We start from the raw sequence: 121,155 nt of genomic DNA on the forward strand, positions 1-121,155 counted from the left end.
AAAAAAATATAATTTCATAAATTTAATAAAACGTTAAAGCTCTAATTTCATTACCAATATAGAAATTTGTAAAAGTAATAGTCTTATCTTGCTTAGCTCCCGAACCCATGCTAATAAATAAACCTTAAAAACATTTACTAGACTTGTGCAGAGTTTTAATAACAAATCTTAGTTAATAGTAAAAATAGGTAAAACAACATCAACTACCAATCCAAATAAATATGCTTTGAAATAAAAGATTAACTAGTAAAAATATGATTAATTTCATGAATTTAATAAAATGTTAAAGATATAGTTTCAATAATTTCATTACCACTATGGAAATTTGTAAAAATAATAGTCATTTCTTACTTAGCTACCCAATCCACACTAAGAAATAAACCTTAAAAATATTTACTATACTTGTGTGGAGCTTTGCTTGTGCAAAACTTTCTATTGCAGAGCTTTCACTGTGCAGAAAGCTCTGCACACTGTTTAAAAGGTAGGTGTTAATGAAAGTTTAAGGTTACATGTCTTCCTTTCCGAAAAAAGAAAAAAATCAAAGCCACATCTTCTTAAATGTTTAATTTTACATGCTTTGAAATAAATGATTAATTGGTAAAAATATGATTAATTTCATAAATTAAATAAAACTTTAAAGCAATAATGTCATTACTAGTGTGGAAATTTGTAAAAGTAATAGTCGTCTTTTACTTAGCTCCCTAACCCAACCTAAGAAATAAACCTTAAAAATGTTTACTAGACTTGTGTGGAGCTTTGCTTGTACAAAGCTTTCACTGTGTTAAAAGCTTCGCACACTGCTTTACATGCAAAGTTTCGCACATTGATTAAAAACTCTAGTTTACGTGTCAACTTAAAAAAAAAAAATCAAGAGCACGTGTTCCTAAATGCTTAATTTTACATGCTTTGAAATAAATGATTAATTGGTAAAAATATAATTTCATGAATTTAAGAAAATGTTAAAGCTATAGTTTCAATAATGTCATTACAAGGGTAGAAATTCGTAATTAGATAGTCGTCTCTTACTCAGCTCTCCAACCCATGCTAAGAAATAGACCTTAAAAACATTTACTAGACTTGTGCAAAGCTTTAATGAAAAACTTACTTAATAATAAAAATAGCTAAAACAACATCAACTACCAATCCAAATAAACATGCTTTGAAATAAATGATTAATTGGTAAAAATATGATTAATTTCATGAATTTAATAAAACGTTAAAGCTATAGTTTCAATAATGCCATTACCACTGTGGAAATTTGTAAAACTAATAGTCGTTTCTTACTTAGCTCCCCAGTCCACGTTAAGAAATAAACCTTAAAAATATTTACTGGACTTGTGGGGAGCTTTCACTATGTGGAAAGCTCGTCACAAACAAGGCTTCACATAGTGCTTTACATGCAAAGCTCCACATATTATTTAAAAATTTAGTTTACATGCCTTAAAAAAAAAAGGGAAAAAAAGTTGGCGCCATTTGTTCCAAAATTCTAAATTCTACATGCTTTGAAATAAATGATTAACTCGTAAAATATAATTTCATGAATTTAATAAAGCGTTAAATCTATAGTTTCAATAATGTCATTACTAGTGAGGAAATTTGTAAAAGTAATTGTCGTCTCTTACTTAGCTCCCCAACTCATGCTAAGAAATACACTTTACAGACGTTTATTAGACTTGTGCAAAGCTTTCACTATGCGAAAAGCTTCGCACAAGCAAAGTCCTGCGCATTTCTTTACATGCAAAGCTCAACACGCTACTTTACATGCAAAGCTTCGCACAATGTTTAAAAACTTTAAACACTAGGGGTTAACGAATGTTTAAGTTTACATGTCTTCCTTTCAAAAAAAAAAAAAATCAAAGCCACGTGTTCTTAAAAGTTTAATTTTACATGTTTTGAAATAAAAGATTAATTGGTAAAAATATGATTAATTTCACGATTTAACAAAACGTTAAAGTTATAGTTTCAATAATGTCATTACCAGTCTAGAAATTTGTAAAAGTAATAATCATCTCTTACTTAGCTTCCCATGCCATGCTAAGAAATAAACCTTAAAAATGTTTACTAGACTTATGCAAAGCTTTGCTTATGTGAAGCTTTCATTGTGCAGAAAGCTTTGCACATTGTTTTACATGCAAAGCTCTACACATTGTTTAAAAAATTTAAACACCAGGTGTTAACAAATGTTTAAGTTTACATGCCTCGTGCCCGGCACATAACACCCCTTTGGGTCCCTGGATGCCCATTTTATTGTGTATCACACATCACTCTACCACAAGCTTCATCGAACTCATCCTTGCTTGTTCCGCACGTCATGTTGACTACCACTCATGTAGCTGGATCATACCTGTCTCACATCTCGCCCTGCCCATCCCCAACTTGCAAATATTGTCGGCACCCTTCGCTTAACTCGGCGATGGCACCCATCATGCAGTCATGTCGCCCGATGCTTCAGCTTGCCCGATTCTCATTGACTCGTGCATGAAATCCACCTATGGGCACTTGGGCACCTTGCCTTCATGCGGGTGCACCTAAGGCGCTCTCCTTTCTGTCATGCACTCTACGCGACACCCATGGTTCCACTTCATCCAACCAATCCCAACCCATGCGTCCAACATGTCATGTCTATGCTCCAGACCCATCGCATCACACAACTTGGGCGCGCACAGTCTATAAGTTGTCAAGGATAGTCATGGGCGCTCGTTTGACCATGGTGCCAACTTGAGGTCCTAACAATTATGTGTCATTTTCCATTCGTTTGTTTAGGTGGGTGCCCCTTCATAAGTCCGTGTGTCGTGCAAGCACACCCCTTCGTTCGGGTGCCCCAGCTTTCCTGGCACGCAATGCCCCATTGAGCACCTGGTTATCCTTCCATCATGCAGACGCACCTAGGGCATGGGCACCCATGTCGCCATGTATCGCATGCTACCCTATCACACACTTCACCTGACTCACCCACGGTCATTTCGCCCATAACATGTCTTGATCGGGTGACTTCCAATGCACGTATCGCCCCACCTGTGCCTTTTTCTTACTCTGCATGTCATGCCTGAACACCTCTCATGTGGCCCGGTTCATGCCCATCGCACATCTCGCCCGACCTGCACTTGTCATGCTCCAAATTTCCCACGTATCATTGAATTGTGCATGCAACCTAACCTATAGACACTTGGGCAGCACACCTTCGTGCGATTATGCCCAGGGTGTTCACCTTTGTGCTTGAAAGCTTTAAAATAAATGATTAACTAGGGATCCCACGCTAAGAAATATATCTTAAAAATATTTACTAGACTTGTGCGACACTATCACTATGATTCAAATTTAAACAAGAACGCAACAAATTATAGATATAACCATAAATACAAAAATGCAGCAGAAATAACACTTCATTTCAGTAATATCAAATATTGAAATATGCTTACAAACATAATGGAAATAAGACTAGCTCGGGGCGATGGTAGCTTATCTCTAAGAAGAGATGTGGTGGCTACATGCCTCTGAACTGTGTTACAATGAGGCTCAAGGGCCTATTTATTATTGAAAAACATGAGAAAACCCTAAACAAACAAAACCCTAACCCCAGGAGATGTAACGCCAAGAGTCTGTGGGCCCTGTTGGAGTTAGTTGGGCAACCAACTTCTTGGGGTCACAACTTGGTCATATTATCTCTGTTTGGTGCGTACAATACCTTGTTGGAAAGGTCTCTCCAAGTACTACAAGATTTGTCGCATGCCCCTACCTTTAGCCATGGGTTTGTAGTGAACCTAAAAAAAATGTCGTTTAGGGGGTCAAAACTGCTTCGAAAGTTCAGGACCCAAAAAACTACTAAAAATAGTAAATGCTGAAATAAACAAAGAAACAAATGAAACTAACTAGAGGTATAGGTGGGTGGTCGCCAATATCCACCTGGATCATTCCTTTCCCTTTAGGAAGCAATGGTCCCCATTGCGTGTAGAGCCTCCATGAGGTGAGCAAATTTCTGTTGAACCTGGTCCCTGGTTACATGCCTCTGAACTGTGTTACAATGAGGCTCAAGGGCCTATTTATTATTAAAAAACATGAGAAAACCCTAAACAACCAAAACCTTAACCCCGAGAGATATAACGCCAAGAGTATGTGGTCCTCGTTGGAGTTAGTTGGGCACCCAACTTCCCAGGGTCACAACTTGGTCATATTATCTCTGTTTGGTGCATACGATACCTTGTTGGAAAGGTCTCTCCAAGTACTACAAGATTTGTCGCAAGCCCATGCCTTTAGCTATTGGCTTGTAGTCGACCTCAAAAAAATGTCGTTTAGGGGGTCAAAACTGCTCCGGAAGTTCAGGCCCAAATAACTACTAAAAATAGTAAATGCTGAAATAAACGAAGAAACAAATGAAACTAACTAGAGGTATAGGTGGGATAGGTGGGCGGTTGCCAATATCCACCTGGATCATTCCCCCCCCTTAGGAAGCAATGGTCCCATTACGTGCAGAGCCTCCATGAGGTGAGCAAATTTCTGTTGACCCTGGTCGCTGTTGAACCACTTGCCTTGGTGCAGGAGTTGGCTAGCTTTAACAACTCGATATAGTTGGATCTTTTGTTGGCGAGTGTTCTTGACCTGTGTGTCCATAATCTGATTAGTTGTGACTTGTTCCATGTAGTCTAGGTTTAACTCTGTTGGTGTGAGTTGTTCTGCAATGTCTGATGTACCCAACAATGGTGGGAAGTATGGTCGAAGGTGGTCCACATTAAACACTAGGTGCAGGCCAAGGAATGGGGGTCATATTATCTCTGTTTGGTGCGTACGATACCTTGTTGGAAAGGTCTCTCCAAGTAATACAAGATTTGCCGCAGGCCCATGCCTTTAGCTATGAGTTTGTAGTAGACCTCAAAAAAATGTCGTTTAGGGGGTCAAAACTGCTTCGGAAGTTTAGGACCCAAAAAAATTACTAAAAATAGTAAATGCTGAAATAAACAAAGAAACAAATGAAACTAACCAGAGGTATAGGTGGGATAGGTGGGTGGTCGCCAATATCCACCTGGATCATTCCTTCCCCCTTAGGAAGCAATGGTCCCTATTGCGTGCAGAGCCTCCATGAGGTGAGCAAATTTCTGTTGAACCTGGTCCCTAGTTACATGCCTCTAAATTGTGTTACAATGAGGCTCAAGGGCCTATTTATTATTGAAAAACATGAGAAAACCCTAAACAACCAAAACCCTAACCCCGAGAGATGTAACGCCAAGAGTCTGTGGGTCTCGTTGGAGTTAGTTGGGTAACCAACTTCCCGGGGTCACAACTTGGTCATATTATCTCTGTTTGATGCGTACAATACCTCGTTGGAAAGGTCTCTCCAAGTATTACAAGATTTGTCGCAAGCCCCTACCTTTAGCTATTGGTTTGTAGCGGACCTCAAAAAAATGTCGTTTAGGGGGTCGAAACTGCTCCGAAAGTTCAGGACCCAAAAAACTACTACAAAGAGTAAATGTTGAAATAAACGAAGAAATAAATGAAACTAACTAGAGGTATAGGTGGGGTAGGTGGGCGATCGCCAATATCCACCTGGATCATTCCTCCCCCCTTAGGAAGCAAAGGTCCCCATTGCTTGCAGAGCCTCCATGAGGTGAGCAAATTTCTGTTAAACCTAGTCCCTGGTGAGCCACTTGCCTTGGTGTAGGAGTTGGCCAGCTTTGACAACTCGATATAGTTGGATCTTTTGTTGGCGTGTGTTCTTGACCAATGTGTCCATAATCTGATCAGTTGTGACTTGTTCCATGTAGTCTGGGTTTAACTCTGTTGGTGTGAGTTGTTGTGCAGTGTCTGATGTATCCAACAATGGTGGGAAGTATGGTCGAAGGTGGTCCACGTTGAACACTGGGTGCAGGCCAAGGACTGGGGGTCATATTATCTCTGTTGGGTGTGTACGATACCTTGTTGGAAAGGTCTCTCCAAGTACTACAAGATTTGTCGCAGGCCCATACCTTTAGCTATGGGTTTGTAGAGGACCTCAAAAAAATGTCGTTTAGGGGGTCAAAACTGCTCCGGAAGTTCAGGACCAAAAAAATTACTAAAAATAGTAAATGGTGGAATAAACAAAGAAACAAATGAAACTAAATAGATGTATAGGTGGGATAGGTGGGTAGTCGCCAATATCCACCTGGATCATTCCTCCCCCCTTATGAAGCAATGGTCCCCATTGCGTGCAGAGCCTCCATGAGGTGAGCAAATTTCTGTTGAACCTGGTCCCTGGTTACATGCCTCTGAACTGTGTTACAATGAGGCTCAAGGGCCTATTTATTATTGAAAAACATGAGAAAACCCTAAACAACCAAAACCCTAACCCCTGGAGATGTAACGCCAAGAGTCTGTAGGCCTCATTGGAGTTAGTTGGGCAACCAACTTCCCGGCGTCACAACTTGATCATATTATCTATGTTTTGTGCGTACGATACCTTGTTGGAAAGGTCTCTCCAAGTACTACAAGATTTGTCGTAGGCCCATACCTTTAGCTATGGGTTTGTAGCGGACCTCAAAAAAATGTCATTTAGGGGGTCAAAACTGCTCCGGAAGTTAGGACCCAAAAAACTACTGAAAATAGTAAATGCTGAAATAAACAAAGCAATAAATGAAATTAACTAGAGGTATAGGTGGGATAGGTGGGTGGTCGTCATCCGCAATCTAATGTGTAGTCCAAGTCATCAACCAATGGAGTGACCTGGATCATGCCTCCCCCCTTAGGAAGCAATGGTCCCCATAGTGTGCAGAGCCTCCATGAGGTGAGCAAATTTATGTTGAACTTGGTCCCTGGTGAGCCACTTGCCTTGGTGTAGGAGTTGGCGAGTTTTGACAACTCGATATAGTTGGATCCTTTGTTGGCGAGTGTTATTGACCTATGTGTCCATAATCTGATCAGTTGTGGCTTGTTCCATGCAGTCTGGGTTTAACTCTATTGGTGTGAGTTGTTCTGCAATGTCTGATGTGTCCAACAATGGTGGGAAGTATGGTCGAAGGTGGTCCACATTGAACACTGGGTGCAGGCCAAGGAATGGGGGAATGCTAAGCTCAAAAGAATTGTCTCCCACAACCTTGGTAATGGTGTAAGGACCATATCAGAGTGGTCTGAGCTTCCGATGGGCTCTGGTAAGGCATTCTTTCTGAAAATGCAACCAAACTTTGTTGCCCACCTGAAACTTGTGTGGCACCCAATGTTGATCATGTCGCTGCTTATACTTGGCATTTGACTTCTCCAAGATGTTGTGAACCTGCTGGCGAATGTGTTGGATGCGTTCAATAAATTTGGTTGCTCTATCATCCTCGGACATTACATTTATGGATTCTGTATGCGTAGTTGCATGAGGCATGGCAACATCAATTGGACACAATGGTTGAAATCCTAGACCCACTTGAAAGGGACTGCGACCAATTGAGCTATGGAGATCTCTATTATAATTGTGTTGCACATATGGAAGACTCTCATCCTAGGCTCGAGGATGCCTGGAGTTGTACATGCAGAGTATGTGCACTATCATCCTATTAACAACCTCCGTGTGGCCATCAGTCTGGGGATGGAAGGCAGTCGATTTCATGAGCTTGGTATCCAATAGTGTCTAGAGGCTTAATGAGAATGTGCTTAGGAACCTGCTATCCCAATCTGATATAATGGTCTGTGGGATCCCAAAATGTATCCATACTTATTCAAAGAAGAGTTTAGTAGTGTCCTCTGTTGTGATACTCTTCTTGCAAGCTGCCAATATAATCATCTTAGAAAATCTGTCCATGACCACAAATACACAGTCATTACCATGTTTGGTAGAAGGGAGGCCAGACATATAGTCCATGGATATGGATTCCCACGACTGGCTGGGAGTAGGCAAAGGAGTGTACAAGCCTTGCTTCTTGATGGTTGGCTTGGCAATGGCACAGGCAATGCAGGATCTGATATATTTCCCAACATCCAGTCGGATTTTGGCTAATAAAAGTACTTTTGTAGTACAACCACAATTTTCTCCACACCAAAGTGTCCTACGACCCAACTGTAGTGCGCCTCCCAAATCAGCTTGGCACGCTCGCTTGAAGGAACACAAAGGTGGCCCAGGTAGCATAATAATGCATCCTGGAGGTGGAAATCAGGAACTTTCTTGCTAGCTACTAGCATCTGGTATGTCGAGGTGAACTCTGGATCATTTTTGTATAGTTGTGGCCATCCAGAGGTCTCGTGACCACAAGAGTTGAGAACAGTAGTCAATGTTACAACTGGGGGTCAGCTGAGGCAGTCTGCAACATGATTGGTGCTTCCCTTTTTGTATTTAATTTTCAAGTGGAATTGTTGCAAATATGTAGACCACTTCTGATGGCGATTGTTCTGCAACTTCCCTTATGTCTGTATAAACTGAAGAGGTCGGTGACCGATGTGGATGACCATCTCCTTCCCTAGAATGTAGTGCTTCCATTGTCGGTAATACTGCATGATGGAATACATCTCTTTATCATAGGTGGGGTACTTCTGAATTGTATCAGAAAGTGTCTCACTATGATAGGCCACTGGATGCCCGTGTTGGGTGAGGACTGCACCAATAACATAGTTTGAGGCATCTATCTCGATTTCAAATGGTTGTTGCAGGTCTGGTAGTGTGAGTATCGGTGTAGAGCAGAGGCGGTGCTTCAACTCAACGAATGCCTTCTGTTGGGACTCAGACCAGGAAAACTTTGCTTTCGCCCCACCCTTAGTAATTTGACTCAAAGGCCAAGTGATATGGGAGAATCCCAACATGAACCTCCAATAGAAATTTGCAAGGCCCAAAAAGCTGCAAAGCTCCATTAGAGTAGTCGGGGCTGGTCAATCCCGAATGACTTGGATATTGTTCGGGTACACATGCATGACACGTTCATCTATGATGTAATCCAAGTATTGGACTTGGCTCATGCCAAAGGTGCATTTCTCCAAGTTGGCACATAGTTTGTGTTGCTGAAGGTTTTGAAGGACATGTTGAATGTGTTGCAAGTGTTCTTCCCAACTCTTGTTGAAGATGAGGATGTCATCCAGATAAACCACCAGGAACAAGTTGGTGAAGGGCCACAAATGTCATCCATTAGCCTCATAAAAGTAACAGGGACATTTGTCAACCCGAAGGGCATAACAAGCCATTCAAAAAGGCCTTCCTTGGATTTAAAGGTGACCTTCCGTACATCTGTGGGCTCTATTGAAGCTTGGTGATAACCAAGCTTCAGATCAATCTTGCTGAAATACTTTGCCCCCTTGAGTTGGTCCAGCAGGTCATCAATCCATGGGATTGGATACCTGTTGTTGACAACAATTTTGTCTAGTGCCTGATAATCAATGCAGAGCCTCCAGGTCCCATCCTTCTTCTGTACAAGTACAATCGGGCTCCCACAAGGCGAGGAACTTGGTCGGATGTGCCCTTTTTGCAACAACTCCTAGATTTGCCGCTTGATCTCTTCATTTTCCAGAATGGAGCGGCAATATATCGGCCCGTTGGGTAGAGGTGCTCTGGAGTCAGATCAATTGAATGCTTGACCTAACAATGCAAGGGTACCCCTATGGGTGAGGAGAAGATGTCCCTGTATTCTTCCACGACCGTATCCACCTGCTTCTGTTGCTTGGAGGAACCCTTCTCAGGGGCCATGGATGTGGCTACGACCTTCCCCTTACTTTGAGAGTGAATCAGAAAGAAAACAAATTTCCTAGTCTGGGAGATGACCTTACTGCATTGCTTAGTAGAGATCAAAGAGATGGCGGTAGGTGGGGCTACCTTCGATATCCTATATAACTTAGTACCCAAATAAATAATAACAGAGTGAGGTCTAGACTCATATATAACATGTCGCTTCCATAAGTATGGTTGTCCTAATAATACATCACAAACTTCAAGAGGAGCAACATCACACAGTACCTCATCCGTGAAGGGCTTGATGTTGTAGGGAAGGCAACATTACTGGCTGATGCAGAGATCTCGTCCTTGGTGAAGCCACTCGATGGTATATGGTTATGGATGTGTTGTAGTCGATAGGCCCAGCCACTTCACGACCTCTATTGAAATGAGTTTCTTTTGTCTCCCGCTGTAAAAAATGAACTGTAGCGGAGAACCCTTCACCCACATCTGTGGGTGGAATAGGCACTACCCCTCTTTTGGATCTTCAGGCTCAATCTTTTGGATCTTGGTGGTGGCCAGAGTGGCACTGGGCTTCGCGTCAATGATATGATTCACTTTGTCATTCCCCTTGTCAGGTTCTAACTCAGAGTCAGAACAGGCATCATAGTCAGAAGCCTTCAGCTCGGACACCAGTGACTTCTTGGCTTGACACTCACTTGTGTTGTGAGTGGAGCTCTTATGGAACTCACGCCACTTTCCCGTGTCCTTCTTTGTCTTCATGGTGTTGTTATTTACTTGTGGCTTTAGCGGGTTATCTTGGGTCGCCCCGCCTTGGCTTTGCCCTTTGTTCTACGGTTTGGGGGCGCCTTTCCCTTGCTTCGGATTCACAGATCCAAAGTCTCACTTTTTCTGTTTAAGCTTCTACTCGATCTTGACAGTGTATCGGTACACCGTGCCGAGCGAGGAGATGTCTAGGAACTCCTTCTCATCCTGGATGTACCTGTGTAGGCAGTCGCGGTACTTGAGTACCAAATGTTTCTCAAAGTCCTTGATACCCAACTTCGTGTGAAGGGTATGAAAAACATTGGTAAACTTTGTCATGTCTTGGTCCCTTCCCTGTTGCAGTGTGGTCCACTTTATATATTTATCCTCATAGCTTCTGATAGGGTAGTACTGATCCTTGATGGCATCCCAAAATGAATCCCAAGTGGGTGCGATTGAAAAATAGTGAGGGCGTACTTTCATCCTTTTGTTCATAGAAGGTTTCCCACTAGTCCTTGATGTGGGGGTGGGCTTTAAGAAGAGAAAAAGTATTCTTTTCTCGACTGGAAAAATCATGAACAGAAAAATACCCTTCTAGCAGATTTAACCATTTATCTACGACGTCTACATCTATCTAACCCTCAAATATGGGAATGTCAAAGTTAACTTGTACCTTAAAGGGCGTGGTGCTTCCAAAGTAGCTGTTGGAAGTAGATACATCGCCCTTGGGTAGCCGCTGAAGGATCTGGGCAAAGCTGTCCATCATCGCATTCTTTTGTTGCTCGAGGGCTTCTTCAAGTAATATTTTGAAAGGATCTCCTACCCCCTCGTCTTTCTTTTCTTCCCCCATGGAAGGCCATCGATATTTGTGAGGTTGGTCTTACAAAGTTTCTACCAGTTCAAGCCATAACTCCTTATATCTTGACCTCGTTGGGGACATGCAAAGAAAAACAGAGAAATAACAGACTGCTCTGATACCATTGATCCAAATTTAAACAGGAACGTAACAAATTACAGATATAACCATAAATACAAATATGCAACAGAAATAACACTTCATTTCATTAATAGCAAATACTGAAATATGCTTACAAAAAGAATGGAAATAAGACTAGCTCAGGCAATGGTAACTTATCTCTGAGAAAAGATTCGGTGGCTACATGCTTCTGAACTATGTTACGATGAGGTTCAAGGACCTATTTATTATTGAAAAACATGAGAAAACCATAAACAACCTAAACCCTAACCCTAGGAGATGTAATGCCAAGAGTTTGTGGGCCCCATTGGGATTAGTTGGGCAACCAACTTCCCAAGGTCACAACTTGGTCATATTATCTCTGTTTGGCGCGTACAATACCTTGTTGGAAATGTCTCTCTGAGTACTACAAAATTTGTTGTAGGCCCTAGCCTTCGGCTATGGGCCTATAGCAGACCTTAAAAAAACATTGTTTAGGGGGTCAAAACTGCTCTAGAAGTTCACGAACCAAAAAAATGCTAAAAATAGTAAATGTTGAAATAAATAAGGAAAAAAATGAAACTGACTAGAGGTTTAGGTGGGATAGGTGGGTGGTCGCCAATATCCACCTGGATCACACCATGCGGAAAGCTCTACACAAGCAAAGATTTTCACACTGCTTTGACTTATAGATTATGCACGCCCAAGTCATGTGATGATAAGTTGGATGAATGGGTTGAGTATTTGGTGTATTGGTTGGACGAAGTGTACCTGTGGGCGTTACGTAGAGTGCACGATAGAAAGGCGACTGCCGTGGGTGTTCCCACACGAAGGCGAGGCCTAGACACTCATAGGTAGACTGTGTGCGTGAGTCAACGAGAAGTGGGTGAGTTGAAGCGTCAGGCAACACGACTGCAAGATGGATGCCATGGTCTAGTCAGGTAAAGGGCGCCAACAATATACATACGATGGGCACAGGTTGGGTGAGATGTGCGATGGTCATGACCGGGCTACATGAGCAACAATCATCATGATGTGCAGAATGAGCAAGGGTGAGTTTAGTGAAGCATGCGACAAAGTGACATGTGATACACGACGACATGGGCACCCAGGCACCCAACAGGGCATTGTTTGTGGAGAACGAGGCACATAAACTTAAACATTCGTTAACACCTGGTGTTTAAAGTTTTTAAACAGTGTGCAGAGCTTTGCATGTAAAGTAGTGTGCGAAGCTTTCCACACAGTGAAAGCTCTGCACAAGTCTAGTAAATATTTTAAAGCTTTATTTCTTTGCATCAGTTGAGGAGCTAAGTAAGAGACAATTATTAGTTTTACAAATTTCCACACTCGTAATGGCATTATTGAAACTATAGCTTTAACGCTTTATTAAATTCATGAAATTAATTAGATTTTTACCAGTTAATCATTTATTTCAAAGCATGTAAAATTAAACATTTAGAAACATGTGGCGTTGATTTTTTATTTTTATTTTAAAAGAAGGCATGTAAAGTTAAACATTCGTTAACACCTAGTGTTTAAATTTTTTAAACAGTGTGTGGAGCGTTGCTTGTGTGGAGCTTTCTGCACAGTGAAAGCTCTGCACAAGTCTAGTAAATGTTTTTAAGGTTTATTTCTTAGAATGGGCTCGAGATCTAAGTAAGACATGACTATTAATTTTACAAATTTCCACACTGGTAATGGTTGTAATGGTCCCTTCTCAGAATGTCTTGAAAACCCACAAATTTTCTAAGCTTATACAATCTGGTTCAGTGGATAATTTCTACAAACAATTCGTATGCATGGTATTTTAAGTGTGTTTTTCATTTATTTAACTCATAGAATGTGTACAATAGTCATTACATGCCATGAGAATGTTTCCCAATTAACCATACTAATTTATAACCACTCAAAGATACATAAAGAATGTTGATGCAAAATGAAATGACATAAGAGACAAATCACATTAGGAAATGAGAGTAATGCATGCCATTGATAAACATTTGCTACAACTATAAGAAATCATAACATCATTCACACTAGCAGTATATATGATAACAATAGGCAACAAACAAATCTAAGCAGGGAATATATAAATATCATTGTTCGCCAGGTGTACACTTAAGTAAAAGATGACTGGCCTCATGAAATATCAGATTGCATGCTTTAACTCAAGATATTTTTCCTTATTTCTTTGAACATAACAATCACTCCCAACATTACAAATGTTTCTAAGAAGGAAGAACCATGCGCAGAGGTTCCTCTTGAATGGGGAGGTTTCCAGTAGTAAATATATCATTCTCTAATCCAGGTGGATATTGGTGTCCACCCGCCTATTCCACCTAAACGTCGAGTTGGTTTCATCAGTTTCCTTGATTATAGCACAATTTACTATTTTTAGTAGTTTTTTCTGGTCCTAAACTTCTAGAGTTGTTTTGACCCCCTAAACAACGCTTTTTTAGGTCCGTAGCAGGCTCATAACCATAGGCTAGGGCCTATCGTAAATCTTGTAGTACTTGGATAGATCTTTCTAACAAGGCATCGTACACGCCAAACGAAGATCATATGACCAAGTTACGACCTCGGGAAGTTGGTTGCCCACAAAATCTTGGCATTCCATCTCATAGGGTTAGGTTTTTGGTTGTTTAGGGTTTCCCCTTGTTTTTCAATAATAGAAAGGCCCTTGAGCCTCATTGTAATTAATCTGATTCTCACCCTATGAGTGAGCTCAGTTAAAGATTTAATAAACAAAGGTATTAGAGACTCATGTGCTGGTGTGTGTGTTCTGTGTGATTGAAACAATGGATCGATCAGATTGCCAATACACAGACAATTGGAATGGAAAGACAGCAGAGAAATACAGTAAGCAATACTAGACACAGACAATTTTTAATAAGGAGTTCACCCTAGTCTCCAGGGCTACGTCTCCGGCCCAGCTTCAGTGGTGGCCTTGTTTTATTGTGTCTTTTAGCAGAGAATTACAAATGCAGGGACTCAATATGAGTTCTCCTGAAGCAGAATTTGCTTGGTAAGGTGGTCCTTGGATTCCCCAAGCCACTCGGAGTACACAGACTCTCGTTCTTCCTACCAGCTCTGTGACCATAGGTCTACAGTGGAAAGAGCCAACTGTGATGCTCAATCCAGATAGATTCCCCTATGGGAAAGCCTGAATTTTCAAGCTCTCTGGTGCTCAATGCTGCCTATGGTCAGCTCGGCCCTCTGTCTCTTCTGCTCGGCTTTACTGCTCTCTGTGTTCAGTCCTCCTCTTCGGGTTCACCATTCACTGTCTCTCTGGTCACTTGGACTCTTCTCCATAACTTCCCCGTTCCCTTGACTGTCTCTCTGCTCACGGCTTTAACCAATCGATCCTGTGCTAGTTCGGTTCCCCTCCTTCCTGCGTCGATTCACCTGTCGCCTGTGTGCTTGGAATTCCCTGTTCGGCGTCAGCATAATGCTTAGGAAGTAGCCACGTCTCTTCATCGGAACTGCACCAGCTCGCTTGTCGATTCGTTGCTTTCTCCACCGTGGCGGTCAACGGATTCCAAATCCTTTTAAATCGCGGCTTAATCCCATGTCAATTCCGCTCTGTCTATCGGGCGCAATCTCAACAGTCCGATCTGGGCTCCTCCAGATCCAACGTCATTCACACGTCGAGCGCGATTAACTTGCTCGACTGTTAACGCGCGATCGCAGCGGTTTCTCTCTCTCCTCTGCTGTCACGCGTCGATCGCTGATTGTGATCGCTCCGCTTTCTTCCGAAACCGCTTACCGTTCAAGGGCGTCCCGGGGAAACCGCCGGTTTTCAGGGTGTGGGTCCCACCGTTGTACGTTGGCGCTTTTTTACTTTTTTCTGCCCGTGGTATTTCGGCTCCTTCATGCGACCAAGTGCTAAGCTCTACCACTTTGGCCCTATTTGCCCAGCGAATCGCGCATCGAAAACTGCCTCCTTTCTCCGATCTGGGGCTCCCAGGGGCTGTTTTGGCCTCCTGCGCAGTCTCCATGGGCCTCGGTCAGCGCGCTTTGACCAAGGTCCTCGTCGTTTCGCGCCGGCTGCCATGGCCACTGGTTCAAGGCATTTTCGATCGCTGTTTTGGATTTCTCAAGGATTTGTTCGACCTGTTTTAGTCACGGTTCTATGACAGTCGTTCATGGATCCGATTCGGATCAGTAATACAGTTCAGAGACATGTAGCCGCCACATCTCTTCTCAAAGATAAGCTACCATCGCCCAAGCTAGCTTATTTCCATTTTGCTTGTAAGCGTCTTTAAGTTCTTTGATATTAATGAAATGAAGATTTATTTCTACTGCATCTCTATGTTTATGTTTATATCTGTATTCCGTTGCATTCCTGCATAAGTCTGGACCGATGGTATCATAACAATCTTCTCTTTCTATGTTTTTCTTTGCATGTCCCCAACGAGGTCAGGGAATAATGATTTAGGGCTTGAACTAGTTGAACCTTTGTAAGACCATCCTCACAAACCTCGACAACTTCCCATGGTGGAAGAAAATAAAGACAAGGAAGTAGGATATCCTTTCAAAATATTGCTCGAGGAAGCCCTCGAGCGACAAAGGAATGCAATGATGGATAACTTTGCCTAGATCCTTCAGGGGCTACCCACAGGCGACGCATATTCATCCAACATCCTCTCTAGAGGCGCCACTCCCTTTAAGGTACAAGTCAACTTTGACATCCCAATATTTGGAGGCCAGATAGATAGAGATGTCGTAGATAAATGGTTAAATATGTTGGAAGGATATTTTTTGGTTCATGATTTTTCCAATCAGGAAAAGATTACTTTTGCACTCCTCAAAGCCACCCCCCACATCAAGGACTGGTGGGAAACCTACTGTGAGAAGAAGGACGAGGGGGAATCCTCACTATTTTTAGTCACACCCACTTGGAATTCTTTGTGAGATGCCATCAAGGAGAAATGTTACCCTGTCGGGAGCTATGAAGATAATACATAAAGTGGAGCACGTTGCAGTAGGGAAGGGACCTAGACGTGCTGAAGTTCACAAATAATTTTCATACCCTTGGCACAAAGTTGGGTATCAAGAATACTAAGTGGTATCTAGTACTCAAGTACCACGACTGTCTATACAAGTACATTCAGGATGAGATGAAGTTCCTGGACATCTCCTCGCTTGGCACCGCCTATCGATATGCTCTCAATATCGAGCAAAAATTTAAACAAAAGAAGCAAGACTTTGGATTTGCGAATCCGAAGCAAGGGAGAGGTGCCCCCAAACCACAAAACAAAGGACAAATCTAAGGTGAGGTGACCTAGGACAACCGGTTGAAGCTGCAAGCAAAGAACAACACCAAGAAGACAAAGAAGGACATAGGAAAAAGGTGTTACATAAGAGCCCCCCTCTCAACACGAGTGAGTGTCGGGCCATGCGATCACTGGTGGCTGAGATGAAGGCTTCACAATTAGATGCATGTTCCGACTCTTAGTTAGAACTTGACAAGGGTAATGACAAAGGGAAGCAACTTATTAATGCGTATCCCAGTGCCACCATTTCCACCACCAAGATCCATAAGATTGAGCCCAAAGATACAAAGGAGGGGGAGCGTCTCTTCCACTCACAAATGTGGGTCAAGGGTTCTTTGTTGCATTTCATTATCGACAACACAAGCCAAACGAATCTCATTTCAGCAAAGGTCGTGAAGTGGTTGGGCCTACCAACCACTCCACAACCACAATTGTATAACATTGGGTGGCTTCACCAAGGACGAGATCTCTGCGTCAGCTAGCAGTGTCACCTTCCCTACAACATCAAGCCTTTCATAGATGAGGTATTGTGTGAAGTTGCTCCTCTTGAAGTTGTGATGTATTATTAGTCTAACCATACTTGTGGAAGCGTCATGGTGTGTATGAGTCTAGGTCTCTCACTGTTATTATTTCTTTGGGAAATAAATTATATAGGATACCAGAGGTAGCACCACCTACCGCCATCTCTTTGATCTTTGCAAAGTAATGTAGTAAGATCATTTCCACGACTGTGAAATTTGTCTTCATTATGATTCATCCTCATGGAAAGAAGAATATTGTGGCCACATCCACAACCTCTAGATAGGGCTCCTCCACATGGCAACAATAGATGGACATGGTCATTGAGAAGTACAGGGACATCTTCACCTCACCCACAGGGGTACCCCTGCACTGTCAGGTCAAGCATTCCATCGATTAGACCCCAGGCACGCCGCTACCCAATGAACCGATCTATCGATGCTCTGTTCTAGAGAATGATGAAATTAAGAGGCAGATTCAGGAGTTATTGCAGAAATGGAACATCAAGCCAAGGTCATCACCCAGTGGGAGCCCGATCATGTTGGTACAGACGAAAGATGGCACCTAAAAACTTTGTATTGAATATCGAGCATTGAATAAGATCACTGTCTGAAATAGATATCTAATGCCACAGATTGATGACCTTCTGGACTAGCTCAAGGGGCCAAATATTTCAACAAGAATTATTTGAATTCTAGTTATCACCAGGTGCCAATTGAACCCTCTGATGTGTGGAATACTACCTTCAAATCCAAGGAGGTCCTTTTCAAATGACTGGTCATGCCTTTCGAGTTGATGAATGCCCCTGCAACCTTCATGAGGCTGATGGATGACATCTTGCAGCCCTACACCAACTCTTTCATGGTAGTGTATTTGGACGACATCCTGATCTTCAACCAGAGTTGGGAAGAGCACCTACACCACATTCGATAGGTCCTCCAAAACTTGTGACAACATAAGCTGTGTGCCTATTTGGAGAAATGCACTTTTGGTAGGATCCAGGTTCAATATCTAGGGTACATAATTGATGAGCGGGGTGTACATGTGGACCCAGCTAAGATACAAGTTATTTGAGATTAGACAACCCCAACCACTCTAACAGTGCTACGCAACTTTTTGGGTCTTGCCAACTTCTACCGTAGGTTCGTGTTGGGTTTCTCTCATATCACTTGGCCTTTGAGTCAAGTCACCAAGGGTGGAGCGAAAGCAAATTTCTTCTAGTCTAAATCCCATTTTTTTCGAATTAAAGCATCGCCTCTTCTCTACACCAGTGCTCACATTACCAGACCTGCGAAAACCATTTGAGATTGAGACAGATGCCTCCGACTATGCTATTGGGGCAGTTCTTACTCAACAGGGGCATCCAATGGCATATCATAGTGACACACTTTCAGGCACAGTATAAAAGTATGCCACCTATGACAAAGAGATGTATTCCATTATGCAGGCTTGCCGATAATGGAACCATTACATTCTAGGGAAGGAAACGGTCATCCACACATACCACCAACCCCTGCAGTTCATACAGACACAAGGAAAGTTGTAGAACAATTGCCATCAGAAATGGTCCACATACCTACAAAAACTCCATTTGAACATCAAGTACAAGAAGGGAAACACCAATAATGTTGCAGACTACCTCAGTTGACCGCCTGTCAAAGCGCTGACCATTGTGCTCGACTCTTGTGGACACAAGATTTCAAAATCGCAACGTCTTTACAAGAGTGATCCAGAATTCGACACCACATACCAAATACTCATGGAAGGTAAGCAAGTTCTAGACTTTCACCTCCATGACACACTGTTATGTCACCTAGGACGCCTATGTGTTCCTTCAAGCGAACATGCCAAGATGATTTGGGAGGCGCACTATATTCAGATCGTTAGATATTTTGAGTAGAGAAGACAATGGCAGTGTTGCAGAAGTATTTTTATTAGCTGAACCTTCAACATGATGTTGGGAAGTACATAAGATCCTACACTGCCTGCGCCATTTCCAAACCTACAACCAAGAAGCAAGGCTTGTATATTCCCATGCCTACTCCTAGTCAACCTGGGAATCCATCTCCATGGAGGACATGTTACACATTCCTTCAACCAAGCATGGCAATGACTGTGTTTTTGTGGTCATCAATAGATTCTCCAAGATGGCCATTCTCGCGGCCTACAAGAAGAGTATCACAACAGAAATGACTGCCAAACTCTTCTTTGAACGAGTATGGGTACACTTTGGGATCCCACAGTCCATTATCTCATATTGGGACAGTCGGTTCCTAAGTGAATTTTGTTCAAGCCTCTATTTGTTGTTGGATACAAAGCTCACTAAGTCCACAACCTTTCACCCCCAAACTGATGGCCAAATAGAGGTCGTCAACAAAAGGATCATGCACATCCTGTGCATGTACAACTCGAAGCACCCACGCACATTGGATGAGAGCCTTCCCTATGTCTAACAAAACTACAACAGAGTTCTCCACAACTCAACTGGCCATAGCCCCTTTTGACGTGGGATTGAGATTCCAACCACTATGTCCCATTGATGTTACCATACCATTTGCAGCTACTAAGGCAGATTCAGCTCATGTCTAGTATGAAGCTAACAGGTCTAACGACTTCATTGAGCGCATTCAACATATATGCTAGCAGTTCCATGACATATTGGACAAAGCAAATTCTAAGTATAAATAATGTCATGATCATCATTGGGTACCACACAAGTTCCAGGTGGGTGACAAAGTTTGGTTACATTTGCAAGAGGAGTGCCTCGCTGGGCCCCACTGCAAGATTCACCCACTCTAATATGGGACTTACACCATCATTAAGGTTGTGGGGGATAATTCTTTCGAGCTCAAAATTCCACTATTCCTTATACTACACCTAATATTCAATGTGAACCAGTTGCGGCCATACTTCCCCCATTGTTGGACACATCGAACATTGTTGAGCAACTGACACCAACAAAGCTCAATCCAAGCTGCATTGAGTAGGCCACAATTGATAGGATCATGGACACACAGATCAAGAACACTCACTAGCAAAGTATCCAACTATATCGAGTTTTCAAAGCAGACCAACTCCTTCACCATGGCAAGTGGCTCACCAAGGATCAGGTTCAATAGAAATTTCCTAACCTCATGGAGGCTCTGTATGTAATGGGGCCCAATGATTCGTGAGGGGGTGGGGGGGGGGGACGATCTAGGTGTATATTGGTGTCCACCCTCCTATTCTACCTAGACCTCTAGTCAGTTTCATTAGTTTCCTTGATTATAACACAATTTAGTATTTTTAGCAATTTTTCGGGTTTTGAGCTTCCAGAGTTGTTTTGACCCCCTAAACGGCTTTTTTTTGAGGTCATACCCATAGCCATAGGTAGGGGCCACCTATAGCCATAAGTAGGGTCCCCCCACAAATCTTATAGTACTTGGATAGATCTTTTTGACGAGGTATCATACGCGCCAAACAGAGATCATATGACCAAGTTACGACCTCAGGAAGTTGGCTGTCCAACTAAACTCAACTAGGCCCACAAAATATTGGCGTTCCATCTCCTAGGTTTATGGTTTTGGTTGTTTAGGGTTTCCCCTTGTTGTTCAATAATAAAAAAGCCCTTGAGCCTCATTGTAATACAGTTTAGAGGCATGTAGCCGCCACATCTTTTCTTAGAGATAAGCGACCATTGCCCGAGCTAGTTTATTTCCATTTTTCTTGTAACCATCTTCTAGTCCTTTGATATTAATTAAATGAAGATTTATTTATGTTGTATCTCTGCTTTTATTTTTATGTTTTCATTCTGTTGCGTTCCTACATAAGTCTGGATCATTCCCACTTCAATTGAGAGGTACAGTGGCTACTCCAAATAAGTTTTGTACATATCTGAGTCCCCAAAAAAGTAATTCGACCAACAAAATGAGAGGTTTCACCTCTGTTCAACTAGCACTATTACTATGAGACTCTGCCCCAACAAAATTATGAATAAATCGACTTATGATTAGCAAGAGAAAACGACCTCTACAAGCCCACTCGACCTCCAAAAGAGTATGTGCATAGTTAGAAAATAGATGGATAAATGATGAAAAATTTGGCCTCTGTTGTTGGTCATAAGAAACCCTCTTAAGGAAATCTGGAAAGTGAAATTCACCTCTGCTACAGACTTTAGATCTAAGATGATGGATTTGGAATGAGACTGGGCATCACATTTGAGCAACTCGGCCTTTCCATAAACATATTTCTACTCCTGGAAAATGAATAGATCAACACTTCCACTCTTCTATAGACTTGGTCTTGGCCCTCATTTGGAAATGCACTTGTCCTAGGCGCCTTGAAGTCTTTACAAGCACGATCTCCCTTCTTAAATTGAAATTTGGCCTCTAACTTCTTAACAATTATTTTGGACTTGAGGGTACTAACTCAGGCACAATTGAGTTTCGCTCTAAACTCCTGGAAACTCGCTTGAGTTTCTTCACAATGTCAAATGGAAATGATAAAATAAAATGATTTGCAATTGAGTCCCTCTTTTATTTATAATTCTCCATTGAACCTCATTATAGCTTCTAGTTTCTCCTTTTTCCCTATTATTTTATTGGTGGGGCCCATTTTCCACTAAGATACTTTTGCCGCCATTTTGAATAAAATAATCATTTGCCTCCTTTCCCATTAAAATATTATTTACCCGTCATTCTCCAACAAAAATAATAATTGTCCTCCATCCTCTGATAAAATATTAATTTGCCACCATTCTTGATTAGATTAATGATTTATTTCTTCTCTCACCAAAATAATATCTCCCCTTTTCAATAATTCCAAAATTATGCAAAAATCCTAAGTGATTTTGCATGCACAAAATTTTTGGGAATATCACAGTCTTCCCTACCAAAAATTTCTTTTCCTCAAGCAATATCACCCTATGTTGTTGATCCACAGGCTAGCCGAGCTTATGCTAGGGCCCCAAATGTGTCACTAAACTACTCCTCATTGTCACGCTACATCACATGAACAAATCCTATGCTACCAGGGTCCCAAACCAACCTAATCCCCTCATGCAGAAGATCCAAACATACTAGTGAAGTTCCCCATGTTATTAATGAATCGCCAAAGTCCAATGGAATTTATAAATGATCTCCCCTTATAGAAACCAACTCACCCCTAAGGGTAGCTGAACCACCAAATCCTGTGATGACTTGATCCCATGCTAATCACAGAATGGTACCATCACACTCATGTTGCGCCACTCTGACTATGACAGATTTCCCATCATGCGCAGACTGTGTCCTTCTCTCCTAGAACCTGATGACAAAAAATATGTGAAGGCCAAGCTCATCCTGCCCAGGCATCTACAGGATGTCAATGTCTATCCATCCACTGTTAATCTCAGTCCTAAGCAACAATAGGATAAATCTGCCTAGCCATACAATGGAGGTCTAAGCGACTCCCCATGTATCAAACCCAAGGCGAATTGAATCAACTACTGCCCTGATCGTGCTAATAATGGAATGTAGTGTCGTATCAACCAAATTAATCCTAGGATCCCATAGCCAGATCTGTTTTGGTTGAATTCTGACTGTTGTTGGAATCCATCTATGCCTCGTCTCTGGCCATCCATATAACTAATTTGTATATCATTAATAGACTTGATGCATGCTAAATTGCCTTGTGCCGTCCATACCACCCAATGAGATCGACTATCCTGTCTCTTGAAGGCGCACCCTAATACTACTAAGAGTCTAAACATCTATTTGTAAGAAATATCCACCACCTATTGTATATTCTATTGTAACTCCTGAGAATGCAATTGTGCATATGAAGCCTGTATGTTTCTGACGAACGGGGCGAGATACTCATAGTTTTGGATCAACATTCAGACCTTTACTTTGTCTAGCTTTTCTTGTGGCTTCATCATCTTCGACAAGTAAAGTGGGGCCCCTTTTTATCACATTGTCTACTCTTGCACATGGGCGATGGAAGCATGTATGTCCCTGAGAGTTTGAACCAACTTTTTGCTTCGTTGTTGCAAGCCATGCACATGGAAAACTGCATTATGCACGGTGAAAAATATGTCATAGAGCTTCCACATTGTAGTCTCAAGTGTTGATACTTCAACAAGTATCACTTTCCTCATCTCTGCCATTGCAGAAACTGCGCTCTTATCTCTAGATTTTTCTGCCTCTTGCCTGGTTGCATGTAAGTTTTTTGCCATTTGTTCATTCTTGGCTAACAAGAACTTAACATTTGAGCTCATGGCTCCTGCATAGGCCAAGGTGGCATCGACAATGGCAACTGGATGCTTTCTGACATCTGGCACTATCACCCTTTCCTTCGTGAGTGCAAGTGACGTGTGATCATCTGGAAAGTGCTTTCCCTACACCTATACAATCTTCTTCTGCAACTCATCAAATGATAGATTGTACACATCCATCACCAGATCATCATCAAGGAGAACAACCTCTCCTCGCTTGCTCGTAATTGGTTCTAACACTTGAGGTGGTGGAGACTGAAGGGTGACCTCAGGTGCTTTCGGCATGAGGTCAGTGTCTTGATCCTACGACTCCTACCTGAGCTCCATGTCTGTCACTTCGATCAATTACTTAATCTACTAAGCAAGCTCCCGATCCTACATTTGTACACCGTCTTCTTCGACTAACGGCTGTTCTGACTCCTCAACCTATATGGGTGCTATTTACTTCGTCATTGCACTTGTTCTTTCTTCTTATTCCTATTTATGCTTCTCTTCCTTCTCTCTTCTTCTCTGTTTCCTGCAAATTTCGTTCTTCTTCCTCCAGCCTTTTCTTTTCACTCTTCCTTTGCTCTGCTCTCTTTAGCCATTGCTCCCTCTTTTCCTCCGTTGTGAAAGCTTCTTTCTCAGTGATGGGATTCACTCTCATCTTGTAGCTTTGTTCTGCCTTTGGGTTCTCGGAAACCTTCCTCTTGCCTTTGTCTTGCACTTGCAGGCTACTTATTGTTGTTTCTTCCTATAAAGCATCTTTCCAGGCTGTGGCTATACTGATTGGCTCTTGGAGCTTAGCGTCATTGTAACAATACCTCCAAGGGTCCTCCTCGTGCCAATGAAATGTCTTGTGGATCCATGGATAATACACCTTCGCATAATGGTTCTTGCAAATACCTTGGGGATCACACAGATTAATGTCTTTGGTGCCAAACTCGAACTTTACTATTTCCTTAGCTTCGGCATCCACATCCTTCAAGCTCTTAATCTCATATAATCCAATCCACAAAGGAAAAGCAGGCCATGGTGCCTTCTTCCTCCTATGCAACCCTACTGATAACCATGTGGAGATGTGATATGAGACCTATTGCATGACCAAATTGTCCATGGCACACCTTGGTAGAACATGCAGAGGCTTCTCTCTGCCAAACATCCTGATGAAGGTGCCACTGGGTGAGGCACAATAATATGTAATGTCAAGTATTTCCTCCATCGCCTCTTGGGACATGTAAGGTGGATCCTTCTCAAAGATCAACTTGTACAACGAGATGATGAAATGGTCAGTCAACCTCGCCATAAATCCTCGATCACTGCAGTCGAAAAGCAACTTGCAATAAATGTTGATGGGAGTCCCTTTCGGTGTCATCCATGATCATTTAAAACCCGTTGATGCCAACATCCTTAAGAAATTCATAAAATTTATGGGTGTCCACCTAACTTATGCATTAAGAGACAAGAAACCTTCCACATTGGTGGAAGCTAAAGAAATAGCAATGGACCACCCTAGAGCCAATGACCACCCTAGAGCCAAAGTCGAGCTCAAGAAGGAAAAATCCAAAGATCAACATTAAGAAACCCTTCTGGCCATCCTTAATAAAATGGAAAGTCTTAGTGAAGAATTCAACTCACGTGACAGGGTCATCATGAACAAAATCACTGCCTTGGAAAGGGCCCAAAAATATAGTTACATACCAGAAGGAAAACCTTTTCTTAAGAATAAAAATGAAGAAGATAAGTGAAGCTCATCCCGAGTCCCAAACACTTTGGCTCCAACTAATGCAGTGGAGCATTCTTCATCTTCTGAAGATGAGCACAGTGAAAAAGAACAAGAGTGATGATGAAGAAGTAGATGAGCAAGCTAACCTCGTAGAATCTGATGTCTTCAACATTTTGTTGGGAGGTTCATACACATATCCTCCCATTAACGAGGTCAACATTAAAGAAGAAAAGGAGGAACCCATTCTTAATGTTGATGATAATGGAAGATTCAAAGGGGTTCAATATTCACGAAAAGACAATAATGAGGACCCCACAATCTCTAAGGAACCTAATAAAGATGACTCATTTCCCAGGCAAGCCCCTCCTAAAGAAACTCTCCCTAAAATTCCTCATAAAAAGGATCCCAAGACTAAAGCCAATTTGAAAAAAGATCCCCCAAGGAAAGAGAGCCTCAAGAAGAAAGAGAAGGGTAAAGAAGTTTGACTTAACATTGACATAGAGACTACTATAGGGAAAATAACTATACCCGTACATTTGAAAGAGATTGAGAAACTTATTTAACAACAACAACAAATTAAGAAATCCCTAGGTTTTGAAGAGGAAGAATTGCCCGAAGACTTGCAAAACATTCATATTCATGATCGAAACCCTGGGTGTGAGCCATTTATGCTCACTTTGGCTATCAACAAACTTCTATTACATAATTGTATGTTATACTCAGGGGCTTCTGCAAACATCATGCCTTTGAAAGTCATGAAGCCATTGAGTCTCAACATCATGCGAGCATATAGAAAGGTGAGTGGTTTTAACTCTAAGCCCGTGGAAGTTGAAGGTCTCATAAAATACCTTAAGGTCTCTTTGGCTAGGAATCACAATATATCACTTCTCATGGATGTTGTGTTCATATACATTCTTGATGTATGGGGTATTCTTTGTACTTCCTTGATGGAAGAGATCCTCAATCCCTTCATATACTTCATGTCATCACATCATTATCTCATGGATTCCATAGGTTGGAATTCTTGTTGAAACACTTACTTCCTCTCTATATTAGAGAACCCTACGATGAGGATTCCATCAGAGAATTTTGAGGATCTTGTATATCCCCAACTGGATCTTGTATATCTCCCTCTTTCCTTGGCCCTTTTCTTTAGCTTCCTCCGTCTTTCAGTGATATGAGCTTCCAAAATCTTTTTATAGCATTGAATCTTAACTATACTTATTTTTGTCTTTGCTTGAGGACCAACCTTGCCTTTCCTTTCTTCACATGGTTGAATTATTTTATACTTTAATACTATAGACTGCAACTTGTTTTTCTCTATCTAGCATAGAGACCAAAAATTGATCATCTTTCCTAGATATGCATGAAGTTATTCCTTCATTCTTTGATACCTTTACTATTGTGTAGGTCTAAGTGACCTTCTTTACTTTAATTTCCGAGAGTATATCTAGCATTTCATATATATCTCTTTATGTCTCCTCTTCTGTTGTTTAGGTATGAGAGGACTTTGAGTGATATCATATGAATCTTATGAATCTCTTGATGGATTCAAACAATGCTTGATCCATGTTACCTGCAACTACATGACATGTCATTATAATATTAAACACAAACATACATACCTTATTTTACCTTTAGGTCATCGAGGCTTCTTCCAATAGCTTCCTTGATGGAAGAGATCTTCAATCCCTTGATCTACTTCATGTCATCACATCATTATCTCATGGATTCCATAGGTTGGAATTCTTGTTGAAACACTTACTTCCTCTCTATATTAGAGAACCCTTCGCTGAGGATTCCATCAGAGAATTTTGAGGATCTTGTATATCCCCAACTGGCAGATGTTTCCTTTTTGACTTGATGTATGATGAGCCTTAGATGACTCCTCTCTTTTCTTCAATGTCCACTGAGGTTCCCAAGAGCTATATACCCTACATGTTTGTCTTCCATGGATTTTTTCCTTTACGATTCCCATGGTGATGTCACGAGATCTTGTTTCTAATGCTTCCATGATTCCATGATGCATCTTATTATCATTGTCATATCTTATAACACAAGATATAGGGGCTTATGATAGGATCCTTTTGTGAGGGATACTATCTTACTCATAGGAGAGATTTGATACTCCCTCTTTCCTTGGCCCTTTTCTTTAGCTTCCTCCATCTTTCAGTGATATGAGCTTCCAAAAAAATTTATAGCATTGAATCTTAACTATACTTATTTTTTTCTTTGATTGAGGACCAACCTTGTCTTTCTCTATCTAGCATAAAGACCAAAAATTGATCATCTTTCCTAGATATGCATGAAGTTATTCCTTCATTCTTTCATACTTTTACTATTGTGTAGGTCCAAGTGACCTTCTTTACTTTAATTTCCGAGAGTATATCTAGCATTTCATATATCTCTCTTTATGTCTCCTCTTCTGCTATTTAGGTATGAGAGGACTTTTGAGTGATATCATATGAATCCTATGAATCTCTTGATGGATTCAAACAATGCTTGACCTTCATAGACCTTTTCATAGATATCAATGATTTCTCTTTTCTATGAGGATTATGACAATCCTCCTTATTCTATGCAAGGACTTTCGATTATCTAACCGATTTATAAATCCCCTTGCAATCATGAAATCATTTAACCAAATCTGATTATAAAATTGAAAGATACTTACTTGGTGTGTGAAGAGGAGATCTTCACCTTGATGCTTCTTTTGCTTGAGCTGCCCATCATTAGTATCCTTTCATCACAACTTCCTTGGAGGCCTTCTAGCACCATGACATCAGTGGTCTTGACATCACCGAGACTGCTTCACGACCTTCCCAATTCATTTTTAAGGTAATTTTGACTTCAACATATTGTTGACATGTTAGTGATACTATGTTCTGATCCGAGCACCATGCTATTGATATCATAATCATAGACAAAATTTGATATTGTGATAAGCATATTGATATGAATAATATAACTAAACTATGGGTGGCACTGTATAGATAGACTACCTCATCATCGAAATTGCCTTGATGTAATAACTATACTGAGATAGTGATGTAATCATGGATTGTGAGAGGTATTCCTTGGATTACTTCTGCAATACATATATATATATATATACCTGATACTATCTTTTATGGCATGGAGAAAGTTCAATGGTAAATAAGTGAGGATCATTGATATGCTCCATCAAACTGAGCATGAGTTGAGCGCATGACTGTAATTACTGAAGTTGATACTTCATGATTGTTGTAGACCTGCTTGTTGTATACTTTCTCCCTTAATCCTTTCAACCTTCTTTGATGTTCTTGAAGACAAATCCTTGTATGTCTCTTTTGTTGCCCTTCATTTGACTTCAGCACTTTAGCTCTGAACCATGTTGAAGAATCTAGGGAAGTTAGCATTAAATACATTCTTCTAAACTTGATAACAATTTGTGAAATGCTTTTACTATTTATCTTATCTTGATCTTCTTCATATTATGAGTGTGTGTGTTTACTTCATCAAACTGCTACTAAAACAAAGAGACAAGAACACAAGAATTTGGCATTCTGCGAGGGCCAAAACCTCTCCAATTGACAAACACCAAGACCATTATACTTGACCCTCTATGCCACTCCAAGACCAAGACACCAATCCTCTTCCTTTGTTCCTACTGAGATCATCATCATAGCTGCTTCAGGACTTCTGCTTTATCGAAATCTTCAACGAGTTTTCCACATATATGACTAATGTTTGTTCTTAACTTCACCGAGATCATGACTGTCTCATGGTTTCACCCTTAACTGAGATTATAGTCTTATGACTGTGTCTTCATTGAGATCATATTACTGCACTCTTGAGATAGAGTATCTTCCCATCATGTTTATGTCGAGACTATTTATGCCACTGTGGTTTACTTCAACGAAATATTCTCCTTCACCGAGACTGTGCCATCAAGGAGGAGGCTCTGTCATCATTTTCGAGATCCTATGAGATATCTCAGACAAGTCTAAGATACTGTCTTCACTGAGCTATCCGAGATTTTCTATCTTACTGTACTATCTGAAGTCCTAAACTATACCTCTAAAAACTTCAGAGATATCCGAGACTTTTCCTGTCTTTTGCGGATACCCCAGCTGGATATATATAGTGGTTATGTCTCCAGTTTGAGCCGACTTATCCAGGTGAACCGACATGTCATCTTTTAGTTATTTAAAATATTTTTGTAGGCCGACATGATGTCTTTTGATTGCTTTGTTTGCAGGCTTCTTCTTTGAAAGATGGTGCTTGTCGTGGAGGGTTGCTTGACTCTAGGTTGACTCATGTTCATTACATAAATGCTCAAGAAGAGCTCTTCAATATAATTTTGACTCTTTGACTTTCCTAGACCTATAGAATGAGCAAGAAACTCATTCATATAATTTATAAGAAATAATAATTATTTTTCTTGACAAGTACAAAGATAAAAATTGCATTGACCAATACTGAACCTAGTTACCCTTTTCTTCAATAGAGACTACGCAGGGCAGCTCAGTCGGGGTTTGGGAAGTGAAGTTTTTCCGTCAAGAGATTTTTCAGGAAAATGGCTAAGTGTGAGAGGCAAGTGAACTTGTGATGACTCGACATTGTAATCACACACTTAGCATACTTTGAAAACACGGCGACACTAACCACCGGGACAACATAGCAAAGTATGACCCTCTGTGGGACTGTCTAATGGTTAAAGCAACAAGTGCGACACTTGGGATAGACCTTTAGACAATCGTGACGACACTTGCACGACAGTTCTTACAAATTTGTGTGTGAGTGCGACAAGTGTACATATAGATAAGACAACCCAAACACACAAAGACAAACCTTCCAAATCTCCAGAACAAGATCGCAAGCATGGTGCGGCAATCAATATGCCAAAGATGACAGTTGGCCCAACACGCGAAAGGGAGCAAGACATGTAAAGGAAACACATGGAATGGATTTCAGTGTTTGCAAACATGCATGTCATTGAAGACAAAATGATATGACGATGATCAATAGTACTTCAAGCTACACTAAGATATGTACTTCAAAAATATGTACTTTACTTACCATACTTACCATCCATATGGTTATGAATCCAACGGAGTTTGCATGTGGTTCCAGTGTTTTATCATAACTCGATTCCTTGGTTTTTCTCCTCAACTCCTTGAGATTCATCTAGCATGTCATCTTTCCTTATGGTCACTGAGAGATAGATCTGTGTAGTTTCAGCGGGCAGTGGTTGCTGCCAGAATGAGTCCCTAGGAGGCACATTTGCGCAGTTTCTGAATGAAAGGCAGACTAGGCAGTTGAGCACAACACTGCGTAATTTTTGAATGCAAAACACTACTCCGGGATGGGGTCCTAATAGGACACCTCTGTGCAGTTTCAGGTTGCAAGATAGACTAGGCAGCTGGGGACAACACTGCGCAGTTTTGAGATGCAGGCACTGCTACGGGATGGGGTCCCAAGAGAACATATCTGCGCAGTTTTAGGTTGCAAGACAGAGTGGGTAGTTGAGGGACAACACTGCGCAGATTATGGAAACAGTGGGTTTCAGTTGAGGGAAGGACACTGGAGGAAACCGCTATGCAATTTTGGATGCCAAGGGAGGTTGGGGTTCCTGTGCATTGCGCAGTTCAAGAAGGCAAGGGAAAAAGCTTGACGGTTGCAGAAGCGAAGTGTGCAGTTCCGGAAAGTTGGATGAGGCTAGGTTGCTCGGGAAACTTGCTAAGTGTGGGAGTGATAAAACTGATTTAACAGTGATAGAACTTTGACTGTGATCACACACTTGAACACTTAGTGATACAACATAGACCATCTAGAACATATAAAACATACTTTGCTTGATGCAACAACCTTCATGACAAGAGTGTGTGAAGTGAGTGGGAAACATATCTATGTGATGAGAATGACCCATATGCACAAAGATTTCCCCTTGAAGCAGAACAAACTTCCCTTTGCATGACAAACGATAATCCACATGCCAAAGGATGACACATGTTGCATAAAGACGAGAACGTGAACAACTCTTAAGATCGAGGAGGGGGCTCGAGATTATTAGCTTACCAATAAGTGACCAAGGAATGATCAATCATAGGATCCACGATAGGCTCTAAAATTTGCATGCGAGCCAAAATTTTGGAAGGTGGTTATAGCCACTACAACACTACAATAATCAAAGCTCAGGAATGTCAAGAAATCATACTTCTAGGATTATAAATAACTTCATAGAAAATGATGTGTTCCATCATTTTGTAGAAAATCCTAAATTCACACAAAATATCATCCCCAGAAGGAAGAAATCAATATGTGTGCTTTTGATTCATGGTCATCGTGGGAAGATTACAAGAATATTTCCAAGATTATCAAAAGATTACATTCACATGTGAATGTGCAGACATAGGTCCTTGGGCTTGGTCTGCATGTGTAAAATTTGTTATGAAAAAACTAATCCCAAGAGCTCAACATTACACACCAAATGACAAGTATGCCATAATAATAGATGTTTTATAGGATATGGCTATAGGAGGAATGACCCGTGCATGGCTAAGCTTTGAAATCAAATAGAATGGTAGGTAAGAATCTGAAATGGATGTCAGACCATCAGTTGAAGGACATTTTATCCTACATCCTCGTATTTCTCTTTTGATGTAATTCTTTTTTGTAATAATGGTGTCCCTCCTGCAATGCAAGATTCTTCTTTCAATGTGTGTTTTAATGTAAAATTCCCAATTAGGACTTCCTCAAACTTCTAATAAAATTATGGGTTTATAATTAAAATTTTCAGTGATCTCTTTCTTCAAACAGTTTAACCTACACCTCTGTAGGTGAGAAATATTTACAGGTGCCAAAAATATACACAGTGACATGCACCTATAGAGAAACCAGCCTATCACCAGGACTGGTATTTCATTTTAAATTCAAAAATAAGCACTAGCCATGGTATATATTATCAAAAGGGAGGTTGTTCATTGTATAGAGAACAAAACCATCAAATAGCAAACCCAGAAATTGCAAATATGTAACAACAGTTCACCCTTGTGTCTCAAATAACTTGAATTTTACAGGACATACAGAGAGAGAAAACATGGGATAATTGCATGAATATATTTGTAGTGGTGTAAGTTGCTGCTAGAGGTGCCACGCTTCAGCTAGTTCATGATTCGCTACAGGACAAGTACACGTCCCTTTATCAACAATCCCCTTGACTGATATCACACCAGCAGTAAGTCACACTTACCACAATCAACAAATAGACTCAAATACTCGACCTAGTGAAAAGAATATATAGCCACACTTAACCTCTATAATGGCATCTAAACTAAGACAAACTCTTTCTAGTATGGCAAAATTGTCCCAGAATACCAACAGACCAACCAGCAGCAATATATTAGATAACTCATCCCCTTTCTCTTCAGAAAAACTCGTGCTTGGTATGGACGCTGCCCAATAATAAAATTGAAATAACTCAACTCACTAAGAGGGTGAAAATTGTGTCGTTGGTGTATAGAAACTCGTTCCCATAACTTCCTTGAAAATCCAGTCACGCGAGGCTCTCCGCTTTCATAAAATATGCAGGCTCCTTCAGATAATTCGTGGGCCCCAAGAAGATGGAGAAATTATTTCTCTGGTACACAATCTCTCTATTGGCTCATATTTGCTTTTGATGTTCCATTCTCCATGAAAATCTCCAACCAATGAAAAGAAATGGAAAATATCATATAAAGATATAAAAACGATTGATAAATCTCGAATACCTCAACATTTCTCAAAAATATCGTTCTCCATTAAAGCTCTACGGTGAAATCCAAGCGACTTCACTCCGCTGGCCAAACTAGGGGTCTTGTTCTAACATTAAAGTCTGTTATGGAATCTAACATTGAAGTCTGTTATGGAAGCTAAGGCTCCAAAGCCCTCAGCTTCCTCTTCCAACTCTCTCCAAGAGCTCTCTTTAAACTCACACAACGCCCTAATCAATTAGAGTCCCCTCAATTTTCATCTAAGCCTTCCCTTTTGTCTTTTCATCTTCACCTTCCCTTTTCTCTCTTTATTATTTTCTTTCTTTTTATTAAATTCACTTTTATAAAGTCACTTTCTGATATTCCACTTTATAAATTCACTTTCCTTTTTCTCTATTTATTATTTTCTTTTTCTTTTTTATTAAATTCACTTGTATAAAGTCACTTTATGATACTCCACTTTATAAAGTTAAAGTGACATCCAACTTGCTTAGGAAATATCATCCTTTCTCCTTTTTTAATAAAGCCTTCTTAGGCAAATTTAAGTCCCCTTATTAATTATTTCACCGCTTTAGCCTACAGGAACCACTTTAGCTTAGCGGACTCCGTCATAAGCTTCCTATGGGGATGATGACATTACATTTAAATTATTACTTGTCATGGCTCCTTGATACATCTTTATTGAGGAAATGGAATTCTATTGTCAGTGATGAAGGATTTGATCCCCGGGAGGTTATCTATGTGATGCTCCCAGCACTTACTAGATTTTGTAAAAGTGTCCCAGGCCACGTATGCTCTATTGTGTAAATAATAGTTAAGAAGCGTTGTGGGCCATTTGCTCCACTTTGTATTATAGTCCAGTACAACTATTCAATGAAGTTCCCTCATGTCCTAAGGACCTTTAAGGGATGACAAAATATCATATTGTCTGCAAGATACCCTCACAAATCATTGATACTACTTTAGTTACTAATAGATACATGTTTCTTAGTTAAAACTAATTGGAAAGAATGTTATGAATAATAACTTTCATCTCTCATTTGGTGCATCAACAAATATAGCAAGAGCAAATAATGAGTTTGATACGAAAGATTGTTCTGAGAACATTGTACACAAAGACATTTTACCTCTGTGAGAACCTAAAGTGGTTGCAACTATAGGAATCTATCTTTAGAAGTTTGTAACAGTACCAAACCTCATACTCATATATGTACATTCTAGATATCAATAAAATTTGTTATTTGCAAAAATCTTGTTGCCTTTCTTTATGAAGCTTTCTCAAGTTTAGTGTCTTACTAAAAATATTATCTATTATCTTTATGAAGTTGCTGCAAGGTAAGGATGGGACTATTGTGTGTTAACTGAAGAATTATTATATGGTTTGAAACAAGCCCCGAGGATGTGGTATGAGAAGATCCATAATGTATTTCTTGACTTTGGTTTCATTCTTTGTAAATCATATCACAATGCCTATGTTTTACGCATGAATGATGATACTTTGATAGTTGTACTCTATGTTCATGATTTAGTCAGTATTGGAGGTAGCATTGACTTATTTGTGGGTTTAGAAAGAAAAAAAATAATAGATGTATTTGAAATCACAAACCTTGATCTATGACATATCTTTCTAGGCATCCAAGTCTTCCAAATTGATGATGGTATATTTTTGTCTCGAGACAAATATGTTATGGCACTATGACATAGGTTCAAGATGGAAGACTATCAATCATGTGGTACACCATATTAATCAGTGATGACATTGACTATGGAGTGCAATCGTCTTAAGGCAATGCCACTCTGACAGGGAATGTGTTAGCAATATAATTGATTTAATTTACAATCAACCTCATATATTGTTTGTTATTAATGTGATTACTAGGTTCATGTAGGATCTAAATGAGAGCCACTTGAAGGTCACAAAGAAAAATTTCTACTATATCAAGGTTACATATCAACTTGGTATAAAACATCGTAATAAGAATGGGAACCGTGTAATTGACTATACCAACTTGAATTCAGCTAGAGATGTAGATCACAAGAAATCAACTCTTAATTTTGTGTTTCACCTTGGATCCAGGCTCATAGTCTAGTCTTCTAAAAACCAAAAGGTGGTCTACCTTTTAACAACAAAAATTGAATATCAAGTGCAATTGACACTAGTATAGAGGCAATGTAAATTGATGAACTAATCGGTGAGCTCAAAATTTCCTTTTCAATAATTGACTATAATGTATTGTGGCATTCAAATTGTAATGCAAGTCATCATTGACCCTATTGCTCACAACAAATATCCAAATATCCACCTCTTAAATATCCAAATAGTTACACTAGTAGGAGGGTGTTGACATTGTAGGTACATCACATTCTTGGATCTTCGGGAGACCATGGGTGCAAAATTATTGATTGTTGAAGATCCACTACAAGTCCAATAATTTGTCGATCAGGGAACTGGACTTCAAATTTATAACAGTATCCATCAATATCACGCCTTGGAATTTACTGTTATTCACTTCCACAATTCTTTGTTCCTCAACTTATCTACATTGAGAAGTTTGTCATATGACTGTCTTCATGCTTAATGTTTTTCATATATTTTCATCCATGCACCTGCTAGATCTGTCTATATGAGATTGGCTCATTCTTTCAGAGCTGCTTGTTTGTCCTTGCAAATGTGAATATCCTCGTGAGTTTGGTGATTTATTTGCCTTTAGGGTTTCAAGTTACCTTTTTCATGAGTTGCATTGTTTGTTGAGTTGGTGAATGTGTTTGTAGGTCAATGTCTACTGTGTTAAAGTGATATTCAGGGAAAACAATAGACTTGCAGGTTAACTTGAAGAAAGTGATGTTTATATTAGGTACATTTTTAGGACTAAATAAAGAATGAACCATTGCTGCAGTATTTATGGAGACACGGACAACAGCCAAAAACATTTATGTTACAGCCGCTATGTTTGTCCATAAAGCATTAGTTCCTCTTAGTGACCATGTCTTCTAAAAAGAAAAATGCATTTAGTTCAGTAATTCCTATGTTCTTATTCTGAAGGCTCAATGTTTGTTTAGGAAAATTAAGAAATAAAGATGTACATCTTCAATCTTCAAGTGTGTTGATGGGCATTTTGTGTTCCCACATGCCTTTGAGAGGCACATGTAATATTTTTGTCTTAATGCCAAAATGATGTTTTTTAATAAAACTAATAAAATGAAGGATATAAAACGTGATTGTAACAACAAATGAATATGTTTTCTCAGTGTCATCATATCATTTTATCAAAGTTCATATATCTTTATTAATACTGTTATCAGTTACTTATTTATAATAATCCTATTTATACCTTAGTAACTCATATTATTATGACTAGAATTTATTTATAAATGTTTATACTTTATTTACGCATATTATACTTCTATTTATTCTTGTTGTACTTCCCTCAAAATTACACTTCCCCATAAAAAGAGGAGAAAAATGTAGCCGCAAGTAGTGTACAGGGCTCTTATATGGCATTGTAGAATGCCACAAGTCATGCCTATTTCCAAAAAAAATACAAGAGCTAGAAACTCTCAAATGAGAATATGAATATTAAACAAAAGTCCACTATACAAAGACTAGGTTGCCGCTTTGATTTCTGCTCATAAATATTCATAATACATTTTTCATTAATTATAACCAACGAAGTTTTACAACACCCCTGTTTAATCAAATCTTAGAATTTCTTATTTGATAGCTCATGACAAGCACCTCATAAATCAATATATTTCCCCTGGTCACAAGAGAGAACATAGCATTTTCATGCCAAATCTAGCAGCAGTTGGTGGTGAGTTTACAGGATGAAACCCCAAACTCCAAAAACATTCAATGAGAATGCTGAGGACTTCATCTCTAAAATCCTTTGTTCTTCACCAAGTAAAACAGCAATATGGCTAGAAAAATAATGAAAATTTTGAACAGGAGATTTCCAGCTGCAAAACAGAAATAACTAATTAGCTCGTATTGCCGCCAAAAACAGAACTCCACTTTACAAAGTACCTTTAAAAGAAAAGAGCAAGTCCTCACAAAGGGGAAGATATTGACACAACAAAAACAACCCCACCTTCGTGTCTTTGTTCTTCAAGTTCTGTCACCTTCAAACTTGAGTCTCCAGAAGCAGAAACCAATGCTCTGTGCATAAATCCATGGAATCTCAGATCGTTTGTGACTTGTCAGACTCTAATAATAAACATCATGCATTGTCCAAATAAAACTGATTAAATATAGCATAGGGAAATAAATCACATAATGGTCAACAACCACGGAAATTGGCTTTAGATGGATAGCCTGCAATATCATTTGATCTCCATTCACTGTCCATGATAAAGTAAAAATGAAGATGCTTCAAAATTCAAACTTAAAGCTACAGCTCCATGAACTCACCTTGAATCACGTGAAAACTCCATTGAAGTAACAAAGAACATATGAGCTCCTTTAACTTTTTGATATGGACGCATTTTGCCCACTTCGATTATAGAAATATCACCTTCACTTGTTCCACTGTGAAATCACTACCATATTAGACTAAACTTATAATTCAACCCCCTAAATATAAAATTGAATAAATAAAGAACAAACCATGCACCATTTTCCAACTGTGATGTAATAACTTTAATTTGATCCCTGCAAATTTACAACTTTGCGTGCTTTCTTAGTTGTTTAATGTGACATACCTTCAATAGTTATGGAATTCCCTAGGCATTCATAAGAAAAGGGACAAGCCCATATTGTCCACAAGGACAGAAATAATAATTAATAAGATTCAATGAATGATTGATAGGCAGTCAAGAAGTCTTGACATATGTATGGTATCCAGGAGATCGCTACGCTAATAGATGACACCCTACATAACAAATTTTAGTATAATTCTTTTTCGAGAAATGCTTGTAATTCACTGTGGCAAGCGTCCACCTTCCCGATATGAAAAAAAAAAAATCACTGAAGCGAAGCCATTTTGTAACATTCAACTAGTCAAGCTCCTTCACCTAAGAAGCCACAAGTGGGGGGTACTTATTCTGCCGAAGTCGCTCGGGACTTGCTGCTGACCTGAACCACCACTTTCATGAACAAAACAAGCATCAACACAAGTGGAGAACCTGTCACTGGAGAGACTTGAACCTCAGTGAGGGCAACCCTGCTTCCACTGGCCCAGCAAGCCACTGTTGACAGTTATTAGTCTAATTGATATTAATTAGATACAATAAATCTAATATGTAAATTCCAAACTTTTTCCTCAGGATTTAAGAAATAATCCATTCTTAATTTTCCCTCAGCTTACTAATTTCACGTAGTCCATGTTCCTCCTGTCCTGTTGATCCTTTTTACGGGATTTCAATTCTCTCGTTTAAACTTTACAAATCATTATTATGTCTAGTGAAAGAATCTAACAAAGTATGATTATGCAACATTTGTTAGATCTGTCCATACAAAAGAACTTTCATACCACAATAACCTTTGACTGGCAACAACTGATATCCCTCAAATGTTAAGGCAGAAATGGCAATGTCATGACATATGAATAATGTAAATTTGACAGACGATATCATAAGCTTCAAAAATAAGGATAGATGGAGACATGAAACTCAAATAATATAGGATAAATACTGCATAATGGACAATCCCTAGAAAGATTTGAAATGGCCTTGTGGGAGATCATTTATGAATTACAAAACCACGGCAACTTTATTTTAAGATTCATCCACAATATCCCAATGTCAATCATCATAATCATAAGTGGACTTTCAAAGATCACAATAGAAGATGGATTAGGCAGTGTCAAGATATCCTCTCGTAAGTCTACAATACTTGATTGGATGGTTCTTCATAGCATTTTAACAATTAAGGATCAACAAATCACAGTACCTTTACCCATGGATGTTTTATGGTTTGCCAAAATTGAAAATGATTAAGCATGTTAAGTGGAACTACATGTTTATCTGTGTTTTGAGAATGGATAGTTTCTTAATGCAGTGCTTTCTTTATTGCCTCTCTTCATTGGTAAGGGATCCTTTTAATTAATTAATGGCTGATATGATAGACTGAGAGGCAAGACAGTGTGTGGGATGTGATCAGATAAACAAGTTTTTCCTTCTTATGGAAACGATTTGGGAGAACAACTAGCTTTTCCTTCTGAATGTGCATTTTTGGAAGGATGTAGATAATCTTGAGAGACCAAAGCGCTCGCCCTCCTTGATTATGTAAAGAGAGGGAAAACTGTGTTACTGGTCTTGGCTCCAATGGCATATCATTCTTGGTGTATATTTTTGTTGTTTAGTAATGAAATATCAGATGCATTTCAAAAAATATTTGCCTCAAGTTGTTTTGGTACTTACGTTGCAAGAAATTTTCCATCAGATGAAATACTGAAGGCAGAAATTGGATTTTTCTCAATTACTTGTGCCCCAACTTTTTTCCAAGTATCTGTATCCCAATATGCAATGAGGCCCTTCTCACCTGCAAACAAATGCTCCAACTTAATATGAAATAGCTCAAAAACAAATGCCTCGGAAATATATTTTTCTTGTTGTATAGTAATTACAATTATCTGAATCCCACCTTGTTTCACAGTGATAAAAAGTAATGGTCTTACACCATCTCGAGAAAACCGACAGGATCCAAGTCCTTCGCCCTGGACAAATGAACAGAAGAAGACATGTTATCATGCATGCACAAGATAATTGCATGTCGTGTCAGTTCAAAGAAGAAAATCAATGCAATCATATTTTGCAAATAACTTGTTCACCTTGTCCACTGATAAGGAAGCTGCTGGAGCTGAAGTTGAAAGATTCCATATTCTGCAAGGACCACTGTCTCCTAGTGATGCAAGAAAAGTGCCATCCAAGCTGCAAATAGAAAATCAGTTCCATTCGTCAACTTTTGTGTCCATTAATCTTTCTACAAAGCTGGCACTGCGAATAAGAAAATTAGTAGTTGATAGTATACCTGAAAATAATTGATTTGAAATACAACAAAATAATGTTCCTTCTTTATGAAAAAGTTCTGTCAATAGTAAATCTGAGGATTCGTGTTTACCTGAAGTCCATATCTTTAATTGATTTATGAGCATCAGGTTGATCAAGGACAATTTTCAGACTTGGCCATTCAAAAACTCTCAAGTGTCCATCCTGCATCACATCAATGCCAAAATAATTAGATGAGGCAACCATTTCATATAATTCATTCTGTGGAGATCCCATACTCAATTTGATTTATCACATTGACAAGAGAGAAGTGTTTATTTTTTACAAGTATAAGGTCAACAATCTAAGCAATGAATCATACCATATAGGGCACCACCATAAGTAGACAAACACTCCTATAAAAAATGATCATTCCAAATTTACACTCTGGAGCTAACTTGCAAATAAAACAGACACGTTGCACTTTCAAGCAAAGAAGCTACAAGTTCTGATGACATTTCTGTATTATAGGCAAAATGTGCTTCTCTTTCACTTTGACAGGTAATAGTTACTCTCCATTATCTGAGATACATAACCACAAATTTCATCACCTACCTTAAGCCTAGAGTGTTAGCTCAACCAATTGGTGCCACTGTTGCTAGGACATTTTCGGTAATCTGGTGCATTGTGCAGGTCTCTGGTTCGATTCCCACAGAGTCAGGTACACGGAGTCTACGTTGCCCACTTTACACTGGGTATCATAATTGGAACAAGAAGAAGTGCCCGGGAATTTCCTGGGGATTTATTTCCAAGGAAAAAAACTCATCACCTAGCCATGTAGCTTAACATAGCACATGTATTTGTAACTTTTAAAGCATGTTCAAACCTTTTATAACGTTCTACTCCATGACCAATGATAAGTGCAAGCATACACCTTCTCTTAAGATTTAGTCCAGGTGTTGACAACTAATTGCTTTCACTGCCTCAAAACATGATATATGATTTCCAGGCATTAGAAGGTCTCAAATATACCCTTGATTTGCACTAGAGGGTATTTTATGGGCTATTATCGTGATTAGCTAGCTATTGACCAGCTTTTAAAAAAGGAATTTGCCAGTTAGCAGTTTTGTAAAATACTACCTTTTTTCAATGATTGATGCCACCTTTGTTACAATTGCCAGATATATTTAGTAATAATTAAATAATCTTCTTGTTTGCACATTCACTTGTAATAATGTATTTCTGTCAAGCCAAAAGCTTGAACCAACTCTACTTGTGTAAAACTTTTTAATTTCTTCAATTTTGTCATGTTACATAGAGACTCATTCACGAATTATTTAGCTTTGAAATAGTATTGTGAAATCTTATGGAGGAAATGTTGAGAGTCAACATTCTTGGGCAACAAAAAAAAGGCTGATTAATGTAACGAGGTTTGCATCTTAGCAATTAATACCATCTGAAAGGACCAAACAACACAATATATTAGATATAAATTTATTGAAATTCAGAATGCTCAAAAATCATGTTTGTTGGTTGTTTGTTGTGTGCTTATGTATTCTAATGCCTTGTCATTTCTAAGAAGACTTTATGGTTCTTGAATAAACAAGTTTTGAAAACCTGGTAAAAGATTCAGAGCATTAGTCTCACATACAAATAATACCAGTTGTTACACTCTGCACTTTGAATGATAGCAGTGCTATGGCATTATTTACCTAATGAATATTTAAAAGAAGACAAGCTAGAAACTGGAATAAAATGATGTAATCAAATAAGGAGATCAACAAAGCCACAGTAGTCGAAATTTCAGCATTATTTATCTAATGAATATTTAAAAGAAGACAAGCTAGAAACTGGAATAATACGATGTAATCAAATAAGGAGATCAACAAAGCCACAGTAGTCAAAATTTGATAAACAAAAAGGGGTTTAATTTATATGTGGACTCAAGTAGTACGCAATAACAAAAAAGCCAAGGCCCCTCCTTTGGAGCATGCATTTATCAAGGCCAAATTTGAAGAAGAAAGATTGTACTAAGGTCGATATTCAAGTCAGTCAAAATTAAAGAAAAGAAAATTATTATTTTTGAGTTCATGTAGGCTCCCGAAAGACAGCCCCACCATACGAATGGGTGTGACCCTTGGTCAAACCCACCTCCTTTGACCACTATTTATACACATTTGGCCTCCTCGTTTGGCAACCAATTCGGATCATAAAATATACATCTGTTTTCTGTTCACACGTGCAAAGGAGAAGGGAAGGAAGACCGAAGTTTGATTGAGCTCATTTGAGAGTCTGTTGACCACTGTTTGAACAAGTTTCTGAGGCTCTGTTGACCAAAATTCTGAGGCTGTTTGACCAAGATTTTCTGGGAAAGTTTGACCAAGTTCTGGGCAGTCTGGTTGACTGCAGTTTGACTAAGATTCTGATTTGTTGACCGACTAAAAGTCTGGGCAGCTTTGACTGCAGTTTGACCGAGTCTTTTGGCAGTTTGACCAAACTTCTGGACAGCAGGAAGCTGAAATTCAGCCTGTTGACTCAGGGTTGACTGAACTTGTGGGCAGCTGCAGGAGACTGAATTTAGCCCAGTTTGACCAGGTTTGAACTGTGTGGATTCTGCAGTCAGTTTGACCAAGTTTGACTAGAAAATCAGATTGAACTTTTGCTGAACTGAACTATTTCTTCTAGAAACAATTGCTACATTTTCTCCTGAGTTTGGGTTTCCCAGGAGAAAATTTTGGTGTCTACTATGCTTGGTCTTTCTACTATGATCTTTTCTGTTTCCATTATATTTACTGTTGAATTTTCTGTGTATAATTGCTTAATGATGTTCTGAAACACGCTGAAGTAAGACTCTATATCATTATAACTATAAGTAAATATCAGTGGCGGACAATTGTGCTTGTCTAAATTAGCATTAGAAAATCAACATGGTATCAAAGCTTTGGTGAAGAAGGGCTAGTTATGGATTGAAGATAACATCAAATGGATGTAAAGACCGCTTTCCTCAATGCAGTAGTTGAGGAAGATGAAGTGTAGATAAAACTACCTCATGGCTTTGAGGTACATGAGAAGGAATCTCATGTTTGCAAATTGAATAAAGCTTTGTACGGACCTTGGGCATTGTATTCTCAGATTGATGGATATCTAACGAGTCTTGGTTGATCTTGTTATTATATGACTTGTTTCTAACGGGAGCAAAAGGACTCACATGATAGAGGGAGCAGCAGTGGCAAAAGGATTTGCTTTTGTGACAAAGGAAGCAGTCAAGCCGTGCTTCAATGTCAAAGGGAGTTGACCTCCAAGTTTGAGATGAAGGATCTAGGTTTGATATATTACTTCCTTGGTCAAGGGAAGCATACTATTGAGATCCTTCAAAAAGATTTGGGATGATGGACTGCAAGTCCATGGACACTCCCATGGTGACAAATCTGAAGAAGTTGAGAGACTCTCATTCAGATTTGAGCAAAGGACCAACTGTCTAAGAGGATGACATAGGATTGAGAAAGTCAAACCAGATGTTCAGAGATGGGAAGTCTCTAAGAGCAGTATGCCTTCTATGAGTGGACCATGCCAAACAGTAAATATGCTTTATTGACTAGGAAGCAGCAATGGCAGAGAGAACAACCAGGTTTGCCACAGCGGGATCTGTTTCAAAGGGTACTCCAGTCTGGGTGACCAGAAAGCAGTTGTGGTGATGGATCCAGTGAAGGAAGACGGTCAGTCTATAGTTGAGCTGAGACATGCAGCACAACATGTGTTGAGTTACTAGCATGTCACAGTTAGATATGGATTGAGATATGTCTCAATTGATGAAGTACAGTTGCAGGGATATACAGATTCAGATTAAGCAGAGAGGGCAGAAGACAAGAAGAGCACATCAAGATGTTGTTTTAGTTTGGGTTCTGCAGGAAGCAAACATCTATCACACTCAGCATTGTGGACGCTGAGTATATTGCACCTAGTTTGGCGAGTTGTGAAGTAGTGTGGCTTCAAAAGTTGCTTGTAGGATTGGTTGACCACGTGCTAGAGATGATCGTGATGACAAATTGAAGCACATTGAGATCAAGTACCGAGGCATGGTACAGAAGGGAGCAGTATGGCTCCAGTAAATTCCTACAGACGAGTAGGATGCTAACATTCTCACAAAGCCTCTATCCTAGGGTAAAGTTTGTATAGGTCAGGGACAAGCTTGGAGTGGTTGAGAATGATTCCCTCAGTTAGAGGGAGTGTTGATGTTGTAGCATCAAGGGCAGACATTCTCCTTAGCTTAGGACATTGACACGTCAAGGGCATTGACCAAAAGCCATGAAATGTGGCTAGGGAGAATGGCCCAGAGAGAATCAAGGCCCGGAGTGCTCCCCTAGTCAGAAGGTTCTAACCATATTGCTAAGAGGTACTTGGCTAGTGGGTAGAGTGAGTGCCTTTAGCATCAGGCAAGTGTTTTACCATTCAATTGGCATGTAGGAATGGTAATTGGCCCAAGGTTTCACCATTTTTGGTCAAAGGTATTGACCTTGCTCCAAGTGACGACTTGTTGAGCTAGTGACCCAGGACTAGTCTTGTTGACCCTAGTCAGAAGGTTCTGACCATATCGCCAAAAGGTTTTTGGCTAGTGGGTGACTAGATCCATTTGCAAAGGGGATTTGACTAGTAGGTGACTAGATCCTTTGCATGATGCTGATGCAGGATGCTTTCCACATGGTTCTAGATTAGAACATGAAGTGGATGGATACATTAACATAGCTAGCTCATTCAATCTTTTCTTTGGATGGAGAAATTGTTCAGCAAAGAGGACATCTGAGAAAGTCAAAGTTGAATACCTCCCTAGCCAAGAGGGAGTGTTGATTTTTCGTGACTAGGGTCAATATTCAAGTTAGCCAAAATTAAAGAAACGAAAATTATTAATCTTGAGTTCATGTAGGCTCCAGTAAGACAGATTGGCCCCACCATACGAATGGGTGTGACCCTTGGTCAAACCCACCTCCTTTGACCACTATTTATACACATTCAACCTCCTCATTTGGCAACCAATTCGGATCATAAAATATACATTTGTTTAATGTTCACACCTGCAAAGGAGAAGGGAAGGAAGACAAAAGTTTGACTGAGCTTATTTGAGAGTATGTTGACCACTGTTTGACCGAATTTTTGAGACTCTATTGACCGAAATTATGAGGTTGTTTAACCGAATTTCTGAGGCTCTATTAACCAAAATTATGAGGCCGTTTGACCAAATTTTCGAGGCTCTATTGACCGAAATTCTAAGGTTGTTTGACCAAGATTTTCTGGGCAAGTTTGACCAAGTTTTGGGCAACTTGTTTGACTGCAGTTTGACCGAGATTTTGATTTGTTGACCAAGTAATACTATGGGTAGCTTTGAACACAGTTTGACTGTGTAGTTTGACAGTCTTTGGCCAGTTTGAATGAACTTCTAGACAGCAGCAAGAGGTCGAAATTCGACCTATGGACTTAGGGTTGACCAAATTTGTGGGCAGCTGCGGGAGGTCGAATTTAGGCCAATTTGACCAAGTTTAACCTGTTTGGATTACGTGATCAGTTTGATCAAGTTTGACTATAAAATCATATTGTACTTTTGTTGAACTAAACTATTTCTCCTAGAAAAGATTGTTGGTTTTCTCTCGAGTTTGGGTTTCCCAAGTGAAAATTTTGGTGTCTATTATGCATGGCCTTTCTATTGTGATCTTTACTATTTCGTTGCATCTATTGTTGAATTTTTTGAGTATAATTGCTTAATGGTGTTCTGAAATATGCTAAAGTAAGATTGTATATCATTAGAAGTAATTATTGTTGAAAATAGTAGCGAGAAATGTCCTTCTTTAACTTGTGTCTTAGTCAAAGAGACCAAGAAGCAGTTTTCCTTAGGATGGACAAGTTCCTAAAAATTAGGGTGAGTTCCTATAAGTTAGGACAGTTCATGAAGCAGTTTGACTGATATGCAGGAGTGGGAGGCTCAGTTTGTTGTCTTCTAGTGCGAGTTAGATTTGGGAGAAGGACGAGTGATTGAGTATCAAGTTCTAAATTGAGACGAGAAGAGTTACATGAGTTAGTTGCACTTAGTTAACTCATCAATCACAAATCGACTTCCTAAAATACAACTTGCCAGATTTAGCCTATGTGATTTGCTTATAAGAAGGACGAAGGCACCATTGTACATCATTGTTTTGTGAGCACGAGTTGGTGAGACAAAGCAATAGAGAGAACAAGTTTGTGTGTGTGAGCTTGTGAGAGGAAGAGTGTGCAAGAGAAGCTTGCACATAGATTTGAGGAGGAATTTCCCTTGGGATTTGAGCCAGCATTTTGGGAGAATTCCCTAAATAATAGGAGCAACCTATGCACATCGAAATAGGGAGGCAAGATTAGGCTACTTGCAAGTGTTTCAAGCCTAGTTCAAGCAGGGAGAACCATTGTGTTTTTTGTTCATATAATATCCAAAAGTTCCATAACGCTACAGTTACTAAGATACCAACCCAACTAATCACCACGAACCTGTGGAACTAATCCTTGAATAGGAAGAGGATGCACAAGCAGGATCGACCAAAGGGAGAGGAAAGGAGACTCAAGTTGGGAGAGATAAATATTGTATTATAAGAGATCTATTGTTCATGCTTCTATCAATAAATTTCTCAAACAAGCAAAGGGTTTTCCCAATTGGGTTCCCTAGAATTTTTTGTCTTGATTATTGAGTGACATTGTTTATTTATGTTCCTATTTCGCTACAAATAAGTAGAGATAATTTGTGTCCTAATGAAAAGAAACTAGCTTTCAGATTGTTCATTAGAGCAATTGTAGATTTTCGTGGATTTTCTACATGGTATCAGAGCAAGGAATGGAATAAAGACCAGCACAATTCACAAGTGCAAATATAGTAAGGCGAAGGACAGATAAGGGAGCCACAGCCTAGAGGAGTCTTTCCAAAGGAAGAAAGGACGAATCAGTGTTATATTTTCTGTGATTGGATGGTCGAGACTAGGCAGAGTGTTGGCCGAGTTTTAGTGGTTATTTTGGGCATGAGTTCATGGCAATAATCTTTGTGTTTAAGTCGAGTTTCCTCTAAGGTCTGGAGCAAGGCCGAGTCCCTTGAGGCTTGAAGAGTGTTGGGCAGTACGTATGTTATACCTATTCTGAAGCTATAAAAGGAGGCTGAGATACCAGGAGTTATAGCGAAGAGGAAGGGTGGCTTTAAGTGAGGTCTACGCAGATGTTTGGAGGCAAACAAACGGCTAATGTACAGCTATACAAGAAGCTCTAACCAAACCGAAAAACTTCAGTACATGCTACAGAACCGTGAAGCACTTAAGGACAGAAACTGGTCATTCCTTAAAGGTATGCTTTGTTCCTTCATGTTGATGTTTTGCTAGGTTGGTAGAGGTCTTGTTTGGATAGAAGTGGGCAGCTCATGTACAAGTTGGAGGACTGTTAGAGGGCTACAAGAAGAGCCCTAAGTTCAGTTTTTGTGAAGGACTACAAGACTGATAGGAGAGGCAAAATTATTTGAGCCCTAAGTACAGCTTCTTGTGAAGGATTACAAGGTTGTTAGTGGACAGGTGTTGGAGATCTCTAGGGAAGAAGGATGGCGTACCAAGGATTGAGAGCAGATCACTGTTTAGAGGGAGCATCTGAAGCATAAAACTTTTGGATAGACAGTAATATATATAGAAATATTTATTAATAAGATGAATTACAAATGATGATTGATTACAATGGGGTTCCTGGCTTATATACCGCCACGGACACCCTTTGGGAAAGGGCATGATCTTATGATCGTGCCCTTTCGTCTAATTAAAATTCAAATTAAATAATAACCCTAAAATTAACTAATTTTTTACATAACATTGCCTTCCTCTCGAAAGAATGCTTTGTCCTCAAAGCATAAGTAACGACGGATGTTGTTGAAGAATGATTCATTCTCCCAAGAAACGTCTTCTTCAGCAAGTCCTTCCACTTGATTATATATTCCAAGATGATCAAGGTCCCACACTTTAAAAGGTCTTGGATTAATCTCTCAATTTCCGTTTTTTGGAGATGTGGATATCGGTATGGCTTGATGTTGATGGGGTCTGACCCTGCCTTGACTTCTATTGTATGCTCAATTTCCCTATTAGGCGGCATCTTCATAGGTAGGTCTTGAAATACTTTTTCATGCTTCTGAATCATATCTTGTATCTCTAGTGACTCTTCCCTGGTCATATTTGCAGATAACATTTCTAACTGGTGACATTGTACTGCATAAGCAGGTGCTCTTCTTCGACTCAGCTTCATCATCTGAGATGATGATACAACTTGATTTTCGGGTGCTTGGAATCCGTGTAGTTTGTACTTCTGACCTCCCCATTTGAATTTTATAAATTGTACTTGATGGTTGGCGGCATAAGTACCTAAAGTTCGTAGCCATTGGATACCTAAGACTACATCTACTCCTCCTAACGGTACCGTGAAGAATGGAGACTCTAGATTAAAGTCTTGAATCTGCAAATTGACCTTATGGCATTTCCCTACCTTTTCAATCTTCTTACCATTAGCTACCATCACTTTCATGTTTGGTAAGGGAAATGAAAAAATATTGAGTCTCCTTGCCACGGTTGCATCTAAAAAATTGTGTGTGCTACCCGAGTCGATGAGAACCACTACGTTGTTCTTCTTTATGTGTCCTTTTAACTTTAAAGTCTGAGGTTGTGATATACCTGTCATAGCTGATAATGACACTTGCGGAATACTTCCGTCATCTAATTCTGGTGAGAATTCTGGGGCGTCTTCTATGTCTTCTATGTCATAATCTTCACTGTTTGAATCATTGGTTGCTTCACAATTATATAGGTTCTTTGGTTCTTTTCCTTTAGCACATCTATGTTTGGGGTCCCATTTCTCACCACAGCGTTTACATTTACCCTCTTTTATCCTTTGTATTTCCACATTAGATTTTTCATCTTCACGACGATGTGGTGGAACATATCTTGTATTATTTGAGTCCACATACTGGGGTATCCTTTGTCTTGCATAAGTTTTTTCCGCTTTTGACCAAAATATTGGTTCGGATTTCTTTTCGGCTGTTTTTGCTTTTCGTCTTGCTACTTCTATAGATGTAATGTCATGCATCTCAAGTTCTGCTTGTAAATGGGTTTTGAGTCCCGAGATGTATGACGGAATTAGACGAGATTCTGATAACCCAGGTACTCGTGTTACTAAGGTCTCCCATTCTTGAGTGTATTCGTCCACACTTCCTTTTTGTCGTAACTTGATGAGTTTTGAAAAGAACTCTTCTTCTCTTACACCTTGGAATCTTTTAAAGAATGCATCTTTAAATTTTCTCCAGCTAATGACGTGTGTTGTTTTTTTCCACCACATATACCAGTTATATGCTTCTCCTTCCATTTTCATGGATGCATGCCTGAGCTTTTCGTCATCGTCATTGATGTCATATATCTCAAAGTATTCTTCTGCTTTATTTATCCATGCAACATTGTTTTTTTCGTTTCCATCGAATTTAGGCATCTCGACTTTTGCCCTTCGCTGGTATGTTGCTAATGGTTGAGCGAAAAAAGGGTGTTGATTGGTAAAGTTATCCCAGAGTTGCTTGTTTGTAAAGGCTGTGTTACTCGCTTCTTGGTGGGGTGTCGCTGATTTTTTTGGGGATTCAACTTTTTCATGAGAGTCTGTTGACTTTGTTGAATCTGACGAGATGTGTTCTTGATTCTCTTCACCTTCTTTTAGTAGTTGTTCGGGTGTACAATTCGACCTTTTACACAGAATTTTCAGCATTGTTAAGACCTCTCTGATGCCTGCTTTTGTCTGAACATGGTAATTTTCCATCTTTATTTCTATTCGATTTGTCGTATCGTGAAGATTTTTTATTTCATCAGCTTGCTATTTATCTTATGCTCTGCATCCAACAATTTTTTTTGGAAATCCGCCATTGTCATTGTCGACATTGAGCGGGTTTGCGGGGGCATGTATTTATTTGCCAGCTAAAATATTTTTCCTCCCTATTTTTTTTTTAATTAGCTAAAATAAATTTTATACATATAAATTTTAATTAATTAAAATAAATTTAATTAATTAAATTAACTTATATATATATATATATAACTAACTTTTAATTAATTAAAATAATTTTAATTAATTAAATTAACTTTCTATATATATATATATATATATATATATATATATATATATATATATATATATATATATATATATATATATATATATATATATATATATATATATATATATATATATATATATATATATATATATATATATATATATATATATATATATATATTATATATATATATATATATATATGTTAACCGTTATATATAATTTGCCGATATAAATATATATTATATATTTCTACCCGAAGAGTCACGTTCACTGATAGAACCTTTTGACCGTTCAAAAAAAATATCGCGCAGTTTATCACCGCAGTCTTTTAACGGATGCTACGGGTCGATGGTGGGTGTGAACAGGTGACTGGCGGAAGGCGGAAATGGACGGGATAAGTCTGGACAGCGGACGGATGGGGACGGTTATGTCAAAGACTGCGGACGGAAGTTGAGTTTTTTGCGACAGCGTGAGGTGGACGCCAGGAGTTGACGCAGGTGGGATGCACGCTAGCGGACAGGAGTAATAAAGGGAGTAACGGGCAGCCAACTATGGTTGGCTGGAGCGCTGCCGGGCAGAAGGATTGGAACAGTGGTGCGGATGGGAGAACGGTGGCTGCGTGCAAGGTGGTGACCTATGCAACGAGAATTTGTCCAGAGGATCGAATCCGCTCTGATACCAATGAAGCATAAAACTTCTGGATAGACAGTAATATATATAGAAATATTTTATTAATAAGATGAATTACAGATGATGATTGATTACAATGGGGTTCCTGGCTTATATACCGCCACGGACACCCTTTGGGAAAGGGCATGATCTTATGATCGTGCCCTTTCGTCTAATTAAAATTAAAATTAAATAATAACCCTAAAATTAACTAATTTTTTACATAACAGCATCAAACTTTGTTCCATGGAAAGGGAGGATCATGATAGTGTTGGAAGATAATGGGGTGGGAGAGTTCATCAAGCAGGCGATAGCGCCACTTCAATATCCCCAGCAATTGGCCCAACATAATAAGAATGATATCAAGGCAAGAAGGCTTATTCTAGAAGGGGTCAGAGATCATATAGTAGCTCATATCCCTGAGAAGAAGACAGCATGTGAGATGTTCAATGCCATCTTAAAACTATATCAAAGTACCAGTGATACCAGGAAGGTTGTGGGGTATCCAGATGAGCAAGGATGAGCACATTGTCACATGTTTGTCAAGGTTCACTCAAGTACAAGATGAACTAGTTGGTGTGGGCGTGATTGTATCTAATCATGACCTTGTGAGTTTTGCCTTACTTGGAGTTCACAAGTCTTGGCAGGCCTTCCAGGATGTTGTTAGTGAGAGAGAGAATTTTCCCAATTGGGAAAGGTTTTGGACTGACTACATTCAAGAAGAGATCCGTAGAGGGACTAGAGATGGTAGATCAGTTACAACAGTGGATAAGGAGAACCTTGCCCTAGCAAGAAAGGCTAAGAGCAAGAAGGGCCAAGGAGAGGTCGACTCCAGTCAGAAGGGCAAGAAGAAGGATCTAAAGAAGATAAAGTGCTTACATTGCCAAGAGTTCAGACATTATGCCACTAAGTGTCCTTAGTGGAAGGAGTCCAGTAAAGATCTTGTAGCTGCATCAGCAAAGATACATGCATTTTCTGCCTAGTTCGAGAACGATTTCTCTATGATTGCTTGCATGGAAAGCTCAGCAGATAGCAGTATATGGTATATTGATTTAGGAGCATCCTTCCACATGACCAGGAACAAGAAGAGTTTCAGCCACCTGAAAGAGAAGGACATGCAGTTTCAAATTGAACTAGGAGATGATGGTTAGTATGCAGCTAGAGGAGTTGAAACTGTCAATTTTTAGAGGGAGTTAGGTAATCCTCTTCATCTCAAAGAAGTTCTCTATGTTCCAAGATTGAGGCAGAATCTTGTTTCGGTAGCTACCCTTGAGGACAAGGAATATGACATCGTCTTCAGCAGAGTTAAGGCATACCTCCAGCACTTAGCTTCTGGATGCAAGACGCAGATAGGTGTGAGGATGAAGAATCTCTACAAGTTGTAGGTAGAGACAGATGCAGCATTGAGAAGCAAGGCGAGGAGTTCTCAGAGTAGAGATGTGGTGGTTGATTGAGAGTAGGATAGACCTCTCAAGATGCAGCCTCAGTCAGTATCTCAGTTTGAGTCTAAGCTAATTGGCAGTTGCACTGACCAGCAGGATGAAGAGGAGCATAGCGCAGGGCGAGTGGAGGCAGCCACTTGTTTAATTTCCATGACCTTGGGTCTAGGTTAGAGCCTTAAAATCACTGACGCTACCAAATCAAGAATCTCAACCATAAACTACTTTGCACAATAGAAATATAAAGTAGTAAATCTAATATGCACAATATACACAGTTTTAAACAAGATTGTACAATAATGTACAACCACCAATCTTCATTATATTAAACCAAATTCTGAATAATACAATAGTCTATGGTATACAAGATACAATGACAAACGTCGTTGCAACTTCTATGTCGTATCTTGTCCTGTCGGTCCTTCCCTCTCGTTCTGCTCACTAGTAGTGCCTTAGTCCATCAAGGCATCTACACATCGAGACTCCAAGAGGATTGCCTCTTATCACTACCGCAAGTCACGTCTACTACAATGAACACAGGCTCATCAAACTACTCTCTAGGTTCGCCAATACTCGAGCTCCAATCTGCCTTCTAGTAGCCTCTTTCGTCCATCAAAGAGCTACACATAAGGTTGCAATACTACACCCAATCACTCACCAACAACGTCCTTCTTGTCTACTGCTCTAGGGCTACTTTGGGTATCCAACACGCTGCCCTCCAATCAGCTCTAAGGCACCCAATCAATCACTGTCAATAATGCTCCTAGTATGACACTTCACTGCCTCAGAATGTCATACACATGGCATCAACAGGCTGCTCAACAAACTAATCCAATCTGGTCACAAACTTGACCCAATACACCTCTCCAAAACGATGTTGTCCTCTTCTTGCACTTGTTGTCACTGTACCACTGGTTAGGGCACACAATGTTGCCCTCCACCCACACACAGTGAGCAATATAAGTCTATTAAGGTTGTGATCTTCCAAGGAGAGACTCTCCATACCTATGTTGCCCCAAATCTAGGCTTAACCCTTCAACACTGCGCGTAGAAACAACTGAGCTAGTCTGGTTGGCTCTATACGGCCTAGGCTTAACCCTTCAACACTGCGCGTAGAAACAACTTAGCTATGGCCTACGGCCTAGCACAGCAGCTGCTTTAGGCCAACGGCCTCCCTCAAATCACCCCAAATAACCCTTAACACAACTATGTTTTGTCTTTTAGCCCTGCGACCTTCACTACCCAGCCTTTCTGCACTAGACCACACTTGAAACAGCCCTTTCGGATCTACTTTAGCCCATAAAACAATCCTGCAAAGAGTCTGAACTCCTGCCCAAAAACTCGGCCTCAAACACAGGCCCTTCACGTTGTTCCTTGGCCTCCTTACACGCTGTCCCAAGTCCTCTTCTACTGCGGGTAGGTCTCTCCAAATTTCAAATCTCTCTTCGAGATGTATTGCCAAAAGATGGATGCTCTAAAACACTTTTATACACATACAAGGGCTCAACGAATTGATGAGGAGACCCATCTGTTGGATTGCTTTTACACCAAGCCTACATGACTTGGTAACCAATAATTACTTTGTCAACTTCAAAAATCCATTTCTCTCTAACGACAACTCGGATTCGAACAATTCTCGATGAGTTGGAATCGTATTGTCGAGCACTATCATCCTCATCTATCACATGTCGTACCTCCATCACAGTTTTGGCCCAAATCACGATGTTTTCAACTGTCACTTTTGCTTGCTTTCACTTTAATTATTGTCGTTTTCATGTTATCTTCGTTAAGGCATGTGTCGCTTTCACTCTCATCCGCATATCACAAGTGTCGTTTCTCCTTTTCTCTTCATATAGTAAATGTTGTCTTTTCGCATGTTAGCTGTTGCATAAAGTGTATAAGCTTGCTTTGGTGGTTTCAAGGGGTTACCATTGTGTAAATGAGTTGATCCATCCATGTAAACATTCATTGCACTCATTCCCAAAGTTTTAAGCACTGTCGCACAAGTGTTGTCACGGTCGTCACAAAGTGTATCTTTAGTGTCGCACTTGTCGTAACTCGTTGCAAAGTTGTCGCACTGAGGGAAGTATGGTGTTCACGTATCCTGGATGATCTATGTTGTTGTATCGTCAAGTGTTCTAAGTGTATGATCACAGTGAAGTGTATGATCACAGTGAAGTCATATCATTGTTCACATCAGTTTCATTGATCCCACACTTAGCCAAATTCCATAAATTTCCCAGCAATTTAGCTACATCTGGCCCTCCTCAACTGCGCATTACGTAGTTCCAGCCCTCAAGCTGCAACCCTGCCCCTTGACACTGCGCAATATGCAGTTCCTACCTCCCCGGACCGCACAGTTTCAGTGCTCAAGCCCGGACCTTCGCCTCCAAAATTGCACAATTTAGCCCCCAGCCTGGCCCCAACTGCACATTGCGCAGTCTCTGAGCTCAAGCCCAACCTTTGAACTCCTTAACTGTATCATTACGTAATCACCAAGTCTGCTTTGCCTTCTAAAACTACACAGTTGGTTGAATCAATGCAAAACCCCTTAGCCTGACTCACTAAGTCCCAAAACTGTGCAATTTCCCTACTCAGTCCAGCCTAATCTACGCATTGTGCAGTCTCATAGCTCAAGCCTGATTCGTGACTGCCTGAACTGCGCAATTGCACGATCACTTAGTCTCTCCCTCAGCCTGCCACCCGATTCCAGCTTAGTCAGTGGTTCATCATGCAGCAGCTTAGACTAGGGATTTATCTAACTGATGTCATTAAGTCATGAGTGGATTGCAGATGCAGGTATTTTATCATGCTACGGCAAGATGATGAAGTAGATGGAGAAGGAGAACATCTAAGGAGTTAAGGAGATAAGATGGTCATCAAGCAAGAAGACGAAGGAACAATGGACTATAACAGAAGATGGAAGATCAAGACTACATTCAAGACTCCTTATCTTCATGTCATAAGGAGGAGGAAGGAGAAGAACATGCAGCATCTTCTCAAGAAGACATGTAGCAAGTAGCAGCAGAAGTGGCTTGACATTGCCATGTCATCAAGTAGTCCATGTCAGCAATGTCATGTCATGTCATGTCATGAGTTGTCATATGCCACATCATTATTATGGATCATGTAATTTCTTATTCGAAAATATATTGTAAAGTGGAAGTCCAAAGGGCATGTACAGAAGATGAAGAGTCATTAAAGTCGAAAAGTCATAGGAAGTCGAACAGTCATGAGTGTAGTCAAAGAGTCACAAGGAAGGTGAAGCATCACCTCCCCATTGGTTATATATACACCCTCATTGTATGAGCAGAGGACTTTTCACCTTGGCTCCTCCCGCAAGGCATTAGAGAGAACTATCATGGAAGCAATCAAAGCTATGTTGCATGATCAGAAATTGCCAAAGTTTCTATGGGGAGAAGTTGCGAACACAGTTGTCTATGTTCAAAATAGATCTCCTCATCGTGCCCTAAACAACAAGACTCCTGAAGAAGTATTCACTGGCGAGAAGCCCGAAGTTGGGCACCTGAGGATCTTTGGTTGTCCTATCTACTTCCATGTCCCAAAAGAGAAAAGGAACAAGTTGGAAGCTTCAAGTAAGAAAGGTATATTTGTTGGTTATTGTGAGAATTCTAAAGCTTACAGAATATACGTACCTAGTCAAAGAAATATAGAATTTAGTAGGGATGTAACATTTGATGAAGATGCAGCTCTTGGAAAAGCAAGAGACACTCCTCTTCCTCCTGCTAATGTTGATAGTCAAGATGATGTATTTGAAATACAAGAAGATCTTGAAGCTAAAACTGATCTTGTTGATGAACCCATGGAGCCCATGGATCCTTTGGATCCTCCTCCATGTGATCCTCCTTCTAAAAGGAGACCTTTATGGCTTCATGACACTCTTCAAGATGTTGATAAACATGCTGCCCCTAGAGGAACTTTCAAAGAAAGCAAGAAACCTTGCCGGTTCCAAGGATATGTTGTAGCCATGAGCAACATTATTCAAGTTGAACCGTGCACTTTTGAAGAAGTTGTAAAGGCCCAAGTGTGGAAAGATGCAATGGCTGAAGAATATGAATCCATCATTCATAATGATGTATGGGAAGTGGTTCCAAGACCCTAAGGTAAATTGTTGTATCTTCTAAATGGTTGTATAAAATTAAACATGGTGTTGATGGCAGTATTGAAAAATATAAAGCTAGATTTGTGGCTAGAGGTTTCTCTCAGAAAGAGGGAATAGACTATGATGAAATTTTTGCACTTGTTGCCCATTACACCACCATCCGATCTATTGTAGCTCTAGTTGCTAGCCAAGGATGGTATCTTCACCAAATGGATGTGAAGACTGATTTTTTGCATGGCTTACTTAAAAAAGAAGTATTTGTGGAGCAACCACAAGGCTATGAAGTGCATCATCCAAAAACGCGTGTGTAGGCTGAAGAAAGCCCTCTATGGTTTGAAGCAAGCTCCAAGAGCTTGGTATGCTCACATAGATAGCTTCTTGATGAAGCTTGGTTTTACCAGAAGCAATGCGGATCCAAATCTTTACTTCAAGACAGTCCAAGGTTTGCCTTTGATTTTGGTATTGTACGTTGATGATTTATTTATGACTGGTAGTGAACCTCTTATTCTCTAGTGTAAGAGGGAGTTAGCTTCTGAATTTGAAATGAAAGATCTTGGTTTGATGCACTACTTTCTGGCCCTGGAGGTACGGCAGAAATCTAGTGATATTTTCCTTTCTTGAGGAAAATATGTTGTCAAACTACTAGAAAGTTTTGGCATGATTGAGTGTAAATCCATGAATACTCCAATGGAAATGAATTTCAAGAAGCTTTGTGGTAAAGCTACAGGACCTAATTTGGCTAATCCTTTTGAGTACTGTCAACTAATTGGGGCATTGATGTTCTTAGTGAACACTAGACCAGATATATGCTTTGCGGTCAATACTTTGAGTCAATACATGATTAAGCCTGGTCATGCACACTAGGTTTCTGCAAAGCATGTGTTGAGGTACCTGGATGGGACCATTAATCTTGAATTGAGATATACTATCGAAGATGTAAGGCTACATGGATAAATTGATGTTGGTAACTCTACAGACAAAAAGAGCACATCAAGGTGTTGCTTCAGCTTAGGATTTGCCATGATATCATGGATGAGCAGAAAGCAAAAGTATGTTGCCCTTAGCAGTAGCACGGCTGAAGCAAAATACATTGTTACTAGCATGGCTAGTTGTGAGGCAGTATGGCTAAGGAAGCTCTTTGGAGAGCTATTTGAGCAAGTATTGGATGCTACAATAATTTACTGTGACAATAAGAGTGGGATTCGACTCGCTGAAAATCCCGTGTTCTATGACAAGTCCAAACACATTGAGATCAAATATCACTATATCCGAGATATGGTGCAAAGAGGAGCACTAAGACTTCATCATATAGTGATCGATGACCAGATTGCCAACATTCTTACCAAGCCTTTGCCGAAAGTAAAGTTCTTGGTTTTTAGAGAGCAGTTTGGACTAACAGATGTGACCCTTCCTCGAGAGGGTGGTCATGGATGATAAGCCTTGGATGTGCGAGATCCTTGTCATGTGTTGACAAGTGGATCCCCCCAAGTAGTGATGAGCCTTGCATGTGTGAGATCCTTGTCATGTGTTGACAAGTGGATCCCCCCAAGTGTGTATAGGGTGATGGATGTATCTCCCCTATGATAATTCTTCTTCATTAGATTGTATCATCATTGTTCCAAAGCAGAAATAGAAAAGATCCTTGTATCCGAAAGAAATTCCTCCCTAGCTGAAAGGGAGTGTTGAAACTGTCGTAGCCTATCTAGAGTCTAGACTGTTTTTTTGCCCTGAAAATCATGGAAATCCTGGCAATATTTTGATAAAATCTGGCAAGGATTTTTGTAAATCCAGGTTATAACTGTCAAACTTTAATATTTCAAGTGCCCTAGAGGTTTTTGATGGTGCTAAATCCATTTCCACCATCAAAAACATGATTCCAACACTGCTACAGCAAGATTTGTTAAAAAAAATTGCCCGGATTCCCACCACTTTTGGTCGTCCGAGCAATTCCTCCGCATCACTAAATGACGTCGCTGAAAATTGATAACTATGGGATGAATTTCCTTGAATAGAATTTCATTTCTGACCTTTCTAAAGTGACTTTCTAAAAATAGAAAGTCATGTCTATCTTTGCAACCATGACTTTCCAAAAATAGTAAATCAACTTCCATCAATTTGTAATCATATATACATGATGGAAATTCACTTAACTTGTCCTTAATCAATCTCAATTGTTTAATTTTTAACTTAATCATCAATATTATTATTATTATTACTATTATCTTCTATGATATTATTATATTATTATCAAAAATAAATTCAAGTCTCTCAATCATGAGACTCAATCATGTCATATGTAAGTCCCCTCAATTAATGCATATATTACTCTCTCTCTCTTAATGGATTCATTCCTCTCTCTCTTTAATGCTTTACGCACCTCCTACACTCTCTTACACACTTTAATGACTCGTCATAAAAAGATTCCTCTTACACCTCGTTAATGCATAAGTTACACTTCTCTCCTAAATGCATAAGTTACACTGCTCTCCTTTATGGCATAGGTTACACTCCTATTTTGGCATATGCAACTCCTCCTCAAGGAGTAAGAATCACTCCCTCATGAATTCGACCTCCTTTCTATTCCTATATATTTGTGCCTGTCATCCTCACTTGACACACTTACTTGTGCTTGTGAAAGGAGAATTCGAACTTGAGAAAGAGAGAATTGGAGAGTCTAGAGGAAGATTGAGAAAGAGAGAAAGAGTCTTGAAGAGCAAGAGAAGATCTTGGAGAGCCAAAGTGATTCAGTGTTTGCATCAGCTACTGTTATCAGAGACCACCTTCAGATTTGGGTGAACTTCTTCATTCTCTCATTGTACGAAGAGCAAGAGAAGATCTTGGAGAGCCAAAGTGATTTAGTGTTTGCATCAGCTACTGTTATCAGAGACCTTCTTCAGATTTGGGTGAACTTCTTCATTCTCTCATTGTACTTTGTATCACTGTTGAACAATTGATTTCTAATAGAAGAAGAATCTGGTTGGGTTTTCCCCTTGTGGCTTTTGCCTTGGTCATTGACCTAACTTCTCTATGTCTCAATGATTTCTTGGTTGTCTTCCATTGTGCATATGGTTTATGTTCTATCTACAATTACTTAACTTATTTTGCAGCATAAAGTTTTGGATTTAAGTGATTGTAACAGCACTGAACATCAAAATTTCAACAAACACTACTTTTGTCTTCTCATCCTTTCCTTCTTTGTTGTGTTATCGGCGCCTTTGCTTGGCTGCAATTTTCTTTCACTCTGCTTGATCTAGAATGTATATGTTGTTTGGTCTTCTTGTGGTTGTTGCAACCAATCTTCTTGAGTCTTCTTCTCTGATTTCGCACTTCCAGGAATCAAACAAGAGATTATACCCTTACTCACACATCTTGCCAACACTTCGAAGATTGTGCTTCAAATCCTTAACTAGTAAAACATTTTGTGCTTTCATACGTTCATTTCCAAGATTTTATACCTTTTCCAAGTATCTTGATAGAAGAGTTATCTCCAAACGCAACACCACTGCTTTTTTCTCTTAGGCTGACAAATTTGTTTTGATCTCTAGTCATATGTGTTGAGCATCCATTGTTTATGTACCATTCATCTTCTTTATCTCCAACGATTAAAGCTAGATTGCAATTCTCCTTCTTCCTCTTCTCCCATGTCATATAGTTGACTTCTCTATCTGCATGATTGGAGCATTCTCTTTCACAAGCATGCTGTTAAGTTATGGTATGTTCTATGCTTATAACAGTTTACTTCTTTTTCTTATTATATTCCACAGATTAGCAATCACATGAACATAAAGTAAAGTGCAGATAGAACATTAAACGATCGACAGAAAACAAGCCAAGACAAGAGACACAAGATGTGGCGGCTAGCCAGGGACAAACCCCACAATGTGTGGGGAAACCCTTTGATCAAATCTTCTTTTATCTTCAATAATTCAGCAAAGAGAAATAGTACAATAAATCTGATTCATATCAGCAGTAGCAAACCCTAGATCAGCAGCATCAGCATTAGCGGCTTCATTATCAAACTAGGGCAGACGATATCTCACAAACTGACCGTCGGATTGACTTCATTCCACCACCAAAAGTTTCGGCTTCCAGAGGAGGTTCAGATGAACCTACAGCGTAGTTCAAATGAGGAGATCTTCTAAGCCACGCAGGTCAATTTTTACTTCTGCAGTTGCAGCTTCAGTTTCAGCAGTTTCCGGCTTCAAACTAGGGCAGTCGATATCTTGCAAACCGTTCATCGGATTGACTTCATTCCACCACCAAAAGTTGCGGCTTGCAGAGGAGGTTCAGATGAACCTATAGCGCAGTTCCAAAGAGGAGATCTTCTAGGCCACGCAAGTCAATCTTTACTTCTGCAGTTGCAGCTTCAAATTCAACAGCTTCCGGCTTCACATGTGTGAGAGAGAGACCCATTTCAGCGCAGTAGAGAAGAGACTCATTTCTGCGCAGTAGAGAGAGAGAGATGTGATGAGATGAGTGAGTCCAAATGAGGAAAAGTCCTCTTATACACAACGTTGGTGGGCGAATAGATGCGACTGTTGGGCTTCTGAGCCTACATGAGTTGTAGGTCGGCTTGATAATAATTCCATAATCAAAATAAATTCATATCTTCATGAATACTTATCGGGATCGGATGATCTTTATATCAATCCTACACCTCTCGACGAGAGGAATCTAATAAAAATATTATCAGCCATGAATAAGATGACCCACATGAAGTTTTGCCCTGGTTGCCAATTTTAACACTCCCTCTCAACTAGGGAGAACTTCATCTGCAATTTGTCTATCGGTCGTTACTATTCATCCATCAAATGCACTGCCTTGTACAGCCTGACCCTTGCCCTGCTCTGCTTTATTCTGCCTGTTCTGCTTTGTCTTGTTCTGCCCTGCACTGATCAGTACTGTTTTGCTCTATTTTGCTCTGTTCTTGCATTGTTTTGTTCTGCTCTGCTTTTGTCCGAATTATGAAGAAGAAGAAATGATCGAGGATGTATCATACTGACTCAAAGTCAGTCTCAGAGTATGTACCACTGGTCCCAGACCAGTCTCAACCAACCCGAAGTCAGCGTCATAGTGAGTACAATTCCACTGGTCCTAAACCAGTATCATCCTCCACTGACTCAAAGTCAGTCTCAGAGTGCGTACCACTGGTCCCAGACCAGTCTCAGCAGACCCGAAGTCAGCTTCATAGTAAGTACCACTCCTACCACTGGTCCCAGACCAGTATCGCAGTCTCAAAGAGTGTACCACTGGTCCCAGACCAGTCTCAACCGACTCGAAGTCAGCGTCATAGTATGTACCACTCTCACTGGTCCCAGACCAGTACTACACTGACACGAAGTCAGTCTCGGAGTATGTACCACTGGTCCCAGACCAGTCTCAACCGACCCGAAGTCAGCGTCATAGTATGGTACAACTCCTACCACTGGTCCCAGACCAGTATCGCAGTCTCAGAGAGTGTACCACTGGTCCCAGACCAGTATCAACCGACCCGAAGTCAGCGTCATAGTATGTACCACTCTCACTGGTCCCAGACCAGTACTGCACTGACACGAAGTCAGTCTTGGAGTATGTACCACTGGTCCCAGACCAGTCTCAACCGACCCGAAGTCAGCGTCATAGTATGGTACAACTCCTACCACTGGTCCCAGACCAGTATCGCAGTCTCAGAGAGTGTACCACTGGTCCCAGACCAGTCTCAACCGACCCGAAGTCAGCGTCATAGTATGTACCACTCTCACTGGTCCCAGACCAGTACTGCACTGACACGAAGTCAGTCTCGGAGTATGTACCACTGGTCCCAGACCAGTCTCAACCGACCCAAAGTCAGCGTCATAGTATGGTACAACTCCTACCACTGGTCCCAGACCAGTATCATTGATCCCAGATCAATGGAGGTCATCCTAGCGTAGGGAGTACGGTAGATACAACGATGCGTCCATCGGTACTACTATGGTCCCTAACTTCATTTCCCTGCTCATTGATCAGATGAGAGGTACTTCCCATGAGTCCCAGACTGCATGGGTAGGAAGCCTCAACAGGAGAACTAATCAATCCTGTCCTCACAGGAGAACACATCAATCCTGCTACAATCGCCATGGAGAACACATCAATCCAGGCCGCCATGGAGAACACATCAATCCAGGCCTCACAGGAGAACTAATCATCCTGCTACACAGGAAAGCGAATCATCCTGTTCCACAAGAGAGCGAATCATCTTGTCCCACAAGAGAGCGAATCATCTTGTTCCAGTGTGCACCACCAGGGGAGGGTGAGTCACCCTGTGGTAATATGTTGCTCCAGTAGGAACCGCAAGCCCTCAGAGCTCCCAGAGCTCAATGTATGCAACATGCAGGACCCTTGTACAAGGGTTTCTTGCCGACTCCAAGTCGTTTGGGAAAATCACAGATTAGATCTTTCCTCGGGGCTTTGACAAGGTGTATCAACCTGTACATCATCTTAATGCGATGGAGCCTCCTTGCTCATCAACTTACCATATCCCAGATGATGTCTATCTACTGGAGCAATCAACGAATACGGGATTCCACAATAATCGAATCCCACCTCTGGTTGTTCTAGAGAATCACAGTGGTATCCAATGTAAATCCAAACAGCTCACTGAAGAGCTTTCGCAACCAGACTGCCTCACACGAGGTCATGCTAGCAACAATATATCCTGCTTCGGCGGTGCTCAAAGCCACCGACTTCTGCTTCCTGCTCATCCAGGATATCGAAGCAGATCCCAAGGTGAAACAGCACCCGGAAGTGCTCTTACGGTCCACCACACTGCCTGCCCAATCAACATCAATATATCCAAGTAGTCTCACATCTCCAACAGTGTATCTTAATCCATGAGATATTGTGTCCTGAAGACATCTCAGAAGATTCCTGGCATCAATGCAGTGAGGCTCAACCAAATATGAGCTCACAGTGCTAACTGCAAAACATATGTTCGGATGGAGGTTCACCAAGAACATCAATGCGAATGAGTTTTTTTGAAACTCAGAGGCATTTCCCAAGTCTGGTCCGACATCACTACCATATAACTTCTAAAAGTTAAGATCCTCGAGGTAGTCACAGGCTTGCAGTCCATCATACCGAATCTTTCCAATATCTTTACCACATATTTTCCTTGAGATAGGAAAATTTCCCTTGGCTTCTGCCACACTTCAAGTCCTTGGTCCTTCATTTCAAATTCAGAAGCCATCTCCCTCTTACATTTGTGAATGAGAGGGTTTGCACCTGTTAGAAAGAGGTCATCCACATACAGCACCAGTATGAGAGGCTTGTCATCTTCAACCCTAATGTAAAGGTTAGGATCGGCTTCACTCTTAGTGAATCCCAGCTTCATCAAGTAGCTATCGATCCTCTCATACCATGCTCGGGGTGCTTGCTTCAGCCCATAGAGAGCCTTCTTCAACCTGCATACATGAGATTTTCAATCATAAATCTCAAATCCTTCAGGTTGCTCCACATAGACCTCTTCTTTGATAGAACCATGCAAGAACGCGGTCTTGACATCCATCTGATGTAGGTTCCATCCTTGTGAAGCAACAAGGGCTATGATCAAGCAGATGGTCGTATATCTGGCAGCAGGTGCAAATATCATAGTCTATACCTTCCTTCTAGGATAAACCACGAGCAACAAAATGAACCTTATACTTTTCCATACTTCCATTTGCTGCATGCTTTATCTTGTAAAGCCATTTTGAAGTAACAATTGTCTTGTCCAGGGTCTGGGAACTACTTCCCAGACATCATTCTCCATAATAGACTCATATTCTATGGTCATAGCATCCTTCCATAGTTAATGCTTGACGATATCTGAGAATGATGAAGGCTCATTTTGTATGATCGTGCTCATGATGGTCAGGTATCCCTGATACTTGTTAAGTTTCTTACTTTGATGGAAGGTTCCTCAGGGTGCAGCATGTCCTTTAGCATCATCAAGTATCCCCCTAAGCCATGAAGGCCTCTTCCTAGAAGAGGACGGCTCATGTGGATGAGGATCAATCGGATCCATGGGTTCTTCTACATCAGGCATTGATTCATCATCCTTTTCTTTCGGTTCCCTGGTGTCGACTTCTGGAGAGCTACTCAAAGTCAGCAAATTGTCCACCTTGCTGAGAGCCATATCTTCATCAAAGGTGACATCATGACTAATTAGGACTTCCCTTTGACCGGCTACATAGATTCTATAGCCTTTCGTATTTTCACCATAGCCCACAAAAATTCCTTTCTTTCCAGATGCACCCAATTTATTTCTTTCTCTTTCGGCACATGAAAATATACAAAGCTTCCAAAAATTCTAAAATGAGAAACATCAGGTTTCTTACCGATGAACTTTTCTTCAGGAGTCTTGGAACCCAATGCTTAATGAGGGCATCGATTTTGTACATATACGGCAGTGTTTGTAGTTTCAGCCCATAGAAACTTCGGAAGTCTTTGATCATGTAGCATGGCCCGGACAGCTTCCATCATCGTGCAGTTCTTCCTTCCCACCACACCATTCTGCTCAGGAGCATGTGGTGTAGTAGTCTCCCTCTTAATGCCAACCTCAGGTATGCCTGAGTGAACCAATTGTAATATATCGAAGGTCTTGCTTTGGCTTGAGGGGAATGGTCCCCTTTTGAGCTTTCCTTTGGCACATCCTGGAGATACACCTTCTTTCTCTACTCAGAATTCGGGCATCCCTGTCACCATTTGTCTTACACCGAGTATAGCTTTATAATGAAGGGGGGCAAACCTCTAATGCCAAAGTTTGGACTGAAGAGATGTGTCATAAGACATGACACCTAGCAGACTTCCATCGACCTAATATAATGAATCAACACTAAACCCAAGAGTAAAGGCATCTTTAACATTATTTTTCCATATACGTACCTTGCCATCGTTGAAGGTTACCTTGTAGCCTTTGTCTTCCGTTGCCGAGATGGACACTAGGTTCTTTTTGAGGTCAGGTGCATTTAATACATCCTGGAATTTCTAGCCTTCTTGAATGCTTGTCCTCTTCCTTGATTCCCAGCTCTCCTCTTATCTTTGCTATTGAATTTGTCATTCCTTTGATTGCCATCAGAGGGATTTTGATCATCGTCCCAGTGTGAGTCCTTTCTATCAGGGCACTCCCTTGAATAGTGACCTGCTTTATCGCAGATGTAACATCGTCCTTTTCTTCCACCCTTAGGTTCAACCTTTCCTTTTGATTTAGTACTGGAATTATTTCTTTTCTTAGCATGAGAAGAAAAGGCAGCAGGAGGATCTTTAGGCATGGGCATTTCTTGCTCTTCTTCCCTTGTTTCTTCTTGAATGCATCTAGCCATTAATTCCCCGAAACCAGGAATTACATTATAGTTCAGAAGAGTAGTCCTAAACACGTACCATTCGGATGGTAATCCTCCAAGAGTCGTGAGTGCCATTTCCCAGTCTATTGTAGATTTCCTTGGAGATGTCCAGTTCAGAGATGTAGGCCACCAAGTGCTTGTCGATAGAGTCCCGGATGATCTTCTATTGTTTTGACTTCTCCATTTTTCCATTTGTTCCAGGCAGCAGCGAATGCATTTAATGGAGGCTCAACAATATTGCCTCTCACATGATCCAACACTCCTTGATTCTCAAGGGTTAGATCGATAGACATCTTCCATCCGTGATAGTCAACTTTCTCACGGAGCTTGTCTTCGGCAGGTAAGAGTGTTGAGGACCCCATAGTTCTTTTAGGATAGCCTTGCCAATCTTCTCTTCGATGATTGCTCTTGCTCTTGCTTGGGCTTTGTCTTCACCTCAGCTCTGATACCATGTTAAGTTATGGTATGTTCTATGCTTATAACAGTTTACTTCTTTTTCTTATTATATTCCACAGATTAGCAATCACATGAACATAAAGTAAAGTGCAGATAGAACATTAAACGATCGACAGAAAACAAGCTAAGACAAGAGACACAAGATGTGGCGGCTAGCCAGAGACAAACCCCACAATGTGTGGGGAAACCCTTTGATCAAATCTTCTTTTATCTTCAATAATTCAGCAAAGAGAAATAGTACAATAAATCTGATTCATATCAGCAGTAGCAAATCCTAGATCAGCAGCATCAGCATTAGCGACTTCATTATCAAACTAGGGCAGACGATATTTCACAAACTGACCGTCGGATTGACTTCATTCCACCACCAAAAGTTTCGGCTTCCAGAGGAGGTTCAGATGAACCTACAGCGTAGTTCAAATGAGGAGATCTTCTAGGCCACGCAGGTCAATTTTTACTTCTGCAATTGCAGCTTCAGTTTCAGCAGTTTCCGGCTTCAAACTAGGGCAGTCGATATCTTGCAAACCGTTCATCGGATTGACTTCATTCCACCACCAAAAGTTGCGGCTTGCAGAGGAGGTTCAGATGAACCTATAGCGCAGTTCCAAAGAGGAGATCTTCTAGGCCATGCAAGTCAATCTTTACTTCTGCAGTTGCAGCTTCAAATTCAACAGCTTCCGGCTTCACATGTGTGAGAGAGAGACCCATTTCAGCGCAGTAGAGAAGAGACTCATTTCTGCGCAGTAGAGAGAGAGAGAGAGATGTGATGAGATGAGTGAGTCCAAATGAGGAAAAGTCCTCTTATATTTATACACAACGTTGGTGGGTGAATAGATGCGACTGTTGGGCTTCTGAGCCTACATGAGTTGTAGGTCGGCTTGATAATAATTCCATAATCAAAATAAATTCATATCTCCATGAATACTTATCAAAATCGGATGATCTTTATATCAATCCTACACCTCTCGACGAGAGGAATCTAATAAAAATATTATAATCTAATAAAAATATTATCAGCCATGAATAAGATGACCCACATGAAGTTTTGCCCTGGTTGCCAATTTTAACACATGCAATCATGTGCCTTGTGACCAAGATTATTGCACTTCTAAGTTGCACGAAACGGGGAAACGGGTACGAGTTTCCGAAACGGGAAGCGATACGAAACGCGACCTCCCCAAATTTTGGAAACGGGGAAACGCGAATATATATATATATATATATATATATATATATATATATAGAAAATATTTATATATGTGTGTGTGTGTGTGTGTGTGTGTGTGCAATCATAAAGCATAAATGATACATTATAATTTATTACACTTAAACATTAAGATTTAATTTACATCACATTTACTCATGAATGATCACATAATGAAAATAAAAATATCGGAATATCCAAAAGCAACCTTTATTAGATATCCAAATCTCAAAATCAGCCTTTATTTATATTAATATATGAGGCTGCAAGTACAATAAAGACTATAAGGCTGCAAGAGAGAGATCCAAATCAGGATTTTCTGCATCCACATCCCATTCTTTAGAAGGACCACTGTTGTATTGGGAGTCTCCTCCTACATAGTCGAACACCTTAGTGCTCTTGATTAAATACACGTTTCATACCCTAGTACCCTACATGATTTTGATTATTGGGAGTTTCCCCTGCATAGAGGGCTTGGTTCTCTTGATTAAATAGAAGTTCCATACCCTAGTACATGATAAATCCAATGGAAACATTGCAACCCCCGCAATCCTGAAATCCTGAAAAACAAATAAGTCTGCTGGATTTTGAGTGAGATCTAAAATTCTACTTTCTCCATATGAAATCCAATGAGGGCGAAACCACTCTCAAACATCCTGAGTCATTTCATGGTAATGTTAAAAATTTAAGTAAAAGGATGAAAATGAAAAATAAAGGAGAATATCACTTTTACTTTAAGAATTTAACATTACCATGAACTGCATGTCAACACTAGGGCAAAAATTCACTTTTATAACTTTAGACACACACCTAGAAAATTAAAAAACAAATTTGAAAAAAACAAAAAATTAAAAAAAAACACAATTCAATTGGGAAAAGCGGGCTGTACGGCCTGGAAACGTGTTTCCGACCGTACGGCCACGTTTCCGTTTCGGGAAACGTGGCCGTACAGTCGGAGACGCGTTTCCAGGCCGTACGGTACGCGGAAACGCGTTTCGTTTCGTTTCCGGGGAGGAAACGACCCCTAGGGCCACGTTTCCTGCAACTTAGTTGCACTTGTAGTATACAATGTTTTGATTCATTAGTGGTTCAAATGGATTGTAGTTTCTATTGTTGGATCCATGGACATTTCTAGATCTAAATCCACAATCATTCACGCCCCTTGCATAATTGGATCTTGTATTTATTTTACAATGAATTGCTTTATGCCCAAAATTTCCACCAGAGTAACAATGACCAAGAAAGATATTTTCATACCTCGGAGAGTAGGATGATCTTCTAAAATCGTTTTGCCTTAGAGGAGGTTCAATCCATTGTTGATCATTGTGATGGGTGTTCTTGGAATCATTAGCATGACTTCTTTTAGTTTCTTCCCTAGAGATTTTGCCTTCATTGCTTGAAGATGGACCTATATAGCCAAGCCCTGTTTTGTTCGTGATCTTTGATAATTGAGGATGGTATCCCATATTATCGTGTTGTTCAAATTCCTTTTGAATTTATCAACTTTAGCCCTCAGTATCACAATTTCCTCTTCCAACTTATAATCTTCTTTCTTCATCATTTGAGTCTTTATTACTTTCTCAACTCTATTTGCTTCTTCAAGTTGGACCTTTAAGGAGATAATTTCTTCATCGTGTTTTTCAAGTAAGCTTTTCAATTCTCTATTTTTGTTTCTGAGCTTGCTATTTTCCTTTTCATTATTCTTCAATTTTTCTTGAAGATCTTCATCTTCATGTTCGGTCTCTGAATCTTTACAAGTCCCTAGAAAGAATCTATTCTCGTATTTGGTTCTTCATCATCTGAATCATTGACCTCTTCGTCATCATGATCATTATCTTGATTTTCTTGGGTTATGAAGAGAACTTCTCTTGCATCTGGTTCTTCAGTAATACAGCAATATATGCATTGTAATACAACAATATATGCATTGGGTCCCATGAGTAAAGAGGAAGTCATGTGTGATTTAGCAGCTACCATGTGGGGGTGACATGACATATGACTTGGGTAGCCACGTTGGTGCCGCGTGGAAGATTAGATGACGCGGTGAGACCAGATATGTCGGATTTTAAATGGCAATATCTTTTGATCCGGGAGTCGGATAGGGGCAAATTTCACCTCGTTGGAAAGGTCTTGACGGGGCAAACACAGTTTTAAGTTCTAAGGTACTTGAAAAAGATCGAAAAATTTAGACCCCATTTCAATAACTGGACTTTGGAGGTCGGATCATCAAAGTAACTGCCTCCTAGCCCTAATAGGGGCTAGGCATAGTAAGGGTATGTTACAGAGTGGTATCAGAGCTTCCAGGTTCAACACTAGACCTCTGGAGATCAAATGAGGCCTTACAGCATGTGATAGCAAAAGTCAATGCAATTATATTGCAGAGCCTCTTAAACCTACAGAGGTAAAAGTAGCAGGATTTGGGAGCTAACCAGAGAGGCAAATGGAGTTCCACAGAACAGGGAGAAAAGACTAATGGAGCAGATGAGAGCGGATCTAAGAAAAGGCATAGGTTGTCAAGTGAGGGCACTGTAAGAGGGGGTACTCAATTAAATACCCCAGAACAGAGGACAAACCACCAGAGGCAACGACCCAGTGATGTTCATAGACACCATCATCATCATCATAATCATCATGACAAGGGAAAGGGAAAGAAGTATGTACCCGAAGAATTTAAGAAGGCCAAACCTCCAAAGCATCCAAAGCAAAAGATGTTTAAGCATCGCTGCTTGGGATGAAGAAGTTCTTCAGAGTTCATAACTACTCTGGGAATATGAAAGCAAAGGTGGCTACCTTTGGCTTGAGAGGCAAAGCTAACACCTAGTGAGAAGACTTGAAGGATGTAAAAAGCATAAGAGAAGAAGAAAAATGTCATGGGGTGAGTTTGAGGGGCATTTCAAGAGCAAATATCTATCTGAAAGGTATTATGATAGCAAAGACAAGGATTTCTATGAGCTTATAATGGGACAGATGTCTGATGAGGAGTATATTACTAAATTCTTGGAGCTACTACTATATGTGCCTTACCTCAAGGAGGAAAAGGTAAAGGTTCAAAGATTCATCAGTGGACTAACACAGTGCTTCAAATACAAAATCAAATTCAATGAGCCACGAACATTTGAATATGTAATCCGAAAATTCAAGCACTGTTATGAACAGTCAAAACGCAAAGCAGAATTAAAGAGCGATTGGAAGGCGAGAAGTGGTCTGAGATACAAAGGAAAAGGGTATAAGAAGGAGTGGAGGCCGCAAGCTACGAACAAAAGGGAAGGTTTGATTCTAGCGAATCAAAACCGACCCCAACAAAAATTTAATTCAAAGAACAGAGGTCAAATTATTCAGCTCACGAGAGAAGAGATCAATAATTTTGGTAGAGGACCACATAAATGTTGGACTTGCAGGGAAAATCGCCTAAGGAAGGATTGCCCACGGCATAAAACTAATGAACCAAAGCTATACAACATCCGGGAGGCCGAAACAATTCAAGAAGTGGCCTAGAGCGTACCTAGGATCTACTCAGTGTTCGACAGCAGACACGCTGACCATCAAGCATCCATAATTGAGATGGAAGGTAGATTTGCGACCAAACTATCTCTATTTTAATTGATCCAGGATCTAACTATAGTTATGTTAACCCAAAAATCGTAGAGCAATGCCAATTGGCCAAGAAATCACATGAGGAATCATGGCAGGTCCAATTGGCCACAGGAGCAAAGAAAAGAGTGGAGCATTGGGTGAGACCGTGCCTATTGGAGCTAAATGGCATGCCAACTATTGCCAATTAAAATGTATTACCACAGGAAGCGTACAACACACTACTAGGAATGGATCAGTTGTATATGCATCGCACAAAGTTAGATTGCTTTAAGGAAGCCATAGAATGCTTAGATGAGTCTGGGGAGAGAAGAATATTGCAAGGGAACTTAAAACCCACACCCGTGAGGTTAATTACAGCCATGCAAGCCAAAAGAAGTCACAGGAAAGGGTGTATCATATTTACTGGTCAAATTAACAACATCGAAGCTCACAGATAGTGTTGAAGGTGATGGCCAGGAATTCTAATGAAGCATACCATTTTAAACCAATTTCAAGATGTATTCCCGAAGAAATTCCTAGGGTGCCTCCTCACAAAGAAATGGATTTCTCCATTGAATTAATGCCAAGGGCAACCCCAGCATCCAAGGTTCCATATAGAATGAGCACTCTATAACTAATTGAGCTAAAGCTATAGCATAAAGAAAAGTTGGACAAAGGCTACATAAGGCCATGTGTGACTCCATGGGGAGCATCGGTCTTATTTGTGAAGAAAAAAGATGGCACACTCAAGTTGTGCATCGATTATAGGCAGTTGAATAAGGTAACCATTAAGAACGGATAACCCCTACCACGAATCGATGACTTATTTGATCAACTAAGGGGAGCAACAATCTTCTCCAAGATTGATTTAAGATTTGGGTACCATCAAGTGCACATTAAAGATGAAGACATTCATAATATGTCATTTCAGACTAGGTATGGGCATTGTGAGTTTGTGTTAGTGCCCTTTGGGCTTACTAATGCACTTAGAACTTTTATGTGCCTTATGAACAATGTGTTGCTCCCTTACTTGGATAAGTTCGTAATAGTTTTTGTCGATGACATTTTTTTCTATTCAAGGACAAAGGAGGAGCATGAAGAGCATCTAGCTGCGGTACTACAGTTGTTAAGAGAACATAAGCTTTATGCAAATCTTAGCAAATGTGACTTCTTCCAGTTGCAAATCCATTATTTGGGACACATTGTCTCAAAGGAGGGAGTAGTGGTTGATCAGGAAAAGATCAAGGAAATCATGGAATGGCCAATGCCGAAGAACGTGATCGAGATTAGATCCTTTATGGGATTGGCAGGCTACTACAGAAGATTCATCAAGAACTTCTCCAAGATTGGTTATCCAATCATTCCCTTGCAAAAGAAAGGGAAGAAGTTTGAATGGATAGTTGAATCTGCTGCAAGCTTCGACCAGCTGAAGCAATTGCTCACCAATGCATCAGTGCTAAGAATAGCAGATCCAGACAAGGATTTCATGGTTTGCACAGATGCCTGCAAAGAGGGACTTCGTGGGGTCTTGATGCAGGAAGTCCAAGTGGTTTGTTATGAATTACGGAAGTTAAATGAGCATGAGCAGAACTATGTAACCCACGATCTAGAGTTGGTTCTCGTCATTCACGCATTAAAAATGTGGAGGCATTATCTCCTTGGCAAGGGATTCATTTTAATGACTAATCACGGAAGACTGAAGTATTTGTTTGATCAAACTAAATTAAATGCCCAGAAAGCGAGATTGTTGGCCACAGTCATCGAGTTCGATTTTAAAATCAAGTACATAAAGGGCAAAGAAAGTTGAGTTGTTGATGCACTTAGCAGGAGAGTACATATGTTCCATATAGCGACCGTAAGCTCTTATGGAACTAACCTTGAAGAAAGGATTAAAAATGTAGAACATCGTGATGAAAAATATTATAGCAAATAAAGGAAAAACTATAGTAAGAGTCAAAAAGTGAAAAGTAAAAGGAATATTGTCTGAGAAAATGGATTAATTAGATTCATGAATAGAATCTATGTACCAAAGGATGACGACTTGAATAAATTCATATCAAAAGAATTCCATGCAAAGCCATATTCTAGCCACACAGCTTACCAAAAGACTCTAACAGCCATAAAAAAAAATGGAGTTGTCTTTAGTGCGACTTTTTGGACTTTGCGGTGTCGCAATCCGGTGGAAAAAATTGAGGTGAAATCTTGATTTGTGTTATTTAAACTAGTTTTTTTACTGTATATATGGATTCAACACCCTCGAAAACCCCTAGGGCACTTCGATTGCACAGGATTACCCATCAAGTTTGTGATTTCAATAAATTCCTTCGGATTTTAGAGAAATTTGACTAGAAACCCCACCATAAAAGCTTCCAAAAAGTCACACTAAAGACAACTCCAAAAAAAATTATTATCAGCCTGATATGAAAAAAGAGGTGGCTCATTTTATTTCCAAATGCATACAATGCCAACAAGAGAAAGTCAAATGCAAGCACCCAACTAGTCTACTATAGCCTATTCCCATTCCAGAATGGAAATGGGAGGTGATTTCCATGAACTTTATTTATAGGGTTGCCATGGACTTCGAAACAGCATGATGCAATCATGGTCGTGGTTGACAAGTTGAACAAGGTGGCTCACTTTGTGGCAATTAAATCTACCAATTCAGCAAGTGATGTGGCTCAAGTGTTTATAGAGAATTCGTAAGATTGCATGTTGTTCCCAAGAAGATTATCTCAGATAGAGATGCCAAGGTTGTTAAATTTCCAATGTTCTATGTTGTAACAATCACTTTAACAGTTTCTTCTAATAGTAGCAATCACTTTTCCAATTAAATTTCAATCACCCAATGACAGTGATCAATTGTAGATAGAAAAATAAACAATATGCACAATGGAAGATAACCAAGATCAATGAGACACAGACATTTAGGTCAAAGACCATGGAAAAACCCCACAAGGGGGAAAACCCAACCAAATTCTTCTTCTATTAGATGTTCATCAAATGTTCAGTGGAGATACATAGTCCAAGTACATCAACAAGAAGTCAAAGGTCAATGCCTTGACTATCTAAGTCAACAATCCAATATCCAATCAAAGATGAGCATAAAAGTCAAATTTGGTGGAAGTATCAGTCCTGCAATTTTGGCCCTATCAAAGTCAAAATCAGTAATAGTCAACGCAGCCCTAACCAATCAAAGTAAACGCTCCAAAGTGCTCAGAAAATTTCGGTCAAGGCAGCAATAAATTAGGCCCTCCTTGCTTGGTCAAACCCAGTCAAAACAGTCCAAGAAATCTGCCAACAAATTCTGGTCAAAGTCAAAGTCAACTTGCAAAAACCCTAGCTTTAGATCTACAGTCAAAGATGGTCAAAATGCCTACATCAAATCGGTCAAAGTCTCCCTGAATTTAGCCTTCCAAAACAGATCAAATTTTCGATCAAACCAAGTCAAATATCCCAAAGTCAATGTTGCTCAAATATGCAAAAAACATGTCAACACTGTCAAATCATAAACTGTCCTTCACACGTGTGAACTTGGCCCCTACAATTTCTAAATTGTACGAACCAATGAGGAAGATGTGATGAGTGATGTGATGCCTCCAAGTGATACCAAGCTACGTGTATTTATATGTGGTCTTGGAGGGTCAACTTATCGTTTAGGATGACTTGTACTTTTTGAGTTGACTGGGACCCACATTAAAAATAATATTTTTCCATGTGCAAAAATCAGTTTTTCCAAGTGCAAGAGGGGTCTCCTTAGGGTTTGTTAGGCTTCTCCAAGGAGGGAATTGCACCCTCAGCTGTCAAGTTTCAACAAAGGTCACTTCAAAGTTTTGGAAGGAATTATTTGTAGGCTTGGGGACAAAATTGGCATAAAGCACGACTTACCATCCACAAACAGATGGGAAAACAAAGAGGACGAATAAAATCCTTGAGGACATGCTGAGAATGTATGTAATGCATCAACTAAGGAAGTGGGATGAACATCTTCCACTTATGGAGTTTGCATACAACAATGGGTATCAAGAATCACTAAAAATGAGCCCATTTGAAGCACACTATGGAAGTTGTAACACTCCTATCACCTGGAGTGATCCAATGAATAGGTCCTCATTGGGCATAATATGTTTAAAGAAATGGAGCAAGAAATGGAAACTACTAGAAGGAATTTAAAAATGGCACAAGACAGAGAGAAGTGTTACGCAGACCATCATAGGACACACAAAGAGTTCAAAGTTGGAGAGGATGTATACTTGCGAGTTAGACCCAAGAAAAGCTCCTTCAAAATTGGGTCATGTGCCAAGCTGGCACGTGACCTTTTTGTGGGCCATTTGAAGTGCTTGAAAGAATAGGTCCAATAGCCTATAGGCTGGCCTTGCTTCCATCAGTAAAATTTTATGATGTTTTCCATATTTCATTGCTTAAAAGATATGTGATGAATACTAATCATGTAATTCACTGGTTTGTGCTACAGATAGAACCAGAGGGAGAGTTCCAGCCGAAACCTCAATGAATTCTAGACCGGAGATAGCTCACGCTCTGAAATCGAGTAATAGAGTAAATCAAGGTGCAGTGGAGGCACTTTGGACCCAAGGAAGCCACATGGGAAATGGCTGACCAAATGCGAGCAACATATCCCTTTTTGTCTGTTGAATGAGGCAAATGCAAATAAAATTGTAAATGAATTATACAGAGTTACGTATATATAGCTCCAAATAAATTTGTGTGCTTGGCTTAAAGGCTTGTTATTTTTTGTGTTCAGTTATAGAACACTGAGGACGGTGTTCCCCATGGGGGGGGGGGCAAGGGTGGGGTTGTTATAGCCCTAGCGATTCACTCTTATTGTAAATATTATCTCTATTTTGTCAAGTTAAAATCACTAAGAAATTGCGACGCAGATTCTAGAATTTAGGGAAGGAGATTTGCTTGAGGGGACCTGGTTGATTTTAATGGCGAATCATGTGCTTTAATGAATTGGTTGCATAATGAATTCAACTGAAAAAGGAATGATTGGGAACCATACTAATATCTATAGAGAGAGAATTGAAACTAAATAAATCTAGTTGTGCTGCCAGACTGACAGGGGCGACGAAGAGGGTATGTCCGTGCAACCAGAGTTAGCAACTGCAACATTTAATGGGAGAAAAGCCACGACTCTGTGCATTTGGAAGAGGCAAGCATTGATAGGGAGAAAAGCCACAACTTTGTGCATCCAGAAGAGGCAAGCATCGAAAGAGGAGAAGAAGCCAGGACTCTATGCATATGGAGGAGGCAGACATCAGAATTGAGAAGGACGAGAAGAGAGTTATTTAAGGGTTCCTTATTTTCTAGAGGTGGCTCAGCGGAGACTGGAGGAAAACTTCATTCTGAGCGAGAGAGAGTTCACATTATAGCAGTGTAGCTCATGACACCACTGTGTGTGGCTTGATGGCTAAGAAAAACTCTAGAGTAGTGGCTTGCCTTGAAGTTGATGAACCCACTTTGAGTGGCTTGCTCAAGTGTTGATGAACCCACTAGGAAGCTTGCAAATTGATGAACCTACTAGCCAAGAGTTAGAGATGCCCGAGTACTTGAGAGGTTGATGAACCACCAAGTGTGGCCCTAAATTAGGTTAGTTATTGTACTCTCTGATGAACAACCTAGATGGGTGATCTCCAGCTCTCATGGTAGCTTGTTTGCTAATGAACCTTCCCAAAATTAGAAAGAACTCTCCTCTTGGTATTGAGCTATAAGTTTGTTTGCTAGAAAGAATTACAGAATTAAAGTGGACCGAGACAGCAACCTCTATGTTGTAACAACCGAGAACCGTTGAGAAAGTCCAAGGAAGTGGATTCTTATCTTTTGTACTTGACTTCTGATTCGTTGGTGGGTAAAGGAGGTTGAACCTTTGGAGACCCTATTTCAATTGTGGTATTAATTTTACCCCTAAGTACTCCTCAAGCTCTGGAATGTGGCTCGAGGGTGACTCCTGCAAGAAAGGCTTGGTTGCAGTGTGTCTAAGGTTGGGAGGAGAGTTGAAGTGTTGAAAACATTTCAATAAGATAAGTATACTCAAGCCTTTGTACATTACTTGCTAAGCATATGTTTAATCTGTAGTTTAAATCCTGTTTTGGTATCGATTTAATATATTGGTTAAATGTTTGCAATATGACATGGAATGTGCTTTTCTACATACTTGAGGAATGTTGCATTCTTTTGTAATTCCTAAGTAAATTAATGACTCTTTGCATGTGTTCATGGTCTGGTTTTTAGGTTTAATATCAGTCTCAGAAGCTTGTAAATTTCTAATATGTTATGAGCTTGAGATTTGTCCAATGGGCTTCAGAGTAAATGAATGGACAGATCTTTGTCTCGTTTATTATGTGGTTGAAATAACTGGCTATAAGCCTTGTTTTATTTCAAGCTCAGGAAGGATAGTGTTTACATGTATGTGAGTATATATATATATATATATATATATATATATATATATATACGGGGGGCCGAAGGCACTACAAGCACAGGAAGGATAGTGTGTACGCCATATAGGCATATACATTGTAAGCTCAAGGGAGACAGCTCTAATGAGCTTCGCAATATATATACATATATATATATATATATATACATGTATATATACATATATATATATATATATATATATATATATATATATATATATACATGTATATATATATATGTATATATATATATATATGTATATATATATATATATATATATATATATATATATATATGTATATATATAATTGCGCAGGGCTGAGCCCTTAAGGCGTTTTAGGGTCTGACCCTCGAGTCTTCATAGGCCCATGAGTTACAAAGTGTCATAACCGGGCGTTGAGGTCGAGGGCCCAAATGTAAATGCACGTATGCCCGCAAGGGTCGAAATTCATTTACCAGGGGCTAGAAGTTAAACTCCCTATCGAGCCATATGGCTAGGAGTTGTGGTTAAGGGCACGTGGGCAAGGGAGTCAGAATTGTTATATGCCAAGGAAGCATTAGCACCGTCCACATGTCTAAGGGGTTTTACCCCAGAGATTGCAATGGGAGACCAGGGAAATCTCGTCGGGATTTTATCCCCGAGGTGGTGTGGCTAAGGTGGGGCCCACATGCAAGACTGTGAATAAAAGCGATGTAATGTGAGTAGGAGAGGTCCACGAAGGAGGTATGGCCCCATGCAATTGTTTGAGTGTTTTTCTCGGTCGACTGTTGTGGTGGTATGGCAAGTGGCAATCCCACATACCCCCGACAATTCCTTACCAACAGATTAGACGGGGAACTGCATTGGGAATTCTTGGGATTTAGCTTCAGGGGTGAGGTGGCATTGCGGGCCCAATTCCGATGTAACAAACGTCGCGGCTTTGTAATACAACTATATATGAATTGGATCCTATGAGTAAAGGGGAAGTCATGCACGAGTCAACAACTGCCACGTGGCGGTCACATGGCATGTGACTTGGGTAGCCACGTGGGTACCACATGGGTGCAACATGGCAGATTAGATGACATGGCGAGACTAGATAGGTGGGACTTTAAATGGTTATATCTTTTGATCCGGGAGTTGGATAGGGGCAAATTTTATCTCGTTGGAAAGGTCTCGACGAGACAAACGCAATGATGTTATTTGTTTCAACCTCTGAGGTAGCTGAAAAAGATCAAAATATTTAGACACCATTTCCATAACTGGACTTTGGAGGTTGGGTCATCAAAGTAACTACCTCCTACCCTTGGTAGGAGCTAGGGATAGTAGGGGCTACATTGCAGGATGCCAATCCCAACAACTAATGATTATTGACTCAAAGAATGGAGATGGATGATCGGGAGAAATGGAAAAAGTATGGATTACCTTGGAAATGCTATAGCGATTGGTACCTCCCCAGTCGTGCCCTTCCTAAACCCTAAATCCTCTGAAGAGATCTGACTAGACTAGAATCAAATACTAACCTCCCATGTAAGTGTGGGAACAAGGATACAATCAAGATCGGTTAATCATCCAATTTGCCCTGTGATCCATAGCAATATGCCCATAACATTAAATGAAAGCACACGATTGCAAGAATGGTTAGAGTACCTATCAAGAGATTAACCACCTTCAAGAAGAATGCAAATGGGAGAGAGAAACCTGACCAAAGCATTGGGTGGATAACTCCAGCATAATGTTATGTGTTGACCATAATGGGGTTGCTCATTGGTTGGCTATCAAATAAGGATAAAATTTTCTCCTGTGGGTTACCCATTTTGGGGGGGTGACAAGGATCTATGTACTTAGTTGGGATAAATATCATTTGGCTTCGGATCTATGCCAGTGCATTAGGTGATGACAAGGATGCCACATCGACTACTCCATGAGGGTGCCCCAGCTTAGTTGGATAATGTTTCCCACATGTGTGCCTCATTATCTCTCATGGACCACATGTTGGAGGTTGTTAAGGTAGTTGACATGGACCCTAAGTTACTAAGAAACAAACACAAATATGGATATAAATTCGGATCCATATATGGATCCAACAAATTTTTGAAAAGACAATATACGAGTATGATGGGGAAATGCCACATACAAAAAATATAATAATATTTCTTTAATTTTAAGAAACTTTTTTAAAGTTAAAAATCAAAATCATTCATGAATCACAACATTGGAATTGAAATCATTAGATAATTTATAAAAGACTAAAATCATGATTCATCATACCTTATACAATAGGATAATTATACACAAAATTGAGTCTCATTGATGATCACCCTATTGATATGATGTAGAGTAGGTCTAATTACATAACCAAAAATGCGTCTACATCCTCCTCATTTGAATATTTCAACTCTACATCATGATCAACCTTTCATCTTCCTTGAAATCTGCCTTAAAATCTAAAAATTCCCAGCTAGTTACAATGGTAAATGAAAATCATACACTATTTGAGAACATGTTATAGTCTATGTATAACTTTGTTCTAAAAGAAATCTTCACCTAGAGTTGGATGGGATTGATCTAATCAAATTATTAATGACACAACCATCCTTTGTACACAAAGAAAATTGAAAACTAAATAGATACAATATATTATTATCTCTATATTGTCTCAAAGCCTTCCCAGAGCATTCTCACTAGCGTTATCAAAAATTACAAATTAGAATTTTAATCTCTCAAACCTTTTATGCTCACATTATCATGTGTTATACAGCCAACAAGTTACAAGTAATTAATAACTTATTTATACAACTATATAGCCTACATATTAATAATGAGTAATCCAACTAAAAGTCTAAATAGAATATTTATTGTTTAAGAGGCAAATATCCTTTAAGAAAAATTCAAAAAAAAAAACTAAAACTCTAATGTTATTTGCCTAGGATCCAAGGTGTGAGGGCTAGTTGGCATAGGATCTATTTCAACAGCATGGGATCCATTTTCGAGTTTGAAGGATCCATTTACGTTGTGGATCCTACAAGGATGTAGGTGGATCTATATCTATATCTATATCCATATCCAAAATATGGATTCGTGGATCTAGCATCAAGGCCTCATAGATCTGATAACAGAGCATAGACCAATTAGTTACATGTGGTTACAAGTGGTTGAGGTGGTTGTTGCCTCATGGACCATGCGCATTTCATGAGGCACCTCATTTTGGATCACACATGCCTCCTACAAGGGCAAACTTCATTTTTAGTTGATTATTCTTTACTCCGACTTGGTAGACCCTCACTTCATGGAGCTTGTCATGAGGGCACCTCATTTTGGGACCTTTGTTCCACTAGATCATGAGGACATTGACTTATTTTGAGTAGGGCACACATCTACCTATGCTTCTATGGACCATACATGTGGTATATGTTATGAATATAATTCATAACAAGTAAATAAATAAAATAGATGTAAATATTAAATAATTAAATATTGATTATGTTAAATAGTCATTAAGTTAAGTGAAAAGGCATGTCTAAAAGACATGCCCAGTCACGAAAGGACACCTGCTTAAGTATATATATGCGGGTCCTCATTGTAACACTCATCACTTGTACAACTTTTATATATTAATAAATTATTAATTCAAATATCTTTGTGTATTTTTAAATTCAAGCCTACAAGCTATCAGTTTTTATGCTTCAGTGGTATCAGAGCCATGGCACACAATATAATCATGCGGGTCTTTGAATGTTGTTCGCCGCACAATGTGCCATTACGTTCACGTCCTGATTGTGTTGAGCAGTTTAATAAAATTCAAGAAGTATTTCAGCGATTAGAAAACTCATGTGCAGAAGTTAAAGCATGTCGAAAGGAAATCGATAGTAAGGGAGATGATAGCGATAGTGAAGAGACGAAACAAGGTGAAGCAGGAAAAGAAGATGAAGCATTCGATTATTATAATGTTGAAGATGAAGATGTTGCAGAAGATGATCAAAATGACGATTCCGATGAAGCTGATATAAATCAAGATGAGGATTATCTTGAGAAACAAGGAGATGTACAATATCATAACAATGAAGAAGATGTTGTCAATGAAAAACTATCATCCATGACCCCGGAGCAAGAGCAGGCTGTTGTAGATATTGGAAATGAAAGGATATTAGATTTATCCTGGTTGGAAGAAGATGTCAATGAAAATCTGCCATTGGTGGCTCTTGAGAAAAAACAGGTTTTTGAAGATGTGATGATTAGTGATTCTGATTTTGATGATAAAAGTGAAGTGAAAATGGCTAATTCTGATAATGGAGAGAAAAATATGAATTCACATAGTAAAAGTGGAGGAATCAATGCCAATTATGGTGAAGGGGAAGATATCAAAATTGTTGAGTTGGAGGTAAACAAAGAATCTGACATTGATAGTGAGAGTGAGGAAGCTTTTCCCATGTTAAACAACACCTCTTCTCCTACTGATGGCTCAGATGGTGACATTGAAGGTCATTCAGAAGATAGGTCCTCACCGGGAAAGCAAGAAGATGATGCTCTGGCAAGTTCACGGTTAGTAACATCATCAGAGATTTTAGACAATAAGAGCAAACACATTAATTGTATTGATGGACCAATGGAGTGTCTCCAGGACATATCCAATCCAAATTGCAATTTAGTATCATTCCGTGATACCTCTACCAATGAAAAATGATGATTCTCAGTGGAGGAACCAAAAATTGCAAAATGATTCATTCTATTCATCATGTGAGGAAGAGTATTTCCCACATATCACTGAAAACTTATATTTGGCTAATAAGGACTATTCGCTTGGGAAGCAAATGAATTCCTCTGTCATGGAATCAAAAGATAAATTTGTTCTTATTGAGAGAACAGAATCGGTGATGTCATTAGTTTGTAGTCAGTCTTCAGCCACAAAAATTCAAATGAGGCGGGGAGATATTAAGAGTTCTCTATCAAATTTTTAAAAGGTTTTGGAAGTACACAATTTTTCATTCTCACATGCTAAGAAGTTTGGATTGGTAATCATGGAGAGGGTCTCTAATACAGAAATCAATGGAAAAGTTCACAAGCTTATCGATAAATTAGAAGTTATCACAGTGAGTGCTTCTGATGCAGAAATGACTGGAAAAGCTCAGGAGATTATCGATATATTAAAATTTCAAGAGATTATGGATATATTAAAAGTTTGGAACATTATAAAAATATTACAGCTCCCTTACAGAAAGTGTTTGCAACATTATAGAGTGTTTAATGAACACATTCAGCACCCAGGAATAGCCACACGAGTTCAAACAGAATTTGATGCGAAAGTTCAAAAAATAACCAAAGATATACAACTTGCTTAGGGAAAGTTAGAGAAATGTTCATTTTTTGAGGAATTTATGAGACAAATGCAGAGTCCAGAGATGGCGGCACGAAGAAAAAGGGTAATAGCCACAGACCCCCATCATTCACACTGGTAATAGGTTCTCTACGGCGTTGGAAGTTTCAATCCTAGGTTGAGAAAGTTGAACGGCATTGGAAGTTTCAATCCTAGGTTGAGAAAGTTGAACGGCGTTGGAAGTTTATGACTTGTCAATTTGGGACAGACGCGGTGAATGGGCAGGTTGGAATCTTCACGGAGCCCCTGCGCATTTAACTGACCAACAGAATCATCTTGAGGATCTGCTCGAAGAAGCCACGCCGGTCAACAGAAACATGAGAGACAGTTGGGGCTGGGGGCGGACAGGTATTTACACTTCAGCTGAGGGCTATAGAGCGCTTCAAGGATCGAAGAACAGTAATCATCCGCCCACATTTTGGAAACAGGTCTGGGAGCCGCTAGCTCTTCCAAAAATAAATTTTTTCTTCTGGACTTTGGCGCACAACAAACTTTTAACAGGAGACAATCTCGTAAAGAGGAAGATCGAAGGGCCTCATAGATGCGTGCTATGCAGAAGTAATCTTGAAACTGCCCAGCACCTATTTTTGGAGTGCCTCTTCGCCAAAGAGGTGTGGGGACTCATTCTGCAAGATTTTCAGATCTCTATACCTTCTCAGACTTCTGTCCCGGACTTCTTTGCTACATGGAGTGCCTGCTACCCTCAGCGTATCCCTCCCAAGTCTTTTTGGCGCAAGGTATGGATAGCGATACCAAAATTTGTCTGCTGGCAGCTTTGGCTGGCTCGTAACCAGCAGATCTTCAAAGACATACAGCATTCCCCGGTTCAAGTTGCAGCAAAAGCAAAGTCTCTACTCTTGGAAACGGCCCAACAGCAATACTACAAAGATGATCCTCTGCTCACGCCGGAAGAAAAGAGGTGGCTGGCCCTAGAGCCACATCCCCGAAAGTATCTACTGCCCCCCCAGAAAGCTAAACCGGACTGGCGAAAAAGAGAACCAGATGACATCTTCAAGAAATGGTGGAGGGCCCAAAAATTAACTTCCATATTCTTTGACGGGGCATCCAAAGGGAACCCCGGAGTTGCAGGAGCTGGTGGGGTCATCTATTCCACGGATGGGACTGAAAGAGATTCATTTGCATGGGGCCTTGGCCTGAAAACTAACAATCAAGTTGAGATCCTCAGGTTACTCAAAGCTTGCCTTATTGCTAGAGAGAAAGGTGTTAAAGATCTTCAAGTCTTCAGAGACTCAGAAATAATAATCAAAAATTTAATCAAGGGTGAACTCTTCAACAACGTTGGTCTCAACAAAATTATAGACAGACTGAAGAGAGTATTACAAGACTTCAACTCATACAAGCTCTACCATATTCTCAGAAATTCCAACAGCGAAGCGGACCGAATGGCGAACATTGGATGCACTCTCAGGAAAGGGAGTTTAACTGTAAATGAGGAAAGCTTCTTCCCAAAATTGTGAAATTGTAATATCTCAAAGGCTGCAAAAAAGGAAAACAGCCATGTAATAGGGGTCGCTACGGCAAAGACCCACTATCCCTTTTGCAATAAATAAAAACCACAACCGTTACAGTTAAAAAAAAAAAAACCCTTCGTATATCACCGCTAAAAATCTTCTGATAAGCCCGAAGCTATTTTAGTTGGGCTCTTCAAAAAAGACAGATCGGAAGTTGGCTAGTCCAACTGAAAACTTCCCCTAACGCCCGAGGATCTAAAAATCAAGATTTTCCTGCAAAACTCAATCCGGCCATTAAAATAGAGCGAGAAAATAATAATAAAATTCAGATAAATAAAGATCCCTGCTATTACATTCAAAATTTAAATTATCACTTAAACACCAGCGACTGAGCAACATACCTATACTCAAATCACTCTTCAAAAGCTATCATCAATGGCTAAAAAAAAATTATGCATGAAAGCAATACATCTTACAGTATTTCCATGAAGAGAAAAACCAGCAAAATTTAACCCCAAAGTCTTTCTTTATTATCCATGAAAAAATTACGCAAGAGCTTTTCGCTTTGCACACGACTCAGAGATCGGATGGATCCACTGGCAAATGACCTCCTATTTAAAGATAAATCCTCCAACGGCTAGTTCGAGTGATCCTCGTCAAAGCAATCTCGATCGTTGATGAAGATTAAAAAAAAAATTAATCTCATCCATCGAAATATTTAAAATATTTGGGGAAATTCGAATTTTTCAATTAAATGCATTTTAATTAACTCATAAATTTAATTTTTTAGTTAATTGCCCCAAAATTTTGACTTTGACTTAACCCCAGGGATCAAAGGTTTAAAATTTATCAAAATAATTAATTTACCTTAGTCCCTGGGCCTCTTAAATTTTAATTTATAAGGACTGGTGAATTTTGCCTTTGGAGAATTTAAATTTACCTAAAACCTAGCATTAATTAAATTTTTGACTTAGGATTTTAATTAATTTTTTGCCAGATAATTTAATTAATTAACCTATGAGGGGATAAATTATTTTTCCAACCCTCAAGACACTTTACATCATGATTTTCATATTTTTTACATCACAAGGGGGAAAACCCATTTATATAGACCCTCACAGACTACCCATTTCTGCGACATAAATATAATCCAACAGACCAAGCAATTTGTAATAAAATAACCAAACCAAATAGTTAGGATTATTCACAAATCACTTTTACATAGACTCGATCTAGAACACTGAGACTCGCCTAAGATCCCAGTGACAAAATTGATTCCGGCTTTGGAGTAAGACTGAAGGAAAACTCTGTCAACCATCCGAGAATGGATCGGTGAGACAAAAAACCTCCCAAAATGTATATCGTCACCAGAAACGTAGGTTTACCTAAGCCATCACATACATGACACGGATCTACTGAGATTATTTACATCATATATACATGCAGAATGGGTTTACATTGTAACATGATGATTAAGCTGATGATGATAGCTAGACGGCACGGACACATCGATCAGGCGCTATCCCTTTTGCAAAAAAAGGGGGTGTACTGCTATGGTTCGTTGACATGTAGTGGTCAACAGATCCCATTGATCCACCCCCTCATGTGCCCTCCTCCTCCAAAAAAGAGACCCTCATGGCTTAGGGAGACTCTCGAAGATGTCAAAAGACATGTTGCACCTAGGGACATTTCGTGAAAACAAGAAGTTGAATAAGTACCAAGGGTACTTAACTGCAATGAGCACCATTGTTCAATCTGAGCCTTGGAAATTCGAAGAAGCTGCAAAGCACCAACTTTGGAAGGATGCAATGAACGAAGAATATGAGTCGATTATGAAGAATGATGTCTGGGATGTGGTCCCCAAACCCAAGGACAAATCCGTTGTCACCTCGAAATGGCTCTACAAGATCAAGCATGGAGCTGATAAAGGTGTGGAAAAGTGCAAGGCCAGATTCGTTGCTCGAGGCTTCTCTCAAAAGGAAGGTTTACATTATGATGAGATATTTGCACCAGTTGCCCGCTACACCACCATCTGTGCGATCATTTCCCTTGCTGCCTCGCAAGGATGGAATCTACACCAAATGGATGTCAAGACTGCCTTCTTGCATGGTTCACTTAAGGAGGAAGTCTATGTAGAACAACCTGAGGAGTTCGAAGCTCAAGATCGTCAAACACATGTATGCAGGTTGAAGAAATCCCTCTATGGGTTGAAGCAAGCAACTCGGGCTTCGTATGAGAGGATCGATAGCTATCTAATGAAGTTGGGACTTACAAGAAGTGAAGTTGATCTGAACCTTTACTTTAATGTTGAGAATGATAAACCTCTCATCTTGGTACTCAATGTGGACGATCTCTTTCTTACATGTGCAGACCCTCTTATTCAATGTAGGAGGGAGTTGGTTTCAAATTTGAGATGAAGGACCTAGGACTGATGCATTACTTCCTAGGGTTGGAGGTCTGGCAAAAGCCAGGTGAGATTTTCCTTTCTCAAGGAAAATATATTGTGAAGATACTTGATTAAAATGGTGCACTGCAAATCCGTGACTACTCCGATGGAACTTAACTTCATGAAGTTATGCAAAAGTGTCGTTGGGCCCGATTTGGGAATTCCTCCTGAGTATTGTCAACTTGTGGGGGCCCTGATGTTCTTGGTGAACTCTCGTCTGGACATATGTTTTGCAGTGAATACATTGAGTCAGTTTATTGTCGAGCCTCATCACATACATTGGATTACTGCCAAGAACCTCTTGAGATATCTACGGGGCACAATCACTTACGCACTGAGATAAACTGTCGAGAATGTGAGGCTCCATGGTTACTCTGATGCAAACTGGGCTAGCACTATGGTGGATCGTAAAAGCACCTCTGGATGTTGCTTCTCTCTAGGTTCTGCTTCGATATCATGGATGAGCAGGAAGCAGCAGTCGGTTGCACTAAGCACCGCTGAGGCTGAATACATTGCTGCTAGTATGGCCTCCCGTGAAGTTGTTTGGTTGAGGAAGCTATCTAGTGAGTTGTTTGGACATGTGTTGGATACCACCGTGGTCTTCTGCGACAACCAGAGTGGGATTCGTCTTTCAAAGAATCTCGTGTTTCATGACCGCTCCAAGCATATTGATATCTGGTAACACTTGGGGTACTTCTTGGAGCGATGAGCGACCATTGGGTGAGTGGTTCACCTTCCCCTAATGGTGCACGATGTATAGGGTGAGTGGTTCACCTTCCCCTGTGATACCCCATGGTGACATATCCACAGGTTGAGTGGTTCACCTTCTCCTATGGCATATTGTTAAAATTGGCAACTGGGGCCAAACTCCATGTGGGTCATCTTATTTATGGCAGCTGATATTTTTCTTGGATCCCTCTCATCGAGAGGTGTAGGATTGATCTCAAGATTATCTGATTCCATTAAGTATTCATAGAGTTATGAATTTATTTGTGTTATAAGACAATTCGTCAAGGTCGGCCAACAACCAAATAAACCCCACGTGTGCTCAAGGTTTTAGTATAAAAAGAGATGACTTGATTGTCATTTGCACACACACTTCACTCTTGATTTCTCTCCACTTGTCTTGGGTTTTAGTGGAAGAGAAGTCTAAGAGGAGGAAGCCCTAAATGCAGGTCTAGAATGAGACCCTATTCGTTGTAAAAGAAGGATGCCCTAGCCGCAGGTCTTGTGAAGGTTTGGCTGCAGTTCAAAGGGAGATCTGGCACAGTGAAGGAGGCCTAACAGCTGACCCTAAACGTAGTCTTATCATACCCTAGATGCCCTAATCTATACGCTGTTTGAGATGACCCTTAGACGTTGGAAAAGAGGCAGCAAAGAGGCTCTCTAACTCGCTGCCCTAACCAGCAAAGAAGGTAGGGACAACATGGGTGTTTTAGGGCTGTTAGAACCTCTTGGTGACTGCGTGGAGTGTTGTTCCATGCTACAAAGAGGCCGAGTTAGGTAAGGAGAATTGCGGACTGTTTGTGGGCAGCTTTAAGGTAAGGGTGACACTGTTTGTTTGGCTAATAGGTGACAACAATCCCTGTGGTAGGCCGCAGGCCTTGCCTAACTAAAATAGGGATAGCATGGAGGCTTCTTGGGCTGAAAAGTACCCAAAACAGTGACACAAATGGAGGAGACCCTCTCTTGACAAGGCTGCAGGTTTTGAGGGATGTTTTAGGTGACTGTTTGAGGGTTGATGTAGCACATGGGTGCCCTAACCAGTCACAGTAAGGAATAGCAGCAAACGCAATCTTCTACACCTCCTATCTGTTGTAAGAAAGAGATGTCATTGTGTTTTAGGTGCACATCATGTCCATTGTCCTAAAGACCAGCATGGTAGATACATAGGACAGCAAACATAGTGCTGCAATGTTTTTGCAATGTTTCATGGTGGATACATAGGACAGCAAACATAGTGCTGCAATGTTTCATGGTGGATACATAGGACAACAAGTACATAGTGCAGCAGTGGCACAACGGGACAGCCATGACATTGTGCAGCAATGGCACAATCGGACAACCATGACATAGTGCAGCAGTGGCACAACGGGACAGCCATAACATTGTGCAGCAGTGGCACAACGGGACAGCCATGACATTGTGCAGCAGTGGCACAATGGGACAGCAAGCATGTGCAGAATGGTGTTACACGATGTGTGCAGCATGAAGATGAAAAGCAGCAAGATGGGTATAGCATGATGAGGTACAGCACAGCAATGATGCCGCATGGTGCAGCTCTGTGATGAGACATGGTATGATGGCGCAGCATGGTGCAGCACTGTGATAGGGTGATGGAATCACATGAGTCCATATCAGTTACCTCATGAGACATCTTCTTAGAGAAGATCTATGTTCTTATCTTGTCAAGTCAAAGTGTTGACTTCTGATGTATATGTACTATCTCTCTCTCTCTCTGCTGAACTATTGAAGAACATATAAGAAGAATTGATCAAGGGTTTCCCCACATTGGGGTTTGTCCCTGGCTAGCGCCACATCTTGTGTCCTCTTGTCTTGGCTTGTCTTCTATGATTTATGTTTATGTTCTATCTGCAGTTTACTTTAATGCTGATGTGATTGCTAATCTGGAAGAGATATTGAGCTAACTGTGAAAATTGAAATAAATTGCTCTAAGCATAGAACATACCTGAAATTAACACATATGAGCAGGATGAGTGGTTCACCTTCTCCTGTCGGCACATCCTACCCATGCAGTCTGGGACTCATGGGAAGTACCTCTCATTTGGCCAATGAGTAGGGAAATGAGGGTAGGGACTATAGTACTACCGATGGACGCATCGTGTACTACTGTATTCCCTATGCTAGGATGTTGATATTGATCTGGGATCAATGGAAACTGACTTCGGGTCAGTTAATAGTATGACACACTCTCTATTATTGGAAACTGACTTCGGGTCAGTGGAGAATGGTATGATACATTCTCGATCATTTCTTCTTTCTTCATGGTTCAGCAAAGCAGAGACAGGGATGGTACAGATTGTCAGACAGTTTAGCAGGTGAAGTTCTCCCTAGTTGAGAGGGAGTGTTAAATTTGGCAACTAGGGCCAAACTTCACCTCAGACAGCTCATATGAGGCAACTGATATTTTTATTGGATTCCTCTCTCCGAGAGGTGTAAGATTGATCTAAAAATCATCCCATTCTGACATGTACAAATGGAGTTATGAATTTATTTTGATTATGGACAAATTGTCAAGGTCGGCCAATCATCTAATTTACACCTCAACGTTGCATATAAATTCAAGAGGCCTCCTCATTTTGGCACTTCACTCACTCACACATCTCTCTCTCCTTGATTGGGTACGCATTTCTAAGGCTTCTCTCTCTCCACGCGTGTGAAGAAAGGACTGTACTATTTATGTCCCTGCGTTGACCGAAAATTGCAGAAGGTTGTTTTGACCAGCATTGACCAGTTTTGACTGCAGTTTTGTGTGGGGTATCTCTGTTTGGGTAGGCCACAGTTCTGCGCACAAAAACCAAGGTTGTTTGACCATTGTTTGACTAACGTTGACTCTATAAGGGCTTGATGTTGCATTGAATTTTGTTTACCAGATTTGACTGGTCTTTTTTGGACTGTTTTTGCACTGATTTGACTAGCTGTTGGAGGTCGAGTTGACCGAGTTTGACCGAGCTGTTTTGCAGGTCAAAATCTTCCCTATTGACTAGCGTTGACTTTCTGGTTAGGGCTTTCTGTTTCTGTTGTTTGACTGATCAGATTTCACTGTGATTGGGCAAGTGAAAAATTGTATATTGCACTCTCTCTCTCTTTGTTGGACTTTTGAAGAATTATAAGAAGAATTGATCAAGGGTTTCCCCACATTGGGGTTTGTCCATAGCTGGTGCTATATCTTGTGTCCTCTTGCCTTGACTTGTATTCTACTGTTATTGTTTATGTTCTATCTTCATTTTACTATCATGATAATGTGATTGCTACACTGGATATTGATATTGGGCTAATAAAGAAATTGAAGTAAAATTGCTCTGAGCATAGAACATACCATTGTTATCTAAAATTAACAGATTGTGATCCGATATGCGAACTTGAGTCAGGAATGTGAATCATAAAGATATGTGATTTCTGTAACAAGGAAGATTCTGTGAGTTCAATAAATCTCAGTGAAATCTAGTGCGAACCTAATTTTTTTATTCCCTATGGAATCTATGCAATAAGCATGAATTCTGGAGCATATCGTGTTGAGGAATATCACTATGGATCTATAAAATTAAAACCAAGTTTCTATGATATCCAACTCTATGTGATCTAAATTTCCTGTGGCATGGAAGTAAGTCTGAATTCTAGAATTCTCAATATGTTGGCATTGGCAAAAATTATGAAGCCACCTTCTATGCAAGTCACTGAAGATGTGTGAGTTGCTGAGATACCTTGTCCTTTTGATCTGAATTAATGATGAAAGCAATCCAAGTCTGCTTGCCTATTATTGTTGATTGTTTCGAGAAATTGTTACAAAAGAATCTCTATGAATAAATTGATGGATTAATTTGATTATTGAGTTAATTAATTAATGGATAAATTTTGAAGATTCTATTGCCTTTGAAGAATCTAAGGTTTGAAAGTTTGAATATCTGACTAGATTCTTGAAATATCTTAACTCTAGTAAGGAAAGCTCTAGGGTTTGTGAAACCCTAGATTTGTTGATGGTGAAAAAGATAAAGGAATGCAAGATGTTGACAATGAAGATTAGATTTACTCATCAAGGGTTTGTAAACCCTAGATTGAACTCGAAAATTATTAGAATTTGAAGTCCTAGATATACAAATTGCTAACCCTAGCCAATCAGTTGCTAATCTTATCTAAATGAAAAGGGTTGAGAAAGTCTTGGGCTTAAGAACTGATTTGAAAGAAGAAAACCCTAGCACCTAGAAGTTTTGACATCTTGCAGGAAGGCTAATGATTAAGAGGGAGTTGTCATGTTCTCAAAAGATAAAAAGATAAGTATCTTACATTTCTTGTATTCCTTTTATCATCACTAATAATATGTAACCCTTGATAATGATGTAGACAAGGTCAAACTTTTGATGATGTGGATTTCTTGAATTCTTGATGATGTGGATTTCACGATGATGAGATGGATTCCTTGATGATGTGGACACTTTGATGTTGACGATGTGAACTTCTTAATGATGATAATGAACTCCTTGTTGATGTGAACTTCTTATGATGTGGAATCCTTGATGATGATGATGTCGACAAGGTCAACTCTTTGATGATGATATAGACTCCTTGATGATGTACACTCCTTGATGATGATGTGGACACCGTGTTGATGATGTGAACAAAATGGACTCCTTATTGATGATGTGAACGAAATGGACTCCTTATTGATGATGTGAACGAAATGGACTCCTTGTTGACGAAGTGAATGAAGTTAAGTCCTTGATGATGTGGACGAAGTTGACTGAATCTTGTTGAAATTTCTAAGTGTTACCCGTTAGAAATTTTATCTGTATTCTCTGGTTTATTCCGCCTACTTGTTTAATTACTAACAAGTTATTTAACCATATAAATCCTGAAATAAACACAATACAGTCTCAACCATCTATAGATCAGCAACTGAAAGAAATGAACAAACACATAAAGGACCACCGTTATTTTTGGACAATCGTCCCCGAAAAAACCCAACTTGGGAAAACAAGTGCAACAATTCGAAGGGTTTTATTATTAAGCAGCTTTTCTTGAGTACACTGGGTGCCAAATTGGCTCACCCAACAGAGATAAAAAATCTGGCAGTAATACCTCTCTTGGGAAGAAGATATTTTGAATGTCTACCCCACGAAACCCTCTTCAAAAACAATTTGAAGCACTATGTCAACCCTCCTAGCCTCTACGTTAGCCTAAAACCCTCTGAGGCTTTGCGCAGCCTCTCTGGCCCTCTGCGTCACTTCTGCAGCCTCTGCACAGTCACTGCTGGACTCTGTGTGGCTCCCTCTGGCTCTGCGTCTGCCTCTCTGCCTCTGCGCTGGTCTTCTGGCACTATCTCTGCCTCTTTGCCTCGTACTCACTGCCCCTCGCTGCAATACAGATCACTGGTTCGATTTCTCTTAGTAAACCTCGCCATAGAAAATCGAACTAACTGATCACTCTGGTGTGTCTCCAACTGACCCTCAAGCCTCCTCTTATAATTTTTCTGTTGAGTCTTCAACCGCTGAGATTACATCTCTAATCAACGGCTAAGATTAGATTTGGCTTGATCCATGTCATTTAGAACCTTCTAACCCAGTTTTATATTAATACCCATTAATATTTTTATTTTCCTAAGTTTAGACTTAGGAACCCATTAAAAATATTAATTATTTCAATATCTCCTTCACCGAGCAGAATTTCCCCAAACTATTTCTAGGTCTTGGAGATCTCATGTGCTTTGGCCTCTCCACCAATTTTCATGGCTAGAGCACATCCGATGCTACCCCAAATCAACACTCCCTCTTAGCGAGGAATGTGCTCTATTAATACTCCACCACTGAGCATCACCCTGATCATCCGGCACTGGTACCTGTGTTGATGCTTGGCCTTCCTGCCCAACATCCTCTGCACTTTTGTCCATGTCTCTACCACTACCACTACTATATCTGTACGACAACTCCCTCTGCATCCATGTTGTTGTTGGTCCTTCCTCCCAACACTGCATCTGCACTGCAGCCCTCTCTCATCATGTTGCATCGTGCTGCCCATAGCACTACCACTGATATTGCTACACTGCAACTCAGTTACTGAGACGATGGTAACTTATCTACCCAACCACTGACATCCTTGTCAGGCTAGAAACCCTCCTGATGTTGAAGCTCTCTCTATCGCTACCCTGTGCTCCCTCTGTTGCCTCTGCGCTACTGCAACACCTCTATGCCTCTCGCACTGCTACGAACACCTTTGTGCCTTCTTGCACTGCTGCAACCTCCTTTGTGCCTCTCGCACTGCTGCAACCCTCTCTGCGCTGCCAAACACTGCTGCTCTCAACATTCGCCATCCTGCTACTATCACTTCGGGGCTCTCATAGCCGGATATGATCCAAGAGTTTGGGTACCCAGGGATCTTGCCCGTCATCTCCTGTAGTCCTCCTGACTACAGCTCGATGTCTCCCCACCCCTTCTCTAGAGGTACATGAGCACTCATGGCACAATCGTCATCGTTCTCTACCTCCTTTTCTGCCTTTGTTGGCGCTACCTTGGAGTCAGATGCCTCTCCCTTATTCCTCTTCCTAGGACATTGGGTTGCATAATGGCCTAGTTCCCCACAATTGAAGCACTTTATCTTAGAGAGGTCATTTTTCTTCATATTCCCCCGCTGCCCCGCAGACGCTAGAGTTGCATCCTCTTCCTCCTCTTTCTTGACCCGAGCTCCTTTGCTGCTGCTTCCCGCCTTCGTCAGTCGTCTGATCTCTTCTTGGCGAAAAGCTGCCCACAATTCTTCCCATCCTGGAAGAATCGCTTTGCCCAAAATACTTTGAACAAATGTCTCCCACTCCTCGGAGACTACATTTAGGGCGGTCCTCACCATTAACTCTTGATCCGGCGTGGCCCCTATAGGAGTCAACTGGTCCTGAATCTCCTGCAATCTGCTAAGGAAGTGATCTATCTGCTCCCCCTTTTGCCTCTGGCACGACCGCAGCTGATTCTCCAGTAGCATCTTCCTCTGCACGGAAGTGCCTTGATACAACTTGGTCAAGGTGTCCCACATTTCCTTTGTCGTGTCCTTCTCGGCAATATGCTGGACCACATGATCCTTGACCCCATCAAGGATTATGCATTTCACCTTGGCCATCGCATCCTCATACTTTTCGTTATCAGCTGGGTTGACTGGAACAACCACGATTCTCAAGGTGAAGGCCTTGATGTGATGTCTATCTAGAACACACAAGATCCTTGCCTTCCAGATGACAAAGTTGGACGCCCTTTCCAACCTATCCTGATCCCTCAGTCCATTCATGGCCATCTCTATGCTCTTCTTTTCGACTCCTCCGAGCCTCTACTTCCCTCCTAGAAGTTCTCTCTTCGACTCCCTCTGAGTCTCTACTTCCCTTCTGGAAGTTCCCCTGCCAATAGTTGAATCGCACCTCTAATCTCCTATGCTCCTGCAACACTGATCTGGATTTCTTGGCTATAATCCGCCTAGGTAGCGACTCCCTCTACCTTGGTTCTGTCTCGTTAGGTACTGTTCTGCCTCGACAGCAACAACACCCCATCAGCTTCACTCTCTGCAATCTGCCCATAGCTTCCTATGCCCCAGCAACTAAAGAACTAAGCCTCTAGGCTCTTCGCAAACCCAACACTGGTTGAATTGCTCCACTAGCCAACTGCGTCACTCTTACTTGGCTGAGCAGGATGACATGGCTCTTCGTGAGCCTCTTCTACCTCTCACTGCTTTTGCGCTGGCCCCTTCTTTGGCTTGAACTGATGACGCAGGCCCTCTGCGTCAACCCTTCTCTGCTGCTTTCTGCTAGGAACAGCTTCTGTCACTCGGGACAGTTGTTTCTACTGCAAATTCTCTAATTCAGCTGGTGCCTTCAGCCCTCCTGTGATCTGCAATGCTTTGATACCATGTTGAAATTTCTAAGTACTACCCATTAGAAATTTTATCTATATTCTTTGGTTTATTCCACCTACTTGTTTAATTACTAACAAGTTATTTAACCATATAAATCCTGAAATAAACATAATACAGTCTCAACCATCTACAGATCAGCAACTGAAAGAAATGAACAAACACACAAGGGACACCGTTATTTTTGGACAATCGTCCCCAGAAAAACCCAACTTGGGAAAACCGGTGCAGTAGTTCTAAGGGTTTTATTATTAAGCAGCTTTTCTTGAGTACACTGGGTGCCACAATGGCTCACCCAATAGAGATAAAAAATCTAGCAGTAATACCTCTCTTCGAAAGCAGATATTCTAAAAGTCTGCCCCACAAAACCCTCTCCAGCACAATCTGAAGCACTGCGTCAGCCCTCCTGGCCTCTGCGTCAACCTAAAACCCTCTGCGTCAGCCCTCTGAGGCTCTGCGTAGCCTCTCTGGCCCTCTGCGTCACTTTTGCAACCTCTCTGTCAAGCACGCTAGCCCTTCTGGCCTCTGCGTAGTCACTGCTGACCTCTGTCTGGCTCCCTCTGCCTCTGCACTGATCTTCCACACTATCTCTGCCTCTCTGACTCGTACTCACTGCCCCTCGCTGCAATAATAATCACTGGTTCGATTTCTCTTAGCAAACCCCGCTCTAGAAAATCGAACTGACTGATCACTCTGGTGTGTCTCCAACTGACCCTCAAGCCTCCTCTTAGACTTTTTTTGTTGAGTCTTCAACAGCCGAGATTACATCTCTAATCAACGGCTAAGATTAGATTTGGCTTGATCCATGTCATTTAGAACCTTCTAACCTAGTTTTATATTAATACCCATTAATATTTTTATTTTCCTAAGTTTAGACTTAGGAACCCATTAAAAATATTAATTATTTTAATATCTTCCTTCACCGAGCAGAATTTCCCCAAACCATTTCTGGGTCTTAGAGATCTCATGTGCTTTGGCCTCTCCACCAATTTTCATGGCTAGAGCACATCCAATGCTACCCCAAATCAACAAATCTAAAAAAGTTAAAATCGAGAGGGTGTTGACACACTCTCAAGAGAGTACTTTCTTGATTATTTCTATTATTGTTTCATTATGAGTCTCTTGTCTTTGTATGTCTTGCTTGGTTGTATTTGTTCTTCCATGGCCTCCTAGTGCGGATTGCATGTACATGATGTATGTCAAGCTTGTGACAATCGTTGTAAAGATGGAAGAACAAAGTGACAAGAAGACTCGTGATTGGATTGGCTTTGGACTCAGAGGGAGCAGACAAGATCAACTTGATTGAAGCATGTTTTGATCCATGATGTACGGCTTGAGGTCTTGAAGATTGATGCTGATCCAAATCTGCTGAAGATGAGCCCGTGATTTTTTTTCTAGCTATGTATTGATGAGGACTAAGGTCCTCTTCGTCCTATATAAGAGGGAGTTGATTGAAGGATTGTAAGATTGAAAGTATGGCACGAACCTGATGAAATCCTTGTTGAGGTTGTGGCATAGACACTTGCTTGAGGAAAATTTGAAGAAGCTATGAAATTCTGTTGTTGATTTAATGAATCCCTCTGATTGGCTCGTTGAACCACTTGATGCATGAAATTGCTGACTCTATCTGGACTGGATATATTCTGCGAGTTGTGTTGGTATGAATATCTTGAATGTTCCTACTGCATGTAGCACAATTAAAGTTGGAAATGCAGTTGATTTGTGAAGTGGATTGGCTTCAGAAGTTGTTTTTTTATCTATTAGATCTTGTGCTGAAATCAATTATGGTATACATGTTTGTCGATGTGCAGGTTCCCTGCTTCTGTGAGAAGCCACTTGTTCTCTGTTGATTTTGACCATTGTTGATGATGCTTGCCTCTATGAGAAGCCACTTGTTATTTGTTGGATTCAACCATTGTTGTTCATATTATTGTTGATGCATGCTTCTGTCACAAGCCACTTATTGTTTGACGGGTTCAAGTCTTCGACTATGGCACACTTTTCCGTTGATGAGCAAAGTGTTGATATTTGCTTCTATGAGAAGCCACTTGTTATCTATGGATTGTTGATGTTTGCTTTTATGAGAAGCCCCAGCTGAAGTTGAATAAATAGTTGGATGTTGTTTTCTGCTGAAACATTTGATAAAGTGTTGAAAACTACCATGGCTACTTTTTTGTTATTGAGAGGGTTGTTGATGATTGTGTGAATGGCTAAGAATCTCGTTGGAGAGGAAGCATTAATTATATAGCATCATGAATCTTCCTTAGGTTGTGAGCCATGAGACCTATGTATTGCTTGGGAAGATTGTCACTCCCTTAGGTTGTGGGCCAAGAGACCAGTGAGTCTGGACGAGGAGCTTGGTTCTAAGGCACTGAGTTTGTGATCTCTCCCTTAGGTTGTGGGTCACAAGACCTTATTTATGGTCAGGGATTGAGATAGGGATTCCTCCCTTACGCTGTGGGCCGGGAGACCTTATGGTCGGGGAGATGTACCCTATGTATATGATTGAGATAGGGATTCCTCCCTTAGGTTGTGGGTCAGGAGACCTTGTTGTGGTCGGGGAGATGTACCCTGTGGATATGATTGTTTGGCCTCGTTGATTGATCCCACTGGTCAGTAGGGCACTAACATGTATGCCACAGGGTTGTGGCTCGTGTGACGTGTTGGATGCTATATATCTTTCCTTGGGATGTGTTGGATGCTATGTATCTTTCCTTATGATGACATTGATGATCTATCCCTTAGGTTGTGGACCAAGAGACATATGCATTGGTAGGGGAGATTGATCTTGATAAAGAGAGAGCCACATGCTTATCCCTTAGGTTGTGAGGCCGGAGACCTAAAGATTGGTCGAGGAGATTGATCTTGAGAGAGAATGAAAAGTACCTCCCTGGCTAAGAGGGAGTGTTGAAAATATGGTTGCCAAGGTCGATATTTTCATCATGTGGAAAAATATAAATTTTTGAATTTCGATTTTTGCCTCCAATAATTCAAGTCGGCCTCCTATTTGTTCAAGTCAGCTAGGTCTCTAAGAGGCACCCATTTGACCCCCTTGAAAGACTATATAAAGGAGATCACCTCTCCTCATTTTGACACATCGATTTCTCTCATTATGATCTATGTTCTAACGCAAAAGGAAGGAAGAAGGGGGCCGAAATCTGAAGGAGAAGGAGGGCTTGGCACTTGATCTTGGTTTTTGGTTTGGTTATTCTCTTGATGTTGGTTCTTCCTTGAAGCCTAGGCAAATCTCCTCATTGTCTTATGATACTGTTATTTTGTGTTTATTGGTTGATATTTTCTTCTGTGTAACTGCTTAATGATATTAAATGGATCTTATGTGTAATTAACGCTAAATAATCATTGGAAGTAGATATATGGTGAAGAAAATTTGTTCTAGTTGTTTGCCCTAGAAAAATCAACAAATTGTTCAACTCCCCACTGTTAAAGAACCTTTGCTATTGAGAGGTCACGAGTTCAATTCTCTCAACACTCTTGAGGTCAAGCTCTATGATTCAGCTGACAGGAAATGATATTTCCCTAGTACATTTATTTCATGGACTTAGTGGTCATTGATCTCCGGGGTTCGTGAACCACATAAGAAAAAATATTATGAAGAAGCCTTTGCCCCTACTATAAATATGGTAACCTTTCAGCAAGTTATCTCCCTTGCTGTTCATTTTGGATGGAAGGTATATCAGATGGATGTTAAAGTGCCTTCTTGAATGGAGACTTGGATGAGAAGGTCTACATGATGGAGTTGTGCAACTGCAAAGGCTTCAGGTTACTAAAAAAACATCTAGTTTGTCAGTGGTTAAAGTTCTTGTATGAACTCAAGCAGACTCCTCAACCCTACTATTTCCAACTTGATCACTACCTTAGAGATTTTGGGTTCACAAAAAATTATTCTAAACCCACTCTCTATGTCAAAAATAGTGATGATGACATAGCGATCTTAGTGGTCTATGTCAATGATCTTACCATCACGAAATCTAGGTACAAATTATGTAGAAATCTTGCTAAGGAAAAAGTAGATCTACTGGAAATTGTTGTGCAACTCTCTTTACCAAGCGATCTAGAGCAAATCATTATGCAACTCTCTTTCCCAAATGATCCATATCTACACAATGTTTAGCAAGTTCAAGTCTCAACAAGGAAACACTAAAAAACTCATTGGTTGGTTTGTTTGTGATGGAAAATTTTAAAATAGCCTTGTTCTCTTCATTGGTAATTGTCTTTGTTGTGATGTGTAGCTTGCGATGTAACTTACCATCACTATCTCTTGTGATGTGTAGCTTGAGATGTAACTTACCCGCACTGTCTCTTTTGTTGTGCAACTTGCCCACACCCTTTGATGTTTGTCTCCTTATTCTTTTTGACAAAGCCAACAATGGCTCAGATCTCATCAATGCCTTGTTCTGTAGTCAAAGAATTTTCTCCTCTCATGTTCCGGCTCTCATCAATGCCTTGTTCTAACTTCTACTTGCAATGATGTATACCCATTCCTATTGCTTTCACACCAAATGTTGTGATTAAATATGACCAGCAAATACATTCAAACACACATCAAAGCAAGGGACACATGTAACTTGATAATGGGGAATTAAACTCTAATCAATCATTCCACTACCAATGTGTATATTCCAATGTACAAAAGCACCCTTTGTATGGCATTAACTAAAAGACATTATGATTTAGACATCCAATTTAACCATCTCCATAGTCATCTCCCATAATCTCTTTATTAATATTCATCCCTAACTTTGCTCTTTTTCCCTTGTCATTGTTTCATACATAGACTTTTATGCATAGTCTAATACATTACATATTGCCAAGTATATATCAAAGATAACAAGTATAAGTCATTACTTCATGATAGGCAAAGGGATGTTCCTAACAACTGGGGATGTTTTCATACCTATCTCTAGTACAAGAAAGGCATCGTTGTCTCGAGGACACCTTCTATAAACTAGTGGACACATCCCGAAGCAACATAGGTCATAAACCTATTATGGGGGATTAAATCTAAGCAATTCATGTGACTCTTTCATCTTTTAAGTGTATGAAAACCCTTTTTGGAGCCAAAAAGGGCTTTCTTTAATTGGTCACTTATTGTGGACAGTCTTCATGTAGGCCATACACTTTAGCATCTTGGAATTCTCGAGCCTCCTACTCTTTCTATGGTCAGCATAAGACCCTCAAACATCTCTTCCAATTTTGTTGTTTTACCAACTCTGCCTTGAGATGGGTCTAAGCCTTTTCTAGCTAGTTTCTCCCTACTCTCCTCTTATGAATATTCTCCCTTTTAAGGAACAAATTACCATGGGTTGTGTTATCACTCCGTAATTTTTGAGGTTGTGGAAAAAATCACAGAGGTAACCACAGAACCACTTTTGAAACTGGGAATCTAGCCCTTCCAGTTTCAGAGAGGGATCTCTCTTTATGATTTAGCTCTGTTTGAATGAAGGTATTAGGCTAGCTATTAAGTTCAGGTTTGGGTTTTTTGTGTTGTTGGGTTGAAACTAGGAAGAAAGGCCATAGGGCAAATGGAGTCACAAGTTTAGTATGATCAAATACAGAGTTTACAGGCTAAACTTACTGGGCAGGTTAGGCAAATTCATTGGATACTTTAAGATCTACGTTGTGAAGGAGAGGAAAGGATTTAGAGATCTAATTAAAAACAGACCAATTAAGAATTCTGATTTTAACCTTTAGTGGAAAACATAGGAATTATTCATAAACCAGAGACAGAGTGTACATTCAAACAAATTTTGTTTTTTATCTTCTTAGAATAATTTAGATTTTAGAATCACATATGAGAATAAAAAGAAAACAAATTGACAAAGAGAGATGCAATTCACCAATAAAAATGACACAAGAATCCTGTAATGATTGCACTGTCTTACTGAAAATCTGATCAATGGTGGCTCTGTGGGCTGCTTTACAATACAAGTCCTTTTCTTCAAACAAGTCTCAACCCTTCATACTTCGAATTATGAAGTATTTATAGAAAATATTACAAAATATCTTGATTCTAAAGATAAAGATAGGATCCTAAAAATATCTAAAAATTGATTATAAAATTAGTACAAAAATTTAGGAATTTTCGAACTGTTGGAACTACTGGCCCTATTGTTGAGGATGACTATTGATCGCTGAGCCTACAAATTTGCTGCGTTGTTTGCCTTGCTGTCGAAGATAAAAAAATTACTCAAGTAATTCACACAGCTTGTCCCATCTGTCTTCACTGGGGATAGAAAATTTAACTAATTTTCTATAAGCCTCATCCACATCTGTGTAATTCTGGAAAGTTGGTTTGATGATGAACAAATGTTCAAGCTCATGACTAATGAACAAGTCGAAATCTAAGGCCTCCAGGAATGCGAATTGTCTTGGGCAATAGTACATAGTTTCTTTTGGTACTCTGTCAAGCTCATGAGTTTATCTTCCCTACCAATTAGTCTTGGTAGACCTTTCCTGTTCAATACCTACAAAAATATCTTCTAATGTGGTTGAAACAGGTTTACCTGTCATGACTGTAGCAGCCTGCTAATCATCCCCCTGCATAAAAACTGGTGGTGGATTCTTTTTAGACTTCTTGGTATATATTAAAAACTGCTTGGCTTCAATTTCTGTTACTAGAGAAGACTCTTCTTCTTTGGGCCTTTTATCATGCCTTTCTTGAGGTGTAGGAGTCTGAGAGGTTGTTGTTGATATGACTTGTTCCTCGGCCTCTTGCAGTGTATTCTCCTCCCACTAGTATTGGTTCATGTATTGCACGATCTCTGGCTAAGGAGTATCTGTGTAGGGAGTAGTCTTTTGCTCCACCCTCAGATTTGAAATCATACCAAAAGGCTCATAAGACCAAGTGAAGCTCAATTTGAAATTTAATTGCTTCAACAGCAAATCAGTTTCTTTACCAGCTATTCTGGTATTGCACACAAAAGGTCCTACCTGTGCTTTAATTTTAAATTGTGCCTTCTTGTTATAGCCGCCACAAAATGTAAGTCATCCAAATGTATCATTTGTCTATTGTATTCTAATGAGAACAGTGTCATGGGAACAAATTTTTGTAGCTTATAGGGTGGAAATTCACACCCATAGACTCTGATCTCGGTGTAGTTCTGGTATAAATACCAGTCACCTGGTCACTAAGATGCAAAAAAAAAATAATATATGCTCCTATGCTAGGCTCCAAATCACTATGCAACAGAGAAATAATTGTATACAAAAACTGATCAACATAGTCTATGAAAGTAAACTCTGTGGAGTTTTTCCTAACCAGAGAGGTCTAATGTATGATTAATTGAGCACTACCCTACTCATCCATCTTCTGCAAAGTAAAGGGAAACCTGTCTGCTCGATGATAAATAAACATGTAAACTAAAACAGCAGAATATTTAAAGCTCCCTCTGTAGGAAACTTTATGAATTGATCATGCATTGCATCTGCAATAAATTCACTGTAATTAAAGATAACAGGTTTCTCACTAGTGGTAAAAATTGACAAGAAGCCAACAATGGCCTCATCAACCCACTGATCAGAGTGATAACCAAGTACATATGAAATGATGTTGATTATTTGTTTGGTTACCTCGGAGAACATAGAAGAGGAATATGGAGGGTTTGTTTTAGGTAATTGGACATCTTCAGGAAGAAAGATTTCAAATATTTTCGCTCTCTGAGGGAAGGTTAAATTCTTGTAGAGCTCTGTGAGAGAGTCTACTGACAGTGGCTTGGAAGACTCTGGAATGATTACTTGGAGCATTTGAGATATGGCTTCGGCTGTGATGGTGATCAGAATTTCACCATCAACTCTTAATTGCTCTTTGGGAGGGTACATAGCTTAATTGACACCAGGAGACTAGCTCAGGGAAATGATGGGTTTGTGGGAACATGAATTGAGGGAGGGTAGACTCCCATAGATTCAATTCATCACTCTGATCTAAGAATTTCTGCTTCAACCAACTGTGAAGTTCGAACAAGTCGAATTCACAGTTTGTCTCAACAATTTTGTATTGTAAATCGACTAAGGGTTGATGATCCAGGTCAATAGGAGGGGGTAACATGGGATTTGCCTCTGATTTCTTTCCCTTGTCTTTAGGAGTTCTACTTTCAGGAGGCATTGTCGATTTTTAAAAGCAAACACAGAGGGAGGACAACAATAGGATTACCTGGAACAAGAAGTTGACTATAGAAAGCTAGAGTGGAGCCTCTGATAGCGATTGGATCACTGTCGTTGGGCAATTGTCTGGCTAATGCGACATCGTGAAAGATGGAAATCTTGTACAGGTCGTGCAAAACAGCGAAGGAAAGGAATTTGTGGTTTAACAGTGCTTAATAGGGTAATTTTGAAGTTACAGTTCGTTTTTACCAATACTGGGAAAGGGAAAAATTAATTGGCGTAACGGTTTGCTGACATGGGCAGGGGAGTGCCAGATGGCGACCTCTGATTAGGAGTGGGACGAATTCTCGTGACAGGTTAAACAGAAGGGAAAGTTGTGGGAGTGGGGTTCGTGAGGAAGAGTTGGCGGACGGTGAGTGGGGTCGGGAAGGGTGTCGTGGCGAATAGGGACTGGTGGAGGGGCGAGCGGTCAATGCTGGAAGACTTTTCGGAGGGGGCGCGCAATGAGTGAAAAGGCAAGGGGGGTGTGAAACGTTGTGAGGGTGACACGTAACAAACTTTTCGGGACCCCCCCCCCCGGGGGAAAAATGGGATGGAGCTCGAGCGGGCCCGAAAACACTCCCCCGTCGTTGATCCGGGCGGGGGAGATCTCAACCTTTGATTCGTCGCAGTTGATAATCCCATGCCAACATACCATTTTGTCGTTTTATCATAAAACCAAACATTAGCGCCAGATGCCTTATTACAAACGATTAATCGTGATTAAATGAAACGATTAATTATTTTAAACCTAATTAATTTATCCTAAGCATGATTAATCTATTCTAAAGGCGCATTTTGATTTGCAAGCCCTTTTTATTCATTTTTCTAAGGTTTTTGATTATTTTTTCTTTGTCAGTTAACCACAATTAAATGGTGTGATTAAATTCACTAATCAAGCTCAATCACGATTACACTGTGTGATTGATTTATTCACTCACCTAATTAAATTTATTTTCAGACTAATCACGTTTAAACAATGTGATTAGACTAACTATTTCTAATTGTCCTATTTACAATGTGGCATTGAAACAAGCTGCACACAAAATCAAACATTCCTGAAGTATGCTTTCATGCAATTTTGATTTTCTTGGTGGCATTTAGACTTGCTCACCTAGGGGGACATTTTCATTTATTTTTTTCTCTTTTTGTTTTTCTTTTCTTTTCTTTTCTTTCATTTCTTTCTTTATTCTATTTTTTATGTCCCCTACAATTTATTTTTCTTTTTCTTTTTATTTATATATATATATGGAAATAAATTTCAAATAGGAAACATTATTTACATTTTTCAAATATAAATCATCAGGTAAAAACAACTCATCCTATGAAATATAGGACCCTAACAGGTTGTTGAGTTCTGCGAGGCAGCTTGTTAGAATTAAAGGTTTTTTTTTTAATCTGGAAGAAAAGGAATGCAATCTCAACTAATCAGACACGAGGATAAGATTTTTTCGTTGGTTTAGAGAACACTTATTTGTGTTAATCTTTCACTATTGATTACATAGCAAACACAAAAGGCAAAGTTGGACATGGTGCACATGCAACAACTCTAGAAATATTAGGAAGGGACACCTTATTGATATTTCTCAAAATTCAGAATTCAAACTGGAGGTTCCAAGATCTTAACCCTGTGAATTCAGCCATAAGGCTATTATGAAACATAGAAGAAAACAGCAGAAAAGGTGGACAATATTTCAATCCTTAACAACCCATCTTCTAGACAATCCAAGGAGAAAAAATACCAAAGTGTTCTGATAAGTTTCAGCCCTCTAAGGCAGTATTATCATACATAAACCAGATCTGAAAACTCATATTTACAGCAGTAAAACAACCCTTATCTTCTACAATTACATGTTAAATCACTAAACATAATTGCCCTTTATTTAAGTCAAAAAAACAAAATAAAAAACAAATATGCAATTTACACAAGTATTGGACAGTTGAAAACTTAATTAATATGCATAAGATGAAGTTCATGTACATACCATAGCTTTGTCACAAAGCCAGTACAATCCACTAGCTCTACAAAACCCAAGCTAAGCAAAACAATGAGAACACTAGTCCGACCAAGGAGCTTGAACATGAATGAATCAGTCAAACAAGTTCTCCAAGTAAAGGCATCTCCTATTCTCTTTCTTCACCAAATACACCCTAGGGTTCCATCTCAATACCTAATCTCAATTCTCTAAGGGATTAAACCCTGACCCTAGACTTCAATATGCTCCAAGAATATCAAGAAACCCTAGTGACTCCAAGAGAGAAAGAGACCAAGTACAAATGAAGATCTAAGGGAGAGAAGATAACTAGTGAACTCCACTTGATTACATCTCTAACCCAAGTGATAAGCATAATGAGCTATGATCAATGATGACGACATAATGTGCATCCATGCCCTTACATGCAACCTACAATAAACACATGTAGGCTCGCACAAGTGAAGCACTCCACTCCAAGGGTACACATGTCAAGTTCCAAGGTTATGTTGTACACAATAAACACTGCAAGATGTGTAGCTATATTAGGTATGTCCAGACTCTAGACTTATTTATCACAAGCCCACATAGACTCCATCATTCTTCCTAAGCCATGTGCTCCACTAGGTCCACTCCCCCTACATGAACACTATCACTAACTAGGCATCCCTAAACCAACTCCAAGCCTCAGCACAGGAATCCAAGCTAGCCCATGCTATCCAGGGCCTGATGCTCCCCTTTAAAATGCACAACACTCCTCCTAAATAGAGCATTCTCCAAGCAAGCAAAATTCTCCATGTGACCATCATGAAAGATGTCCCCCAAGCTATCAAGAGAACTCCAATGCCTAAGGAAGAATGCCAAGCAAGCACCCACTTGAGGTCAAGCAACCACTGAGCAAACTAACTCCAATGTGCCAATCCATCACAGACTATCTCACATGTGTTAATCCATCTCAAACCATACAAGGACTGAACGTACACCACGTACCCCAAATTCCATGAAGCACCCCCAAATAAGGTGTAGACACTTTAGGAGTAACCCAACAGCTAACACACCTTGCAGCATGAGCAAGGAATCTCCCCTTGATTATCCAATCCCCTTTACCCAATCCACAATATCTCGATTGAGTGAGGAAGCCTAGCCATCTCAAGCTAGCAATTTCTCAAAAAAATAAACTTGAAGATGATGTTTGAGACATTGCTGTACATGAGATGGAGCCTAATAATGATGGTTTGGGGCCCTAAAGAAAAGACAAGAGTGATCCTTCACACAACGTGGGTTAATTTTAGTGGTGGCTTACATTGATTTCTTTAATGTGTCATGTTTTGTCTTTTCTTTGCCTTAATGGCAATCCTTTTGGGGACACACTAAACTTACATGTTGTATGGTCAAGTGGTACTAAATTTATTGTAAACCCTTCCAATGGTGGCTCACATTGATTTCCTTAATGTGTCATGTTTTGTCCTTTCTGTGCCTTAATGGCAATCCTTTTGGGGACACTAAACTTATATGTCGTATGGTCAGGTGGTACTAAATTTATGTTACATATGACATGGGGACATTTTGCTAGGATCTATGGCTTTTAGACCAATTATAATTTTTCCTGTGGTGGCCACCCACATGGTCCTTTTTTGTAAAAATGCCCTGTATGTATATATTTTAAACATATTTGTAATCAAAGGAAGCATTTTTTACCAACAAGAAAAGGAATTTCAGATTCTTGGTTAATTCATACTTGTGAATGTAAATCTAACACTTACTTCACCACCTGCCGCAAGCAAGAGCCCATTTGTGCTAAAGATTAAACATTGCTGTCGACCCGCATTTTCTAACTGATCCAATGCTTTTCCTGAAGGCTTGATACCAATCTTTGTAGCCTCTGATTCATCCTGGCTCGTCAATTCAAATCTCCTGCAGCAATGATAAAATCAGCAATATCGTAAATTCCAATTATAGGAAGCTCCATTTTCATGATGCTGTACTATTTTATGAAACAGTAGTCGAAAGATCACTGATACATTTTGAGAATACTAAAACTGTGAGCTAATATCAGTTTGTAATAGATTGCAGAACCTTACTGGTATCCACGCTGATATCTATGACATAACACTCTATATCCTCTACTGGAAAGAAAATTGTTTCATTGGGTTATTTAGCAACCCAAAAAAGTAAAATGTGTATAAAAGAAATTAGAACATGCCATGAAGGTCCAAAAAAACAAGAATATAAAAAAGAATTTATTTTTTATGTTCTCAAGGCATAAGAACACTACAAGCATGTTAAAACCTAAGAGCGGAAATTTAAAATATGGAAATGCACCTACCAAAGTTATTGGAAGTTGTGAAGACAAAATCTCAAAAGGCTGTGGAAAAGAGAAACTAGTAGACAGCACTGACATGCTACACCACCACTCTCCCATATGTTTGAACATATTAATAAGATATCAGACTTTCTAGCTTCCTAACACAGAAGAGAAAATTTCAGCAAATGACACTAAATTACTTCTTTGCTTTTATTAGTATGACACCAAAAATCCTTTGTTTTTCTAAAAGCCTAGACTGTAACAGACCCACCTCAAGAAATTTATCACCCCTAAGCTCAATTCTGTTGATTTTCTGGTAGCATTGGTTCAGTATTTTGGATGTTTTTCCATTGCAGTTGTTGAAGAAGGCAGCAGCAGCAGTTGGAACAGAGTTGCAGTGCAGATGCAGTTGGCAGCAGCATGCAGAGTCAGCGGCGGCACGGATGCAGCATTTGCGCAGTAGTTGGTGGGTAGTAATGTTAGATATCAGCAGCGCAGAGGGATATGTTCAGAGTCAGAGTGATGCTTCAGCAGGTTGCATTACTAGAGCACATTCCTCGCTAAGAGGGAGTGTTGATTTCTGGTAGCATCGGATGTGCTCTAAGCGTCAAAATTTGCAGGGAGGTTAGGACACATGTATTCCAGAATACCGAGAAATCATTTTGGGAAATTCCACCCGGACACAGTTTTATTAAAATAATTAATTATTTTTAATGGATGCCTGAGTCTAAACTTAGGAAGTTAAAAAAATTAAAGGGTATTAATTAAACTGGGAGTGAAACTTCTAGAAGAAGACGAGGATCAAGTCAAAATGATCTGAGCCATTGATTAGAATCTAATTTGGGTCGTTGATTAATCAACGAGAGGATTATAAGAAGAGGCTAGATGGGCATTTGGAAAACACATCGAGTGAGAGATCAGATATCGATTTTTTCAAGAGAGCAGCGCAGTAGTTGTCGGAGAGGTCATCAAAGAGATTTCTTGCAGTGAGAGGCAGGGATAGTTTTCCGGTTGGAGAGTTTTCTAATCCGGGGATACATTGCAAAGGAGGCAGAGAGAGATCCAGAAGAGGTAGCGTAGAGCCACACTGGGGCAGTGCAAAGCCTGAGAGGAGATTTGAAATTTGCTGGAGAGTCGAGTTCTAGAGCCAGAAGTCGGGGTGTGAGACCGGAAGGACAGAGTGTCGAAGTTCCAAAGGCAAATCGGCCAGAAAGAAGGGTGACACAGAGCCTAGTCGCTGTGACGCTGAATTGCGTAGGCTGGCGCAGAGGCAGTGTGGGGCTTGCCATCTAGAGCCTGGATCAGTATTGAATCTCCAATGATAGTGTGAGGTATTTCTCACTAATTTCTCTGCCAATCAGATCCTCTGTATCAGATAGCCAGTAAGGCATCCAAACATTGTATTCAAAAACTACTGCATAATTATAAAATCCTCAATTGTTGCACCGGTTTTCCCAAGTTTGGTTTTTTCGGGGACATTTGTCCAAAAACAACAGTGTCACTTGTGTGTGTTATTTCTTCTTGCTCAGTTCTTGTTTCCGCATATTATTTATGTTTTGAAGGCTGCAGTTGTATTTATTTCGATGTTTGTTGTGTAATACTATAAATAACTTGTAAGAGAATCAGCAAGTAGGAGAAATAACATCAGATTGTTGCAGTAGGGATTTGGGTCACCAGATTTTCACAAATTCTCTTTTCATGTGACTTCCAACTCATACCTACCTCAACTTTAGCGCATTTATGATATTGACAGTTGTAGACTTTGCTTCCAAGATTGTAAGCTGGTGCCACTCACTTTTGCCATTTGGAGCACTTATGTTGATTATTGTTGGTGTTTTGTTTTATTTGTGCCTCTATAAAGGATCCTCTTCAGTATTTCAACTTTCAACTATAGACTATAATGATGGCAAGTATGTTGCTTCTTGGTACACATGCATGCTTATGTGTAACTTGGAGCACTTGGTAAATTTTTTAATTCTTTTGCCCAAGAGGCAAATCAACACCCTTTGATTCCTTGAAGCACTTTGGTTGATCCTTCATGCTAATGCCTTGTTAAATCACTTTCATCTTCTATGGAATTCTTGGGTTGCCTGAAGTATTCTTGTGGATCATCAACAAACATTTGCCTTTTCGTGCATTTGGCTAGATCTTTTTTGCTTCAACACTTCCAATTCTCTTTTAGTTATAACAGAAGTTTCTTTTTCTTCCTTTCAATGTGTGCCTTTTATGATGAGATGCCATCTTAGCACAAGTGTTGTTTGGAGTATTGGTTTTTAGGTTTGGTTGGATCACTCTTCATCTTCAGCACCTGTGACCACTATGAAATCACTTTCAACTTCAACATTTCCATCCTCTAGATATTGTTCTTCTACAACTTGCTTAGAGTCAACACACTCCACACTAAGCCCTTGACATTCCATCCTTTTACATCTTCAGTAAATGTTATGCACAGAGGAAGTTGACATTAAGGATGGATAGGAATAAGTTCATAACACCTCCTTCCTTCTTCTTCTATTGCTTTTTAGATCAATGTTACATTTATTGTTATCAGCAACAATTTATCACCAGGGGTCCAAAATTTAAATTATCGGAAATATCGAGGAAAATATTGGAAATTATAGAAAAACTTGAAAAAATACAAAAATATTCATTTTTTTCCAAATTTGTATTATTTTAAAGCAACATCAGCATCACATAAACAAATTGTCACACAACTATGAAAATAAAACTACAATATAAAATGTATAATGTGCCAAGTGGTACATCAATCATTGATAGTAGATACTGAAATATGATATTTACTCAAGTCCTAACATTTTTTCAAATTTTTATTCTTTTAAAGCAAACATCAACATCAAACAAACACATTGTCACACAAATAAGAAAATAAAACTACAATATAAAATGTATAAGATGTAGATACTGAAGTCTAAAATATGATATTTGTCATTTTGTCTTGACTCCTCAGTCATGACTCATAAGTTTTGACAAGATAATAGTTAAAGCTTAATACAAAATCACATTAAAACAAAAATAAATGTATCTCATGAGATGACCATCACGAGGCATCTAGATTCTAGATACTATAACAATAATCCGATAATAATACTACACTAAGAAGGTGTGGCCAAGGATTAGGTTTCCCTCGCCCTTGAGAAGCTTGTGGTTCCCATGAAATTCCTTAGTTCCTCCCTCTAATCTCTCTTTCTAGTAGTATCAAGAATTGAGTTCTTTGCAATAAGGACAATGTCTAGGGTAGCTATAGGGCAAATATGCACATCATGCCCTAGGATTTTGGCAAGGTGGTATTTCAAGCGGGTGATTTCACCAAACATTTCCATTCCACAGAGCTTGCACCTCATCTTTGTTCTATTATCATCCTCACATGGTTCACCATACTCCCATATTTGGTCCAATGGCTTTGCCATTTTGTAGAGCTCTGATTAAATTTTCAAGTTTTGGACCTACCACACAAAACAAATGTGGAAATTCAAAAGAGGGTAAGAAGAGGCAGATTCTAAATTTATAGTATATACCAATCTTGGAAAACAAAGAAAAGGAAGGCAATTTATTTTTTTTACATAGCTGCAAATAATAAATATGGATATGGTATATTGGAGTAAATCTCCACTCCAAAAATATTCAGTTGATGGCAAAGAAAACTATAGATTTTCCCTTGTTTGTTTGATGAAAAATGGTCACAAGACTCACACAACCCTCAAAGCTCAATCTTAGCACAAGAAAAAACAAAAATGACCTTTGAAAAACCCAAACTGCAACTTATATTTGCGTTTTTTTTGTAGCAGGCCGATAATTTCCCATCATCTCGCAATAATTTCAAAATTAACCTAGGCATATTATCGCGATATTTTCTGGTGATAATATCAGCAAAGGCTCTTTCATCAATAATATCGCGATAATTCCTATATTATCGCAATCAATGTTGCAAACATCAGCATCGGGATAAAATAGACAAGGGTTCGAAAAACAAAAAGATCATAAAAATCGCAAAAATATCAGTAAAAATCGGCAAACATCGGCAAAATTAAGATACCACCAAAATATCGGTAAAAATTGACAAACATCGGCTAGGCCAAAAAATCGTGAAATCAGGATAAAATCGAGATAAAATTAGGTTGTTTGCAACACTGATCACAATATGTGCAACAATGTTTTAGATCCTTCTTCCTATCCCAAGTTGTTCTTAAGGGGGGATGTAAGGATATTAAACATTACAAGGTGGCTTAAGACCAACTTTGTTTAATGTTCTAATCATGTGCGCTTTTGCACTTAGTGATTTATGTTAAATTTTGTATTTGGAATTCAAAGAAACCACCAAAGATAAACATCTTTTGTTGGGCAATGGTTCATGGGAAAATAGTTACTGGAGATAACTTTATCAAGCGAGGAATTCAAGGTCCCACCACATGTCTTTTTTGTTTTCTCACTCAAACTCTATTTAACATCTTTTTTTGGAATGTGCATGTGCAAAGACTGTATGGCAAGAATCTTTTGCGGAAATTCTTTCCAAAGTGGATATGCCAATCAATTGGAAAGACATGTTCACAAGAAGGGTGAAAAATTACAAAGGATCATTCAATAATAAACCTCTTTTCAAAAGACTTTAGACAGCTCTTCCAAAGTATATTTACTAGAAATTATAGCTCGAAAGAAACAGATCCATCTTCAGCCATGAGCTCAATCCACCGTTTTAGGTTGTGATGGTAGCAAATTATATAAATTCAAAAATTCGAAAAAAAATAGAAAACACTTGATGGGAGTATGATGAACAGAGATGGATCCATTGATTTCAAATTTGTCCAACTCAATTAATAAAAAAAGGAATAAATCCTTTTCCCAGATCAATCCTGTAGCTTCAAATGGATGCAAGTGAATTCCAGCAATGGAGATCCGAGCAGCATTCATATATTCTTTCTTTGATGGCACTTCAAATAGGAATCCAGAAGCAGTAGGAACAGGGGAATCCGTTTCGATCTTAGAGGAACATTGGGTAATCTCCCAAGGGAATTTTCGCCCTTATGGTGTAGAAAATCCACGAAAATCTGCAACTGCTCTAATCAACAATCTGAAAGCTAGTTTCTTTTCATTAGGACACATATTTTCTCTACTTATTTGCAACGAAATAGGAACAGAAATAAACACAGTCACTCAATAATCAAGACAAAAAAATGCTAGGAAACCCAACTGAGCAAACCCTTTGCTTGTTTGAGAATTTTATTAATAGAAGAATGAGCAATAGATCTCTTACAATACAATATTGTCTCAACAAAAAACACAATGGTTCTCCCTGCCTGAACTAGGCTTGAAACACCTGCAAGTAGTCTGATCATGCCTCCCTATTTCTATGTGCATAGGTTGCTCCGATTATTTAGGGAATTCTCCCTAAATCCTTGCACAAATCCCAAGGGAAATTCCTCCTCAAATCTGCACACAACCTTCTCTTGCACACTCTTCCTTTCACAAGCTCACACACACAAACTTGTGCTCTCTATTGCTTTGTCTCACCAACTCATGCCCACAAAAAAATGATGAATTATGTGCCTTAATCCTCCTTATAAGCTTTTCGACCAATGCTAGTTGAGGCTCCATCTTCAGAGCTCTATCCTACTCTTGCTTAACCACCACTTCTCTACTCTGAACTCTCCCTGCCTTACTAAACAATGTTGCATTTGTCTCTACCTACAACTTGTAGACTCTTCGCCCTCACACCTATCTGCTTCTTACATCCAAAAGCTAAGTGTTGGAGGTATTCCTTACCTCTATTGAGGATGATATCATCTCCGTTGTCCTCAAGGGTAGCTACCGAAACAAGATATTGCATCAATCTTGGAACATAGAGAACATCTCTGAGATGAAGAGGATTACCTAACTCCCTTTGAAAACTTACAAAACCAACTCCTCTAGCTGCATATTGACCATCATCTCCTAGCTCAATCTAAAACTGCATGTCCTTCTCCTTCAAGTGGCTAAAACTCTTCTTGTTCCTGGTCATGTTGAAGGATGCTACTGAATCAATATACCATATATTGTTATCTGCTAAGCTTGCCATTCAAGCAATCAATGAGAAATCTTTCTCGCACTGGGCAAAAAATTCATCTACCTTTGTTGATGCAGCTACATGATCCTTACTAGACTCCTTCCACTTAGGACACTTAGTGGCATAGAGTCCAAACTCATGTCAATGGAAGCACTTGATATTGCTTAGATCCTTCTTTGTACCCTTCTGAATGGACTCAACCTCTTCTTGGCCCTTCTTGCCCTTGGCCTTGCCTGTCAGAGCAAGATTCTCATCGTCCACTATCATAACAAATCTACCATCTCTAGTCCCTCTCCGGATCTCTTCCTGAATGCAGTTAGTCCAAAACCTTTCCCAATTGGGAAAAATTTCTCTATCGTTGACAGCATCCTAGAAATCATACCAAGACTTGTGAAGTCCAAGTAAGGCAAAACTCACAAGGCCGTGCTCAGATACAATCACACCAACACCTCCCAGCTCATCTCGTACTTGAGTGAACCTTGACAAATATGTGACGATGGGCTCATCCTCTCTCATTCAGATACTCCTCAACTTCTCCTTAAGTGCAAGCTTCTTGATATCACCGGTACTCTGATATAGTTCTGAAATAGTTTTGAACGTCTCATAATCTCTGACCCCTTCTAGAATAATCCTCTTTGCCTTGATATCATTCTTAGTATTTTGGGTCAATTGTTGGGGATCTTATGGTGGTGGTATGGCCTACTTCACAAATTTCCCCATCCTATTATCCTCCAAAACTATCGCGATCCTCCCTTTCCATGGAACGAAGTCCGATGCTCCCTCTAAACAGTGATCTACCCTCAATCCTTGGTACACCATCCTACTTCCCAGAGAGCTCTCCAACACCTGTGAACTAGGGTTGATTCGCTAGCCCTCTTGGTTGCCCTTTAGTCCTTCAAAGTTCAACTCCAACAATTCGGCCTCTCCTATTAGTCTTGTAGCCCTTCACAAGGACTGAACTTAGGGCTCAATAGACACCTTCTAGCAGCCCACCAATCTGATCTTAAGCTGCCACCAAACTTGTCCCAAACTAAACACCATCAATCTAGCAAACCATCAACATGGAAGGAAATACATACCTCTTGAAAGAAGACTTCTTTACTCACTGAAACACCTCGTCCGGTGCAGCAACTTCTATGAATTACGGCCCTAGTTAAGTCTACCTATAGCAGTTGCTTCAACCCTCATACTCAGCCTCCAATCCACCTTCAGAACTGCCCGGTCCTTGTGAAAATTCCTTGAAATTCAGCCACTGGAATTAATTCTCCTAACTGATTATTCAGTTTATTAATTTTTATGATTAATATTGGATTGATCACACTGCAATTTCTTCACCAAATAAATAAACATTATGGAAATAAAAATACTAGAAACTGAGAAATGCTAGCACACACAAAAATCATGACATCGTTATTTTTGGACAAAAGTCCCTGGAAAAACCCAACGTGGAAAAACCAATGCAACAGCTGAGGGTTTTATTATTATGCAGCAGTGAATTTCTAAGTAAAATCATTGGAAGCCCAATTGGCTATCCAATCAGCAAGAATCTGACAAAAATATTCAGAGACAAAATTCTCTCTCCACAAGCAAACGTCGGCCTCCGTCTCCCTGTGAAAACTAGTCGTCCAACCCTTGCGCAGGCCCTTTTTGTGCTGCTTCTGATCAATCTACGCTGCTGTGCTGGGAAACCCGCGCGATCCTCATGGTTGTACTGGTTAAACCAGCGTGACCCTAATCTGTGACTCGTCAGAAAAATGCACGCGACCTTTGCGGCTGTCTTGGGCTAGCTTCACTATGGAATATTTCTGTCACTTGTTGCTGCCTCTCCGGAACTGGAAATCTTCCTTTGGATCACTGTCTTCGCCCCTCTGACACTTGCTACTCAATCTCTAGCTCGATCTCTCCTGCTAAATCACTTGCACTGGAGAATCGAACTATCTAGATCACTAAGCATCTACACTAGTGTGTTCTCCATCTGCCCATCGACCTATTCTTATAATCTCTAGTTGAGACTCCAACAGCAACGATTAAAACTTAATCAATGGTTGATATCGTCTCCAAGTCGATTTGTGTGAGTTTCTAGAGAATTCTCACCTTTCTCAATTAATTACTATTCATTAACCATTTTTCCTGAGAAGAAAATTTTCGATTATGGTCAATTAATTTAATTGAACCATCTCTAGGTGGAACTTCCAGAAACGATTTCTGGGTTTTGGAGAACTCCTATGTTTTAGCCTTTCCACATAGTCTCGAGACTAGAACACCATCCGATGCTACAAAAACTAACACTCCCTCTTTGCGAGGAAGGTGTTCTCTCCAAACTTTGTCTTTGTAACATCCTCCAACCACGTTGTTGATGTCTGACAATTGTAGCTGCCTGCCATTGTCCAACAACCACTGTGCTAACTCTGATTCATCTACCACTTATTGTAGTTGAACCAAATTGTTGCACCTGTGCTGTTGCTGACACTACAATGTACATCATGTACAGCTGCCAATGCTACATCTAACTACTACTAGTGTTAATTTTAGGTATGTTCTATGCTTAGAGCAATTTATTTCAATTTTCACAGTTAGCTCAATATCTTTCCCAGATTAGCAATCACATCAGCATTAAAGTAAACTGCAAATATAACATAAACATAAATCACAGAAGACAAGCCAAGACAAGAGGACACAAGATGTGGCACTAGCTAGGGACAAACCCCAATGTGGGGAAACCCTTGATCAATTCTTCTTATATGTTCTTCAATAGTTCAGCAGAGAGAGAGAGAGAGAGTACATTTACAACAGAAGTCAACACTTTGACTTATCTAGATAAGATGATAGATTGTCTCTAAGAAGATGATACATGAGATCAGTTGAAGACATGTTGCTTCAACTGATTCTCCAAGGCGACTCCTTCACCTATCATAGTGTTGCATCTCGTCATCATGCTGCACCTCACTGTGCTGCACCATGTTGCACCCATCATAACAATGCTGGACCTTATGACCATGTTGTACACATCATACTGTTGCACCTTATGCTGCACTGTTGTCCCATGTGTCATAACCATGTTGTCATACAACATGTCTCATGTGCTTGTAGCACCATGCTTGCCACTGCTATCCATGTTGTCCATGCTTTCATGCTACACCATGCTTGCCATGTCGTGTCCATGCTTGCCATGCTGCACCATGCTTGCCATGCTGTCCATGCCTCACCATGCTTGCCATGTTATCCATGCTTCACCATGCTTCCTGCTAGCCATGCTTATTGTTGTCCCATGTGCCTTTGTTGCCATGTCACAGCAGTCCCATGTATCTATACAGCACTACGTACCTTGTTGTCCCATGCATCTATACAGCACTATGTACCTTGCTATCCTATGCATCTATACAACACTATGTACCTTGCTGTCCCATGCATCTATACAGCACTATGTACCTTGTTGTCCTATGCATCTATACAGCTATGTACCTTGTTGTACTATTTACTTTGTTGCACTAGTTAGCAGTAGCATGTAGCCTTAGCACTGATGTACTAGTCGCCTTACTTGCTGAGCAGCACCATGTACCCTTGTTGCCATGTGTTGTTTCACCACGCTGCACTACTACAATGCATCACTGGATAGGGCATCATCCTACAGCCCTTATCCTCCATACAAATCAGCAAGGCAGCCTTCTAAAGACTGCGGTTCTCCAAGGGAATAACCCTCCATACCTACGTTATTCCTTAAGGCCTTGTTTAACTGCGACTAAGGCCACGCTGTCCCTACAGCTCCTTCATGTTGTCTAGGACAGCCTCCACGCTGTCCTTCTGGTCCTTCATATTGCGGCTAAGGTCACACTGTCCCTACAGTCCCTTCACGTTGTTTAGGGCATCCTCCACGTTGTTCCTTTGACCCTTTATACAGCGGCTAAGACTCCGTTGTCCACACAGTTGTTCCTTGGCTTAATCTACCCAGCAATATGCACTTGGAACAACCCTTACTTACCATGTTATCACCTACAGCAAACCCTCATTACAGCCCATAAACTTGACTGCGTTAGGGCTTCTCACTTGACTGCATCCTAGGGCTTCTTACTTGACTGCGTCCTAGGGCTTTTCACTTGACTGCATCCTAGGGCTTCTTACTTGACTGCGTCCTAGGGCTTCTCACTTGACTACGTCCTAGGGTTGTCCTCCTTGAAGTGTTAGGGCTGCCTTCTTTTCCTCCAACGTCTAGGGCTTCCACTCCTAGATTTCTCTTCCACTAAAACTCAAGACAAGTGGAGAGAAATCAAGATAGAAGTGTGTGTGAGAAATGGCTCTCAAGTCATCTCCTTTTATACTAAAACGTTGAGCACATGTGGGGTTTATTTGGTTGCTGCAATGTTGCAAGAAACGTCCCACCCATGGATCTAACCCCCGAAACGCTATCCGTACGGATGCATGGGGGAAGCGCCTCCCGAAACGCGCTCCAGAAAAACCGAAACGCGTTTCGGCGCTTCTTGGAAATTTCAAGAAGCGTCTGCCTAAAACGCGTTTCAGTTTTTTCCGAACCGCGTTTCGGTTTTTTCCGAAACGCGTTTCAGACGGCGCTTCGCCGTACGAAGCATCAAGCTTCCGGGGAAAAAAATAAATAAATATATATATATATATAGCAAATGCTCCCTCATGGTAATGTTAAATTCTTAAAGTAAAAGTGACATTCTCCTTTATTTTTCATTTTCATCCTTTTACTTAAATTTTTAACATTACCATGAAATGACTCAGGATGTTTGAGAGTGGTTCCAGCCTCATTGGACTTCATATGGAGAAAATAGAATTTCATATCCTATTCAAAATTGAGCAGACTTAACAATTTTCAGGAATTCAGGATCAATGGGATTGTGGCATTTCATTAGATTATATCAAGTATGAAAGTAGGCGATTAGCATTTAATCAAGAACACCAAGCCCTATATGTACCCTAGTGTTGGTGGTGTTAATTGTTGAACAACTTTGTCACGCCGTTAGCAAAAAATTACCTTTCAATCAAGTCAAAATCATCGATCAAGCATGTTAAGCTTTTTCTACCATATTTTAAGTCTTGGATTAGGTAGTTTGATCAAAATTGGGCAATGTTAACTAATATCCCTAGACAATCGAGGTAGAGGCAAAGGCTAGACAAGAGGAGAAGAATCTAGATTCTAGATGGTTGATGCATCTAAATGGTTGATGCTCAAATAATTAATCATTAATGTACAATGGATGCTATATCTATCTTGATTTATGCAAAAATATGCATGTTTTCATGTCTTCTACAACTAATTTGGTATTTGGGATGTTTGTTTTGAGTATAAATGCAAAAAAATATAAATATATATATATAGCAGACGCTTCGCTCCCTAGATTTTAGGAAAATGACGCTTCCACGTCCCCGCTTCCAAAAAACGACTCTGTTTCATCCTCGCTTCGTGCAACATTGGGTTGCTGGCCGACCTTGACGAATTGTCTTATAACACAATTAAATTCATAACTCCATGAATACTTATCGGAATCGGATGATCCTTAGATCAATCCTACACCTCTCGATGAGAGGGGTCCAAGAAAAATATCAGCTGCCATAAATAAGATGACCCATATGGAGTTTGACCCTAGTAGCCAATTTTAACACTCCCTCTCAACTAGGGAGACCTCCATCCGTTGATCCATCTGTCCGACTGTACTATCTCTGTCATCAATGCCCTGCACTTCTCTACTCTGCTCTGCTCTGCTTTGCTGAGCTTTGCTATGCTCTGCTGAACCATGAAGAAGAAGAATTGATCGAGAATGTCTCATACCATTCTCTACTGACCCGAAGTCAATTCCATATGAAGAGAGTGTGTCATACCATTCTTACTGACCTGAAGTCAATTTCATTGATCCCAGATCAATATCACAAGAGAGTGTCTCAAACCACTCATATTGATCCCAGATCAATGGAGGTCATCCTAGCATAGGGAGTACGGTAGATACAACGATGCGTCCATCAATAGTACTACTATGGTCCCTAATCCCATTTCCCTACTCATTGGCCAGATGAGAGGTTCTTACCATGAGTCCCAGACTGCATGGGTAGGATGCCTCGACAGGAGAACCATTCATCATGTCCCTAAGTCACCACGGGGTATCACAGGGGAAGGCTGAGCCATTCACCCTGTGCACAGCGCACCATTAGGGGAGGGTGAGTCGCCCTATGGTCGCTGGTTGCTCCAATAAGTACCCCAAGCCCCCCGGAGCTCCCAGAGCTCAATGCATGCAATATGCAGGACCCTCATAAGTCTCTCAACAACTCCAAGTCGTTCGAGAAAGTCACAAATTTGACCTTTCCCAGGGGCTTTGACAAAATGCCTGCGACCTGTACATCAGTCTCAATGCGATGGAGCCTCCTCGCTCATCGACGTACCATATCCCAGATAAGGTAATATCTGATGTCTATCTGCTAGAGCAATCATAGAATACGAGATTCCTCAACAATCGAATCCCCCCTTGGTTGTCACAGAGGATCACGATGGTATTCATCATGTGTGCAAATGGCTCGCTGAAGAGCTTCCACAACCAGGCAGCTTCACACGAGATCATACTCATAGCTATGTATTCGATCTTAGCGGTGCTTATAGCAACCGACTTCTGCTTCCTGCTCATCCAAGATATTGAACAGAACCAAAAGAGAACTAGCACTTGGAAGTGCTCTTGCGATCCTCCACACTGCCTGCCCAGTCAGCATTCGAATAATCATGCAGCTTCACATTTCCGGCAGTGTATCTCAATTCATGAGAGATTGCGCCCCGAAGATATCTCAGAAGATTCTTGGCACCAATCCCGTGAGGCTCAACCATATATGAGCTCATTATGCTAACTGCAAAACATATGTCCGGACGGAAGTTCACAAAGAACATCAATGCGAATGAGTTTATGAAACTCAGAGGCATTTCCCAAATCTGGTCCGTCATCACTACCATATAACTTCTAAAAGTTAAGATCCTCGAGGTAGTCACTAGCTTGCAGTTTACCATTCCACATCCGGAATCCAACTCCCTCTTACTTCTGCAAATGAGAGGGTCTGCACCTGTATACATGAGATTCTCGATCATGAATCTCAAACCCCTCAGGTTGTTCCAAACCTGTGGACCTGCTACATAAGGGGAATGGTCCCCTTGTAAGATTTTCCTTCGGTACATCTCAAACATGTACCTTCATGCCCTTCTTGAATTCAGGCATCCCTGTAACCATCTGACTCACATCGGGTAGGGCCCCATAAGTAGACCTCTGGTGTTATAGATGAGATATGTCAATTGACATGATCCCCAATGGACCATCCTGCAACTTGATACAAATTGCCAACCTTGAACCCATTTGAAAAAGCATCTTTGAAAATTCTATTTCAAACACGTACCTTTCCATCGATGAATGCCACCCTGAAACCTTTGACTTCCATTGTCGAAATGGACACCAGGTTCTTCTTGTGATCGGGTACATAAAAGAGATTCTGTAAATGAATCGAGTTACCCTCATTCAATTGAGGGGTAACATTCCCTACACCATTTCCGGATAGGTGGCATCGACTCCAAGTATAATCCCACGATTGTTTCCATCTCTACCATATTAGAGAGAGCACCCTTCTATACCTAGCGCTCTAGGCATTGACCTTGAGAGTTATTGGCCCCTGGTTCCATATCCTAGTTAGCCATTACGTGACCTCCAACACTAGGATACAAGAG

At 40.1% G+C, this 121,155-nt stretch overlaps 1 protein-coding gene across 1 annotated transcript; it reads right to left on the reverse strand.

The window, feature by feature from the left end:
* Window positions 1-36,402: 36,402 nt before the first annotated feature.
* LOC149224356 (SEC12-like protein 2) lies at window positions 36,403-107,015 on the reverse strand (the record flags this gene model as incomplete). Its single annotated transcript, XM_089386100.1, has 8 exons — window positions 36,403-36,725; window positions 36,857-36,924; window positions 37,177-37,293; window positions 39,126-39,246; window positions 39,349-39,421; window positions 39,536-39,635; window positions 39,826-39,917; window positions 106,848-107,015. Coding segments are annotated over 8 exons (819 nt in total), but the record flags the coding sequence as incomplete, so codon positions are not given.
* Window positions 107,016-121,155: the final 14,140 nt, after the last annotated feature.

This window comes from Pinus tabuliformis, chromosome Q (genome assembly GCF_031772625.1).
Source record: "Pinus tabuliformis cultivar Carrire ecotype Pingquan chromosome Q, CPIR1, whole genome shotgun sequence".
Classification (NCBI taxonomy): domain Eukaryota; kingdom Viridiplantae; phylum Streptophyta; class Pinopsida; order Pinales; family Pinaceae; genus Pinus; species Pinus tabuliformis.